The sequence below is a fragment of the Penicillium diatomitis genome (genome assembly GCF_028827545.1).
Source record: "Penicillium diatomitis strain IBT 30728 chromosome Unknown utg000007l_segment0_segment0, whole genome shotgun sequence".
In the NCBI taxonomy this organism is placed as follows: Eukaryota; Fungi; Ascomycota; class Eurotiomycetes; order Eurotiales; family Aspergillaceae; genus Penicillium; species Penicillium diatomitis.
Window position 1 is genome coordinate 1 of NW_026623179.1, and position 107,827 is coordinate 107,827.

Sequence of the window (107,827 nt, forward strand, 5' to 3'; positions counted from 1 at the left end):
TAACCCTAAAACCCTAAACCCTAAACCCTAAACCCTAAACCCTAAACCCTAAAAAACCCTAAACCCTAAACCCTAAACCCTAACCCTAAAAACCCTAACCCTAAACCCTAAACCCTTTGGGCCCTAAAATAATATACCCGTTTCCTGCTTCCTGCTTGTAGACCATCACGTTGTATACTAATTTACTAGGGACAATAAAGAAAAACCTTTTGAATATTCATTCGACCTTTTCACCACGTGAAAATGAGCTGGCGACCCATATAGTGACGGTAGTTACGAGGGCGGTTAACGTGCAAATTTGTCTTCATAACGTGAATTAATACAAGACCACGATTTCTTTTTGTGATGAATATCATGTCTTTCTTCCCGTATCGAAGGTTCAAATATTTAGCTTTTCGCGATTGGATTTTAGGGCCTTTATTCATTACGCTTCTCCTTCAACCTGCCTTCAAAGGCACCACTCTCAGCCCCCCATCTATCAAGTACTGTCCATTCAAAATCCTCAAAAAGCAAGACAACAACTTCCAATGGCTGCTTTACGAAGAGTCCGATCCAATAATTCTTCCAAAAGAAAGTCGTTTCGTCAAAGACAGTGCCGTCGCAAGACAAATATAATGAAAAAGGCATCTGAATATAGTAAGATGTGTGATGCCGATGTATGCATAAGTATTCGCATACGGGAGACGGGTCAGATACATATTTTGTCTGCGGATACTTCGGGATTTTGGGCTTTTCTTCCTTTGCAACTGGTATATCAACTCTAAATGATACAGCACAATCCATCGAAATGAACGCTGATTTGTCAGGGCTCCTATTACCTAACCCCCACTGTGATAACGGATCGCGATTTAAAGAAAGCCAAACAAGATACTGCTTCCAAGGACTCACTATAGGCTCTCAACAGCATAGGGTTTATGAACACGTTTTACACTCGACTTAGATTTCCTCCGTAGAATGTCGTGAATTAAGGATCTTGAGCTGCTTTGACATTTATAATACACTCCGTCCCGAAACTGGTGCACCCACCTGCACTCTTCTAGTTACGGGTATCGCTGACTAATAGCTACCTGAAAAATTACTTCAGCTCCTCAGACCACAGCCAATAATGAGACAGAACTCGGCCACGCTAACCCGATTAGCGTTGTTCGACTGAAAGGAAATATCACTGACAGGGGGAAAATCAACGAAAGGGGGAGTTATAAGACTCTAGAAGTTTAGAAACAAGATGCGGGGGTATTTAGACCAGGGAGGTTTAAAAACCACAGTCGTAAAACCCTGGTGGTCTAAAAACCACAGGCCGCAAGCGATGTATAGTATGTGTGTGTGTGTGTGTGTGTGATTCATTTACGCTGACCCCTCGCTAAGCGATATGCAGCATACAACAACTATATATCAATGTACGTACATGTATCGTGTACCACTTCTTAAACGATCTTGGAGCCTCGTTGGGGCCTGCCGTGACCTTGTGGCGTTGTTCGAATTTGGTTGCATCTCTGCAAGGAAGCGCGAGAATGCGGGCAATGCTGAAGTCAGGAACTTGGACAATGATTTTGTTGCGGATACCGAATTGTTGCGAATTTGACTAGCTGAGCGTTTCTTTGTCTTGGACTCGAGCTGGAATGGCGATGGTTTGTTGTAAAACCGGCGGTGAAGATCTTCTATTGTGAGTATAGGTCTAGTGGGAGGGACGGGTTCTCGGGTTTTAGGAATTGATCGTGGTGAAGTCGTGGTGAGGTGCTGGAGGACCGAAGCATAGGTTGGCTGATGGCTTAGGGGTAGGGTAGTGATACTTGATGTTGGATGGGGAGGCTGAGGAGAGACGGTCGGTGGAGGTAAACGTGATTCTGGGTCGGTTGTGCTGGATGGTGGTGGAGCACGGGAGTCGTTAGAATATTCCTCTGCTGTAGGAGGCACCTTTTGTGCTGGTTTGGCTTGTGTTTGTGTAGTCGCGTCGGTGGTCATCTTCTTAGGTTGTTCGCGCTTCGAGGAAAGAAAGGGGCTAGGGTCTGACCGAGGCGGAGGGAGTGTATCGGTTGAAGAGGAGTGCGTGTCGGTGGAATCGAGATGTTGTTTTAAGTCACTGGAGATGACCTTCCATATGCAGTCTGCTCTATGTAGTTGCTATATCTCTTGGAGAGGTAGGCGCTGGAAGCTGTCTAGGCCTTTGGCTGACTGACACGCAAAGCAGCAAACCAGGCCGCCACCGGAGAGAGGTTGGTAGTGAAAGCCATTCTTGGCCAGCTGAAGCGGAGTGACGCCACTGAGCACCTGTCCGCGGAATGACAGAGCTCTGGCCGTGATGGTGGAATAGGTGGTCGAGATAAAGAATTTCTCCTGTGTGGTCCGTTGTGGGGTAGGTAGCTCGGGTGGAGTGGGGGGAGTCACGGATTTTGAGATAGAGGATGGTCGGCGGAGAGGTGGGAAAGGCTTCCTGCCTGCCCTGGGATCTGGAGGCTTAGGATTCATCCTTCTAAAGGTCTACCGCTATCTCTCGATATGATCACCGACGCGGTACCGACGCGGTACAGTCGCGATGTACAGTAGTTTTCGAAATCAATTTGATCTTTTACTCTTTCCACTTGATTCCCGGAAAATATTTCCGAAATACGCTAATCCTATTTAGGGTCACCGCTCTATTAGTTGGGCAGAATTCTGCTTGTAATGACAATAACTCCTCTAAGGACGTATCGTACCCAACCAGTAATGATATATCCCTTGGTAGATCTGGCGATCTGGCGAGATCTTCCGCCCGCTTTCCGCCTTCCCACCAGTCCTGGGTTGCCACCTTGCCCCCATTCTTCCCACATGCAGCACAGCCTTTCGTGTTATTGCTTTACGCCCGTTAGCTATCACACAGAAGGCCGTGCTTACGCTGTAGAGAGCTAATCCTGGTAGGGAAGGATATTTACTTTTTTTTCTCAATGGCACTAGAATCTTATGGCTCTGCCCCGTACCACCGCCTTTTGACGTAATTGGGACCTACAGGATTCGTTTGAAACAAAGCGATGCGCCCGCCATCACACCCTGTCACTAGTTTGTTGACACGTTCGCTTAGAATCCGGCGATTGCTCAAACGCGCTAAGTTTGAAAACCGGAGACTGCTTTGCTGGCAGGGATCAGGTATCCAAGTAAATTTTATCTCGAAACACCATTTGGAACAAATGGAGAGTTGATAAACGTGGCGCCACTGCTAGCCTTGTATTAACCGCCGGTGCTTAGGATGCGAGTCATGACAAGAGCATCTGGGAGGATTTTCCCGAACATATATTCTGCGCCATTTCTGCAGTTGGCTTATATTCAATGATCGAGCCTTTGAATTCGGAAGACTATTTATTTTCTCAATATCCCAAACATATGAAGATGGAAAACAACCTTATCCCGAATGATCTTCCTCTGGAAAACAGTCCTACATCTCGTGAAGCACTTATGAAGAGGGTAACGAAACGACTACTTCGTTACGCACTTAAAAGGTAGGCAAAAATTGAGATCCGTCGTTTTCATTTATCTCATGACATCAACCACTAGGACTGGCACCAAGTTGATCCTCATTCTTGGGCATTTACGATCCGGAAAATCAAGTCTTTTTGAATCCCTGACCGGTGCAACTGGTCATTCAAAAAAGGGCATTGACTCAGGTGATAAGATTTTGCCCCATTCGATAAGATCCCTCATCGACTAATTACTTTGAATGATAGTGACCAAAGAGTACCAAATTGGCGCCGCGAATATCAACGGGAAGCTCTACTTATTTGTCGATACCCCGGGGCTTAAAGACCCCAGCATCTCCAATGCTGATATTCTTCGTGAGATTGCAAAGTTACTTGATACGACCAAGGACTCCGTGACATACGCCGGTGTTCTATATGTACACCCGGCTACTTTGCAATTCTCGGACGAAGCAAAGAAGAGCCTCCTTTTTCTGAACGCATTCTGTGGTCCGTCATATTCTCCTTCCATTACTTTCGTTACCACCATGTGGGACCGCATTAGCCCCGATGAGATAGAGGAACAAGATGAGCTGGTGAACGAGATGGCAAGAGCGAAATGGTCATCGTTCCTGGACAGGGGAGCGAACTTGTATCACCATGGCAGAGCCTATGAAGGGGACACGGCAACACTTGAAGTCCTCAGTCTCAGAAAAAAGCCAGAGGTTCGGCAAAAATACGCGAGAGAAGCTATTTCACGATTATATCCACTGGACAAAAACCATGCCGCGCCTCTAATTATTCAAGAGCTGAGAGTGAACACTCTACTGGAGGATACAACAGCTGGAAAGCTTCTTGGTATGATTGGTCTGCAGATTCCGACCGACGATGCCCAGCAAAATGATACCTCCCAAAACCCTGTGCAACAGAGTCGCCCAGAAGGGTTTGATTGGTTCCATGCGATAGTTGCTGCAATCAAATTTCCATTGGACCAAATTACTGCCTTTCTGGCGGCTCTTTGGAATCTTGTCGCTGCACTCAAATCTGCCATATTAGCTTTGATGCCTTCATCAACAATCACAGTATCGGTCCCTCGCTTTACAGGGTATAGTGTGGAAGTCTTGTTCACACTACCTGGAGGGCTGAGATTCATTGTTGGATATGGACTTCGAGGTCCCTATCTAAGACCATGGTCTTCTCAAGCGGCTAATTTTGCGTCGGAAATTGACTCTGAAGATGACAATGTAGATGGGCCAGATATGCCTGTCAGTATAACGTTGGATCCTGAGGTTACAGAACAGGAAGAGACGTTCGGGATGGACGGACCTGATGTGCGCCCTGAATATCTGGCTGTTAGCACAGCATTTGAGCGAGTTCTCTCTGTACAGGAAGGTTATTTGCCAGCTAATCAGGAGAATCATGTTCAGACGGACACTGAAGAAAGCGACTCGTGGTGGTGGGAACGGTGTGCCATGATGTGACTACTGCTTATACATGAGTCCAATATTGCCTTAGTCTTCCTCGGATATCATTATTCAGAGCCTTCCTACTTTGCATTCTCCTTTGCTTTCATTCTCTAGCTTTCTTTCTGCTTCTGACAGTGACCTCTGTTGCTCTTTTACGCTGCAACGCATACAGCCAGAGTAGCCAAAGAATTGTCTGGTCTGTTTTTTCAATACACAATAAAGAGCACAGACAAGAAACCACGATCCAGGAGCTATTTGTATGCTAAACATTGCTCTTCTACCTGGTTGCCGCCAAGAATATAACGGTAAGCACCGAGCTGATGTGCAGGAAGTTGCAGCTCGTTAACAAAGGAAGAGCAGGGTGAGGAGGTACCGCGTGTCTGCGCATTTCGTGTAAAATACGCCACCCATGGTACTAAAAATGTATTGTAAGATACACAGACTAATATAGAAAGCGGTCTAGATTAAATATCTTAAAATAACATCCAATCAGAACTCGCATATTTGAGATTTATTTTCCGGGATTCAAGTCCAAAGAGTGTGAGGTCAAACTGAATTCGAAAATTACTGTATATAGTCAGTACATGTTCTCTTAGTTGATTTAGGGTATATCCCCGATGTGTAGATACGTACCCGTGGCACTGATCAGCTCGCTGGAAGAAGCAGGCGGTGGAAAAGTCCACCGCCTTTTTGGGTGGGGCGGCTGAGGGAACTGAGGTAAGTATCTCCTGCCTCCGGGATCGACCTATCCCGTTGCATTCCGACAACTATCCGAGTGCACGTGATAAAGGCACACGCGGGGCAAACGAAAAACCCCTCTTCTCAGCCAGCCAGACTGCCGAGCATTTCAGATTTGGCCATCTTTCTTCATGACTCAAAACGTGTTGCTCCTTCTTCGAGATTTTAAGGTCCTGATGATATATGGTACAAATACAGGTGTCCTAAGGTGAGGATTTTGGGTTATCGCCTACTAAAAATTCACATTGGTTTACTCGCTCACACAGTGTTCCTGACATGGCAATGCAGTCATCATCTCGCATTAGAGCGGAATATACACATCTTTCAAGCCCATTCCACCTCTCCCCAAAGTCGTCTCTCACGGCAAAAATACACCCCCCATAAACTCTGTTATCCACAAACGTATCAACCCACTTTCCAGAAGAACGCAGTGAAGATGACACTGGCAGCAAACATGACTCCAGCAAAAGTAGCAAACATGATCACCATGTTCGGATCCCGTGCAGCCGGCGAGAGCGCAAGACCTAACACGGCACTACCGGCGTTTGTGGAGGCAAAGATCGCCTGGACGATCGACTTCATCCCTGCCGGGGCCTGATTGTAGGCAAACTCCGACCCGGACACCGAGAAGAAAACCTCGCCTACAGCGCCCAGAAAGTAGACGGGGACCTGCAGGGCGACACTCACGTCGTTCGGTTGCGCGTCCGCAACGACCGCCGGGCATTTCTGGGGATGGCGGTAGCAAGGGGGGGCGCGGTACACCATCTCCTCGACGCCGGCTGCCACGGCCATGCTTGCCGCGGTAATGAAGAAGCCTATGGCCATACGGGCTGTCGGCCGTAGCGGGCAGCCGATGCGAGACATCAACGGGTACACGACCTTGTTGAGAACCGGAACGGTCACGAGGACAAAGATCGGGTTCAGCATGGCAAGGATGTCGTTGGGAATACCGTACGTTTTCATGTCTGCCGCCTGAGAGACAAGGTTGGTTTGATTCTGGCTGAAACACAGCCAGACAATTGGGTAAACAAGCCTGTATCACTCATTATGCGTCAACCGCGCTTATTTCGGCAGAATAGGTAGTTTTTTCTCTGTGTTGGGGTAAGGCAGAGAGCGAGGAAGGAATGGAGAAAGACCCGGAGGGAGTGGTGGTGATCTCCCTCCCGAGCTGGTCGACTTACGCCACTCTGCAGGCATGTACGGCCTTTCTAATATTTGCAATGAATTCGTCATCCCAATGGACCACTCGTCCATGGGCCGAGAGCTGATGGCTTGCTCGAGCATCGTCTAACTTGCACTTCCCCCGGATGGCGAGCCACAAGGCCAGGAAGAGTTTGGGGACCATTCCTTTCTCCCGCCTCGGCTGAACTAGCATCCCCACTTAGCCCCGCGTCTGGATTCGTGAAGGGGAAGAGGGTGCAGACTTACCATAGAACTTGCGACCGAGGATAAAGCCACCCAGCCCCGTCGAGAGGGTGCAAAGCGGGAGCAGAAAGGCAGCCCAGAAACCATATTTTTTCTCTATTACTGTTGTCAACATCCCAAGCAATCCGCCTAAATTGATCACCCTGTATCGATGGCCTTAGCTTGGAAAGGGAGTGAAAGAGGAAAGAGAGAGCACAAGGGAGCAAGCAGACCAGTAGTAGAAGCTGTAAACCCGTCGGATGGTCATCTCACGGTCGATGATGACGGTTTCGCCGTCCTTTGTCTTCGCGGTTCGAGTGACTGACTCGTGCAGCTGGTCCACTAAAATTGAGGTGCCCTGGTCAGTGTGGATTCCCTTCCTGCTGGTCAGAGCATACGTACCCATCATCGGTGAAACAGAAGACTTGATCCCCCCGATTCCTACCCCCACCAGCACCAATGCACATATCAAACCAGCGAGCCCAGCATCGTGTCCCGACAAGGAAGGAACGGAGGTGATGAAAACAACTAGGAGGCCAGCAACGTAGACACTAAGCATTGGACCGAAGTGAGTCAGTCCACGATCATCACGTCCAGGTCGATCTCCCGCCAGGCACCCGACTGGGCGCAGGAGAAGTGGCCAACCTACGCTGCTGAGCACGAAATGGTCCAAAACTGTCCGATGGATCCGTCCGCGAACGTCGCCGCCAGAAGGGGGGACAGATAGCTAAGCACATTGAGAAAACAGTTCAAAGCATAGGCTACGGATTGGCCCCGGCCTAGGGCTCCCGGCCGCAGGGCTTCGGAGTGTGGATTCTGAATATAATTCTCTAGGTTCACGCCCCAGGTTGTCAGTCATCCTCTCGCGGTCTGCGGTGCAGCAGGTGGGTTTTTGCCGGAGTCATACGGAGCGGGGCGGTGAATGCGGTGTAGGAGAATCTCTCCACGCCCGCAAACAACATGATCAACCAGGTTGCAAGCGGGATGTGATCCGAGACGCGCCGCAAGGAACTCTGCTCATTCTCTGTGGGCTCTGCAGCGAGGACGATTTGAGTCTTGCCCTCTGACATGGCGACTGTGATGTTAGCTGTTTTGAGTCCGCCCGTGGAGTTGGAGACTGAAAGGGCAAAAAGGAGAGAGCAAGAGCAAGAGAGAGAAAGAGAAATAAAGAGAGAGAAAGAGAAATAAAGAGAGATAGAGGGGAGGTGTGGAATTCCGGTCAGTCCATCCATCCACGGACTACCTAACTTTCTAAATAGGTTGGTCTGGTTTCGTCTGTCTACGAGTCTATTCTTGAGATGGGGCTTGCTGTACTGAATGTGGGTAGCTTGAACGATGGTGGCAGGACCCAGGCACGAAGATGCAACCCTCCATTCCGCTAAGCCTGTGGCTACCACCTCAAATTGCAAAAATACAAAGATACAAGATACGGAGCGCTATGCAGTACAGTATTTAGCACTGAGGGCAAAGTTCCACAAGTGGATACCTACGCCGAAGCAGATCGATGTCGTGCCGCCTCCACGCCTCACGGACGTATCGGGACCGATACCTCCCTATAAGAAGCATCCTCGATCGGGGACGAGGTTCTCAAGGAATGAAAGAAAAGAAGCCAGATCAAAAGAGACAACCATGTTGAAGTTCTCCGACCTATCTGCCTCTGCCCCAGCCGTCGCCAAGGGCTCAAGCCTGTCGGGGGATAGTTCCGCCGCTCTCGAGCAAGATCCCTATGCCTTCGCCAATCTTACTCCCTACGTGCACCCGCCCGAGACCACCGAGGATCTGTTTTGGAGTGACCTGGTGACCCTGGACCTGTCCGATTTCACGAAGCCGGGAGGTAAGCAGCGACTGGCCTCGCAGCTATCGGACGCGGTGCAGAAGGTGGGATTCTTCTATGTGAAGAACTTTGGCCTCTCGCAGGAGCAGATCGATCGACAATTGACCCTGGCGAAGAACTTCTTTTCGCTACCCTTTGCTGACAAACAGCAATACAGCGTGGACTACGAGAAGGGCGACTACAATGGATACCGCTGGGGTGGGTACCGTGCCGACGGCAGCCAGTCCGCCAACAACCACGGCGACAATATCGAGGCCTACAATATCCCCAAGTTCATTCCGGAGCTCGCGGGCAAATATGCGCAGCCGCCGCTCTTGCAGCGTCATCATGCCGAGATCGCAGCCTTCACGCGACACCTGCATGAGCATATCGTCGCCCCGCTGATGGTTCTCTTTGGCATCATCCTCGAGCTGCCGCGGGAGGATCTGTTGCAGAAAATGCACAGCTACGACCAGCTTTCCGATGACCACTACCGATACATGAAGTATTCCCGCCGGACTCCGGAGCAGCACCGGGCCAGTGATGGCGTGCAGGTCAAGGGACACTCCGATCTCGGTAGTTTGACCTTGTTGTTTCGCCAACCCGTCGCCGGCCTCCAGATCCTTGGGGATGACTGGCAGTGGCGCTACGTGCGGCCCCTGCCAGGTACTGTGACCGTCAATCTGGCGGACACACTCTCCCTCCTGACGGGTGGCTTCTTCAAATCGTCCATCCACCGGGTCGTGGCCCCCCCGCGCGATCAGTGGGGGTATGATCGCTTGGGCCTGCTGTACTTCGCCCGCCCCCACAACGATACCGTGCTGCGACCCTTGGTCTCGGAGTCCCCCGTGCTCCAGCGGAATCGGCATCTGCTTACCGAAGGTTTCACGCGACCCATTACCATGGCGGAGTTTACTGTGGCCAAACAACGCATGCTGCTCAACCCACATCTGTATGAAGAGAAACGTGATCAGCATGGGGATGTTGAGTTGATCGCTGGCTTTAAGGATCACCGGTATGTGTAGTAGATTCGATCCTTGCACTTCGGCGTCGGGCGAGAAGAGCTGAAGGGCTCTTCCTCGATGTGGGGAGTCCAAACTCCAATTCAACATTTTGCTTCGCGCCATTGACTCTTGAGCTAGCTCCTAACGCACAATCTAAACTAGACCGTGTAAAATTGGAAGTAACCCGACGTAGTACCAGAACCAAGCCAGCTCGAAAAGGTCCGTTGCGCTGACCCTTTATGCTAACGAAACCTGAAACACCGGCTCCGGTCACGTAGACATTATTTGCAACACTCGCCAATGCAGTGTGCGGGCTAGAATCCACTTTCTAATGTCCGGCGGGCCACCGGTCACGGTTGCTTACGCAAATTCTTAGCATAAATACGATCGTGACAGGATGTCGACTTAGTTCGGAGGGCCGTTCCAACTTCCTAGGGAGACTAGATGGCAAATATGAATTGAGGTATGCGCCAAGCTTAGCTGATTGACACTACGGTTCTGGCGGATACCACTGGGACAGCCACAACTTTTCGGCTCAGGCAAATGCCCCACTATGTAAGCTTCGGCTACTGTATAACTTCGGTCGAGGCACGATTGAGGTTAGTTCGGAGAACGGGGGGGGAAATGCCACCCGGCAACATCTGGATCTACTGTATGCTAGCAGAGCCCCGGGAATGAATAAATGTAATTCGATCAGAAGTTGTCAATGCATTCTGACAGATGTGCCAACTTTGAGTGTCAGACCCCAAGAATAGTCATGAGTGAGGCCACCGTCACTCTACCTTGGCAGAAAGCCACTCCGGGTCACGATCTCGCAGAGTGCTCCCTCTATGCGGCGTGGGTGATTCTTGCAGCCTCCTATGCGGATCAGTCCAGCATTCGCTTCGCAGTACAGAGGCATGCCCCGCAACATCAGCAAAAGAGAATGCGTCCCGTCCCGGATGAGATGACTTATGAGATTGATTGGGACCATACTGTCCCACAGGCCCTGGAGAATCTGAGACGGAGCCTTGCCACCTTATCTGGTGATGCAGCCGGAGATGACGAGCCAGTCTCGTCCGCGGCCTTGTCGGATCAACAGCGTATCGCTCCATTCCAATTCGTGCTCTTCCACGAGGCCGAGCCGGGCGAGGAGCTGGGGACCGGGCGTCCGAGCTGCATGAGCGCTGCGGCTCATGGCCGGTATGCCCTGATCGTCCGGTGGCAGAAGCAGACCACAGGAGTCAAAGTGCAGGTCTATGCCCGGATCGGTCTGGGAGGGACTTTGCGAGCCCGCCGGCTGGCCTCCCAGCTGCAACACATTCATGCACAACTGCTCGCGCCGGCATCAATGGGTCGGCAGCTGGCGGAGCTAGACACTGCTAGTGAGGAGGACCTCCACCAGATTTGGACCTGGAACGCCGATGTCCCCAGGGCTCATGACAAGCTAATTCACGAATTATTCGACCAGAGAGCCATAGCCGCTCCCACCATGTCCGCTATCTGCGCCTGGGATGGGGAGTTCTCATACGAGGAGCTCCGCATGCACTCGAACCGACTAGCCAGGGAGCTCGTCGCCCGGGGAGTGGGATCTGGGGATGCAATTCCACTCTGTATAGAGAAGTCGCGCTGGATGCCAGTGGCCATGTTGGCGGTGATGAAGGCCGGTGCGGCGTGTGTGGCACTGGACGTCGACCAGCCCTGGGAACGACTGCGAGTGATCGTGGATCGCGTCACCCCGTCGTGGATTGTGGCCAGCGCCGACAACTGGTTACTAGCGTCAAGACTAGCTGGACAAGACATAGGAGTGGTGGACGTGGCGCACACACGAGGGACCACTCCAGCCACCGCCGACGGACCCCTCCCCCGGGGAGCCCATCAGATGCTGCCTATATCACATTCACCTCGGGAAGCACGGGCGTCCCCAAAGGGGCCATCATCAGCCATGGCAATGTGAGTAGCGGGATCTATCTTCAGGCGGCCAAACTAAATTTTACTGAGTCGTCGCGCGTGTTTGACCTCGCCCCCTATTGCTTCGACCTCGCCTGGTCGAATATGCTGCATTGCTTGTGTATGGGCGGATGCCTGTGTGTCCCCCGTCTTCAGGACTGCCAGGCGGACCTTTCGGGCACCATCCAGCGCTTTGGGGCCAACATGATGAACATCACCACCTCCGCGCTGCGTCTAGTGCACCCAGACACGGCTGGGCTCCATACGATTCTCCTTTGTGGCGAACCTGCGGATGAGGACGTGGTGAGTACCTGGGCATCCCGGGTGCAGCTCTTCAATACGTATGGCTCCGCCGAATGTCCCTCCAAAGGCGCCTTCACCCATGTGCCGGCGAGCCAGCAGGGTAAACCCCCGATTGGAAAGGGTCTTGCCACCAACACCTGGGTGGTTAACCATCGGAACGGTGCCGGTCTCTGCGGCATCGGCATGATCGGGGAACTGTGGGTGGAAGGCCCGATCGTCGGGCAAGGGTATTGGCGGGATGAGAAACAGACGCACGCGGCGTTCATCGTCGACCCCCGTGGATCCGGCAGGGAACTCCTAAACATGGCGGCCGTCGGGCCAGACTTTACCGGACCGGCGATCTGGTTCACTATCGAGACGATGGGTCCCTGGAATTCGTTGGGCGCAAAGACCAGATGGTCAAGATTCGCGGCCAACGGGTGGAATTGGGCGAGGTTGAGAACGGTATCCGGCAGTATTTCTCCACGTCGACCCTGAACAACATCAACGAGGTGGTGGTGGAGGTCATTCTCCCTGCTCAGGGCGAGCGTCCGCTCTTGGTGGCACACCTGGGCATAGGTGAAGGACGCACGGATGCGCTGGGACCGGTCATTGACGATCTGAAGGCGTGGCTGGTCGGGCATTTGCCGCACTATATGGTTCCGTCTCTCTTTCTCCCCCTCCAATATTTGCCCCGAACCGCCACTGGCAAGATAGATCGTCGCAAGTTGCGCGAGACCGGCAGCGGCTGGAAGCTTCTCGAATTAGGCGCCCTGGACCCCAGGTTTAAGACGGTCAAACAGAACCCTGAAACGGAGATGGAAAATTGCCTGCGAGAACTGTGGTCCATTGTGCTGGGTGTGGAGGTGACTTCAATCAGTACGAGCGACAACTTTTTCTTGCTCGGCGGAGACTCTATCACCGCGATTCGCCTGGTCAGCGCTGCTCGCCACCGGAACTTGGCATTGACCGTCGAGGACATTTTCCGCTACCCCGAGATGCGGGAATTGGCTAAGCAGATCGGGATCAAGGATGCCCATGAGGCTCTTTCAGAATCGAGCATCCTGCCGTTCTCTCTGTTGCCTCGGAAGTCCCCATCACATCGGCAGGTGGCCCAAGACTGCGCCACCGCGTGTAGAGTGAGGGTCGAGTCGATCGAGGATATTCTCCCGTGTACGCCGACTCAGGAAGCTTTCATGGCGGTGACGGCGCAGTCTGACAATGTGAGTGCGTTGAACCCATATATCTTTGCGCTCCCCGCCCTGGTCGAGCGACAAGCGTTCATAGCCACCCTGAAAGCGGTCGTCAACGACCTGCCCATCTTGCGGACCCGCATCGTCGATGTTCCAGGGAGAGGCTTGGTGCAGGTGGTGATCAAGGAGCGTGGTGACATTGTGAGAGCGGACACCATATCTGGCTGTCTCGAGCAGCTCGGCCACCAGTCTAAGGGAGGTCTGGGAGAGCCCTTGAGTCTCTTCGGTGTCATCACGGAAGGGCAGACTGCGCATCTGCTTCTGTCCATGCATCACGCAGTCTATGATGGGTGGTCTCTATCCTTGATCCTCGATCAGGTGCAGGCCACATATCGAGGACACGGGAAGAACGACCTCCGGTCAATGAAGACGCTTCTGTACCACCGAGATCTGATTGATCATCAGAACGCCGAACAATTCTGGCGATCCCAACTCCGCGACTGTCAACCTCCACCCTTCCCTTTCATGCCCGTGATCACCGGTCAGCGCCCGATTTCGAAGAACCGATTCGTCCATGAGATTAAGCATCTCTCCTGGCCAGCGGGCGGAGTCACGGCAGCAACAATGATTCGGACCGCCTGGGCGCTGCTAATATCTCGCTATACTGGCTCCGATGATGTTGTTTTTGCCGCAGTCGTGAGCGGGCGCCAGGTGCCTATCCCAGCAGTTGAGACGATTGCGGGACCCACGGTGGCGACAGTTCCGGTGCGAGTCCAGATAAACCCCGACGATTCGGTTCACAGCCTGCTCAGCCAGCTTCAGCAGCAAGGAGTGGATATGGTGGCCTTTGAGCTGACGGGAATTCCCAATATCACACGCGCAGCAGTGGGAGTGGACCTCGCTCGCGTCATGGAGACCATGCTGGTGATTCAACCCCGGGAGAGTCAGCCCGGAAGCTTTTTTAAGGCGGAGGACAAGAAGCAGCTTCCTGACCGAGACGAATTGGCCGCGTTCAATACCTTTGCTCTCATGCTTGAGACCCATTATCAAGGCACAGAGGCCTTGTCTACCTGCTTCCGGTTTGACGATCGCATCATCAACGCGGAGCAGGTCCGTTTGCTGGCCGCGCACTTCGAGCGGCTTCTTCGTCAGATCAGTGCCGCAGACGTGAGCAACCGCATCAGAGACCTCGACTGTCTGAGCGAGCTAGATTCGCGACTGATCTGGAAGTGGAATGCACGGGTACCAAGCGCGGTGAATGAGGTGGTCCATGTTCTGATCGACCGAACGACGGACGGTCTGGAGGCGGAAGCGGTCTGCGCGTGGGACGGATCCGTCACGTATGCGGAGCTCCGACTCTGGTCCAACACACTGGCGCTTGCGCTGGGTCAGTGGCAGGTGGGAGTCGAGACGCCCGTCGTACTCTGTCTGGAAAAATCGAAGTGGATGCCTGTTGCAATGCTGGGGGTCATGAAGGCTGGGGGCGTGGCGGTTGCTCTGGACATCACCCAACCGAAGGAACGTCTTGCGACAATTGTGCGTCAGGTCCGACCTCGACTGATTGTCACGTCTGAGACAGCGGAATGTCTGGCCAGGGATCTTCTACCAGAATCTCCACCACTGGTAGTCTCCAAGCATGTAATGGTTGCTGGTGGCTCCGCCCCGGTTCGCAGTCCTCGGGTACAGGTAACGCCCTCCAATCGGCTCTTCATCGTGTTCACCTCAGGCACGACCGGCACCCCGAAGGGAGTCATGATCACACACTCCAACTTCAGTAGTGCCATGGAACATCACAGGGTGATGACCGGTCTCAACCAACACTCGCGAGTGTTTGACTTTGCCTCCCATTCTTTTGACGGAGCCTGGGTCAACGTACTCGAGACCCTGCACGCGGGAGGCTGTGTATGCATCCCATCCGAGGATGAGCGGCGGAATGATCTCGCAGGCGCCATCCAACGCCTACGAGCCAATTTCACCTACCTACCCCCGTCATTGCTGCGTTACCTGGATCCGTCTGATGTCCCGACTCTTGAGACGGTGTATATGGTGGGCGAGGCGGTGCCTAAGGATCTGCGGGACCGGTGGATGGAGTCTTGCCATGTGGGTGTGGCATATGGCCCGGCGGAATGTACCGTTACCTGCACTATGACAAACTGGCGGCATGGTCATAGTACCTCCTCGGATATTGGGGTCGGAGTCGGCGTCAATACCTGGGTCGTCGACACTCGGAGCCCAGCAATGGGGCTTGCGCCTGTCGGGGCAGTGGGTGAGCTATGGCTGGAAGGGCCTTTGGTCGGGCCAGGGTATCTCGACAATCCGGCCGCAAATGCAACGGCTTTCGTTAAGGACCCCATGTGGTTACGGCAAGGCCACGCGAGTGGCCGGGGTCGAACTGGCAGACTTTATCGTACTGGCGACTTGGTTCGATATCACCACGATGGGTCGCTCCGCTTTGTCGGGCGGATGGATACCCAGGTTAAGCTGCGTGGGCAGCGTATCGAGCTCCAGGAAGTGGAGCACTCCTTCCGATCAAATTTGCGTGCTCCAGACCACGCTCTGCGGTTGGCTGCAGAGGTCATCGTGCCCATGGGCACAACGACGCCTACTCTCGTAATCTTCCTGGAGATGACTGAATCCAAACTCGGTGCCGAGAAGACAACCGGGTTTTCTAGTCATCTCGAGAGGGGTTTGGAGGGAATCGAGGAGAAGCTGCAGAACAAGCTTCCTCACTACATGATTCCATCCGCGTATGTGGCGATCGATAAGCTGCCTCTTACATCAACGGGGAAATTGGATCGCCGCAGAATCAAGGAACTGGGGGCCCAATGCACTCGGAAGGACCTCAGACCGTTGACACAGCCTCAATCTCCAATGGAAAGTCAATCTCCCCTCAGTTCGACGGAGGAAACCTTGCAAAGAATTTGGAGTCAGGTGCTCAATGTTCCCGCGCAGGATATATCTCGGGTGTTCTCCTTCAGTCGCCACGGGGGAGATTCCATTACTGCTATGCAGGTAGTTTCCCGCTGCCGGGCACATTCAATTACACTCTCTGTCAGTCAGCTCCTCAGCGGACAAACCATCCAACGGATTGCGTCGGAATCAAAATTCGAAGCGAAGGATCTTCAAGATGGGGTAAAATGTGAGCCATTGAGTCATGATGCATTCGGACTATCTCCGATCCAGCAGATGCATTTTCAGATATATCCTAACGGTCTGCACCACTATAACCAAGCATTCCTGCTCCGACTCCGGATCAGAGTCGAGACAGAAAGATTTCGGCTCTCCGTAACCGACATCGTCCGCCGTCATGAAATGCTCCGGGCCCGGTTCCGGAAGACTGGTGCTGGCACTTGGGAGCAGTATATTGCGGAAATGGCTGAAACCGCTTTTCGGTTTACCTTCCATATCGTCATGACCCGGGACGATATGCAAGCTTTGGCGCGAGCGGAGCAAGAATTCCTGGATATCGGTCGAGGCCCTGTGTTTGCTGTAGCGCTTTTCACGAGCGCTGAGGATGACACGCAGTACGTGCTTTTCACTGCGCATCATCTCGTCGTGGACCTTGTTTCCTGGAGGATTCTCTGGTATGACCTAGAGCAGATCCTCCTCACTGGGTTCATGGGTCCTGCACCGACTACATCATTTCAGTTCTGGTGCAGTCACCAGCACAAGCAGGTGGAGCGTCTGCTTGCACAGGATGTGTTGCTTCATGATGTCAGGCGTCCGGAGCTCGAATACTGGGGTTTGCCGATGGAGGACAACCTCGAAGCGGGCTTTGTGGCGGAGGAACGACGCATTGACATTGGTATCACTTCCACTTTATTTCAAAAGGATTCCCATCATGCAGACCATATTGCTCCTGTAGATATTATTCTTGGGGCGATTCTGTACGCATTCCAGGCATCCTTTCCTGATCGATCGGTTCCAACTGTCTTCTTTGAAGGTCACGGTCGAGAGCCGTTACTGGGCACCGACGCTGCCGCTGGGCTGGATCCCAGCTCGACAGTCGGTTGGTTCACCACAGTGCATCCCCTGCGGATCTCCATGCAACCGACGACACCGCTCTTGGAGGTAATCCGCCGCATTCGATGGGGCAGAGATGCTGTGCTTGGTCGTGGACAACCATATTTCTCATACTGCTATTCAGGGGCGTCGAGTGCAGAGACCATCACTTTCCGTCCTCACGAAGGGGTCGAGCTCCTATTCAACTACTCGGGAACGTATCAACAGCTGGAAACCAGCCAGGGCATCTTTGAGCGCGGTCCTGAGGAAGAAGTTCCCAATCAAATTGCGCCCAGTGCAAGGCGATTGGGTCTTGTTGAGGCCAGCGCTCGAGTCCACCGGGGTCAGTTAGTCTTTACCGTCGAGCGCCACCGCCGACTTGACGACAGAAGGACCCAGTTTGTCCAATGGATGGATGGCGTTGTAGACGCTCTCTCCGATGCTGTCGGCCAATTACGCCAGATCAATACGGTCCTTTTTGGCCTACACGTGTCCGATCTCTCTGTTCTGGAACACTGTCTCCTGGCACACGGCCTTACAGTTAATGACGTCGAGGCTGCATATCCTTGTACTTCGTTTCAAAATCATATGCTGAAGGCTCAGTCCTCCCAGGATCCGGCCATATACAGGATAATGCTCCAGCTGAAGGTGCATCTCCACGGGGGTGACTCGCAACATTCGTCGACCCATTTGCGTAATACCTGGAACACGATCGTGGATCGGATGGAAACCCTACGAGTTCTATTCTGGTCCGACTGTGGTCAGACGGCATCCCAGCTCGTCCTGAAGCCTGCGGCCTTCCGTCTCTACCAGTCGACGAAGAAGCCCGGGCTCTTGGGAGATTCGCACCGGTTGGAGATCCAAGAGACAGATTCCCATCTCCTTGTCTCTCTCGAAATCAACCATGCAGTCGTAGATCGGATATCGATGAACCAGATCATCACTGAGTGGGAGGCAGCCTATTACCAGGATGCTCCCGCTGCCTCGTTGCCCGTCCACTTGCGTCCCGTGATCCCGGAGATATTGCATCTGGAACAACTGGAGAGGCCGGCTCTATTCTGGCGTGAGGTGTTAAAGACTGCAGTGGGTCCATTCACAGTTCCTGTCAATGACCGTTGGGGCCGGCGTGCCCAAGATGTACGAATCCTGACCCTGCGTATACCTCGATTGGCCGAGATCAAGAGGGTGGCACAATCGCACGATGCCACTGCTCCTTCCGTGTTCTATGCTGCCCTGACAGTCATGCTCTCTTCCCAGCTCGGTACACCAGATGCCGGCTTCCTCACAGTCTCCTTGGGCCGTGGTCAACTTCCTCCCGGCTCGCAGGATGTGGTAACCTCCTGTCTAACTCTTGTTCCCTGCATCGTGACCCATGTCCGCGGAATGGCGGTGGCTCAGCTTCTGCAGGCCGTTCATCAACACATGTCCGCCGCATCAGACCACGAGCGAGTTGACCTGAAGGCGCTTGAGGTGAGCTGGAAGGGCGATGGACCGCTCTTCAACGTTTTGGTGAATTATCGCAAGTTCTCCGAGGCTGCTGTCGACCCCCGGCCTGTGCGGCCACGATTCCAAGAACTGTGGTCTCGAGACTTGTGGGATTTTGACCTCATTCTGGGCGTCGAAGAACACGAGAATGATCTGGTTATCTCGCTACAGTGGTATGATGGCCGCCTACACCGTGACCAGGTAGAGTCCTGGCTGGAAACCTTGCGTAACAACCTGCATTTTCTCCTTGAGCATCTCCTTCGGAAAGAACAATAGACTTGTTAGATATAGATTCTGACCTCTAGATCAATACTATTTTTCCAACCTGGGGCCTGGTGCATAGTTCTTCCGTGGTCCGTAACCATCCATCCTGCGCCCTATTGGTTGCATGTGGGCAATTCATACTCCGCCTTCCCTATCACTAAAATACTCGGTCAAGCAAACGCAACGGGGTAACGGACTATATTTCATCAAGAGGACAGATTAACTAAGTGGTGATAATAATAATAATAATAATAATAATAATAATAATAATAATAATAATAATAATAATAATAATAATAATAATAATAATAATAATAATAGTAGTAGTAGTAGTAGTAGTAGTAGTAGTAGTAGTAGTAGTAGTAGTAGTAGTAGTAGTAGTAGTACGGAGTAGTACGGAGTAGTAGTAGTACGGAGTAGTAGTAGTAGTAATACGGAGTAGTAGTAGTAGTAATACGCGAGTCTGTTAGGCGATTACAAGGCTCAAAATATCTTCCGTCTTCCATCCCCTCAATCTCTGCCCCCCTCTCCATTCACAGGTTTACCAATCAACGCCGCTCTATTCCTCCGCATATAACCTGGCTCAACAAGGGACACTGGTGGAGGAGACTATTAGGTTGTCTCCAGTGAGGTCAGAAGGAAGATTTCGCGCCCGACTGCTGCTGATGCATTCACTCCCCCATGTGGCAGGCTGGTTCTGCTAGGGGATACCGGCTGCATCTTCGCGAAGGCGTCTAGAATCGTTTGTATAACATGAGTCCGTTCGGTTCTTGGGTTCTGGTGCTGCGTGTCCTATTGCCAAATTGCCTCGTGGGCCTGGTTCAGGTTGGTTCTTCTTCTGCTGTCTCTCGGGTCTGCCGGCTGCGTCCTTCCCTTGCTCCAAAGAGTATGCCACTGGGGCTCTGATGGGTCGATTCGACGTTCGCAGTGGCTGCGGTGCAGTCGGTTCCATTGATTGTTCGGTCGGCTCGGGTGTATACGGCGGCCCATAAGTGCCACCCCTGGAGGCATTTCGCCAAAGTAGGGAGGTCATTAAATGTTTCTGAGGATTAGCAGGCGAGCTGGTCGAATCGGTTCCGATCCGTGCCTACCGCCCACCCAAAGCGGGACGCTTTGGGTGCGCCCTAATTCCTGACCTTTCCGAATTCTTGACCTTTTTTCTACCAGTACTCTTCCTACTAGCTATTTCAACCACCAACGATGCCTAAATCTAGCGATTTTGATGATTCTCGCTTAGCCGAGGCCTGCAAAGTGGTTCTATCCCAGAAGAAGCCAAATATCACTGCAATTGCGCGTGAATTTCGCGTGGATCGCAAGACCTTGACCAGACGCGTCGAAAAGGCTAAATCGCTAATTACACCTACCAAATCGCTTAGGAAGGTCCTAGTGCCCTACCAGGAGGAAGCCTTGATTAGCTGGATAGTCAGGATGTATGGCTGGAACCTCCCACCTACTCCTGTGGTAGTAGCTGTATGGGCAAATCGCGCACTGGCGCGTTCGGGCCAGCCGGATAGGCAGGTTGGTAAAAACTGGCCGTATTACTTCATGAAGCGCCTACCAACGCATCTAGGCCTAGGCCCTATGAAGCAAAAGACTAAGGAACTGAAGCAAATCCAAGCGGAGGATGCAGGGCTTCTTCAACACTGGTACGACCTACTAGAAAACGTTCTCCATAACGTCCCTGCTCGGCTAGTATACAACTTCGATGAATGCGGCTTTCAACCAGGTCAAGGGCGACCACGAAACGTTATTGGGGCTAAATCATCTTGCCCTGATCTTGCCGAAACAGAGAGAGGCGAAAATATCACTGCTCTCGAGTGTATTACTGCGGACGGCTGGCAGATGGACCCTCTGTTTATTTTCAAAGGAACTGGCAAAAACCTTATAGAGGCCTAGTTCTACGGCAGCGAAACTCTCTCACCAGACACGTTGACGGCTATATCTCCCAATGGCTGGATTTCTGATGAATTAGCTCTAGCCTGGCTAGGCTATTTTATCCAATCGACTGCTCATCGTGTGAATCGGGATAAAAAGCGCGTCCTTATATTCGACGGCCACGGCGCGCATCTTACACTCGAATTTCTTCAAACCTACGAGGATAATGCAATTATCCCTTTTGCATTTCTACCGCATACAATACATCTTTGTCAACCACTTGACGGAAAACCCTTTCTGAATTATAAGCAGCAATTTCGGATGATGAATAATAAGCTAGCTTTCTGGGGTGGCCAGCCCTACGGGAAATCGGATTTCCTCTCGATTATCGGGCCAATTCGCAAGGAGGCCTTTTCGCAGCGGGTTATCCGCGATTCCTTTAGAGAGCGTGGGATCTATCCAGTTAAGGGTAGTAAGATTGTAGCAGATCTTACTAATCAGCTAGAGATCCCTGATCTATATGCACCAGATCTTCGATGGGCATCGCGTACACCATCACCACGACCTAATCTCTCGTCTTCTAGTGTTGAAAATAGCCCTCCGAAATCTATTGAAGCACTATCGAAGAATCAGGCTAAGATTACCAAACATCTCGACAAGCTTGATAGCAACTTAGGCAAATTGAAGCGAAATATTTGCAGGGTTTTAGAGCATCAAAAAGAGATGGCGGAGGAGCTAGATATGACGCAGGATTCGATTCAGCGTATACGGGAATGCCAGCAGCCAACACGTCGCCAATATACTAAGCGACAGGTTAAGCCGCTTAGCCAAACTGGTATATTAACCACACGCGATGCGAATCGGTCAATTGAGGCTAGGAAGAAGGAGGATTCGGCTAAGCAAGAAAGGAAGATAGTTAAGCTATACAAGAAGGTGCATGGCTGCGAACCCCCACAGCGGTCAGAGGAATCTATTCAGCGGGCAATTGCAAATGCGGAAGCGGCCAGATTAGCAGGAGAGCCTTTTTTTGTTGATAATTAGCCAGTTGGGTGGTAAATTTGACGATTTATCTACAAAAAGGTCAAGAATTCGGAAAGGTCAGGAATTAGGGCGCACCCAAACCGGGAACGGTTTGGGTGGGCGGTAGGCACGGATATGAGGTGGGGGCCAATCGTTGAAGTCAAGCCCCGGCTTATTTCGCAGGGGACTTGTTTGGGTCTTCCCGTGCGTGCCACTCGCCTGTGGGTTATATTAGTTAGTAAACTAATTTGTTACAGTAATTAAACTACTAAGCGATTTGAGCACACCTGTTGCTCATGCCTCCTAGTCCGCTTCCTTCCACAGCCGCCGTTCTACGGGAGGTGCCCGGATCCCAAGGCATGTCGAAGTCCACACAGCAATAATGATCATGAGATTTTCCTGGTGCCGGCAGCTCTCGCAGCGTTCTTGTGCTAGGGACTCTGATGTCCACGAGAGATCAATGATGTTGCCGGAGTAATGTGTGGACGAGGACAGATTGAACTTGACCGGCGCTTATTTTTTTTGGCCTTTCCGTCGTTAGCGTGAAAATACAAACAGCCAGTAATTTGCATTTGCATTTATGTTGCTTGAAATGAAAATGTTACAGGGGCACTAACAGGACTACCCCTGTCTCGTTCCAGTCAATCCATAACACATAAATGACTTCCTCAGTTCCAGAAAATCTCCCATGATGGCATCTGCCAACAGGACAGCTCCTCTGAGGAATCACCATGCCTTCAACCCCAGAAAATACAAGTATCCTCCGGCTTCAATGGATAGAGTGAGTTCCCACCCCCCACGGAGGCATTATCCTCCATATTCTGTCAGACAATCGCTCGTTCTAACCGGTTCAGATCACTAGTCGAACTTGTTTGTGACTCCAACAAGCAGACAGATCCCAGTCATTCATTCTTTGAAGTGATCGACATCCAAGTCCAGTTGACCTCCAAGGGTGAGAGTAACGATATACTGCGATCCAGAACTCCGGATCCAGCGTGAGTCCACGCCCGCTTTCCCGGTGCCTGCTTGGTTTACTGTCATGCTGACTGGTCCTGGTGCTTTTGGAGACAATCTGACGGTGTGATGACCTTTTTGTCCTTGCTCACTGCATATCGGGCCCAGTTCGGATGCGATGATGAAACTCCCCTGTTAAAGCTCATTGTTCCCCGGCGGACCGGATTCGCGGCCCGATCCAACGCTTTCCGAGACCGACTGTGGAATTTCCAATCCTGCTTGAGTTTCATCGATCGGACCGAGTTCAGCCAGCGATATGAAGCCCCGAAGGCTGATATGCCTCTCGCAGTTGTCCTGAATCTCAGCGTTTGCATGCTCCTTGTATGCCGCACCCGCGTCAAGCAGCAGAACTGTGATGTGGCCAGCCTCGGTCAAATGATCGCCAAAGAATTGCAATATCCTTGGCTGCTTGATCATGCTCCATTGCCCAAGACTTTGGTCATGTTCAATGGGAGGAAGAATACCGAAGCGGCCAAGCCCATCCTTGAGACTGCATACGACCTGGGCATCCGGCTTGTCATACTCGACCATCCCGGCCACTGGTTGATCAAGTCGCCGTACAACCATCTGTACCACGAGTTTATACCGATGGACATGAATTTCGACGACGATCTTCCGCACCGCATTGTCGCAGCAGTGCAAACTTGCCTTCCTGTCGACGGCCTCTTCACCGTGTCGGATCCGTGCTTGGTCGCCGTCGCGCAAGCCGCGTTGATCCTTGGTCTTCCCACCGAACCTCCAGCGGCGTTTGCAGCGAGTGTCGATAAGTCCCAAACGCGCGCGTTCAGTGCTGCTCCTGCTATCGAGGACGGGGACGATGGCTTCCAGTTTGCCTCCGCCGCCAGTCTGGCGGAACTGGACGGGTTGCTGACCTCGTCACAATTCATTCCTCGGTATCCGCTGATCGTCAAGCCCTCGACGGGATGGAGCTCGGAGAACGTGTTTAAGATCCATAACCGGACGGAATTGCTCCAGGCGGCTGCCGGTATTCCCTCTCGCCCCGCCAGTCCCAGAATCCTCGTGGAGACTTACGTGAATGGGCCCGAGGTTGACGCAAACTTTGTCCTCCTCGACGGCCGTGTGCTCTTCTTCGAGGCGTCGGATGACTTCCCGTGCGCTGCTGACGCCGTTGACGCCGGATTCAAAGCTGACTTCGGCGAACAAGCCAATCTCCTGCCCTCGACATTACCGCCACAGGAACTAAATAGCATTCACGACACCTTGCTCCACATCCTGCGGGCGGTCGGCTTCCGCACAGGAGTCTTCCACCTCGAGGCACGCGTCCGGGACTCTACGATGGCGTATACAACCACGGAAGATGGGGTCCTGGATCTGGATCGCAAGCGTGCAGGGTGTCTCGACGCCCCCAGATGTTTTTTGATCGAGATCAATGCACGGCCTCCCGGTTTTCAATCGCTCTACGCTACCCGAGTCGCCTACGGGATTGACTATGTGGCCCTGCATCTCCTGGCCGCCTTGGGCGATCATCCACGCATGCAGGCACTGTCGCATGCCACGCGACAGATGTCGCCGTTTCAGGAAGAGACCGCTACGGGCCAGTATCCACTGTGGTGCCAGATTTTGTTCATCGCCAGCCACGATCGCCAGGGAGGCATTTGTGAGACTCCCGACGCATGCGAGACGCTCCTGGAAGTGCACCCGCATTTAAGCTCACATGTCGTCATGGGAAAGTCCTTCTTCCGGTCGGGGGACTATGTTCCCCCGCTATCGGCGAATTCCCGGGTATTTCTGGCCTTTTTCTTAGTGGTCTCCAGAACGAGTCGCGTTGAGGTCTTGAAGGTGGGCGAGGAGATTCGCAAGTATTTCCGCCTGGATCTGCAGCGGCAAACTTAAGACCAGCAAATGATTCAGCCTAAAATATCAAAATCTCGGGGCCAAGCAATAAAAAAATGGTGAGTTGCAAAAGGCTTATTTCTATTTGGCCCGACCATTGGACGTTGTATATAATACATACGGTAAAGCTAGATCTCGTACAGAAAAATTTTCTCCCTTTCCATCATCGATATAGATTAAAGATAGCATTTAAATTATAGATTGTCGTCATGCAATTATAATAGCACCCAAGCTAAATAGTGTGAATCCAAAAGTGTATCATGACGCGGAGCAAGGGGATCTGTAGGTTAACATTCATAAGTGTCATAACCTCAGCCTGCAAGTCGTTGAGGTATCCGAGAATTAAAACGCGATTGCAAGTGCTACGTCTGACGGTCCGGTTATCATATATCGCGAAGTGGTTGTGTCTGCACGTTGACTGGCCTCCTTACTGCAATATGTGCGGATTATCCCAGGGCATCCAGTTTGCGGTACGAAGGCGGCTGAGTGGGAGATCAATGAGCAATTAGCGGAGGTGAGTGTGTGATTTGGTTCATGGGCGCAGTCGGGGTCACCGGTGCTGCAGCAGTGCTGGCGCACCTGGCGATTCGAAGTTTTGACGATTTCATTAAAAAATTGACGGGGATTGTGGATTGACGGGGATTGTGGGCGCACCCATACGCGGAGCGGTATGGGTGGGCAGTAAGCACGGATAAGTCGTGATTGATGAGGGGCAACCAACTCGGTTGATTGTTGAAAAGCCACCTTTCCACATTTTTAGGCGGTCGAGACGGGTTTGGCGGTGAAGACTACTGCCGGTAGGTGTGGAGGAAATGCGAGAGCCCGTTGACTCGTGGCCTCTCCAGCACCACGACGAGTACCAAAACCCCCTTCGAAGACCGTGAAATAATTCAATTGTCCCACTTGATCCTAAATCTTTTGCAATGGCCCCTCCGGAAACTTTCCAGAATCCAGGCCCTATATCCATCACTCCTATTCTTCAACGTCTTGCATACCCCGCGGCAGCCGATATTCAGGTCAGCGCAGAGGACATTGCTTCTGCATTTGCTCTCATTTTTGAGAACAGGCTATCAGAAATCCAAATGGCGGGTTTTTTGACTCTGCTGCACTCGACGGGCAAAGATAAGGAAGCTGGTGTCATTGCGAAATGCGCTCTGCGTATGCGAGAGACTGCTTGCCAGATTGAGAAAGCGCCGTTGGAAAAAGCGATCAAAACTCGTGGCCGACATGAAGGGAACTATAATGGTGGATTGGTATGCGCTTTTGCTGATTTAGGGCCTCGATTGACCTTGAATACTGATTTGTCTTCTCTTTGATAGTGCGATATCGTCGGAACCGGAGGAGATTCGCATTCGACCTTTAATATCTCTACGACATCCTCAATCCTTGCATCGCCTCTTTTAATGAGCGCTAAACATGGGAATCGAGCGCAAACTTCATTCTCTGGAGCTGCAGATATTCTTAATGCGGTTCAACCTGTACCTCCTAAGATCTCTGCTATCAATGCAAGTAATGTGGCCAAGGTGTACGAAGAGACCAATTATGCTTTTTTATTTGCTCCTAACTTCCATCCTGGGATGATATACGCCAATCCCGTGCGTCGCGGCCTTGGTCTGCGCACTATCTTCAACCTGATGGGTCCTCTAGCAAACCCCGTGGAATGGGCACTAGAGGCGCGAGTTGTTGGCGTGGCCTATCAGAGCCTAGGTCCAGCCTTTATTGAGGCCCTTCGACAAAGCGGAGCTAGGAAGGCTCTGGTTGTCTGTGGCGAGGAAGATATGGATGAGATTAGCTGCGCGGGCAAGACAAACTGCTGGAGACTCTCTGAGTATCCGAACCCTGCCTTTAATAATTTGCTAGAGGACTGTTCAGGTCACGATGGAGAGCAGACGCCTCGTACTCTGGTCAAACTTGATACCTTCCAGCTTCACCCCTCTGACTTCGGCCTGCCTACATACCCTCTGACCGCCGTGTACGGCCGCAAGATGCCTAAGGACAATGCCGCGATGCTTATGAGTATTCTCCGAAACGAGCTTCCGCGCGATGATCCAACCTTGGCATTTGTCCTGATTAATGTGGCTGCTCTGTTGGTCACTTCGGGCATCTGTGAAGCTGACAGCAGCAACATGGGTCCTGGAGATGACGGTAAAGTCATTACTGAGCGTGGTCCTGGCGGCGGTCGTTGGAAAGAAGGTGTCCGCCGAGCACGCTGGGCAGTTGAGAGCGGTGAAGCTCTCAAGTGCTTCCAGAAGTTCATTGAGGTTACCAACAAACTTGAATGAACTAACGCTGTTGTATATACGATGACCTGTATGTCTCTCTTGCTAGATAAATCCGCAGTGAAGTCCTAATCTCAAAATTAGAGTATTAAAGTATACCCTAAAGAATACCCTGAAACGGAGGAATGGAGTGAGGTACCAGTGCATACGGAGAGAGAGCTCACAACTCCTGCTATAAATGTCACCAGTCCCGATCTGCCGCCCGTTCCCCTCCATGATGGTCAGCCTGAATCCACAGTAGAGAACAGTGATGAGGGAACACCGGTTTCCCGGTATGTTATCAGAAAGCCCTCCAGTCACACCTCTTCCGCCGATGATTCCATGCCTGCAGTAGCGGTGTCGCCTCAACCACATCAAGGGCCGGTTGAGATTCATCTCTAGGCATTTGAACGAGAACAGTGGAGGCAGTCAGATCGTCTCCTCGTAAACCTGTCAGATCCATCGCCGCTAGAGCGACTTGCGCGAAAGTATTCATGGAAAGGCTATTCACTGTATGATTTACGTCTTCAAAGTCTCAGACCGGCTCAATGTTTCCGTGCGGCCACCACGGACGGCAGGAATGCCATCTTCATGATTTCTGAGCATGAAGAGCAGGCACTTATCGCGGCAGGGCGACTAACTAAGGAGAGGCAACTGCTCGCAATGGCTTCCCGAGCGCTGGATAGGGTAGAAGAGGAAACCTTTTCAATCACGCCGGGTCGTTTTGGGAGGCCGAGACAATCATGATGACCATTTCAAGTAGATATAGGTCCCTGAGAACCCTCTCTTGAGACAGATACCATCCCAAGAATTTTAGTGACACAAGCCAATCTTCTCGGTAGGAGATCTGACATAATAGGGGATTCCTGGAACCTCAAGCCGTTCTTAGAGGTCAACAGCGGATCTCCGGGTGATTGAAGTACTTCTGGGATCGCCTAGGGTGTACCTGAGATTGATGTTAAGGATACAGTACACGGAGTACATGAGCTTACACGGCGCTAGCTCTACACGGCTCCAAGAACGTGTAAGTCGACTCTAGGAGCTTTTTTGCTCCTGGAACCTCGAGTACAGTTCCCAGGCGCAGCCAAATACCCTCCGGGAAGGGCTTTGCGGGCGACGAGCTCCTACCTCTACGTGGTGCCCGCTGGGAACTTTTCCACGACGCGCCGACGCGCCGAAAATCGAGTCTCCGAACCTCACGAAACACCAAACATCACAGCCCTAGTACAGAGACGAAGTCGTGCCCCCTCACACGTACGCCCCCACGACGGATAAGGGACCTTGCCACTCCATTGATCCCGCCCGACAATCGTTTACGGTGCCGGATCTCGAAGATTACGCGATGCAGACGTGATGCAGAAGGCCGGACATGATCAACACAACACAGTCAGAACAATTGCAAGAACCTACGCCCAAGAACGATAACCAAACTCTCTGCTCTGATGCTGCAACCCGTCAAAGTCAACCTCTACCCTCACGAAACACCAATATACAGAACCAGGACCTAAGAGGAAGTCGTGCCTCGTTACACGTCCCCCCCAACGACGGAGAACGGAACTTGTCACTACATTTGTCCTGCCCGACAACGGTTTACGGCTTGGAGACTGACGATGACACGCTGGGCTCGGGGCAGAGACGTAGGTATAGTTCATGGGCTCAGCATACGGATATCGCAATATAACGACACCAACAACACCACCCACAGCTCAGAACGTCAATTCGAGATTTGTCGGTATTTTGTTTGATCTGACCATGTCCTTCCACAAGTCCATTGGTCGCAACCCTATGCGAAGAGTGGCCACAGAAAGCTTGTGAGGTGGCTTATACTCAACAGATGTGAGGAGAGTGGTAGTGATGTGTTGGCGTTTTCACGTTTCAACTCTCCTCCTAAATATATTCGAATTTCTTACCCATATTCTTCATTGCCCCAATTTTCGCGAAAACGATCCTTTAGTCCACGTTAGGTAAGACGCCAGCTAAATGTCCTCGAATACCTTATGCTTGCCCACGATGTACGTCCGTTGACATTTCCACAGTGCCAATAAAGTGCGCTCTAAAGCGTATTCTAAACCGAGATATGTCATCTCTGGTAATAACTCCTGTGAGCAAGCTCACCCGTGCTTGAGCTTCACTTTGTGCCCGAGGATCCAGTCAAGGCACGGTTTTGCTTGTTCGCAGGAGCTACTACCACGGCTCCCGGAGGGTCCGTCCCCCCCAAAAGGAATAAATAGCTCGATTCTGGGATGACGCTCGTGTCCAATAGCGAGGAATAGCTGCACATGAGCTACGAAATTATACAAGAAGGAGCAGATGGTGGCTTATGGAAGAAAACCATCCTTGGGTGACGCATCAAGAGAAACAATGCCTTGCATTTCAGAAGCTCTTTGCATCAAAAACTTCAGGGGACAAGACGGGAGGCCTTAGGCCCTGACCTTCCCTAGAGCGCGGGTCTGTCAATTCAGTGTCAAAGTTTGTTACGAGGTGCAAGGTGCCAGGTGAATGTCGATTAACCTCATTTTTCTCCCTCCTGCATATTATGTGTTCATCCACTCTTCCTGATCATCAAAAGATGCTTCATGGTAGGGGTGTCTACCAAGCCAATCGTCTGGGTTAAAAACACGTCTATAGTGGAGATAAAACTGAGTCAACATTTTGTTCAGGCCTTGGCCTGTTAGCAATTCTATCTCTTATAGGGGCTTTGTTGAACATACTACCCAGTGTCATAGGATGCGCAGGCTGAAGGGAGAAACGAGAAGTGCGCTCGCGGAAAAGAATCAATGACTTTGGGATAGTGGTTCCTTGGGTAGAAATAAATTAGCTTCGCATATTACGACAAGAGGTTTTAATCACCTTTAGGTATGCACAAATAATGAGGTTCGGCAGTGTGTTGACCACTTTCCACGTTATCTAAGTAGTTATCAAACGACCTTCGTGTGATCTCTTGCATAAAGTGCGTGTTCGGCATAAATAATGCGCCGTTAGAAACTGAAAAAGTTAGCAGGCGAAAAATGTGAATTTGCTTTCGCGTACAATCAGCTGTAATATTCGGATGTACCAAGCCGTCTGCAGAGATTTCAACTCCGTCCTCATACTCCCAGTCATCTTGTTCAACGGCTCTGTCGTACAGCTTTGAGTCGCGGTGTATCTGAAATCGATATAGGCTAGCTGGAAAAGTTTGGTGCGTTGACACGTATGAGAAAGCACGACGATTCGGGAAACGTAGGATGCCACGCGCAGGGCCTTGCGCGCGACGAAGAAAACTGTGGAACATCGCCGTGTTAATGGTCTTGGATCGGGAGACCCGAGGCCTCTAATGGAGATGATCCTTTGATTAAAAGCGAAGTGAAGCAAAGGCAGAGATTTCTCAGGTGCATTTGATGACAAATAAATCACATGATAACTAACTAAGAGGCTACCTTACCCTCAGACCACGCTTGGTGTATTCGTTGGAGTAGGAGGTGCATGGCATGCTCCGTCGATGTGAGTTTACGGCCCCCCGTATGTCGACTTGGGAGAAGGTGGTGCACATCTGCTAAATAGGAAAGTCGGTTTGCGATGATGGCTTCCGTCACCTTTCCTAGGGTATTCAGCAGTGCAATTGGTCTATATGCCTTCGGTTGCGTGTAATCGTCTTTCCCTGGTTTCCGGAGTACTACCGTGATCGAGTCCTTGAAGTGTGTAGGACAGTAGCCATGTTGAAGACAAGCGTTGAAAAGCGTATAGAGACTCGGAAGAAGGATGTCAAGCGTCTGGTGCAAGATTCCGTTGACGATTCCGTCAGTGCCGGGAGCTTTGTTCGGAGACGTCCTGCGCACTGTTTTCTCGATCTCTAGAATAGTAATATCCGGGCATTCGATTGGTGGCGGATACGTATATCCTTTAATGTCCGAAAGGTCGGCTTGGAGCGGGGGTGGGAAAAAGGTTTGGCGTAGTGTCTCGGCCTTTTCTTCTGGCTCCTGTGCGAGTCCTCCGTCCTGTTTCACCAGTGCTAGCGTGCAGGCTGCCGATATGTTGTATCGGTTTTTGGCCCACTTAACCAGACTCCAGAGACCAGATAGTGACGCCGATGCCTCCTCTACTCTTTAGCGATGATGATTTCGAAGGGTCTTCTAGACGAGCCGACCCTTCCTATTGCAGGCTTGACGGTATGCCGCGTAGTCATCATCCTGTCTTGTACGTTGCCACCGTCGACGGAGCTGCTGGGCTTCTGTACAGAGCTGCTTACACTCTTGGTTGAACCCAGGGATTGAGCGAGGGGATGGGCTAGACCACGGGGTAGATGCCTTAATACCAGCATTCAGGGCCTGAACGAGGGTCGATACAACCTCGTCGATACCCTCTATTCCATTGAGTTCCGTGGCATCATTCGCTCTAGCGAGGTGCTCCTGAGTCACTTGTCGCAGGATTGGTAGGTTTGTCTTGGATCATAGGCGCTTTCTCTTTGGCTCTACAGGTTGCCAGCCCCATTTGATGGCCAGCGCAATCGGCAGGTGGTTAGAGTCGATGGATGTTGACGTTCCCAGAGACAAATTTTGCACTCCTAGGCAACCTAACCCGCAATCCTGAGAGCTTCAAACCCCTTCTAGAGACATGGAAACCCCCTCCTGGGAGCTATATTGATTCTGAAACTCTAGTTAAAATTCCTAGAGCAGCTGCTAGTCATCCTAGGGTAGACGGAATGTGATTGGTTGATTCAGTGATTACCTCTAGAACTACTCCGTAATCTCATGCAAATAGCCTGGAGTCTTCCGAAATGAAGCTTATTAGACCCATACAAAAGGTATGATCCCATCGCAGGCGTAGTTGATTAAGCAATATTAGGAAAAGCTACAGTGGACTCTAGATACAAGACGTAGCGCGAGGAAGCAAAAGCGAGGTGGCTTTCCGCGTTCAGGGAAACCCAGATGCGCCAGGTGGGTCCATCTCCTCTACTTACCGCGTATGATTCAGGTATATCCCTGAAAACAGGCATAGTTACTCCCAGGAAGGGATTTGTTGGGCTGGAAACTCGAAGAATTAACCGCCGGGACGTAGATAGACGACCACTAGAGACTCACGTCTGGTGCGGTCGCCAGCTGGCGGTCCTGTGGTCGGGCTGGTCGTACGACCAGCGTCTGTGTTGAATATCACGGTGGTCGGCGGCTAAGTGGGTTTAGGGTCAAAGATATAAAGACGGGTTACCCCTCCTCTGTAAATAAGTCAAGCACAACCAATCTTACTATCACCCATCTTAATAGTCTGATGACCATATCTGTTGAATATCACTGTTGAATATCACGGTGGTCGGCGGCTAAGTGGGTTTAGGGTCAAAGATATAAAGACGGGTTACCCCTCCTCTGTAAATAAGTTAAGAACAACCAATCTTACTATCACCCATCTTAACAACAGCCTTCAAGCCGTCAACTGGCGGCCACCCTGGCTTAGTAACCGTAAGGGCCCCAAGTCCTCTGACTATAGTCTTATGTTGTAGGACCTGCGGCCCTAGGTAGACAACAGCCTTATCCTGGAGACGCGTTCTGACCCGAACCATAGGTTGAAGGCGGTGACGTCTTGTGGTCATACTGTAGAAGTCATCGAAACCTATTGGGCCAAGGTTAAGCATGTTCTTTTTTTTCTGAAGGTCACTATGATTTGGACCGGAGGCGTGGGGGATTCAAAGAACAATGTCCAAGGGGCGGGGATATGGTTCTGAACCGCCAAAGTCATGACGGGAACGTGTTTGCGTGAAACTAGCCCGCCACCAATAAAAGGCCGGTATACTAAGCGGTATAGCTATTTCAGGAAGGCGGTAGTGGAATGGTGTCCCAACTTTGCTGTCCTCTGTATGTCCTCTCTTGAATCCTGCGGGCCCATAACAAGGTTCTCGGAAGGTAGGGCCGTCTGTGATGGAAGTCTTGATACGGCTGCCGTCTTGTGCACATCGCTGATCTAAGCAGTTCCTCTCAAGAGGAAATAAGTCTTGAGACCGCATATCCGAGAATGGATCGTTCTTAAGAATGCCTTCACATAACCGCCTTCTCAAGAGCCCAAGTCTCTTAAGAGCTATGTCTCATAAGTCTCCTCTTGAGAAGATATCATTTATGAGAATCCCCTCTTATGTCAGAGCTCCTCCTGAGAAGATTGGCTTGTATTATTAGAGTTCTTGGGATGGTAAACGGTTCAAGAAACGCTTCTCTGATAGCCCTGGCCACTGAGAAGTCTGTCACATATCCACGTAGCACTCAAAACGTGATTCATATTCAAGCTCGCTGTAAAGGTATCATCCTGGGTCACCTGATTCCCTACGTGGGCCAAAAAGACCACTATATCCGCGATCAGCGGATATGATCCAGGACCTAATATATATAGTATCGCAAACTTGTCAGGCTAAACCATGACACTCACCGTCGGGGCCTACAACCCTAGCCATTTGTTCTTATTTCTGGAGGCCTTTTATTACACTCAGAGAAGGGAGTAGAGCTCCTCGAGTCCACAGTTGCTGGACCACCCGGTCTTGCTGGACCCCCCTTCCACACGGAGCCCTTCCACGTACGGAATGGGGCTGCGTGTGGAAGAGGGCTTCGTACGGAAGAAGGCTGCGTGTGGAAGAAGGCTGCGTGTGGAAGAGGGCTGCGTGTGGAAGAAGGCTGCGTGTGGAAGGGGGGTCCAGCAAGACCGGGGGTCCAGCAAGACCGGGGAGTCCAGCAAGACCGGGGGGTCCAGCAAGACCGGGTGGTCCAGCAAGACTGGGGGGTCCAGCAAGACCAGGAACGCGAGCCTTCATAAGGCATAATTCTATTACACAAAACTTAAGTGTGCAAAGGGAATTTTCATCTTTTGAGCAGACGAAAGACCACGATTTCCCTCCAAATGGAAAATCGTGGTCTTTCGCGCGTTGAGTTCTAGGTGGGCGCTAAGACGGCGCGTACCTGTTGTGGCTCCTCTACGTGATAATAACCTTCAGATGTCCAGCCAAACTAAAAGCAGGTTAGTGAAGAAAGAAACGCGGGACAAAAGGCTTCCGTGCTTATATTCGAATTATTAACTATAGGAAGGATCTATACCTATTAAAACGTTCTAGCTTACAACTGAATACAAAAAATAGAAATAAAAAAAAATTCAAGACCAAGATTCACCGAGCTCGTAATCGCTTTGATCGACGAGGCGTAGGCTTGATAGTAGACGCTTCTATTCTATCTGGTTGCCCTTTCCCCTTCTACTCCCCACCAGACTACTCTTCTAGGCGCCCGCGTTTTAGAGATAAGCGTATCGTATACTATAATTAAAGCTAAGCACTAGGTTCTAGATTTACCGCCTTTACCGCTCCTCTTGTTACTCGCCGTATAGAATTCTCCGTTAAGTTTAAATCGGTGGTAGTTAACGAATAGCTAGCAGAGGACGGGAAAATTTTAGTACTTAGCGGGTAGGTTAATAGCCCTATAACTATAATAGAACTAGGCGCTATCAACCGAGGGCTAATCTTTACTATATCAAAATCGAGAGAGGAAGCGGGAGTTTCGGTACCCTACTAAGTCTCCGGCTCCGTAGACTTATTTCTAGAGGAATCGTCGCTATAGTTAAACTATAGTATCCTTAGTAGGTAATATAGTTTAATCTTAATATCGTATATATACTTATTACTAGCGTAGACTAGAAATTCAGTAATACTAGTAAATCTAGGAAGATTACGGTAAGCCTTCTAGGTATAGCTAATTCCGTCGTAGATATAGCGTAGATAAAAGTCGATAAGATAGCGACGAAGAGAATCTAGACGTTTAGAAGGAAATCTATACAGAGATAGGTTCGACGCCGAGAGACGGGATATACTATAGTAAATAATATAGATATCCGTTAGGTATTTTATATTATCTTCTTTAGGAGATAAGGGATCCTCTAGCTAGTCTAATATATTATTATTCTTATCGTTAAATTTCTAATTAATACGATTACCTTACCTACTAGGCTTATAGAGACTTAGGAGAGTAACTATATCCTTAGTTACCTAGATATAACGCGCGAGTAGCTTATCTTCGTTATAATTCTCTGCTTTAGATCTATAAAAGTTCTTAACGAGGCGAGCGCGTTTAGGAAAAATATACGTTAGGGTAGGTAACTCCTAGTCCTTATTATTAGAACTATCTATATTATATAATTCGGTAAAAGGATCGCTAAGAAGCTATTTAATCTATCGGTCGACTTCGAGTATAGGTATATTACAGAAATAATCCTTTCTAGCTATCTCTTAGGTATTAGTCGCTAAAGTCTTACGAAGCTTAGTTATCTCTCTATCGATAACTTTATACTATTAATAAAGATATAGAAAGGGCTTTTCGGTATTCTTTACTATACTAGCTAGAGATCGTATCTCCGCTATAAGCTCTCTCTTCTTATATTTTAACTTAAGTATTTCCGGATATTAGTAAATAGTATACTTATAGGTATCGGTAAGCTTAGATAGTACTAATAGGTCCCTCTTCCTAAATATACTACTAGTAACGCGTAATAAACCCTCCTAAGATAGTCGAAGGAGAACGATATATTAGAGATCGTATCTAATAAACTATAACTAGTAGTATTTTTCGAAAACTACGTTATCTAACTAACCTAGTACCCTTTACTACTTCTAGCTAGTAAAATTCCCTATCCGCTCCTAGTTAGATCTAATATAATAAGACTACCGTAGATATAGTAATAAAGTTATTAAAGACTATATATAGGAGTAACTTACGATTAACTTTATTTACAGTCTAATAGCGAAAGTTATAATATCTAATATTATCTTCGAATTAAGTATCTCGATCTAACTCTTTAAGTACTCGTCGACTTAACTTATAAGTTATCGGTAACGACGGATAAAGCTTATAGCTATACGTTATACGCTTAGAATACCGAAGAAGGGGCGTATTAAGAATCTCGGGCTTCTAGCGGAGTAGTAAGAAGGAACTACGTTTTAGAATATATAACCGCTAAATAAGCTCTAGTATAAGATCGGTATTAATAAACGCTCTATCTCGAAAGACGAAAGAAATAACTTAGGTAATCGGATAATATACTAATTAATAGTCGCTATATATAAAAAATTTAGTTCTACTAGTAACTATTAGTATTACTCTAGTATTTACGATTATAATCACGCTTATCTATTAGCGCCTTCTAGCTAACCTTTTAGGTTACGAAATTCTATAACTATATAGAGAACGTTATATTTACTCTAAGGATTATAAAGATAGAAGAGTTTAATATCACGATAGTAGACTAAGTTAGAAAGATCTATAATAGGGATATATTTCGGAAGATTACTCTAAAAAGTAGGGTTTTATTTACGCTTACCTAGGAAGGAATTATTAGATAGAGAGGTATTCTATAGAAGTAAGATACCGGGTCGGGTCCTAGTAATAGCGGACTAGAGTTAAATAGTAGTAAATTAGACGATTATACTTCCGTAACGAAAAAACCGTGAATAGACCTAGTAATACCGATAGATTATATAAAAGATATCTATATCTAGAGTATTCTTATCCTTTATTCGTCTAGAAATTTTACGCTTAGCCGGAAATATACTATTAAGAAACTATACTCTAGTTAGCCTAGTCTCCTTTAGAACAGAAGAAGTAACTATATACGTCGTATCTACGTATAAATATCGTTATTAATACCGCGATAGGCGAATAGTTAGAAGTATTAATAAAGACGGCGCTAGTATTCGTCGTATAATTAAAATACTTTCTCTCGTGATATTTTGAATATCTAGTCGAAAAAGGTTATATAAATAGCTTTATCTTCTAGTAGAAGATAGTTTACGTAGTCCTAGTTCGATTAAATACAAAATCTATTTCTGTGTTATTCCCTAACTATAAGATTTATTTTATTAGGGCTAACTTACTTCCGCTAGTACCGTTCGACCGTAGCGATTCTATCGGCTAAAAAGCGGGTTATATTCTATTAGGCTAAAAAGATATACTAGTATAGTCTTTAAGACTTTATTTAGATATATAATAGATCGGATAAATTAGGTTATTTAGGGGCCGATATACCCCCTACTATATACTAATAGATTCCTATTAGCGTTCTTAGCTTAAAGTTTAGAGGAAGCTATCTAAGGCTCCGGAAATATTTTAGTCTAGCTCGAGTTTCCTCGCAAAGGATAGGATTAGTCTAGTATTAGTAGTCATCGACTTAAGCTAGGGGTATAGAAATAGGCGCTATAAGGAGAATTCGGAGATAAAGGCTAAGGTTTAGATTCTATAATAGAAGACTTAGGAGTTAAGTATATCGAGGCCGATTAAGGTAGCGGAGATAGGATAAGAAGGTTATTAAAAGACCCTCGAGGGAGATAGCAGACGAAGTATCTTATAGCCGCTCGACTAGGCTAGACAAAAAGGAGGGGGCCTTTAGTTTAGAGGTAGAAGGGAGCTATTTTCGGCGTCGTTTAGTCGCTAGTAGAAACGGGGGGAATAATCGTTAAAGTCAAGTACTAATAATAGGACGAGAGATAGATAACTAATAGTACTAGTTAGGTACAGAATAGCGGGCAGTATAAGGTACTAGGCGGTTAAGTAGCGGCTCGCTATCCAAAGTTATAGGTGGAAAGGCGGCCGTTTCTGGCGCTAGAGGTTATCATTTTCGGCGTCGATTTCATAGGTCCCTATATTCTATCTGTAATATACCTAATAATTACCCTCACCTTGTCTATCGTGGATAGGAAATCTAGAGGGGTTTAACGTTTAATCGTACTTAAGATAAGACGACTATACGGTATCGGGTTAATTTCAGGCGCCTAGGTATATATAGAATATTTAGTATAGAATATATTTAGTTCCAGATCATGATATTACCGCTTATCTTCCTATAGCGTATAGCTTACCCGTACTCTACCTTCCTATTAGATTATTATATTATAGAGTAAAGCTACTCTCCGAATGATTTACTAGGAAAGACCCCCTATACTCTTATACGACCCCGGCGATAGTCGATCAGACGGTATCCTATAAAAAGCTCGACCTTCGTTTAGCGTAATTATAGTATAATATATCGATATATACGATAGACCGGTAAAGAGGTATATTCGGTATATCTAATAAGCGAACTACTAGCGGTAACTATAGGGTACTATATCGCTAGGGAGGGCTATACTAAAGGGTTAGCGTTTTTCCTTAGATAATTAATAACTACTTACCTACTTAATCGTAAAGAAGCGCCGTCTTACTATTCGTATAATTATTATTATAAAGGATAATATAATAGTCTAGGCCGTTCAGGCCGAGTATACGAAAAGATTCCGTCTTATTATCTTCCTAACTAACTAGAATACCCGCGGGGTATAGCTTTAACTTAATACTATACAGCAGATATCGTAGTCGCTATCTAATCTAGCGTATAAATTTTATTTCTGCTAGTCGGGCCGTCGGATATACTTTAAATATAGATACGATCGATCGAACTAAGAGCTCTTCTACTATATAGTAATAGAAAAAGGGGGCGTTCGGGTCGGCGAGGGTACTCGGCGACTAGGGCCGGCAGAATAACCGGTAGTATATATAAGCAAAGTCTAACTATCGGTAATATATCTTAAGCGTACTCTGTCCTTTATTAAAGTATACGTCGACTTTACCGGCCGAGCCTCGGACATAGACTACCTAAATATAGTTAGTAAACCTCAGCAGAGCGAAGTAGGCTCGTAATATATAGTCGACTATTCTTACGAATATTATATCTAGGCCGATATAGGGCTTTATATCTTTAAACAGAACTTACTACTCCTCTTCGACGGTTCGGATAGGGTAGTAGATACGTAGTATATACTATAGTATATCGGGTAGGCGTACTAGGCGCTTACCGAGGCTATCCCGGATTATCTTTATAGTCTATCTATATTAGTTATTAAAATATAATACTATTTATCCCTAAGTATATACCTAATTATTATATCTCTTACTATAAAAGAATTCCTTCTCTGCTAACTTACGTAGTAAGTTTTACTAGATCTAATATACTACTAGTAGCTCTTAAAGAGGGCCTATTATCTCGGCGTCGGCAGAACGGGTATACTTCCGTAATAGGTCGATAAGTAGAGGTAAGATAGTATCTTTCTACTTACGTAGAGCTTCCTCCTATATCTATTATACTTAGCGAGCCGTATCCCGCTAGGATACGAGTCTGTAACGGTAGCGGTAGGCGGTCGAATAGGCGAAATTATACGCAAAGAGGTATACGCTACCTACGGTAGAATTAGTTAAGGTAATCCTATTATAATATAGCTAACCTCGAAGCTAGGGATCAAGAATCAAGTCGCTATATAGTATAGAATTAATACCGGAAGGGTAGGTAAGTCCGCGGATATCCTTATTAACCAGAGCTAATTCAAAAACGCGTCCGGCGCGACTAGTCGGCCTAACTTAGCCCGCGTCGCGCCGATCACCGCTACTATATCTCTCTCTATATAGGACCGAAGGTTTGCCATATAGAGAGCAGGATCGGCCTATTAGATCGACGTGGTTTTCTGAGATAGCGCTAAGGACAAGAAATCGAAGTATAGTCTATATACATATCAAATCTCCAATTGTAACTACTCGCGGCGATACTCACCTAGAAGCCATCTCGAGAAGGAACCAACGCCGCCAGCTTGACTAATACCCTCGCCGTAACGTCCTACAAGATGGTCTTAGGCGTCTTTAGTTAAGAATCCTAGACCAAGAGCATTAATCGGGGAGTCGTATGTAAGTATTTACGATGGTGATTCGACCGGTCCTTTTTCGAGCTGGATAAAACCTAGGGCGCGTCGATTGTTACTTTCCGCTGGCCGGTCGGCAAGGTTACGGTCGGGAACAGTAAATGAAAGACCACTACTGTGGTCTTCCAAGATTGGCTAGAAGCTCTGACGGTCAAGCTCGAATCTTCTATGAGAGCATCTTTCCTACGTAAATCAGCGCTTGTCCAGCAAAGGAGGTTGATATATACTAATTCTGATACAATTCTCGAAATGTATTCGCTTGTGTCCAATCTTTCACGTAGCCGGAAAGGTTTCGAGAAACCACGCGCCGGGAGGATAGGTATATAATGAGGGGGGTTTTCCGAGTAGCTCACGTTCTAGCTGCTCGTTCTCTAGGACTATGATGCTATTATCCTCGTAAGCGTCGGCGTTGTAATGGTGTGTTATTCTTGAAAATCAAGCTTGCGGATCGGGTGTGAATTGGGATTGAGAAGAATGCTAACCGGGGTAGGATGACACTATTTATGTTGTGGCTTCCTTCCGTATTGAAATTATATATCTACTAGAAATGTTGAGGAACAGTGCTCTCTCTATCAAAAAGAGGCAGTTTAAGGATGAGAAGCGCTTGGCTTACTAACTTGAGACTTGGATGCCAGGATTAACCAGCGAACGCTTTCGACTTGTCTGCTATGAAATTGATGCTCAACGTTGACGCCGGGTCTCGCCTGTTGTAGGCGCTGCCGTAGGCATTAGTAACAGCGTTAAGCCAATACTTTCCTGGTGTCCAGTCAACATAGAGTCAACATGCTTATAAGCTATTTAGTTAGTATACTCTGTGACACCGCACTAACTAGTGACTTAACCGAGCCTACAGACATACGTTCGTACAGGCGATTTCAGTCTAGGAGAGGAAAAATTGCTCAGCGGTCTATGGTATGGCAACCAAGAAGAGCGTTCTGGCTCCGCTTAGTTTAACCTACATCCTATCTACGTATAAAGTTGATAGACTAACTACCATTCTCACTCAACCTGAAGCACAACACAGACTATTTACTAGTAATATATAGGCCTAACATGGATACTGGGCCAAGGCACATAGACACCAAAAAAAATTATCCGGCTTTTTCCAGCCGTTCTTAACCTGAAATTAGCCCCAGGAACCCAATACTGCTTCCAGGAGCATAGTGAATTATCGCGAAGAATAATCCTGTTGGGCTATAGGAACGCATCGGAGACCAGGATTAGTCACGCAGACTCCAGGGAGCCTCACCTACCCTAGGAACATCTAGTCTATTCCCTCCTGTTACCAAATTAAGGGTTGCTCCGTGGCAAATAAGTTTTATAAATAATTTCCGACCCTTCATAGATTTAGCTTCGGTATAGAAAGGCGCCCTGAATATTTATTTACTCTTGAGGATTTTCTACCGAATAAGTTACAGCTGGTTACCTAGCATGAATAGCTTGCTCTAAATTGATACTATATTAGCAGGTATTGTGAAATTCAATTCACCCAAGCTTCCTTGTTTTTTAGCTAGCACCGGTAAAATGTTGGAATTAAGGGCAATCAAAATATGTGGTATAGTCGGAAATCCCAACGCCGGGATATCCACGTTGGCTAAAGCATGTGGAACCGTTCAACATCAACACATCAACACCTTCAACACCTTCAACACCTTCAACACCTTCAACACCTTCAACACCTTCAACACCTTCAACACCTTCAACACCTTCAACACCTTCAGTACCAGTATCAACACATGACCAATATTTCCCCTTATTCATAATTGCGTGTGAAATTATTTTCGACTCCAGTAGTCGGGTTTTTCACCTACTACTGTAAACGGAGACTGTTCACCCAGTTCACTTGACAAACCGGAAAAAAGTCATTCCTGCAGGCTACTTTATCGTTTTCTTCACGTAGTCCGATGGATCAGAGTGGTAAATGGGATGATAATGGCTGTATGCAATACGAGAGGTAAGTAGTATACCAAGTATAGTTCAAATTAATATAGAGTAACTTCAGGCACTTGTCATTACAACATGACCATTGAGGATAGTAAAATTACGTGAATTGACCTAATTGGTGCGATATAAAAGAATACCAGAGCCCCAAGTATTTCATAGCAAATGCTGGTGGCATTATGCCATGCTTTAGATGGTTGGCCCTTGGGCTATTGCACAAGACCGCCTCACTATCGGCATGAGACGGAAGTACATCGTGTTATCTCGTTGGGCTGTATTCTGGTTGAATAAAACTAGATACATTACCACGTAGGCTTTATGATGAAATCCTATGCTGAATAGTCTTCAAAGACTTTGAAATGCCATAGATTTTTCCATCACCCAAAGCAAGATTCAATCACTTACGCTGTTGGTCGTATTAAATAAGCCGTCTTTGCTCACAGACCCAGTGCACATAGTTCCAGAGCTTGGAAAATGATCGATTCTCTCGTCCATCGCGACTCGGTGAATATGGTTCATGAGCTGCAAAAAGAATAAGCTTTGAACCTAAGAAAAAGTGGAGATCTTCTCATACCATATGACGATACTTCGACTGACGGCAATTCTTGACTCTTGAAGCCATCTGGCGCAACCTCAGGAATGTCATGGAGCCATCGTCTAACATTTCCGCAACTGATAGAATCACTGCTCGAAAGATTGCATCGTGCGGTAGCTCTCAGACGTCGGGATTTTCCCCGGCCCTTTGAGGTTGTCGCCCGCCGCGACGGTCTAACGCGACCAAGGCGACGTTTTCGTAGGATATAGTATTTCTTTCCTCGTAATGATTCAACAGACCGCTTCACCCCGACTTAGTCCAAATAGGCATCAGAGCGAGCGATCCATAGCAGTTCGCTGTTCTCCTCTAACCAGGCAAGAAGGTTATCTTCCTCCCGTTTAGACCATGGTGTTGCACTACGCGAGTACATAGTAATAATATTATCCCGAAGATTAGAGGCTGGTTATGACAACAAATAGAGGACAGGTAGGTAGGCTTTGTTAAGCTTTAATCTACTCGTTTCGCATAAATTAATACCCGCTGAGCAACGGAGCGCCACAAAATTAGTTAACATATTCCGGCTATTTAATTTAGGTCAACTAAATTGATTGATAGAACCCGTTTCAACGTTAATAACACAAGTAATTCTCATCGTTGCTAAAAGAAACTAGGGGACATACTTCATACGCCACGGAGGTGGAGAATGCGACGTCGAATATACTTTGAGGGGTCGAACCATAGGACTGAGAATAGGTGATTTGTCATGTTGATAATTGAACATCTCAACGGTGAAACTAAGAGTTTCAAGTTAGTGCCATTCAACTTCATGTATACATGGCTCTGTACCTAATAGACACAATCTAGTTACTGTCTAATAGGACAAAGTGCACGTTGAGTTTGTGGGACCATTAACGTTAACCCGAGAAAACTTCAGACGGTTCAAACTACACATGGTGCCGGAAATGGAAAGTTTGGAAAACCGTGGGATTTTGGCTACAACTCAATAGGCAACGAACCGTGAATTAAAAGCAAAAAAGCAAAATACCGTAGATCGATTTAAAAATCTACATAATAGCCCTCATTTGAACTACGTAAAACAAGAGCCACGCGACCTCTTCCCCGGTCATAGACGCCAACATGGGAGCAGTTCGAAAGTCTACGTACACTGCACGACGGCCCGATTTTCGGAGACAATTACAACGTGCCCTGAGCCTGTCCTCTTTTGAAACAGAGGAGACTCATAGTACGTCAAAGTCATCCACTGGTGACACTACCGAGGACCAGCTATCAATTCACTCGGAGAATGATGGATCTAGCGTGCAAAGCGGCAGTGTTGGTGGTAACCACGAAGCCCAGATTGATCCTGCATTGTTTTTGACTGCTCGAGATGTGGAAAAGATTGAAGGTCAGAGAGATCTTCCTAAGGATCGCGACATGATTGCCTTGGAATGTGTTGCAGAGTGAGTATCACAGCCGTGACCTTTGAATTACTTGCGCTAAGATTGCATTTGGCAAAGGCTAGATGTCCGAATGAAGTAAGCCGATCTAGGGTGCATTATCTGAGGGAATTTGTGCGCTAAATATTGACATAGGAATGTGGAATCCTCCATGAATAACCAAGAAAGCCTGAATGAAGTGGTCCGCAGTGATTTGGCGAACATCCTTAGTCGATTGGCTATTATGGAGGAGAAAATCACCAAGGCCGACCCAGACGAGAGGCAGGCTTCTTCGGAGAATCGTCAGACCGAGCGAAGACGGTTTTCGAGACGATAAACGAGACCTATTTCAATCATCAGCCTTGTGCTGCTCTAGGGATTCATTTCAATAATGGTGACCTCGCTACTTGGTGATTATAAAGGACTGTCATATATTTTGGTTAAAAGACAGGTAAAAATCGACAGTATAAGTGAATTGACGTTCTGAGTATGGCATTCGCCGATAGCTAATCTATAACAATATTGCGAACTTATGCACTGTGTCTAGAATGCGAACCCTTGTAAAAAGGGGAAAGATGTGGTATCCGGAGAACGGCGAGAATTGGAACAAGGGGAGTGAGGAAACTCTATACAGTACCATGAAACTTTACGGGATCGTAGATCCCGGCCGATCATGATTACCGTCGAAAGCTTGAAAGTATTTCGGGCACTCTACCAGGCGGGGAAGGCTGGACTTTGCCTATGATTTCTGTAAGTACCGACCCACATTGTGCATCGAACGCTCTGAGGAGAATCTGTGAACCTTAATTCGGTGGGTCAGACTCAATTGAGTTTTTGGTGTCATTTAATACGAGGGCCAGACCGCGAATCTTGATCGGTGGAGGTGCGGAACATCCTCTGGGAAGAATTTGTCATTACGGCGGAAAAGATCTAACCAAAGGCGAAAGTACGGGCCTAGCGGACCCCTTTACAAATTTCCCCCCGTGCGGCCCGAAGGGCAGGTTTTTTCAAACGTGGGGCGGTCCCACAACCAGAATGTTATGCGTCATGCATTGTCTCTACAAAGCATAGTTCTAGAAGGACTCTGGTCTACGTAGATTTTTGATATTAGAACATGTCGGCTTTGTTCTAAATAAATCACATTCAACCCTTGGCAACTGACTCAACGGCAAGATACAATCGCACCACAACTGCAGCCATTCACCCTAAAGCAAGGGTGATGTTTTAGCTTGTAGTTGGCGCTTGGTGGGGCAGAATGGAATATTCGCCCATTGCGGAAAGTTCGGGTAATGAAGTAGAAATCAGAGGCTCTGATGCGCGTCCTTGACCAGGCCACATCCCATGCACCACTCCAGAACCTGGCAAATAGGTAGCCAGCTCTCGGTTTTGAATCGCTTCCACACTCCTCCAGAACTGCGTGGCAGCGGATACCAGCTCACCATGTGCCTGATACAACGCCGGCTGGATATCATTCCATGCCACTTGGCCCTGCATGGTGGAATTGAAAGACTCAAGCTGCTGTTGCAACTGACCAGCCTCCATGTGCAATTTTTTTGCTTCGCACGAGAGTTTCTCGTTCTCCGCCAGCACCTTTGTCAATTTAGCCATCTCTTCTGCCTTTTCCATTTGGAGCTGCTGAATTTTCTGGGTACTTTCAGTTCGCTCTCGGTCCTGGTCCTCCCTGGCCTTGTACAGCTTTTCTTGGGCCCTGTCCATGTGTTTGAAGCATTCTCTGTGAATTGACCAACTGTCTTGGCTGTCGTCTTCTCGAGGTCTTTTGTGTGGGAATGACAACTTGCAGTCAAGGTTAACATGGGATCAAATATTGCGAAAAGGGCGAGCAAAAGGCTGCTTTTAATTGAAGGATTCAAGAAGCCGAAGAAACCTACCTGGTCCGTAGCTGAACGCTTGACTGATCGCAGTACACGGTGTTCAGCGGTGTCGGAGGCAGCCGATCGTCGCGAATGAGCTCTTGCTAATTCGCTTAGGTTGAAGTCTGCCTTTGATCTTGAGCTACCTTTCTCACTCTGCGTAGACTTAATGTTGGGTCGCATCGTGGAATTTCAGCCGAGGACAATTGGAAGCTCGCGAGTAAGAGGAATAAAGATAACAGTCGCTCTCCTTATTGGGGAACTGATCGATTATATATAGGTGATCATAACACAGAATGTGAAACATGAGACGCCGCTAGCCAGAATTCAGGCCATACAAATGCTGAATTAACATCATAATGTTGCGCCTTGGTGCCATTGAGACAACCCATTGAGGCTGGGAAGGCGTTAGTGCGGAAGTTAAATTGACGCTAGCTAAAGAGAATTTGATCTGCCTGCAGAAATATTAGCTTCGGATCAAAATGCATGCAAAAAGCACCTTACCGTTCTGAACTTGATGGGGGAAATCGCTACACCTCACTTTCATTGCGCTCGAAAAAGGCTTGCAACATCAGTAAAATGACTCAATATAATGACAAAGTCACAGCAAATCCCACTACAATGTGTCTCTGAACCGTTCGAAATGTGGACCCTGACGTTGAATTTGCCTAAATTCTTGGTGGTAAAGGTACAACAGGAACTGTTTCAGATCAATGCTACAACAACTTAAAGCGTAACACCCACAGGCCCATCTAGAGTATCTGCTAGATTTTGACCTTTGAATGGCGATAAGATAATCAAAGGTATGAGGTTTCCTAAATCTGTGCATCTAGTCACAATGTGATGATCGAGGGACCTGGCGTGGCGGTAGAAATGAGGAACCTCTCTTAAATTTAGGAAATTCCATAACAGCAACTTGATTTATTACACAGCATGTTGCTAAGATTCGGTTCGTAAACAATTGAAATGCCGTAAAAGAAGATTCCCTTAATTAACGTGCTGAGTTCACATTAAAGGGCACGACCATAGCAACACCTACGTAGCCCCAAACTGAAAGCCCCTGACCCGTGGTAGAAAGCTAGCTTACTCCATTTTGGCCAGTAAGAAGTACATTTCACCGCAAGTTATTTTGCAGAGGTTGCGCGTGCCTGGGTCTTGCTGGCTGTAAAAGACCGGGGTGGGTCAAAACGAAATGGCCTTCGTTCTAGAAGTTTCTTCCAGATAACGGCCCCCCAAAGCCTAAACTGTCAATAGGAACCCACTGAACTTGCCCTCTAGGCCATGTAATCATTTTCAGTTGTGAGATCCTTAGAAAAAATGATCTGTTTGGGAGAGTCTGGGACAACCATGACCAGGGTAGGAGATACCCACTTTGAGTGGCCGGAATAAGTAAGAGTCGTGCGTGCTTGACTTCTCAGGACCCACCGGCATCATCCACGATGTATAATTCCAAATTCAAAGCCAGTAATTCATGGGAATTGTGATGTAAACCAACGTGTTCCATGGATCAGCTGTAGGAATTCGTACATGCATTATTTGTCCATTCCATTGTTGACTTCTGGGCTGTTGGAACAGGGGCATTTCCGCCCACAAAAGTGCGGACACAATCACTGACAATCATAAGTCCAATGTTTGCTCGCCCATGGATTTCTAGTAAAATAAGTTTTGTGGCTTTACTCGGACTCCTCATCGTGGTCACCCAGCCCTTTTTCTCCAAACCAAAAAACCCTTAGACTCGAAGGAATTTTCACAAGTACTGATTCGGAGAGATTCAATAGGATGCTGGGTAAAATCAATCGTACTTATTCTCATTCATCCTGTCGTAAATCGAAATTGCGCGAACAGAGTACATCATGACTTTTGAAGGTGAGCTCCCATAGGATGTTCTACAAATTGAATTCCATTCTTGTCTGATTATGTCACACAAGTAGGTATAATAATAATTAGGTCTGGACATGATATTTCACTTGATCTTGTTGGTCTCAGTTCACAGCCCTCGTCTTTTCATCCTCGTCCTACACTACCATGGACACAATCATTACCAACTTGCCGCCCAACGTGGGAGCCATCCTCATCGAGAATATCTCCATCATTCAAATAATATCCATGTTTTCCATCGGTGCCTACAACGCCCTGGAGACGGGAATTGCCGTGTTCGACTCGTTCAAACACTACCGCGGGCTGTATTTCTGGAGCATGTAGGTAGCATCATGGGGCATACTGGTCTATACGATCCCAGCTATGATACGATTCCTATCTCAGTCATCCAACCTGGCCATGTCAATTCCATTCATTTTGGGGTGGTATGCCATGGTGACTGGACAGGCCGTGGTACTCTATTCCCGCCTGAATGTGCTCGCGACTGACCCCATGAAGCTCCGCTGGGTGCTGTGGATGATTGTTATAAATTTTTCCGTACTGCATATTCCGATGACGGTACTCTTCTACGGTCTGAATAGCGGTCAAAGCGTGTTCGCTCGGCCGGCAGCTATCTATGATCGGATCCAGGTGACCGGATTCTGTATGCAGGAATTCGTTCTCTCCGGGGTCTATATTCATCAAGTGCTGGAACAAAGGAGCCTTAAGTGAGACCTACATTGCCAAGAGGACCGGAAAATTATTCGTCATTTACTTTGGATCAATATTCTTGTTGTCTTGATGAACCTACTGCTGCTTGTGGCCGAGTACAAGCTGCATTACATCGAAGTCAGCCTCAAAACCGTGGTTTATAGTATCAAGTTGAAGCTGGAATTCACGGTCTTGAATCGCCCGAGAAAGCTGGGATTTACATCACCTCCTCCTCTGGCTCATCAGATACCCGAATACGCCCGACAAGAGAGCGACGTCAATCTGGTGGGACGATCACGCCTCCACTCACGCCAAGAATCCAACTCCGAATCAGTGCGTACGGAGTGTGGGATCAAGGTGCCACCTCGTGTCTCGCAGCGACCTAGTATTCAGGCCAATCGTGAGGCCAAGTGTGATGCTCAATCCGACGATACGAGAGTCCGGGGTGCGATCCCGTCTTCAAATGAGTTGACGGCTCCCTCAGCCTGCTCCTCAGATCAGTTAACCACGTCCTTGTCTACTCTGGAGTTGAATCTTTCAAACTTTACGTCAAAATTTGACGTGTAGGTCTTGAATTAACGCAGTTAGAACTTTTCTCTGGTGGTGACTCCGTAACCGAATGGGTCTCGTGTTAGAAATTTGATTGAAGGATTCTCCTTATGCCAGGTATTTGACGCTACATATATTAATTCATTTGGCATTGATCAACATGAACGAGGCGTTAGATCTTACTCACTCTCGAGATGGGATTTCTACAATGTCTGGCGTATTGGATTCTGTGAAGATATTGTTGAGATGAGGGGATAGGAACTAGAAGGAGCAATAGCATATGCCAGCAATTGAATAACATTGGAGACATCTGACTAGATAACCCCTGAATCGGAGCGTACAAAGCATGCTTCCCAATTGTCCACTTTACCTTATAAGGCTTAGTGCGTCTCAGGGAGGATGGCAAGACAGCCATCAAAGCCTCAGCGGCAGCGAAGACTGCTGAAACTTAACAGACCAGAGCATACATAAAATATCCGGGAAGTCCTTGGAGACAAAGTACATTTGTTTCTAACAATATGAATTCATCAAAGGAGTATAGCCTGCTATAACTAGTAAAGATGAATCAAAGTCAGATTTCAAAAGTCGAATAACAGGCTGTGCTTGTCCTACAATCGACGGTTCTTTTCTGGTACGCGAGAGTAAGTTCGAATCATTTCAGCTATCCCCTGTCGTTGCTGCTTTTGTAAAACTTTCATGTGGAGTGGCGACATGGACTGACAGTGACTGCGACTTGATTCTGAAGCTTTCTCGAAGGAAGCCATATGACATTCCTCCGCCTCATCGCCGTTGTCACCCGCATCGGGATAGGCAGAGAGCGGAGACACCCCCCAAAATGCCATATCCTGATTGACGGAGACCATAGCGTAATATTTTTGCGAACAGTCGAGATTAGCAAACGTGACAGATGTCCGGCTATTTGAAACCAATTGTTGTCGACAGCCACAGAGTGCCTTCGGATCCGGAAAGCAAACTAAGATAGAGTGATCAGCCATGGAGTCGACCATTGGTCAGGTGAAAACATGTGTCGCTCGGAGTACCTACCTGAGTGTCCATGAAATAGCGATGAATCGATAGCATCGCAGCTGTCTCCATGAAGCACGATATGATACTCGGGTTTAGAACGACGCGCAGTAAACGGGAATTCGGACCCTTTGGTTGTCCAGATGACTGACAGTTCAGCTTTTCCTGATTTGTCAATTGTCACGCAACGGGGCATATAGCGGAGACTGTCTCTCATACACCGGATAACCCAATTCTGAGTGGATATCGGGAGAGGGTGTTCAGTGTGCATCACATGAAGTGCCTTCCGGCAGAGCTCTTCCAGAAGATGATCGCAGAGGCCACTGGATCGGGGCAAATCCTCCTGCGCTAATTTCGACGCAGTGCAAGGAAAGATGCAATGAAGAGTAACAGGGTTTTGCCACATCGGGTCAACATAAAGGATGTTATCATCGGGGTGGTAAGTCATTGGTACCAAGTCATGCCGTCTTTCCAAGCGGATCTCAATATCAGGCGACGAACCGGAAAGGACGACTATGGTATGTAAAACCAAGCGTATCTGTCGCGTGGATACGGTCTGGGGATCTGTTGATTCTTCGCTACGTTTCTCTGGCTTCCCAGGTGTTGAAGTGGTTGAGATCTGACGGAGTCCACGAGAGGGCCTGGGAACTTTCTTGCGAGCAATATAATATGATGATGGTTCCTGTTGGAGAAGCATGAGCTGACTGATTGACTAGAGTACTCCAAGCAGCGATTGCAATCTCACAGTTAAGAACGCATTTCTTGGGCCGAAACGCTGTGCGATAGATTGGTGAAAGGAGTAGGTTAGGAACAACGTGACTGATGCACCCGGGGACCTTTTGATCAAAAGTGGCCACATTAATGATAGCTGATCTCGGTGTAATCCTCCGAAAGACCGAAGGATGTCGATACGGCGGACTAAAATCGAGAACAGATGTTTCAGCCTGTCAGTAATGGTGCCAACCAGATTGAAATGCACGATCACAGAAACTAGGCGTGGGTGCTTTGACTCGGCTTACCTCGAGAATGGTCTTGGAACAGGATGCGTTTTTCCGTGACCTGGTTCCACTGAATTTTTCTGCGGGCCAGGATCCCCGAAGTATCTCGAAAAGACCCTTTCTTGTAGATATTCCTGTTCATCCGGCAGGGAAGACCTTTCACTGGGTTGGAAATAGCGGCTTTGATGGAGAGGCGATCGAAAGAAATCATCTTCTTCTCTTGCACGACTTGGCCGAGAGAAAGAAAAGAGTGTTTATAGTGGCAGGCCAATCCCAAACCATAACCCCTGAGAGCCCTGTCACTAATCAATCGCTCCGAGGAGACCGTCATTCGGGGCCTTCGGAGGATTGAACGATACATCCAATTTTGTGGTTGAGAATCGATAAGCATAGCACTCGAGCTAAGGAGATTAATAGGGGATTCAGTCATCCGGCTGCTCAGGTCTTACTCGTATCTGCATGTCTCAAGAGAAGAGGATTGTGAGCAATGAATGGGTCGAAATAATAATTCGCCCAATCCAACGCGTGATTGGAGACTTGCGGTATGTCTCGTCCACGGGGGGTAACAGTTTTCAGAGTCCATTCTGCCTGTCAAAGTTGAATCGGATAGAAGAGAGCTGAATATCACTTGATCACTTTATGTGTCGTGAAATTCGAGAGCAGGGTTTCTCTAAGAGTCGGCTTTATCTAAGTCCCAGAAGTGCTGTGTAGGTGTGGGAATTCCGTCAGACAAGTGCGGTGAAAAGTTGTTCACCGCATCTTTCAACGCTCGATCATTGCCGTAGAGGAATAAAAATGGTTTAACGCCGTTGAATGTCTGGGGCCGTCAACGTGCAAGAAGTACGACAGGGCCTCAATCCAAAGTGCCATATCCAACAGCTGATTTGGAAGTACACGGGATAGCAGACCAGACTAGAGACGGTAAACTTCAACGGTGTGTACAAGACTGACTATTGCCCAGGAGAGCGCTAAGTACCGACAACATCCCTCCTTTTCGCCGTTGCACTTATACGTTACTGTCGATTGCAATTTTCTAGATGGGTTAAAAAGGCAAAAATAGTTCTTGGGAGACTCTAATTACAAGCATGCGGCTCGGATCAGTCTTCCATCTGCAGATCCTCTGGACTTTCGGTTGCTGTCTTCCCCGCTGTGACTTCCAAAACTTGAATTGCCTTGGCAATTCTGACTTCTGAACTCAATAGCTTGTTCCTCAAATTGCTGTTCTCGAATGTCGAGTTTTGTAGCTCGTTGCGAGTGTGAGAGAGGGCTTGATCTAGGCGGCAATTTTCGGCCTGTGACTGGTTCAGATGTTCATGAGCGCAGCTCAACTCGTCTTTCAGCTTCGAAATTGCAATTTCAAGCTGCAAAATCGTTTCTGTAAAAGAACTCGAACATGGTCCTGCGATCTGACCCTAGATTTTCAAGTGTTAGAAACCACGCTAACCACTCTGGAAGAATCTGGGCATGCCTCATTCGCTTTGTCCTTTGCGGTGCCCTTCAAGACCTGCACAGGAACCGCTTCAAGAGAGCGCCCCAATTCCTCGCAGATGGATTGATAGAACCAAAGGTTGCCGCTACTGAGACTTTTTTTCAAGAGTGCGGCACTCGTGCCCGTGGCTGACCAAGAGTAACCGTCACTTGGGAGGGGTTGCAACCGGACCTGGCCTGGTGCTATGGTGAGACCCAGTCGCTCATCCACGAAGAGGTTAGCAGTAATTTGAGAACCATCATGAGATCGAAGCTTACAGATGTGGGTGGACAAGGCCTCGCGACACTTGGTTCTCAAGAGTGCTCGCTTAGAACTACTGGCTCTGGTCATTTTGGCTCTCCGATGTAACGGATGCTGTCGATGGGTAGCAGGCAAGAGCAGCTTCAGGAACGCATCATAGTTTATAGAAGTTTGAAGCCATTAGATTGGCTCTAGATATGATAGTGGGCTTATAATCTTACCACTTACCATCGCTTTTCCTGTCTCAGCCAACGTTTAACCGTTGAATACCGTACTTTCCTGACTGCCGGGCTGAATGGCCCTCCGACCTGAGGGCCTGTATCTCTAAGTAGCGCACCTCGAATGAATGAGGGCAGTGTACCGCATGACAGTCTAAAGCCTTCTGATTTGAGACATCATTTTCATTGCTGCAACACCCGCTATATGTCACAGTCAGAAACGATATTCGGTAGAATTGGAAGCAAACAGTTCAAGCTTAGCCAGGTTGGGTGGTTTCCTGTCTCTCGAATATATATAGCAAGTTAATTTCATCTTCGTCTGTTCGCTGTTGATTCAAGTCGTGATGTCTCCCAGTACTCGCCAGGCGCTTCGAAAGAGCGTAAATAATATGTCCGACCCGGAGAAAGTCCCGCTACTGGAGCCATCCAATAACGTGAAGGAACTGGAAGCAACCGGGGATGAAAACCTGCAGTATCGGAACAATGGACGTGACTCCAAGTCTTCCTACTCAAACACTCAGACGATAATTCGAATGCGCCTTCGTCCAGGGCCGAATGGGCCACGTCTCTCCTTTCTGACCGTCTCTAAGGAAGGGACGAAGAAGAAAAGTGGGTTTCAAAAGATCCGCAGTCACGTCGAAAATACGAATCCCGAAGAAAAACGACACGATTGGATGAGACGACTGCGCCCAAAGCCTCATCGCTGCGTCAGCTAGCGACCGACGTCTCCCTCAACACACAGTCTATCTTCTCTTTGGCTTTGGATGAATTACAGAAGATAGTTTGTGTTGGTATGTGTACACAGTCAAGACAGTTTATGCTTCTAAGCAAAAGTTGATTGATTCGTATAGGATAGATGTGTCTTTCAATTCCTCATCCAATGCCCCTGAATCCATGCGGCGGGAGCCGCAGCTATTAAGATTACGTCCAACATGTCTTTGCTTACTCTGACGGGAGGATATGTCCGACAGTTTGGAATGGTCGATTCGACCCATATGATAAGTATGATTGGATTGCTAGTCCGGAATTGCAGAAAAGCTCTTATGATTTGTGTAGGTCATGTTTTGAAGCTAGCTAAATTGGAATCATTGCTTGCGCTTTGACTACCTTGCTTTCATCTTGAATAAATGTGTGTTGCTCTACAGTTTTTAACATACTGAGCGGCCAGATTCTCCACTTTTTCCTTTGCAAAGATCCATAGGACGACTTTGTGAGATTCATGACAAAATATGAAAGTGATCACGATGTATATCAAGGTGGGCAAATCATCCGCATGATGAATATAAACAAGCTTTCCAGTAATTGAGATGACCGCAATCAAGAGAGGTTTTAATTGTGGTGAGAGGGTGTCAAACAGAACGATCTATTAACTTCGCCACGTTGTTCTACGTTGGAAATAACCCACCCCACTTGTGCCCACAGTAGAAGCACACTCACGCGCATTATCCGAAAAGGGGGTGCTGAAAAATTGTCCAAATGGCGATTAAGATAAGTTGGACCTGGTAGAATCAAATTAGAATCACGTAGACCAAGCATCCATTTCAAGCGAACTTACCTCCAGTGCAATAATCCACAGCTTCCAGACGGTCCCAATAGCCGCAGTAGTGAGCAAAAGCAGAACCATGACAGAGACATACAGCGCGATCAGTTGTACCCTGGCTCGACCGTCTAGCGCTTGGCCAACCAACCACCAATACCAAAATGCCACCCCCAAGTAGTCTAAACATAGAATATACAGAATACCCCAGTGTAAGCGGTCCCAGTAAAATGTTCCAGTGATAGCCATAGCCGCCTTTACAACACTAGACACTGTGGCGAGTATTGGGCATATGACGAGAACACATCCAGGCAGAGTTGGGAGCCGTCGTTGTTGGAAATCAATTCGAAGAAACTATGACTCGATTAGCCCGCGATTCAAAAGTTGATAGAATGGTGAGACATACCATTTGCAGGGTTGGGGGTATAGCGCTCATCTGAAGTAGGACTTCCCGCCCCACCGGCGCTTTATCAGCCCAAAAGAGCCCCGCTAAAGTCGCAGACATAATGCAGGATAAAGTGTTTAAGCTCACATCCGCCTTGAAACGTGTCCAATTAGCTTTGAAATGGAATAGAAGGTATAGTCTGATCAAATGCATCAGTGTCAAGAAAGTCACTAGGCTCGACGCGGTAATGGAGAGGGATATCATGGCGCCGTGACCACAGATCTAATGATTTCAATGGGAACTGACTGTATAGGAAAAGTGGATGCATGGCTGCAAAGCTGTGTTATTTATCCAAAGGAGCTCGACATTCTCCTAGGAGGACGATAGTCCCATCCATGATCAAAGAGATGCATTTTAAAAACTGCTGGGCATCTCATGGCAGTCTCATTTGCGCATTCCTCAGGAAGCTGGCTGACGCATTATCCAGGATAGAAGCCGTGGCAAATCAAATTAATACTATGCCGCAAGAATGACAGATACTGAGCAAAGTGAGCAGATTATTGAGATGAGATTATTTAAAACGTGCTGCTCCTTGAACATTCCCATCCATATATATCGATCCGATGGTCCCGTCTCCCAAAAATATTTGTAGTCATGAGGCTGGCTCTTTCAAAGATCAATGAAGCGATTCTATCATTATCGGTTCCCCAGCTTTACGGTGCTGTTGTTGCCGTAATCTGTCTGATATGGCTCTCTTGTGCATATGGGACGCTCCTTGTGGCATGGTGCTGGAGGAAAGGGAAGTATGTTCTCTGGCCGGGGTTTCTCTCTCATGTCTCGGAGACATGGCGCCAGAAAGGGTATACGATCAGTTGCGCATGCCTCCAGTGGATTGACATCAATGACACTGTACAAGGCTTGTTTGTGGTCGTGCTGCTGGCTACAAACATTCTGGTTTTGGTCTTTGGTGCTGACTCTTGGCACACTATCATGGGGAGAGCTGGGCACCTTGCTGTACTCCACCTGGTCCCATTATGCTTGAGAATGCATTTTGGTCTACCGGCGGACATCTTCCGGTTGAGAGGAACACATTTGCTGGTTTTCATCGTTGGATCGGCTTTCTTTCAACGGTTCACTCGATCCTCCATGCATCTTTCATATTCGAACCCCGCAAAACCATGACAATGACACGACCGAGCCAAGTTGTGGCGATACTTGTGAGTGATTGTCCTGTCGGCACCTTTACAGCGCTTACTAACCTCAGCTAGGCTGCCGTAAGCTTCATTCTAGCCGGAATCGTCACGTCTAGGCTTGTCCGACGGTATCATCCACAGTTTGCCTTGAAATGCCACTATCTTTTGATATGCTTCATGGTCGCCGGAACGGGTCATCACCTTATACAAAAACAGTCACCTTACCGTTGGATCCTGCTTGGGCCATTTGTTGGTGGTTGGTTTGCACGACGTTTCTCGGTCTACGAGCACTGGTCGCATATTTACCCTGGAGATCCCCTAGCACGACAGCCCACCTCTCTGCGGCCGACGGCATTCTATGGATGGATTTATCAATAAAATCGAATCAACGATTTAGTCCCGGTCAATACATTTATGGTTTTTCCGGGCCGGATGGCGAGCGCTCAGCCAGCATGTCCTATGTTATGTCTCCGTTTGTGAATTCGAAGGTGCAAAAGAAAAGTGGAACATCCACATGGTTGCTCGACCCCACCGGAAGTTCAACCGAGCCCTTTGCAGCCTTTACCGCCTGCAGCGAACAGAGAAGGCTTTGAGGAGACAGCCCGTCGCGGTCTTTGGGCCCTACGGTCGATCACTCGACCTTTCACGCTATGGAACCATCATCTTTGCTTTGGAAGACATTGGTCTTTTCCGGGCACTCCCCTACATTGAGGCGCTTGTTCGCGCAAGTTGCCAAAGAAAAGCCATGGTGCGTCGGGTTGAAGTTCTTTGGAAACGCGAAAGGCCTTTCAGTAAGTCCACAAAGTTGACGACAGATTATGAGAGAACTAAAGATTTCAGTAGATAATCCTGAATGGTACAAGCAGTGGAGACAGAGGATATTCGATACCGACTGGGATCATTTTGATGTAAGTAGGTCCAGACACAGAACCTGGAGTCACTACTGACGAAAGATCATCCAGATTCTTCAGTTTCGGACGTTTTGCGGAAAGTCCAGCCCTGGTAGTCAGTCTGGTCAATGTCGACGACTCGGAAAACGGCTTTGGATATATAGTGCGCAGTGGACTTTGAAATAGAAATGAGGCGATATGTTGACCAACAGCGGGGAAAGATGGCAGTTATAGGTGTGTGTCTTGCCATGTGTTTTGTGAATTTACTCTGTCAGCTAACAATTCAATAGTCTGCGCAGGCCCAGATACTAATGTGGCTGTTCGAAATGCAGTCGAAGTGCACTTTCAGAGTTCGGCCCAGGTTTTTGGTCTAGACATGGGTCCGAACCATAGCTGGTCCGAGGAAGGACATGCTGGAAAGGATGGATCGTCGGGTCGTCATCTGAAAGAATCTGCTTAATCTGAGCTGAAATAGAGTGTCATGAAGAGAGGCAAGCCATTGTGCGAGAAAGCTTGATATAGCCCTTTCTATTTCTATCCGACTTGATTCGTTACTTAAAGTTCATATATGCTACGCCTTATGTATTTGTTGACCAAGTTAAATTGCGCACATATAAATTTCCTCCCATCGTGGCCCATTAGTTGAAACGTCGACAATTCTTTTGCCGCCAAAAATGGACGAAACCACCTAACTATGAAGATGCACTTCTCTAGGCTAGGTTGAGTTGGATAGGAAGAACCTTCCCCAAAGGGCGCATCTGAACAGGCGACAATTGGTGAGAACTTTACTATATGTTCAGGTACGAGAGGGAGATGAACAACCAACTAGCAGCATTCGAGGAAATAACTAAGCGGGGGGAAGGGAAAAGGGAAGAAGAGAGAGAACTGAAAATGGTGTTTGATATATTTCGTGGATGCCCGACGCACTAAACATCAACCAAACGTGCATTATCACATATATGAACGGCCACAGAACATGACAAATGTAGAAAAACAGAATCTTTTGTTCTCCCCAACTCTGACCCTCTTGCTGAATATGGTTTCGATTGCTTGCCTGGCACAAACTGCTTTTTCTCAAGCAGTTCGTAGGGCATTGGGCCTGCTTTGGCCATTGTTCAAGACATTCGCGATGCCACTTCGTCGAATACAACACGAGAATATGAGATGAGACTGAACACGAGGATCAAATGCATGATATGAAGACTTGGGTTCCAGTTTGACGTGACAATGATTTTCTCGAACGGTTCGAAGAGGTAAACAGCGGCGCCCAATGTGCTGCTGAGTACGAAACGCCCAAAAGCAGTCGCCAAAGATGAGCTCGTAGTGACGGGCTCTGCAAGCGCATGCACGGTTGGAACTAATGCCAATAGAACGACACAGATCATATGAATCGGTAATCGAGGGGGCGGGGTTTCGGTAACCGTCTTATCTGCGGCTGCGTACTCCGGCAAATTCCCCAGGGCTATGATAGTGAAAACAATCACATATCCCAACTGCAGAAGGGGCTGTGCGGGAAAGAGAATCACAATCGTGGGAAGAGCTGCTGTCCAAATAAGGAACAATAGGCCACACCAGGTGATGTTCTTTTGTTCCTGAGCTGTGCGAACCTCAAATACGTTAAACGCTTGGTGAGAGGAAACACACAAACTCCAGAGTATGACGCCGCTGCCGAATGCAATCATCGATAGAGCCATGGGGATGTATTCTTGGGTAGCAGGAAAGCGGAAAATGATGAATTGACACAGGAATATGGAAAAGTAGCCCAAAGTGAAGATGCTCAGCATACAAGCTACAGTAGCATCAAAGGGGTTTCGTTCGTCAGAAGTTTTCATGGTGGCAAGAGTAACGACAGGAAGACTAGCCTTTGATCCAGACCAGACATTAAATCGCCCAGATTTATAGAAGAATTTGGTAGGCCTCTGGTATATTGACAGATGAAAAGATGAGACTGCGGACTGCACCACATCACCGTTGGATTGGTGAAACAACATTCGTAAACGTTAAACAGGTTGATCTTCCTTCACTGGTGCTAATCACATGAGATATTATTTTCTGATCCTTCTGGTTACATAATATATATTTCAAGGATCCATGAGACTTTGATCATCCCTAGTTTACCAACCTAACACGATAGAAGATATCGAAGACATCGTGCGGAGAATGGGACAGCAACAGGCGGAGAACATGTACTACCGGGAATGCTACGCGCTCTTCAAAAATCTGCAAGATACCACACAGTAGACCGTCAACAACTTGAAACAACTCTACCACGGCCATCATCACCCCTCGTCAAATGTTCATGAAAGCCTGGCAGATCTGAGAAACACAGTTTGTGTTTTGGTGCGAAACGCCTGTCAGGCCTAGCTAGAGTGTGAAGATCTTTGCCGAAAGCGTCCCTCTCTTTCCGCCTATGATGCATTCGGGTCAATAGCAAAAATATACGATCCGTCCGAATCTCAAACCGGACGATCGGGGGAGAACCGAGACCGCCGAGAGAAATTTGCAAACAATTAGCGCGGTTGGACTTCTTACGCTACAATGTGCATTATTATCCTATGCCGTTGCCTCAAGAGCAAGCAAACATGTATGCACTCGCTCGGTAGCACTGGAATTGCAGGTCGCTTTTTCTTGTTGAGAATAATTTCAATTACAAAGTGCAGATAAACAACCTGTCTATGGTGTAGAAAAGACCAGACCCCACAAATAGTGTTCTCTGGGGGCATTCGATACTCAAATACAACAGCAGTATTACTAGATCAGCCAAATGACAAGTGCCCCAAGAGAGAAAGCAGTGGCTAGCCATGTAGCCACATAATTCTGTGTTCCAATAGATATCTGTACACCAATATCCGCCACCGTCCTCTTAGCACACGCTACGATAATTACGCAAAGAATGGACGAGCCTACTGTGGCTGCTAAGATAAATAACGAAGAAATCTGAGACAATTAGTAGGGGTCAAACAAGTCATTAGAGGAACACCTACGAAGCTCATAACGGCCAGAAGTCTTCCTCCTTTCAAGGAATAAACTTTGCGACAAGCAATAAGAGCCGTAAGTGCGTTTGTGACAAGTGCGGTGATATACAGCCAAATGATCGTTCGTGCGAGCCGATGGTAGCCTGAAACCCCTCCCCAGTCGACCGTGGGCACGAGTCTGCGTACATCCTTCATAAGAGGACCAAAAATAGTTGAAAAGTCGAACATGAAAGCTGTGCTTGGATGTGAACATTGTATTTTGGACCCTTCTCGCTTCATACAATAGCTCCAAAGGCCCACGGAGTAGAATTGGAACAACTAAGAGGACAGCTTCTGAGCTTCTTCGTTCATCTTGTCACCTGCATCATGTATGGCAGCAGTCGTGGTTATGGATACCCCTTCGGCGGCGGCCGCTGCATTGTTGGCCACGCTGCCCATGACATTGTTGTGACCGATAACCTCGTCTGGGATTTCGGCTTTTGATCTCACATCAATATCGTGTCGGACGAAGTTTGTGGCGTGTTTCAATCGTGGAAAACCGGTCGTATTCACCTGGGCTGGTCAGCCTATTGTAATCTTTGGCAGGAGGAAGTTTACTTGCCTTCAAAAAGTATAGGGATTCGGGGGCAGATGGAGATGTGCACGCGATAAAGACGACAATTAGGCATATCAGAGAAGCAGTCGACAGGGCCAGTGCTAGGGATGAGATCGCTTGATCCAGTCTTTGGCCAGGGAGCTTCATCGTTTACAGACCTCCCAGACTGCCGTAGCAGCACTGTCAGGTCAGGCTTTGCTAGCTGTGCTGGTATCCGGGGCTTAACGTAGATATCATCTCAAACTGGGATGGATACGCAGACGATATTTAGATATCTATAGTCCGATGTGCTGGTTACATTTTGTTCAGCTCGCAGTAAATCTAGGCACTTGGCTTCCTCAGTAAAAGGAGCACGGCGTTTGCTGAGTATACAATACAGACCAAGAGCCGGTTCTTGAAAAGCATGAATATGACTGGTGGGAATTGGCTATCATGCCCTCGTCAATTTGAGAATAAGATCGAGTTATAGATTGCTTTAGAAAGCAGGACTGTCTCATGTTCTGGAAATAGCTTCGTTTGACTTTGTCTACAACTGTATAGCAATCAAAAGAGCCGTCCCGACTCGGAGACCGCATCTCATTATTGATCTAAAGTGGATGGAATGGAGCGAAGTTGTCTCACAACACAGGCTTGCTGGATTTCAGCTGATTGAAAATCTTGCATTGTAGCTGCTCGGACAATTCTCAGCCGACTGATGCTCGATGTCGCAGACGCTTCCCGAGAGCCGATCCCTTGTCTTGAATCAGTGCCCCGGTAGAGGATGAAGCTGATTGTAAATCAACCTAACGTGTGGTGTGAGCCTATTCTTTGGGATGAGAGTGCATTCTTCATTGAACACTGAGGTAGTGAGGTTGGATAGGAGAGAGAAGGAAGAAGTGCTGGAGGTACGATGCTTGCCCTCATGCACTTCAGTCTCCGACAACCAGATCGCTCAAAACCAACTAGCCTATTTAGACGCAGATCCCCAGTGTCATATAACGCTCCATATAGATACTCGATAATTGATTCTAGTGATGCCGCTGATGCGGCTTGGTTCCGGATCTGCACAAGCCTCAAAATCACAACAGGATAAAATGACTGCCGAGGTGACAGGCAGGCTATCACAACTGAATGATCTCAATCGTAACGTATACCATGTATCACACCCTAGGTGATGATATACTTCGCGAAAATTACCACTCCCTGTTGGCTAAGTTGTGGGAATATGAACGCGGAGGGATTCTGCCAAATAGATCGTGTATATACGTAAGAACATTTATGGTGAGCATGCACACGGGCGGAGAGGTTATGAATGGATCATTTTTAGTGTACGTACGGCCTGTAGTGAATAAGATTCGGTGGGGCTTAATAGTGAGGTGAAATATGTTAGGCACAAAGTCAAGCTGCGAGGTGTGGTACTAGCCTTGTTCCCTGTATGTTTTGTATGGTAAGGCGGGTCAAGTCGGAATACTTGCCTGCATTGTAGATGAGCGTACGCTCTCAGGAGCAAATCCACCACATGTTATGTTCTTGAATCGATGACTTCACTCTATCCCAGCAGGTACCAAAGTCAAAAAGCATGGGTAAATCCAAGCACCGCGGAAGTCCGGTATCGGCGATCAGACGCCGGGTGCGCCTATCAGCAGCAAGGTTACCGACGCCGGATTAGGGATAACTCCACTGCCGAGTGGAATCGTAGGGTGCGCCTATTTTTTGAGATCCCTCGTATGGTAATTTTCCACACTTTTACAAAAACACAAACATGGTAAGACTACAAAATTTAAATACTCGAGTACGGCGGCCTAAACACAAGCGGGTCGCAATAAAGCCTTTGTGCACCACGACACTTTCCTACCCGCCTGTGGCCACCCCAAGGTAGGCCACGGAAATATTAAGTGTAGAAGTCCCTCAGCAAGTCACTCTCCAGTATAGTTGAAGCAAATCGTCACGCTTTATGCTACCAATCTGACCAAAAAGATTCGACAATTCGCCAAAGGACGGCCAAATAGGATAGTATACAGTCAGGCTTCGTTCGCAGCATTCTGTGAAACCGTCTATTGGGAGAACGAACAGATATTGATGAATTATCGCTTAACACTTTTTCATTCCCGAGTTTGAGTCATCTCTTTCGGAAGATGTTGGAGGAGGCTGCAATAAATAATCGCTGTTCATATGATGCAGGACTTGGAACACCAGTCGTTGCATGTGCGCGTGGGTGCTGGTTGGGGGATTTTTAGACCATGCGGAAGATACATATCGGAACAAGAGTAATACCGCCATACGTCTCAAGCTCGAATGTGGTTTGTGTGTTATGGAATCGCTAAATTGTGACCTGACTGCATCTGGGTTGTTAAGGTCATCTAATTTCAAATGCGAATCCGACGACGAGTCTGCAGAGAGAACCATCGATAAGAATCGCAGGGAGCTTTGGTGAACCGTCTGAGCCAGTCGCCTCAGAGCAACTTGCCTCCCCATTCTGAGAAAGCGTGACCGGCTAATTGGTCGACTTTTGCGAGGATATAGCCAAGTAACACCAGCAACTCGTCTTTGAAGAGACGTATTCCCATTTTCCATGCTAGTATAAGTCGGGGCCGACTTAAATTTATCGGGAATCGAAACTCGAAAGGGTGCTTAGGCAGTCGGTCGGGTAGCGCATAGGATGTGCAGAGAATATAGATCTTCCGCGATCCTCCACATCACGCATACAAGGAATCTCAAGAAAGTAATTTCATCACAACCAGACTACATTAAGGAAAACAGGGCCCAGTCTATAGTGTTAGGGTTGACATAGGTCGAGTTGCGGATAGACGACGTACAAAATTTTTACATACGCGAAAAACGTGGCGGTGTGAAGTGAGATACAAGCCTTTTTAAGGACGCGGACGAACCTAACCGTCTACCGCCACTTCCGCACAACCATTCAATATTTGCCTGTCCATACTAGACTTCAATACCGGTTGGACATAGCCTTACTCAACATTCTTAGGAATAGGCAAAGTGCTAGAAGATAGTCTTCTAACCCGCAAATTCCCGTAACAAGCCCGGCTGCAAGTTTAATCTGAGGTGCCTTCGGTTAAGAAAGCCATCATAAAGTTTAGAGCTGTTAAGGCGTTGAAGCTTCCACACCAACAGGATTAACGTGTGTTGAAAGTTGTTTCACCGGCCGGCATTTTAATGCTAGTACAGGGACTTAGAAAAGGTCCACGCGCAAATAGACATTCGTTAGCACCTGGAGTCTCCACACATAAATACGACAGAGTCAAGACATATAGTCAACTACAGAAAACGATTCCCCAATAGCGACTTCTCTAAGTCGCGTCAAAAAAGAACAGTTACGGAAACGTCGAAATAATCTCTTGCGCCGCCATAATGAATTTTGGCTCCTATATGCGATAAAAAGCTAGCTTATCATGGAAATGCCAGACGGGCAGATATTCACGTACCATTCCCATCCTGATAGTGCACCTCCCAGTCGTGCGAAAATCGTAAGATAGTCACTTTCTGGGGTTAGTTCGGCCTTACCGCTGAAGAGATTATAGGAGCAGCAATCCAAGCCAACAGGACGGAAAACACCACGCGATTATAAAGCTGTGGGACAGAATTTGCCGCCAATTAAACCACAGCCTTCCACGATCGAGCCGCTGATCCGACAGGATAGCATTTAGGATCATCTGGCCTAGTACATACAGCGGAATAGTATATCAAAAGGGGGCTAATTCCGTTGGAGTCAAGGTGCATATCTTTGACATGTTTTCAGAGGCAGTGATACTAAACATTTCAAATGTTTAATAGATCTTGGCTTTGTTTTCTATACTGAATTGGGAGTCACTTATCTTTCTGAGCTCTTTTAGATACTAAGAATATTAAAAATATTTTCTCCTCCCGACACACGCTTTCTTTCCTAGCACCCCGCTCCGATTTTTCTAAGCCAGATACAGCAGAGGCTAGACGTCTCTAAGTAGAGGCTAGCTAGATAGCTAGCCAAAGGGCCATCTTAAAGTTCGATAATCTAGGCTCAACCTTTGGTGCATCCTAGGGAATCTTTTTCGTCCAAGATTTTAGTCGAGATTCAATATCTATCTAATTACTACCCTTATAAGCAGCTAAATCCAACTAATTTTATAACAGGAGTCCTCCAGGCTTATCTATTATACATCACTCGAAACCAGCTACTCGTAGTAACGGTATCGGGGACGAATGTGTTTACTTCGCGGCAATTGAGAATCTAGGTCACGAACCAAAGAGCGTCATATAACTCAGTCAACAGATATAATAAAAGTATAACCAGTAGACCTACTAGAAAACCCATATAACTCTCTGACCCTTGCATATCTCGAATAGGAATATTGTACTCGCGGCGACTCCTGAAATTAGCATACGGCTCACCTATATCCGAGATGTTTATACCCGATGATACAGATGCTTACCCGGCTGTTTCACTGGATAGGAAAGCTAATTGGTAATTAGCTTGCTATATAAGAGAGATCAAATTCACTTACCGCAACGACGGCAAGAAGCATAATTCCCACAACCACATTCAAGACAATTACCATGATCTACTACCTAGCGGGTCTCTGGGAAGTGGCCCAGGTTTGTAGGGGTAGACCCAGTGAATTTATACAAAGCCGCGCAATAGACCTAGGACTATCGGCCTCATAAAGATGCCTTCAATATCTGGGTATAGTATCTTTAAAGAGGCGGAGTCATAAAGGGTCTAGTAAGGATAGGCTATCCCATAATTATTTAGCCCTCACCTTCACGAGGAGCTTTCGCTTATAAAGAGTAGATTCTCCATAAGACGATGACCCTTTGCAAAGCTTCCGATCTCATCTCTCAACTCTGGCAGATTGAATCAGTACGGTCTCTCGTACGACACAACATGAACGATGGTAAGAGACATTGACCAAGATGGCGGCGAATCTGGTCGTGTTATACTAGAGCAATGCTAAAAGCCAAATAGGGTCTCCTCCAGTATCTCTCCCATTCAGAGCCCAGCATCTTATATTACGAGAAATGCAAGGTCTTTTGGAGAACTGTTGCTTCCACTTCCTCCAGCAATACCTGCCACAAGAAACCCTCGCCCACGGATGGACTTGCCCGGAAGCCGTTGAGCTACATAAGGCTTTCTGGTTCTTGGTAAGACAAAGGAAAAACCTGCGGTCACAGTCACAACCTATTCATAAAACCATTGCGACGATTCGAAAATGGCGACATGTGATCCCGAGCATTAGACACGCTGCCGTCCACCGCATCTGGCAAGACTCCGCAGCGTTGTTGAAAATGTGCCGAGCCGCAGTGCTTTTCACCAGGTCTCTTGGCAGTTTCAAGAGTTCCAATTCGCTTCTGAAACTGTGTCATTTTCTACAAGACCAGCTAGCACATCTAGACTTCCAGTCTACGCAACTGGAATGCAAGATCCGAAATTTGACATCTCTGCATCACAGGTCATCGTCACGATTAACCTCTCGCCAGTTGGCGCTACTCCCTGAAGCGGCGAGAAGGATTTTGCAACGCTTTGACGAAGATTCTACTTTGAAAATTGAGAGGTATTTACATGAATGTTTCTTGTAAGTTGGAAGATTTGTGGGCTTAGATTAGTCTTCTAGCCGGGGCGCAATCAATGGAATGACAACGTAATCTGCAAAGCTAAGCCACGGGTCGCTCATATTCGCCGAGATCTGGTGCCATCCCTGAATTTCACATTCCAGACTCAGCGATTTTTTGAAAGCACCCGCTTTCATAGCCATTCAGTTGGTGAATCGTCATTCGTCTGTATTCCGCATTGTTCTTTCCATTGTTTGATTGCCTCAGACTCATCCGTACGAGATTTGTCAAGCGCGATCTGCAAGAGAATGACGGCTCGGATCAAGCGCGGATCTTTGGCAGGGACAGCGGCGGGATTGAAATGATACTCCAACGCCAGGGTTTGGATGGTGTCCATTACCGTATCGGCAAGTTGGTGAAAAATCTGGAATGACTTCCTATAGAAGTCGTTCTCACGTTCTTGTTGGTTGTGTTGGCGCAGCTTTTCATCTTTTAACTGCGATAGAGTTTGTGAGGGGCCATTTTTCCAGCGTTGTAAGCGTGAGTGAGTAGTCTCCAAGGCCATCGTGGATCCACGGCATTTGGCGAGGTGATGATCCAGTGCAGTAATCTCAGGCCTTGCGGCGGCGCCAGGAAGGTTGAGCGGCGGGGGGTTTATGGGTAGTATCTTAATTGAATTGGTATTCCGGCTGTAGATGCTGGGGGCACTGGATCTAGGATCTTTCATTTTCGGAGTCGACATTTTTTGACGTGAGAAAGCGTGCAAGTAATCAATTGGATATGGTGGGTAATAGCGTAAATGAAATGTACTAGATGTGTTGAGCAGCGCGGACAGTCTTTGTAGATTTTTCAGTACGCCTATGAAACTGCTAACTAAGAACAGTCAAGTTGTTGAGTAATGTGGAAGGTTCATTAGGATCTAGAACATCGTTGATGACAATCGAATCAACCTTTTGCGAGACGGAATATTATAAACCCTCGAGGCGTCAACCACCAAAGACAGGGTTTTGCAGCGGGAACATGCATTGTAGCAGAAAGACCTTTGGCGTTGAAGCAAAATAAAAGACGCGCCCATTCTATCCTGCCCGCGCAGTGTGATTGCCACTACAAACATTACAGTTACATTTTTCTTCTTTTCGATGACAATTCCTCGATTTGTATCCGGCGTTTTTGGCCTCGCATGCAATAACAGCGCCTGTTCGGAGGCCAAACGGGCATTTGATGATCGGGACGGCCAAACGGAGTATAGGCTTTCTGATTGGCCAAGAGGTCATGCACGAATTTTGGCATGCCCCCAATTCGATGATGGAAATCCTTATCGGCAATTTCAATCGTGATTTCTTCTTCTAGGCTATGCACCCAAAACGTGATTTCCTTGCGGAAATACCCACAGCCTGTACAGCAATCTTGGAGGTCCACATGACCAAGATGCTCGCCTTTTCCAGTCTGAAATCTTGCTGCGCCAGGAAATTCCGTCAGGACGCGATGGATGATTTCTGCCGACCGCGGGTGGGTACACAAGACGGAACCTCGACAGTGAAGCATCCCTTGGTTTTTGGGAAATTCGTCCATTTCAAAGAAGAACGTTCCTGATGCGAGCATCGTTCTAAACAGCTCGTCCGACACGATAAATCCCAATGAGGACAACATCGTCAGCTGCGTGATGTCGTCTAAGTCAGGGAGCGGACCCGGGATGGCCTGATACAAACGGAGTACGTCGGATCGGGCAGACAGGGGAAGATAATTCAAGGCTTCTGCAAAACCCTGCGCTCCATCCATACATGGTGAGTGTAAAGTGGCTTGAATCAGTCGAGGCAGAGCCCCGTCATGAGCACGGCTTCTCGCCGGTCGGGCTGTGGGTTGTGAAAACCCGGTTCCCACCGACAGCAACAAGTCGTGCTTCCGGGCCGTAGGCCAGATCACGCTGGATTCTCGAAGCGCGATAGCGCGAGGATTGTTAGCTCGCACCCCTCCATCCTACAACATGCCTAGGCCGGGCAAGGTTTGAGTCGAAAAGTAGCTTCGCTAGGTTAACCACACATCCGTTCAATAATGGCCTCCTTGGGAGTATTGCGCTGCACCCGTTTCCTGGTGCTTATCAAACCCTCATGAACCCCTCGTCAGCAGGAACCGCGAGTATCAGATAACGCCAATACTTACTTACAAGCGATTCACAGAGTCCACATGCCTTCTTGTGATGAATACTGTCTACTATACAGTACCCATGGTTCTGGCTTACTGACTTGTGTGCAATGAGGCTTTCTTCATCAGAGATCATGACATGCTCTCCTGGTGGTCACAATGTTTCGGTGCAAACAACTAATATACACTGCAGTGCAGAATCTCGGTATCTGAAAATGCTTGAGGAAGTGGAAAATATGGAGGTGCAATAGAATCTCACGATGAGTGTTACAAACTGGGCTCTATTGGGTTATCTGGTGATACCTGGCACTTTTACCACGTTACAACACTCGAGTCAAATGGAAAAAGAGTTAAATGCCAATGACACTGGTCGGGAAATCCTGCGCACTATACAGAATCCTCCGCTGTTGATCATTGCTCGCATTCTATTTGGAACCGGTGTTGTGGCTTTGGTCTGGCTGTTGTGCCAGCGCAAGCTTCGGATAGGTTACATATGGCTATTCAATAGAATATTCATGTAGGTGTACTGCCGCTCAAAATAGTGCTGTCAGTGGGTCCGTGCTAAATCAGGTCAGGCCGATGTCTTTGAGCGCTGCTGCTGGGTTGCTTACCACGTATATCAATGTGTGTACTTCTAAGGGCCAGGACTGATCAGCCATGGACGTAGCAACATGGAGTGTAACAGGATTGACAAAAATGACCTTTTCCGTTCTCCCTTAAATTTCTAAGTTTCACTTGTTCGAGAAGGTTCAAAGAAGCACTGGACGCTCACGCGCCTTCGACGTAACTAGGAGCACTACGAGGCGTCAACGCAGTATTGTCTGGAAGCTAAAGTTGTGAAGAAATGACATCCCGGACAAAATTACAGTATTCAATGTGAAATAGTTAGTCAATGCTGTACTGCACTGTGAATTTCAATCAAGACCACTTGAAGCAATGACGGTGCATTGCGCACTTTTTGGTTTTAGTAACCGTTGTACCTATATTGTAGGGTATAGTCTTCACTGTAGAATAATAACCCACGGACAACTAGAGTATGTGAAAATTTTTTTCCTGGTCTATCTTAGGGCGCCAAATTGCGAGAGCAAGGGTAGATGATCTTTTCACAGTCTCTCTCTCTTTCTCTCTGTATGATGAATCTCCTGATATTGATGATTTCGAGAGTAGTTTACTATAGTACTCAGACATACCCCCCTTTTCCCTATGTCGACACCATATGCGGTAAGCTGCCTCTTTCTAGATAAGAAATATTTTGTGTGTCTGTCTTCATGCGACATGTATCATTGTCTGTGGGAAATACGAAACGCGGCGATCCGAACTGGTCGCCGCTTCCGCCTATGGGATACTTAACCTGTTTTCGAATTCCTCTGTGTGGGGAACAGCTTTCTGAGCGTAGATTTAATGAATTATAAATGATGAGTCTCATAGTTGAAAGAGTAGCAATCACACAATGGAGGCATGATGAAGCAGAGACGTAGAGGGGGGGAAGTTGCGTAGTGGCCAAGTGATAATAACTGTTGTAAATCACAGATCAGTAGCAAATCAATAGTCAATTTCTTCCTGCCGTCAGAATTTCATGCTGTCGGTTTCGTGTCGGAGACAAAATAATGGTCATATTTGTAGTCGGGTTAAACAGGCAAGAACGGCCTCGCTCTCTCCACAGACAGCCAGGTGACATTGAAAAAAAATTTCCAGTTACAGATGCCGTCAGGATGCGTCTGTTTGGGAGGGTATCTCGACCTGGTAGAGCGACACGCACAAAATGGTATCAAACAGAGCTTAAGTAGATTTCTGCTGACCAAGGAGAAGCAGACTTTTAAACTTCCCACTGAAATACACAGCAGGCAACCACAGAGCCCTAAAGGCCGCCAGAAAACTAAGACAGTCGGTGTATTTTCCTTGGAGCTGCGGCTAAAGGCTGGGTCCGCCGCGAGGTGAAAGTCAAGTGGAAGAACTTACCGGCCATAGACAAAACAACTCGACCAACCACACGTTGAGAGAAATCCAAGACATTGTAGCATTTCTGATTCAACCAATTTTGTTTCCGTTTTCAATCATAATTCAAATTATACAGTATTTTCCAGAAACAAATGTTCATAATTCTCTTCCAAAATACAGTAGTAGGTGATACGAACGCGGTGATACGAACGCGGTCGATATAAATCAAATCTCTCCATCTCCATCCTCTACTAATGCCAATGAATGGTTCCCATCAACGTATCATTCACATATGTGAATTATACCGGCAAGAGCAATTTGATACGCAGGGATCTGCTGCCAACAAGGTAGTCGACGTAATTATTGCTGTAGAATGCTCTGACGAAGCGGCAGCGGACGTGACTTTTGTGTTCAAACCGTGATGAAGAGTGAGAATACCAGTGCACGGGGGCGCATCCTCACTAGCGAGACTAATCACATCGGAAGGAGTCTCAACAAAATTTCCGGGCTCTGGGAAACGAATAGCCACCATTTCTGTGGTATTGCAGCCGTTGATGTTGGCGATGAACATGGGCGGGAACGAGGCGTTCGGCTCCCCAGCCATCACTGATTGATTGTTGCCAATCACAGTGATAGGTGCGCAATTCATGTACATCTCGCGGTTGCCGATGCGATTGAACCAAGTCCATGCCAATGTGTATTGGCCGGGCACGATACCTTCAGGTATTCGAAAACCGAGGTGGAGGGAGTTGTCGGAGTCGGCGCCCCCCACAAGCTGTCCTTTCACATTTGCAGGGCACCCTCCCTCAAACGATTTGATGACTTTCCACTCGGAATCTTTCGTCGGGACACGATCTTCGGTAAGACAAATTTGGCATGATCCACCTCCATGTGTTATACTTCCTTCCAGTTTCAGTACCTGATCGTCCCCAATGCGGTAGGTTGCTTCTCCGGAGATTTCAAATGCACCTGGACGTAGTTTACAGGGAAAATCACTCCCATCTGCAGCAAGAGGCGAATTGTTGAGACTGTCTTTTCCGTAGGGTTCTGGTTCCATCACCATTAAATAGGCCTCGGCCCAAAGAGCAATCACCCCGAGTGAGAGATATTGTTTAATGATCATTGTGGAATAGGCAGGTGCTGGGAGCTCCAGGCACAAAAATTTCCCAGTTTGTGGATAACGAAATACAGGATTCGTGGATAGGTTTTGCCTTGAATATATAGGACCTCAATGGAATCCAGTGGATATCCGAGCTGGATATTATGGAGCCCATGAAGATAAAGAACGACTGTCGAGTCGTAATTCATCATCTTCTGAAAGTCAATCGATATTGTGGTCTTAGTGTATAGATTCAACTAGAACAAAATGCATATTTCCCTGTTGGCTTCTTTAGTTCAACGTCGGGAAAGTTGATAAACTAGTGGATAAACGGCCGTTGAGAACACAGATTACATGACGTGCTTGGGAACGTTAAGCAAGGTATATCAACGCAAACCAAAAGGAAATCTCGTCAAATTGAGCTCTATTACAAAGAAAGGGGATTGGCTGCTATATCGAATTTTTTAACCATGATTGCTGACCGTCAGTATAAATGTGGGACAAAATATGATGGTACGCTCATAATCAATGCAAAGTGCTTCTGAAATCAAGCACACGAAAGGACTGAATCAATTTCCTCTTGTTTACTCTGGCAGGGATTATACTTTCATAATGAATGCGAAATCCAGGCCTAAACCAGTTTCCACGCACTCGGTTGATCAAAAGACACGAAGAAGAAGAAAAACGCTGTTCAGAAAAGCTTCTGAGTACTGCTCAGAATGCTTTGCAGATATCCAAATAATTATTCGATTGAAGAAGACTGGAGAAGTCTACATTCTGACATCAAAGTCAGAAGGCTGGCCACTTTCCCAGACACAATTGGTATGAATACATTATTCACCCTTCTTCTAGGCACACTGCAACCTCACTAATAGTATCACAGGAAAGATATTACCCAATGCCGAAAGTAGAATTTATCAATCCGGAGCCATAAATGTGGCAGAAGATTCTCGAGCTCTGGTGTTGTGCGCTTTTGTTGGGTTTGCCTAACCACTTCACTCAAATTCAGAGCGCTGTTTAGCTTTTCCTTGCCATTGACCAAGCCTCTTCAACTTTTTCACTAGCCAAACTCTGACCCATGAATTTTATCATTTCACTTCTTGTGATCCAGCTGTACTGTAACCCCTTGGGCAGAGCGCTTGATTCATTGGCTCTTCCCTGTCCATTCTATTTTGAGATAAGTCCTGGGTGTTCTTGAATGCGAAGCTTTGGCTGGATATCCCATTGAAACAACACCAACAATGCGTTTGATGTTCACCCTTCCGTATTTGCGTCGGTGAGACCCCTGTGGATCGGTAACCTGTACGCTTGGGATTCGGCTTTGAGGGTCTGAATCTTCTTGAAACGTCGCAACATGAACACACGACATAGTGCCAAGAATATATGTGCACATATCAATTGAACCAAGCCGTACAGTGGATTTCGAAAACAGTTTACCCTCTAGACACACACGTTTACCCTCCCAGAGACCCAATTTAGCGCCTATCCAGATCGCCCGGGTTCTAGATTCTCCTACAGCCAATGATACGGCGTCAGATCTCGGGCAAGGGGCATCATCTAGCCAGAATTAGCCTAGCGCAATCGTAGTGGGGCGCTGGGAAAGAAAGCGTGTGGGTCTGGGGGTAATCTGTTTTCGAATTCCTCTGTACAATGGCTCTAATTCTTTCCCCAACTACACCCCACGCATCTGTCTGTCGTATTCATCGTTCGTACACCCACAGCCCAAAGGAGTGGGAAGGATATCATGACTCCTTTGCCGTTGCTGTATTCCTTGAGGGCTTATTTTCCTTGAGAACCGGTATAGGATCTCAATATCTTGGCTTTCTGGATTGATGTCTCTGACATGCCTTGCAAAATCATTCAAGCCTAGCTGGCTTGCCCCTGTTTGACTCTCCACAAGCTCAGGTCTGATTAAACTGGAAAAGTAAGTTTCTTTGTCCAAACCCACCCTTTGAGGATCTGAGCCACATTGCATCAGAATAGGATATAATTCCCTTGAGTTATTGAAAGTGTGCAAAAGAGCCTTATCAAGCTGTATTTGGCTGGCGGAATATGCCAGATGCCGCAATAACTCATTTTTTGTCTGACTATTCCCCAGCATTATAAACTCAAGCGCAGATGAATCAAAGGAGTTGCGGGCGGCAAGATCGGCGCCGGAGGTCATCAAGTACAAGATAATCTCCTCATCGCCTTGATAACACGTGTCCATCAGAGGCGTGGAGACGCTATCTCCGTCATTGACATCAGCCCACGCACGGACGAGGGCTTGTACAATAGGCAAGGAAGCCTTGGATGTTACATATGACGAGGGTGTATTGTGAAACTTACAGTATCACACTGATTTATGTAGACAAATCTTTGTGATTCCTGTCTGTCCTGAAGAATCTTGGTTATTTTTTCAACAACCGTCGTATCCTGACTCATAACAGCGATATCCAGGGGAGTCATTTTCGAGCTACCTGTATCAAAAATCGCGCATGGGTTGCCCCTTAAAGTAATAATCGATTGATTCATGGCAATCGCAACAGAGCCAACGATGCAATATTGGCCAATTATGTTCTGCAGAATAACAAACAGTCTCTCGGAATAGATCTACGGGAAGCAGTTTTCTTGTGTGAGCTGCCATGAGTAAATCGATATCTCGAGGTATTCGTTTTTCATTGGAGATGGCGTGTTGTATGATCTATTGTAGCCATCTTTTCGGCCATGGGTGCCGCATGAAAAGGTCCATGAGAGTATCAAGGTTCTAAGGCTTGGCCCGATTTCATGTTTGAGGAAATCTGTAGATGTCAAGAAGAAATCCCATCGACAGAATACGAAAGATACCAAATCTGTCACGTGGAGGTAATCAAGGATATCGTACAACAACTCGACAGGAAGGGACAAGATATGTGCACTTGAGGGTTGGATGTAGCTTATGGTATTCATATTGGTTTTCCGACGCCAAATGATCCGTTAGTCTTTGGCTTTTCCTTGCGCTGTACTGCTACCACTTTCACTAAAAGAGAATATTGCAACCTCTGAGACTTTGTGAATGCAGGTGACAGGGTTGTAGCTGACAATTTCATAAGCTTTATAGGGGATTATAAAAAAGTTTCGAAACCGCTGGATCTTATAGATGTCATGGATCGGCAGAAGCTTGCACGGAATATCGAGGATTCCTCAGCAGCGAAAACCCATAATTTGACCTCACATATCTAACATGCACTCCATTTGAAACAGACAAAAAGCTCCAAATTTGATGGTAGATAGATTTTTTATTCCTCTTCTTTCTCTTCCCTGCAATGCAGGAGTTACTATAGTGAAACGTAAGATGAGGTCTCTTGAACGAAGAAAAAGGTGTTGAAGTAAAAAATTCGCTTCAACTCACACTCATGGCATATAACTACTTTGATGTCAAGCTACAGTGCTGAACTCTAGCTTACATCGCATCACAGATGCACAGGTGATGCAACAGGCTATGAGTGCATGGGGTGTGCTTGGGGTGTGCTTGGGGTGTGCTTGGGGTGTGCTTGGGGTGTGCTTGGGGTGTGCTTGGGGTGTGCTTAGGGTGTGCTTAGGACGCGCTCCACACACTCAGTACACTGGAGAAATATTTATCTAACACAGAAGACTTTTCAACCATCCGTATTTCCTACAATGCTCGAGGGTGCAAATTATACCAGCCCATACTTCTATTCATATGGTACTGAAAGTTACCATCCACTGTGAACCATTTGCTCTCTTTATGGATTTCAAATTGTTGGACTATCTGTGCGCGTAGATCCTTCCAAGATCCGGCCTAAGCGACCCACTTCTACCTTTCCTCCCCGATAATTCTCAACAGGAAGACGTCTCAGGCTCCTGATCACTCAAATCTTTCTATTTTTTTGCTATTTTTATGTGACTTTCTATCTTGTTTTCGGTTATAAATACTACCTGTCTTGTCTAATTAGAAAGATAAGTTTGACAGATTTCAATTCACTTTGATGTCTTTATTATTCACGAGATAATTAGACCTTCTTGCGTCCAGTCTTTCTTCAATCTCTTTCCTTTTCGAGTAGGGGAACCGTTGAGTATTTGAATTGATCATCTTTTTGCCCAGTACGCTTCTGTGTGTATATAAATAAAGCTTTGTACACCGCGTGTAAAGCCGACACAAATGCAGTCCAAAATTTGCTCCCACTAGTATTACGTCGAACCTTGATTGTCTATCTGATCTCACCACAGCGTCTGCTTACGCGTACTACCAACAGCATACATTATTCACAATATGTGCGTCAGGAACTATCAATTACAATGCAACTGACTCATCCTACTAAGATCGTCTATCGAGCCACATATGCCGAAAGAAAGTTCAAACTTTCATGCGTCTCCATATTGACAGAAGAAGAACTGTCAAATCATTTCTTTCTACCCCAACCTCGTCGGAGACTTCTAGTTCCTCGTTTTTCGAGGTAACCCTATAGCGAATCTAGAGGGCAGGTTGCGACCTCTGGAAAGTACTTCGCAATCCGAGTAGAGGGTGATTGAAATGCTCGCCGTGCCAAGAAGATTCGAGGTGCAGCTAGTGCTAGGCTCATCGATCGTATTACCTAAACTATCATGATGTGCGGATATTAAATCTATTAGCCAAGAGCAGCCATTCGAGACATTTCTCAAAATCAAGAATTTTGCGATACCATCAGTTTGCTGTTCACATAGGACCTCCCTTTCCAAAGGGCATTTAATCATAGAACACCAAACATTTACGGAAGGGGTAGACCAAGAGCCGGTAAAGGTAAGCGAGAGACAATTCCATGCACTCCATGCGCATGGTTCAGGAGTTCCGATTTAGACATCAGACTTTTCCCACAAATGTTGCACTCACAGTGCATGTCGCTGGAGAACCGCTTGATATGTTTGTTGACGAAGTGTCGGCTGAGTGAGCCGGGGTTCTTGTACATTTTCAAGCGTTCACTTTCTCGCTGATGGGGATTACCAAGACATATAAAGCATATCGTTGGTCTTTCTTCTCGAGATTTGACGCAAACAGAAGCGATGGCTTGGGAAAACCTATCGTCACTCTCATCTGAAGAGGTAGACTTTTGTCTCTTGGGCAGAGAAGAAGGGTTAGGTGTATCAATAGCATCGACAGAGCGTTTTTGTGGCGCACTAGGACGCCAGGGAGCACCCTCTTCCGCATCACAGACTGCAATAACTGCATTGATTGCGGCAATGCGGCGTTCGTATTCTTTCGTGACCGTTGTACCGGGCAAAGTCAGGATGCTGTCAATGAGCATCATATGCTGCGGTGTCATGTAGCCAGTTCGCTGCAAAGCGCCCATGACTTCTTCGTCGATAATCTTTCCAGACATTTGCTGCTCGCTGTCAATCACTGGCTGTTCATTCTTATACCGCTCTAGGTTCTCACGGATCAAGCGGTGCTTTTGCCGTCTCTTCTCGTTACGTAAATGCTTCACTGCGCGATCATACTGCTCGTCTGCATGTTCGAATTTTTGACGGAACTTTTTCAGGCTTTTCTCCTGAGCCTTCCTCCGCTTGCGGACGGTTCTAGAAAGAGTCGCACTCTCCGGATCACCACCGAACTCTCGTTGAAATGCGGCCTCTGCATCTTCATAGGCACGCATCTTAACGTCACGAATACGCTTTCTCGCCTGTTTCGTGTCTTCCAGGGCACGCACGCAGGGGAGATCGTTGATACAGCTTGAATCCCCGAGCCGGTAGGGCCTGCGAGGGTCGATGGACCGACTCATCGAGCAGGCAAACCGCATGAGTTGTTTGTCAGCAGGCAAGCCCCGGACAATGGCCTGCGCATCTACGTGGATACCCACACTGTAGTGCCGCACAAATGTATCAATGCTTGCGTGCTGCAGCATGACGTTCTGCAATTCATTCGATACGTCCGCTGATTGAGAAGACGGCATTAGCCCAAATTTCTACAATCGCAATGGGTCACTCACGACTATCGTTGAACGCTTTTGCTGCGCCGTATCGAAGACAATATGGCTTCGCTACTTCCGCAAAGCCAGTAATCTCACCACCTCTTTTCATTCTATAGCCCAGCCATCCCCGGGTAAGTGGTATTTCTGGTGCAAATCGAAACCCATCCGCCTCCCGCAAAGCTTGGCAAAACACATGTTGATCCATGATTTCGTCTTTCAGCTTTAATTCCTGTTCACCGAGACCATTTAAGACCCGAAGACGGTACAATTTCTCAGGGCAATCCAGCACAGGGCTATCATTGGACAGACTTTTAAATGCGCCGATTCTGAACAGAATACCCAGCAGAAAAACGTGAGGACTGAGGACCAACGTTGGATCAAAGATAATTTCCGGAATGGGAAACGCCTCCCTGTATGAACAATGGTAAGAAAGAGGGCGTAGAGACGTATGTAACAGAACCAGGCAGGGCAAACGTCAGGAATGGTGTAGTGATCAGATGTCACTTACGACTGCTTTTCACCAAGAAAGCCTTTTGTGAATTCCGGTCTGAGGTAGATAAAAAGCCGAGGACGTCCTCCGTTTGGATCCCGAATTAATGTCAACTTAAGATCCCGGAAGCGGAGTTTCAGTAGCGCCCCTGGACGATTACCGGTGATAGCGGCCAGCTGACAGAAAAGGAGGAGCTGTATCCGATACCAGCCACAAGGGAAAGTCATCTCTGTCGTAGACAGGATCACTCGGGCAAATTCAGCTACATCCTCGACAAACATGGTCGCTTTTGGGCGTTTTTTAAGGGACAGTTTCTTCTCCATCGCAACCACCGCGAGCACCTAGGGAATGTCAGTCGCATGAAATTGCCGATATTCATAATCATCGGGATCTCACATCACGAATCTTAACTTGGATATCTTTGCTGAGGCCATGTCCAACCGCGGCCTTGTAGATCAGATGCCACCACTTCCAAAATGCGTCGAGCGAGCTTTTAGTTTTCAGCCCCGGGGTCCGACGTCCGTCCTTTCCACGTCGCTGATCACAACGCCAGGAAAACAGAGCCTTGAGGAAGCGGACAGTCTCCTCTGTATCGGAGATCCAGGATAGACATTTCACTGGATCGCGCTTTGCGCCCTCACAGAACCTAGAACAATCAGTGACCTAATTACTGTACGCGGGAATACTACAGGGATGTCTCACCTATCCCAGAAATATTGCGTCTTATCCAACCTCTCCTGAGTCTTCGGGCTGTATCGTTTCTGTCGGAGCTGGGAGACATCAAGAGCCTCAGCCTCCTGGAGGTAGTATTCTGGTGAAAGCTGCTCCTCTTCATCTTCCAGTGCTAGTTCATCTTCAAGCTCATCGTCGGATTCACTGTCAGAGTCGGACTCCGATTCGCTGCTATCGTCGAAGACGCTAGGTGCGGTGGAAGAATCAGAGTCGGACGCGCTGTCCGGGAAAGTCTCGGGCAGGCCTGAGCTAGTATCGCTCTCATCGTCGGACGGAATAGGACAAGGAAGAGAAGGCATGGTAGCGGAACGTAGTACGCGATCGAAGAGCGGCAGGAAGAGCAAGGACAAGTCGAAGGACGAGAAAATGATCGAGGCTGATACGATTTCACCTGGAGCAAATCACCCGTTAGGAATCCAGACCTGGGGCTGGGGAAGTTGCTGAAGAGCGAGGGAGGACTGCCGGTCGGGGGCCATGGTGGTCGATATTTATGGAAATTTGGGGAAGCAGAACCGTTCAACAGAAGAGTCAAAAATGGCTCCCCTGTGCCAAAAGGCTGGCGGAGGGTGAGCGAGGATGGGTCGCTGCGGCGGCGACTGTGGCACGAAGGGACATCCATCGGTCGATCAATGGGGCCAGGCACCAGGCACGCCAACGCGGAGCACGGGTGGCAGTAAACGGGGTCGGCCGTGGGCTTTGGCGCACGTGACGCCAAGAACGCCCACGGTGAGTGAGAGGCCAGAAACGGCCGCTTTTGACGCCGTTTTAGGCCGCTCGCTCACCGTGTCATGCATATTATTAGTAAAGTACGTAAGGTTATAGTAATCTATCCGAATAATTACTATATACTTAGCTCCTTCTAAATATACTCCCTATATCTAGAATACTAATACTATAGCTAGTAGTTTCTTATCGTAAATATCGTAATTAATCTCTAATAGTATTATCTTACGCGACTAGAAAGTAATAGATCTAAGCTTACTATCTTATCCTAGCTATATAAGCTATACTCTAAGCGTAAAATCCGATATATTAGTTTCTATAATAATTAGTATATTATAGTTAAAAATAGCTAGAATAGCTTCTCCTATCTTCTTATTATATATCCCTTTTAATATATTAAATAACTTCTCCGCTTCTTTATCCTATTAAAATAGTACTTCCTTTTTAGTAAATTAGTAGAGTCCTATAGCGTATTTTAAGTATTATAGTATTAGCTTCCGATAGTAGTTCGCTAGTCTAAGAAAACTCTATTCGAGTATACTTTTAACTTTATCTTACTCTATCCCTAGTCCGTCGGGGCTAATTATATATCCGAGAAAGCTCGTTTATTAAATATAAAATTTATACTTCTTAAGTTTAAGTATAATCTTTACTTCCTAAAGTCGCTATAGTACCTTCTTATTATACTCGATATACTCTTCTTTAGTCTTCGAGAATACTAAGATATCGTTAAGATATATAATAACAAACTTATCGAGATATTCCTATAGTATATAGAAGATAAATCGTTAAAATAATACTAGTATATTAGTAAGACCGAACGATATAATCTTATATTTATAATATCCGTACTTAGTCCTAAAAGCCGTTTTCTATTCGTCTCCCTTCTTAATCCTAAGTTAATTATATACGTTAGTAATATTATATTTACTAAAGTACTTCGCTCCGTAGATAATATCTTAGATCTTATTAATTAGTAGTAATAGATACCGGTCTTTAATAGTAATATCGTTAAGCTATCTATAATTAATATATATCCTAGGTTCCTCTTCCTTCTTAGGTATAAATAGGATCGGATATTCTACCGAGGATTTCGAGTATTAGATATATCGCTTTTTAAGATTATCCTTAATATATTCTTCGAGTATTAATAATTCTTTCTACGATAGTAGATAGATTAGTATAAACTTTAGTTCCTCGCCTTCTCTAATCTTAATCTTATAGTCGAATAGACTATACTCCGGTAGCTTACTATCCCTTAGTAGCGTAAATATATCCTAGAATTCTATATATTCTATCGGGATCTTATATTTTTTGTTTAGTTCTTCTATAGTATATAGCGCTATTACTATATTATAAATAAGGATATACTTCTCTAGTTCCTTATCGGTTATATTACTTTCCTACTTAACTATCGCGATATCTTATATATTAATTATATTTCTATTAGATCTATCTCCTAGCCGGAAACTTCTCTTAAGTTCTCCTTTATAAGGGTTTCTATAAGTATCTACTATCTCTTAGCTAAGTATTATTAGTATATTCTAATCTCTTCTAGTCTATTTTTCGCTAGTAACCCTATAGTTATATCTAAAGAGTATATTATTTATTTACTAGTTAATATCGGGATTATATTTCCTTAGCTAAGGAATACCTAATACTATATTATATTATCTAAGTAGGATTATATCGAAGTTAATAATTTTAAAGTAATCTCCGATAACTATTAGTAGTAGTCTACTCTTATAGATAATCCCTAGTCCGAGACTCTCTCCGTTAAGTCTAATAATTAGTATAACCTAGGATTTCTCTTATCCCTAAATTTAATAGCGGCTCTTATACTCTAGGCTTATAAAATTACTAGCTACTCTAGAGTCGATTATTACTATAGTCGCTCTAAATATAATATTAGCTATAATTCTTATATATTACCCCTATATAGTTACTACGAGTTATCGCTATTCGTCGCGTAGTTTTCTTTTTCTAAACTAGACTCCTATATATTCTAGTTTCTAGTTAGATTTCTTTTCCTATTATAGAGATCTAGATTCGAGGCTCCTTTCGATCTTCCCTAATATATATATCTAGTATCTATCGTCGTAATAGACCGATATAGCTCTTAGATCATACTATAGGTATTATATATATCCTTAGTATATATACCTCGGGCTATTATATAGATATTACTCTATAATTTCTTAGGATTCTATCTCTTAAGACTATTTAGTTATATCTATCCCTACGACGGTAGATAGAGTTTCTAAGATCTCTAGGGTTCCTAGCGCTATACTTAGCCCTTCTAGGACCTCGTTACCCTACTCCTAGGTCTTATTAGATAGTTCCTAGAAGTCGTCGGTAGTATTCTAGGGACTATACTAGATCTATCCTTAACTCTCGATATTTTCCTAGTCGATTTCGGGAAAATCTTCTATTACGTACTCTACGCTAATTAGATTACGGTATTTAATATCGTTAGTATAAGTCTCGAAGATATCCCCCTCTGTAACTCGCTGTACTACTTTTATCCGCTTATTATATATATCTTAGGCTTCTTTATCTATTAGTTTCTATCCGGTATAATATATAGTAATTTATACTTTCTTACTATTACTAGTTACTTATAGTTATTATAGCCGAACCTATTCGTCTTAGATTATTCTTATCTATTATAGCCTTATATTATTATATCTTTCGTAATACTTACGCGTCTATAACTTTATATTATTACGCTTTTCTTTATACTTACGTATCTTATATCCTACTTTTCTATATTTAAAGTATAAGTTATTATCTCTACGCTATTTTTCTTTATTAGCTAGAAGCCTCGCTATATTAAGCTCTATTAGCTTAGGTCTATAGGAATCGCTATCCCTTATAGGTCTATTTAGTCGTTTATTATAGCGATAATATAATAGTCGGCTAGTACCTTAGTACTATTCTTCGATTTCTCTTTTTTCTATTTTTCGATTATATAGGTAATTATCGATTTATACTACTACGTCGATAAGTTTTTCTATAGTATCTAGTCGGTTAATCTATACTAGTTTATTCTTAATATATAGCTTAAGTCCGTAGTTATAGTATAGAATTAAAGCGTAATCTTCCTACTATAGTATCGCTATAAGTTATATAAACTTAGCTATATAGGTAGATACTAACCTAGTTTATCGAATTTGTTTTAGTTTATATTTAGCTATCTTCTTTATATTAATATTACCGAAGGTTTATTTAAGATACTATTAAAATATAGTATAGCTACTAGAGATTAACTATATAGTTATATTCTATTTAGTACTATCCTTTTTATAGTACTCGCGAATATATAGTTTAAGCTAGTCCTATATCTATCCTTATAGATAGACTAATATAAAGATAACCTTACTACCTTCGTTAATAAGATATCCTTTATTAATATCTATATAAATATCTATCTATATTAAGAACCCTTATAACTTTTATTAGTTACTATCGAAGGTCTTAGCCTTCGGGAGCTTAGGTACTCTAATAGTAGTTACTAGTACTAAAGTAATAACTTAAGTATAGAGTTACTCTAAGTAGTCCTTTATACTTATCGAGTAAACGTTATAGTTCGCGCCTAACTAATCGAGGTATTCTCGAAGTTAGCTAATAATAGTCTTAAGATTCTATATTTCTATATCCCGCTCGTTATCCGAGTTAGGTTTAGTTATTATCGTTCGAATAGGAGTCTTTCCCTTTAGTATACTATTATTACCTACTATAATAACTTTACTTTACGGTTTAAAGATAGGGCGATTAATATATTATATAGTACCGACTAGTTACTATAAAGCTAGGATACTTCGTAGGTTATACTTACCTAATCCTAACTTTAGATTCTAAGAGTACCTCTTAATTATACTATTATATCGTAATATCTTACTATAGGCTAGATCCTATTAAGTATCTTACAGAATATACTAGAAGTATATACCGAGTAAGTTAATTACCTAGTATTACTACTAAGTAAATCCCCTACTTATAGGTTAGGTTATCTTAAGATTAAACTATAAAGTATATAAAGTACTCTAGTAGTAACTAAATAATAATATATAATTAATCGCGAAGAACTAAATATATAGTACTAAATAAATATCCTTATATATCTAGTCCTTCCCGATAGTAGATATAATCTAATAGTAGATAGTATAGTAGTAGATAATCTTTAGTATATTCTATCTATATATCTATCTATCCTTCTACTAGTCTAGTTATATATATAGTAGCCGTTTCCTACGTCGCGCTAACTATTATATTAGGTAAGTCTATATAGGTCGTAACGGTTAGGTATAGGCCGAATCTAACTTCCTTATCTAAGTACTTTCCCTCGGGGCCCTCCGGGGTAAGCCTAAGTATACTAAGATATATATAATAACGCTAATACCTAGCGTCCGTAGAATAATTAGTTCTCGACTATCCTTAAATAGTTACGGCCCCTATATCTTCTTAAGATCCGTAATAGCGGGATCCCTTAATCGGACTACCTAGAATAAAGATCCTATAGGCGAATAAGGTATTAGTAAGGTTGATTCGATAGCTATTCGATAGTATTTCGGAGCTAGAATAGCTATAGATTAGAAAGGTAATATTAGATAATATCGATAAAGCGCTACGACCGAAGATATATATTAACCTAAAGAAAAAGCTACTAAGGTATTATTAGAAATAGCTTAAAGTATTTAGTTAATAACTTACGAATAAACTCCCTCCTTATCGTCTAGGGATTAACTATAAGATCCTATTAAAATATAACCGAAATAGTAACGAAGAATAACTACTATACGGACTATTATATAGAATAAATTAAGAAGAACTATTATTTCTACGAAAAATCCTAACTAATCTACTAGATAAAAATTTTATACGCGTTAGTTAGTTACTAGTAGCTATCCCGGTATTACTTATACAAAAACCTAGGGGTAGAGTCTATTTCTATATTAACTATAAGAGATTAAACGAGATAAGTATTAAGGACTATTATCCCCTTCCTCTAATTTATAAGATTCTATAGAATATAGCGAAAGTAAGATAGTTTACTAAGCTCGATATTATTATAGTATTTTATAAAATCCGAATTATCCTAGGTAAGGAGTAGAAGATAGCGTTTTGTATATAATATAGTCTCTTTAAGTAGAATATAATACTATTTAGCCTTACTAGTACGCTAGTAATATTCTAGTAATATATTAACTAGATCCTATATAAATACCTAGATAATTTTATATCTATATATATCGATAATATTATTATCTATTTATTAGGATTACTAGTAGACTATTAGCGAAAAGTAAATAAAGTACTAGTAAAGCTATAGAGGGCCGGTCTCTAATATAATATTAAGAAGTTAGAGTTCGAATAGACTTCGGTAAAGTATCTTAGGTTTATTATTTATATAGGAGAAGGCCTATATATAGATCTAAAAAAGGTTAAAGCTATTTAAGTATAGGAGATACCGAAGAATATAAGAGATATATAAAGTTTCCTAGGATTCGCTAACTTTTACCGATTATTTATACCGTATTTCGCTACTATCTCGGTATCTCTCTTAAATCTAATAAGAAAGGGAGTAGAATTTTAATAGACCTAGGATTACTAGGAAGCCTTCGCGGAATTAAAAGAACTATTTATTATAGCTCCTATACTTATCTACTTCGAAGAGGACTATAAGACTATTATAGAAATAGACTTATTAGGATATACTACCGGAGTAGTACTATCTTAGTAGTAAGATAATACTCGATTAATATTATATATCTATATCTCCTAAAAACTATCGCTAGTAGAGTTAAACTATAAGATCTACGATAAGGAATTACTAGCGATTATATATATATTATATAAATAGCGTCTAGAGCTAAAGATAGTCCTCTATTTTACTATCGTAATAGACTATAAGAACCTATATTACTTTAATAAGATTCGTTAGCTCTCCGAACGGTAGATATAATAGGTACTTTTACTATTAGAATTCGACTTTAATCTATAGTACTAACCGGATAGATAAGATAGTTATCTAGATATACTCTCGCGGTATATATAGGATATACTAAAGGATTATATAGATAAAAGACTAATAAATCGCCTATATAAGATATTCGAAAAGATAGCGATTTATATAGGATAACCGAGGATAGCTATAGATAAGAAAACGGAACTAGATTTTACGATCTCGGTATCTCTATTCGAAGAAGAAGAGCTCTAATAGGAATAGGAATATATAAGATCGATAGACTTAATATACTAAGTATACTCGGAAGCGCTAAAGATAGATAAAAGGTAAGTCGCGACCGAAATAGGCGTAAAGATTAGTCTTTTAGAGTACTAGCTAAGCGATCGAGGACTACTTTAATTCCGCTAATAGATCTAGATCCCCGATAGCGAACTACTACGTACCGGGATTATTTAGAAGATTTATAACTCTTATATTATAGGCTACCTAGGATAAGATACTATATATTTAATACTATCTTAGTAGTTCTTCTAGCCTAGAGCTACGAAAGATATAAGAAAGTTCTTATAAAACTATATAATCTATAGTAGAAGTATAATATAGCGTAATACGAAATATAGCCTATTAAAACCGCTACTAATTCCCTAGCGAATCTAGGCCGAAATCTCTATAGACTTTATTACCGACTTATCTCTATCGAAAGAGAATTAAGCGACGAATCTCCTAGTAATTACTAATAGGTTAACAAAAGAGGTTATTTTAGTCGGAATAATTAAAACGATAGCTAAATAGATAGCTAAAGCCTTCTTAATATATTTCTATATATACTATAGCCTACTACTAGTAATTACTAGTAACTATAGGCTATAATTTATTAGTAGATTTTAGGAAGTTATATATAAGAAGCTATTAATTCGATACTAACTCTCTACTACTTTCTACCTATAGATAGATAGATCTACTAAGCGTATAAACTAAGAAGTTAAAAGGATCTTAAGAGTATTTATATCTTATATATAAGATAATTAGTTAGAACTATTACTAGTTATAGTAATAGCGATTAATAACCGAGATACTATATCTATAGGAATATTACTATTTTTCTTTATATATAGCTACTATATTAATTCTATTAGTATTAAGAAAGGTAATCTACCTATACTTAATAGAACTAGCCCTTAATAAGTAGACGAAGTATTTATAAAATACCTCCGGGATATAACTAACTAGGTATAGGCTACTATTATAACTATATAGGATAAGTAAGAAGAGAACGCTAATTAGTCCCGCTAGATAGTATCGGTCTATTAGATAGGAGATAAAGTATAGTTAAACCTTAAGAATATTCGATCTTAATAGTACTTAAAAAAGCTTAACTAGTTATATAGGAGATATACTATATAAGAAGTACCGTTACTATATACTATTTAGCTTAATATACTAACTAGTATATATCTAGTATTCTATATAGATCTTATATACCCTACTATATCGGACCTACTACTATTATAAATCGTTAACGATTTATAATCTTCTTCTTTAGTAATCGATAGTAAATTAGAGTACTAGGTTAAAGAGATATTAGACTATAGGATATATAGGATAGAGAGAGAGACTAGAATAGAGGTATTAGTAAAGTAGATAGACTACGTAGAAACTATATAGGAATCCCTAGATTCCGTTAAGAACTATAAGATACTTAATAAGTATAAAGAGCGTTTCGGGCCTATCTTACCTACAAATTAGCTTCTAGTCGATAGGAACGTCGATATCACTATAACCGCTCTTAGGATAAGGAGGAGGGTACTATAATAGGCTAGAGCCCGGTAGTAAACTATTAGTTATAGCCTTCCGGATTATATTAGTAGTTAACGGCGAAAGACTATCTTAGTATTCTTCTACAGAAGAATACTAGATCAGAAGGATAGATACCGTCTTTAGTAGAAAGGCCCCTATATTATTTACTACCGAAGAGGGACCGTTTCTTTCCCTCCTTAAGATTATTATAAATAGTATATTAGCCTAGTATAATTAAGTCAATTCTACTATAGCCCTTTATAGTATCCTTACGTAGTTATAAGATCTCCTTATTATAAAATAGCGTAGGGACTATATATATATCTTAGAGATTAAATTTCGCGAGGACCTTTCGAATATAGGCGAGCTAAGAGAGGTTTACCTTACTATCGATATAAATAATATTAATTATAAGAAATCGTGTAGTAGTACTATTATTAGTAATATCGAAGGATTTTCGAATATAGTCCTTAAGCTATATAAGAGATATATCTAAAGGTATAATAATTAGTATATTATTAATATATATAAGAAGATAGAGATTATATTTTATATATATAAATACCGAATAGTCCGCTTATAAGCGAATAAATCTAATTACTATTAGAGCCCTATAGATAGTATTATACTATTCTCGAGGACTCTATTTTAGACTATATAAAGTCTTTAAAAGAAGACTATATTTTCTAGGCTCTTTAAAATTTACTAATAAGATTCGTATATTAGTAACCTACTTTTTAATATAATTTAACTATAAAGTTAAGGTAATTTTAGGTAATAATATATAAGAATATATTAAAATCGCTACTTTTTACGAAGAAAACGGTATTATTTAGGATCCTATGCCCTCCTATATATCTTAGCTTAATAGTATTATAGAGATTAGGAATTATTAGCTTATTAAGTCGCTAGTCGCTATATTAGTTAAAAATTAGTTTCCTGAATATCTATAGGATAAGCTACTTTTAGGTATTAATTTTACTATAAACCGTCTCTAGTAGTCTACTATTAATATAACTCTATATAAAGCTTTCTACGATAAAAAGCTAGATATTTTAAATCTATATATACTTAGCTACTAAGCTTAGTATCTAATTCTAAAGGAATATAGGATAGATAAGCTTTCTCTATATATAGCTAAAGTAAGGCTAGTAGGCTATAGTACTAATAGGTATCGTCTCTATAATATTTATTTAAAGAAGATCGTAGTCTCTTATAATATAGTCTTTAATAAGAATATAATAAAGGATCTACCTAAGCCTATATATAATCTCGATATAGAGCTAAAGTTAGTTCCTACGTAATCTATAGCTAATTAATACTATTATATACTATCGGATTTCCTACTAGCTAATAGTAATTAACTAATTTAGCTAGATTTAGCTAATAGTCCTAATAAGCTAGTATAGCTAGTAACCCTATCTTCTTATATTCTAATAGGAGATCTACTATTATCTAAATAGTCTAATATACTACTTTCTTTATTTAAATAAGAAGCCTAACTTAAAAAGCTTTATAAATAGATTAAGCGGAGATTCGCCTATAAATAGAATAAATATATCGACGATAGCCCTTAAACTATAGAGGATAGTTCCGAAACTATCGAGGGTAGTCCTAGAAATATCGATAATAATCCTTAAACTATAGAAGGTAGTTCTGAAACTATCGAGGGTAGTTCTTAAACTATACCTAATATAGGTCTTCGGTATTCCTTTAGGGGTTTTTAGGAAGTCTATAAGAAGACTTTAGTAGCTATAAAGTTAGAGGAATATTTACGTTCTCTTAAGCGTTTATATATAGCTTTAGCTAATTATATTAAATATACTACTTTTTTAATTTATACTATAGCTATAGACTTATAGCTACTTCTAAAGCTTTTATATTAAGCTTTAGCTTAGTTAACGCTATATAAACTAGATAGCTAGTAGGATATAATATAAAATTATAGTAAGAATAAATAGACTAAATAGATTAAAGCTATGGATAAGGAAATATAGAAGTAGCTAAAAAATAGTACTTAGTATATATATAATCTTCCTACTAAGGATACTAAAAAGACGCTTCTTCCGCTTTAATAAGTCTTTTATATTAAGGATAATAGAATCTATAAAGTATATCTTATTATAAAAGGGTTTAAGTAATATAAAGGAATTAATTATCTTAATATTTATATAAGTATAGCTAAAGCTTTAAGCTTTAAAATATTCTATATAATCGCTATATATTTCGGCTAGTAGATATATTATATTAACTTCGTTATATTATTTCTTAATATAGAACTTCTTAAAGAAATTTATATTTAACTATCTAATAGTTTTAAGGAGCCTAGTAAATACAGCCTTCTTTTAAAAACCTTATATAGCCTAAAATAGAGCCCTCGCGAATAGTATAATACTATTTATAGGGCTCTTATAGCTCTTAGGTTTAGTTATTCATAAGCTAATTATTCGGTCTTTATATATATAAAGCGTAATCTTTACCTTCTTATATATATTAATAATATACTAATTATTACGTCTTTAGACGTATCTCTTATATAGCTTAAGGACTATATTCGTAAATCCTTCGATATTACTAATAATAGTACTATTATATAATTCCTTACGATTAATATTATTTAATCTATAGATACTAAAGTTATACTTTCTTAGCTCGCCTATATTCGTAAAGTCCTCGCGAAATTTAATCTATAAGATATATATATAGTCCCTACGCTATTTTACGATAAGAAGATCCTATAACCGCGTAAGGATACTACGACTCTAGCGGAAGTTAAAGCTTATCATAAAATAGTAGACTTACTTATTTAGCTAATATTTAATATATAACTAGATATTATATTCGTAGTTATAAAGCTTATAAGATATATATATAACCCCTCCGCGAAGTATATAACTATATTAAAGCGTATCTTTCGGTATCTTAAGGGTTCTGAAACGCTTACTATTACGTATTCCTACTTACTAGATCCCCTTTTTAGATTCGTTAATATAGATTAGGCCGGTAAATATATAGATAGTAGTATTTTAACCTCCGGCTTCCTTTTTAAGCTTATAAATAGTATAATTACTTAGGCTTATAAAAAGTAAATATATATTACTTTTTCCTCTACAGAAAGTAAGTATATAGCTATATCTTTAGCTATATAAGAGGTATTATAGCTATAGCTTTTCCTTAAGGAACTTAATATAGAGTCTCTTTTATAACTTCCTACTATAATCTACGAGGATAACTAAGGCGCTATTTACCTTACTAAAAGCTATGATTTATACTAACGAACGAAGTATATTAACGTTAAATACTATTATATTAGAGACTAAGTCTCTAGGAGGGTATATAAATTCGTTAAAATCTCTACTATAGAGTAAGCCGCAGATAGCTTTACTAAGCCGCTATAGCGAGTCTAATTCGAGAGGTTTCTATACCTTTTAGGTATAAAAAAGCTCTGATTTAATAGCTATTTAACGGCTTTTTAATAGCCTTTATAGCGAGCTTAATTCTAAGGATTTAAATACCTTTTTAAGCTTAAAAAGCTATATTAAGGCGTTATTAATATATTTATATAATCACTTTTCATGTTTTTATGTTTTGAGTGAGATTGGTGGATCGAGGTCTAGGGGGGTGTTGAGATAGCTTAGTGGTCAGGCGTGTCACCAGCGTGGTGCGCGCCCACGTACACCACCTTCGTAGCTTAGATAGGCACCTCTCACCAGATGCAATCTCACCCTTCCTTTCTCCCCTCTTTTAGGTCTGCTACGTTCTCCCAGTAGCATCCAATAGCGTGTTTTATGCTGAATTCGGATCTTCAATGAAGAGCGTCTGTCTCAGGTGAGTCCTACACGTAGAGTCGACTATGATGTTGCTGTTTATATAACGCTTCTGATCTAAGGAAGAGACTGAGGTCTAGTCGTGACGTCGTCGACATAGAGGGTACATCGGCTTGGCCAATGAGAAGTTGAGAACACAGGCGTGAAAGCTTGAACTGCGCGTGGCGGACCACTAATTTCAAACACAGATCGTCCACAGCTCGATGATCCTGAGGTGTGAGCAGATACCAGGTCGGTAAACTGGAAGATGTATGGGGGCATTCCAATCATGTCCCATCGCACGCCGCACTCCTCGTAGGTCTGAGGAATTATCAGAGGGCAGCTCTTTCTTTCGCTACGCACCGGGCTCGCTCACTGCGAGCTGTGTGACTGAACCTCTCTCAGCTTTCTTCTTCATTATGCTGAATTTACTGTTTCCCCTTCTCCAACATCCATTACTATCTACACACATCCATTAGCTGATATGAACGCTCAGCCAGTCGGTGCCCCTCTCACCCGTTCAGCCATCTTTCTAGTACTATCCTTAACAGATCCCGCATCCCCCTCCATCGTCCGTTCAACATTGGCCAACATCTCGAGTCTATCCAAGAGCGTCTCCTTCCGTGACACTTCGGCTGATTTTGCCTGTACGGTCGGCATCAGCAGCTCCGTTTGGGACTCGATCACCGGCCTTCCGTCGCCGAAAGAACTGCACACTTTCAGTTAGATCAAAGGCGCTCAGCATACTGCTGTTTTCCAGTCCTGGCGACCTTCTCTTCCACATCCGTAGTGATCGCCATGATCTATGCTTCGAATTTGAACGCCAGCTCATGAAAAGCTTGGGCAGTGCGGTGAAGCTGGTCGACGAGACCGTGGGATTTCGCTACTTCGTTTCCCGAGATCTCCTAGGTTTTATCGACGGCAATGCAAATCCCGAGGGCGTCAATGCCCAGGCTTCCACCTTGATCACCGCAGACGACGACCCCAATGCAGCCGGCGGAAGCTACGTTCTGGTGCAAAAATATCTACACGATCTGACTGCCTGGCAAGCGCTTTCCGCCGAAAAACAAGAACAAATCATTGGCCGTACCAAGTTCGATAATATCGAGCTTGGGGACACCGAGGACGGCCAGCAGTGTTCGCACAAGACCCTCAATACCGTCGGGGACGCGAATGGCGAGGAAGAGGATATCCTTCGCGATAACATGCCTTTCGGCTCTCCTGGCGCTGGTGAGTTCGGAACTTACTTTATTGGGTACACTCGTCCGCTGTGGGTGATAGAGAAGATGCTGGAACGCATGTTTGTAGGCCACCCTCCGGGTTTACACGATCGGGTTTTGGATTACTCGAAGCCAGTCACTGGCACGGTGTTTTTTGCACCGTCGGTGGATGTTTTGCAAGGTCTTGCAGATTGACAGGTGGAACAAGTTGCAGGGCTTCTGTAGAGTTAGAGAGAGGGTGGCGTGCAATCTCGCTGGGCGGCTCGATGCACGTGAGTACGTGCAAATACATTTGGCCTGTTGCAAAAGATGTTATTCTGTTGCCTGCATGGTTATTCTAAAGATCCACGGCGCGCTGTCACCAGCAAAGGCAGATTGAATCACTGAGTCAATGCGGATGTTTGGCATATCCTGACAATTTTCAACGTCATTCCCGACGCGAACATCTCACTCAATTTACGCGTCTACATGGATCGACGCGTTACCGAAGGAACTTGCTTTGTGATTGTTGAGATAGCTTGGTGGTCAGGCGTGTCACCAGCGTGGTGCGCGCCCACGCACACCACCTTCGTAGCTTAGATAGGCACCTCTCACCAGATGCAATCTCACCATTCCTTTCTCCCCTCTTTTGGGTCTGCTACGTTCTCACAGTAGCCTCCAATAGGTTATGAGCCCTGCTTAGCGCACAAAAAGTGAGGTTATTCACATTTCCTTACTGCCTAGGCACAACTTGCAAAATAACCTCCTTCTTTTTCTATCGTTTTTCGGCGCGTTTTGCGCCTTCTACAGAGTGCAGACTTCGCACCTCTTTACGACTTAACGATCCCTACGCATCGAATACGGCTACCGAAGCCATCGTATCGAATCGTCGCCAAAGTCCCTCCTTCGGCTTTAACGCTATCCAAAAACATATAAAATCCTTCCGGCTTCTACGCTATTTTTCAGAGCTCTTACGCTCTTTACCTACGCAGCGGTATATCGTTGTAGTAGGTATTACCTACGTAGCGGCACTTCGTCGTAGTAGGATCAACATATTCACGTATCTTTAATATAGTTTCTGATCTCGAGGCTTATAAGGCGGCTAAAACCTTCGCCGAATCAGTCCCTATACTTAAGGGAAGAGCTAACTTCGAGAAATAGAAATAGGGGCTTTAATTTGTTATAGATAGCCTAGACGAAGATCTATAGTCTATTATTATAGGTAACCTAATATACCCTATTCAAGAGCCTCGTGATACTCCTATAGAGGAAGCTATCTAAAACGTCCTTTTCGCTTAACTTAGATAAGAACCTACCGAAGAGGAATTTAATAAGTAGATTAATAAGAATATAACTTAACTAAATAACCGATTTCACTAGTTTCGCCGAAAATATACGCTTACGAAATACCTTATCTATTATATACTTAGCGATTTAGCTCGTAGCTTTATACGCGATTATAAAGATTTATATAAAATCTTCCTTCGTATTAGTAATATATACAGTACTAGTAACTATACTACTTTAAGCTATAGGCTATTATCTTTAATTAAGCTTACTTATACTAGTAGTAATCTATATAATTTCGTTACTAAATAGTAAGCTACTTTAGACCTTACGAATTTAGCCGTTCTAAATACCCTCTTACTATCTAAATAGGCTCTAGCCTATTTTAAGCTTATAATTAATAGCTACTAAAGTATAAAGGGTTTCTTAAATATATATAAACCTCTAGCTAATCCGGATAGTATACTTAACTATATTTTCGGCAAATTTATTAAATATAAGTCGAATAAAAAGTCTGTAAATATAGTAATCGTAGCCGTTTCTACCTTAAAAGATACAAAATCTACGTAAAATAATAATCGAGGTAGAGGTAGAGATAGAGGCCGAGGTAATAAAGGCCGCGGGAGAGGCTCCGGATAAGGTCGTGGTTAAAGTCAAAATAATAAAGATAATAATAATTAGCCACCGAATTACTATATCTACTATAAGCGTTTAATAGCTTATACTAGTAAGTAGTACTTCTTTAACCCTAAATCTAAGGGCGTCTCTTAAGACGGAGTTAATATAGTAGTAGCTAGTACTTCTGATTCAAAAAAGGACTTAAAATCGAAAGAGAAATCTAAGAAGATTTTAATAAGCTTCGCCGAAATAAGCTTATTAGCTATTAATATTATAGCTATATTAACAGATAACGATAAATAGTATACTTAGATAGTAGATTCTAGCGTATTAGCGTATATAATACCTTATCGTATAAATTTTATTAATTTCACGCTACTTATTACCGATATAAAGCTTCTAAATAGTTATTAAGTATAGACTAAAGGATATAGCGATATTATCCTAAACTTTTTAAATAGAAATAATATTTCTAAGCTTAAGCTACTTAGAGTCTAGTATATTCCTTCTTTTAATATAAACCTTATTTCCTCGTAGTAACTTACGAAGGATTCTAGTATTAAGACTCGATTTAATAAGATATATAGCTCCCTATATAGAGGGGAAGAGCTTATCGTTACGGTAAAGTAGGAGAATAATTAATATTAGGTTCGTACTTATAATAGTAATAGCCTTATTAATATACTTAGAGCTCTATCTGTTTAACTATCCTATATATTTAGTAATAGCTACGTACCCGCTATAGATTTAGCTATAGCTTCTTAAATCGGTAAGATTTAACCTATTTTAATAGACCTAGCTTATCGTAGAGCCTATTACGCAGATAAGCAGAAGGTAAAGTGTATACCTAAATATACCGAAGGAATTAATATTAAAAAGGGATCTAGTATTAAGTACCCTTATCCTCCTTATATTCTTAGTAAAGGCTATATCTTACCTTTTAGACGAAGTAAGCGTATTAAGACTATACTAGCGTAGAAGCTTTATATTAATATTTAGGATCCTATCTCTATCGCTAGCGTTAGAGATAATCATTATTTGATAATAGTTACCGATAATACTACTCGCTTCTGTTAGATCTTCCTATTAAAGGCGAAAAGCGAAATTACTAATAAAATTCGTATATTAGTAACCTATTTTTTAATATAATTTAAATACAAAGTTAAGGTAATTTCAAGCGATAATACGTAAGAATATATTAAAATCGCTACTTTTTGCGAAGAAAACAGTATTATTTAGGATCCTATTCCCCCCTATATACCTTAGCTTAATAGTATTACGGAGATTAGGAATTATTAGCTTATTAAGCCGCTAATCGCTATATTAGCTAAAAATCAGCTTTCTAAATATCTATAGGGTAAACTACTTTTAGGTATTAATTATATAATAAACCGTCTCTAGTAGTCTACTATTAATATAACTCTATATAAAGCTTTCTATAGCAAAAAGCTAGATATTTCAAATCTACGCGTACTTAGCTACTAAGCTTAGTATCTGATTCCAAAGGAATATAGGATAGATAAGCTTTCTCCGTATATAGCCGAAGTAAGGTTAGTAGGCTATAGTACTAATAGATATCGACTCTATAATATTTATTTAAAGAAGATCGTAGTCTCTCGTAACGTAGTCTTTAATAAGAATACAACAAAGGATCTACCTAAGCCTATATACGATCTTAATATAGAGCCAAAGTTAGTTCCTACGTAATCTATAGCTAATTAACGACGTTATATACTATCGGATTTCCTACCGGCTAATAGCGATTAACTAATTTAGCTAGATTTAGCTAATAACCCTAGTAAGCTAGTATAGCCAGTAACTCTATCTCCTTATATTCTAATAGGAGACCTACTATTATCTAAGCGGTCTAATATACTACTTTCTTTATTTAAACGCGAAGTCTAACTTAAAAAGCTTCGTGAACAGATTAAGCGGAGATTCGCCTATAAACAGAATAAATATATCGACGATAGCTCTTAAGCTATAGAGGACAGTTTCGAAACTATCGAGGGCAGTCCTAGAAATATCGATAATAATCTTCAAACTATGGAGGGTAGTTCTGAAACTATCGAGGCTAATCCTAAAACTATCGAAAGTAGTTCTTAAACTATACTAGGTCTTCGGCGTTCCTTATAAGTCCGCAAGAAGACCTAAGCGGCTATAGAGTCTAAGGAATATTTACGTTTTCTTAAGCGTTTAAATATAGCTCTAGCTAATTATATTAAATACGCTACTTTTTTAATTTATAGTATAACCGTAGACTTATAGCTACTTCCAAAGCTTTTATATTAAGCTTTAGCTTAGTTAACGTTATATAAACCAGATAGCTGGTAGGATATAATACAAAATTACAGTAAGAATAAACAGACTAAATAGATTAAAGCTATAGATAAGGAAATATAGAAGTAGCTAATAAACGGTACCTAGCGCGTATATAATCTTCCTACTAAAGGTACTAAAAAGATGCTTCTTCCGCTTCGATAGGTCTTTTATATTAAGGACAATAGGACCTATAAAGTATATCTCGTTATAAAAGGGTTTAAGTAACGCGAAGAAATCGATTATCTTAATATTTATATAAGTATAGCTAAAGCTTTAAGCTTTAAAATATTCTACGTAATCGCTACGTATTTCGGCTAGTAGATATATTATATTAACTTTATTACGGCGTTTCTTAACGCAGAGCTTCTTAAAGAAATCTATATTTAACTTCCTAATAGTTTTAAAGAGCCTAGAAAATACAGCCTTCTTTTAAAGACTTTATACGGTCTAAAATAGAGTCCTCGCGAATGGTATAATACTATCTATAGGGCTCTAATAGTAATTAGGTTTAGTCGTTTATAAGCTAATCATTCGGTCTTTATATATTTAAAGCATAAGCTTTATCTTCTTATATATATTAATAATATACTAATTATTACGCCTTTAGACGTATCTCTTATATAGCTTAAGGACTATATTCGAAAATCCTTCGATATCACTAATAATGGTACTACTACACGATTCCTTACGATTAATATCATTTATATAGATAGTAAGGTAAAGCTCTCTTAGCTCGCCTATATTCGCAAAGTTCTCGCGAAATTTAACCTATAAGATATATACATAGTCCCTACGCTATTTTATAATAAGAAGATCCTATAACCGCGTAAGAATACTACTACTCCGGCGGAAGTTAAAGCTTACCGTAAGATAGTAGGCTTACTTATTTAGCTAATAGTTAATACGCGACTAGATATTATATTCGTAGTTATAAAGCTTATAAGATATACGTATAATCCCTCCGCGAAGTATATAACTATATTAAAGCGTATCTTTCGATATCTTAAGGGTTCTGAAACGCTTACTATCGCGTATTCCTACTTACTAGACCCCCTCTTTAGATTCGTTAATACAGATTAGGCCGGTAAATATACGGATAGTAGTATATTAACCTCTGGCTTCCTTTTTAAGCTTACGAATAGTACAATTACTTAGGCTTATAAAAAGTAAATATACGTTACTCTTTCCTCTACAGAAAGCGAGTATATAGCTATATCTTTAGCTATCTAAGAGGTATTATAGCTATAGCTTTTCCTTAAGGAACTTAATATAGAGTCCCTTTTACAACTTCCTACTATAATCTACGAGGATAACTAAGGCGCTATTTACCTTACTAAAAGCTATAATTTATACTAATAAACGAAGTATATTAACGTTAAATACTATTATATTAGAGACTAAGTCTCTAGGGGGGTATATAAACTCGTCAAAATCTCTACCACAGAGTAGGCAGCAGATAGCTTTACTAAGCCGCTATAGCGAGTCTAATTCGAGAGGTTTCTATACCTTTTAGGTATAAAAAAGCTCTAATTCAACAGCCTTTCTAGCGAGCTTAATTCTAAGGGTTTAAACACCTTTTTGAGCTCAAAAAGCTATATTAAGGCGTTATTAATATATTTATATGATCACTTTTCATGTTTTTTCGTGTTTTGAGTGAGATTAGTGGATCGAGGTCTAGGGGGGTGTTGAGATAGCTTGGTGGTCAGGCGTGTCACTAGCGTGGTGCGCGCCCACGCACACCACCTTCGTAGCTTAGATAGGCACCTCTTACCAGATGCAATCTCACCATTCCTTTCTCCCCTCTTTTGGGTCTGCTACGTTCTCACAGTAGCCTCCAATAGTGATAGTAGAAATGCAGGGGAGGACTTCGAGACTCTCTTTCAATAAAGAAACTTTTCTGGTGACCTTGAATAGAGAGCAACTGGTACCATTCCCAGTAGAAGGTAAAGAGGATGTGTTCGACATCGAAGTACGATCTAACTACTATGTGAGACTGGACCCCGCGTGGATCACACTGAACGGAAAATCCAAATCCCCGGCATCGGTCAGAGGAACTACTCGGCAAGAACTGCCCGAACCTGTCGTGTGCGGGGCCCCACTCTGCCACTGGAGAAAGCCGTGGGGCAGGACCTGCTTGCTTCCACGAGACCACTGCTGCAGTGCTGTCTCCTTTCTAGATCACCGTCATGGACAATGGCACCATGTCTCCGGAACAGACCAACGAGGGTCAGAAGCGTAAACGCACATCTTTGGCGGTTAGTCCCTAACATGCGATCGACGTCTCGGCAGAATATTCTAACGACGGCTACCAGTGTGACCCTTGTCGGTATCGTAAAGTGCGGTGGGTTGCCGATCTCTTATGCCCTGCGAGTTATGCTAGAGTCGCACATTGACATCACGAAGATGCGATGGCCGTCGGCCATGCACGACCTGCAGTCAAGTAGGCACGGACTGTATCTATGGCTCCGAGGCCGTCAAGTACGTTGTTCCCAGTATCGCTCCAAAGACCCCCGATTGCTCTGACCAAGGCGTACAGTAAGAGCAAAAGCGACATGATTCTGGATGTTGCCATTCGCTCCGAGACTCTTTTACAGGAATTGTCGGCTCAATTGGTGCGCCCCCGTATTTTGACGCTCAGGTACGCTATTGATGCTAAACCGATCCCAGTCACAAGTGAGGTCGATGAGAAAGCGAAGCCCAAGTCATGGGGGCAGTGTGAAATCGCCCCAGACGGGGATATCCCCAAGTATCACAAGCGACATAAATCGCACAGGGGAACGAATGGACCACATTTCCAACGCAACGCTCTCCCCATTTCATGCCTCGACGACAGAGTCCATTCTGGCATGGCCCCAATTTGCCGAGTTCGGCAATTTAATTCGAGGCAAGAGTGTTCCAGTCTTTCGACTGGAGCAGAGCCGAGCACCGCTGTTACCGCGGCCTTCCACTGTAATGCCTTTTGTATCGAAGCAAGAAGTGGTGCGAATCGTGCAGTCCTTTGAACGTGGCGTCAATTTTTGGTATCCCACGATGGCATGCGGCTTGATAGAAGATCTGCGGGCTCGTGTCATAGTGGCCAACTTTGATGATGGTCACTTGCGCTCTTGTTTGTCGTTATTGGTGATGGCTTTGGGCTGTGCTTGTGAGCTTGTCGGATCTCTGTCATTTTCCCAACCTCCTCTGCCAGATCAAATTGACAGCCAAAATCATTGGCGACAGTTGGCCGACTCGTACTTCGATTGCGCCTTCAAGAAGGTACAAGCAGCTCACACTGAATTTTCTGCCGAGGCGGCGCTGTGCTTATTCTTCACGGGGTGAGTGCTTTCGTAGAGAGATTCCCTTACCACAATGTCCAGCTGACGTACCGTTGCCAGGTTATATTTTTCCTACCAACAACGACCGCTGCAGGCCTGGTCGTTTATCAGCGCGGCTGCAACAAAATGTCGACTCCTTCTGTCATACGAGATACCCACCGAAGATCCAAACCAGATGGAATGCCTTCGTCGCATCTTCTGGTCGTGTTACATACTTGAGAGGTGCGTTTCTGCTCCAATTTTGTGCTTTCATACCGATCTAGTTACTATTTGAGTTGCATTGATTGTGGACCTCACACGGAAGTCTTCACCACAGCGACTTTCTCGCCGAATTGGCTGGTCTGCCTCAGACGGGTATCGCTGACATTGAATCTTCGATTCCACTACCTGGCAATTATCCTACGCAAGAGTCCAAAATCGATCAAGAGCAATCCTCACTCTACTTTCTTGCATGTATCTCTATGCGACGCCTACTGAATCGCGTTCATGATCTTCTATATGCGCGCGATGTCGGTGTTGGGTTCGACAACAATCAGTTCCCTTCGGTTGTCTCCGAACTGGCCTTTCAATTGGACGAGTGGAAAGACCTGCTGCCCTTCCCCTTCCAATTCACGATTGACTTGGAACCCACACGTACCGAGGAAGGTGCATTCTTGCGTCAGCGATACTTGACTTGCAAAAGTGTCATTTATCGACCCTACCTCACTTGGGCCTTGTCTAACGGCGATGCCATCGAGGGATGTCCTCCTGTTGTCCTAGAGGGGTCTCGGCTGTGCCTTCAATCCTGCTGGATGCACGCACAGAACCTGCGCAGTCTCCGTCATACGATTATGGTCGACACGTGGATTTGCTCTCTCTCGTAAGTCGGCCTGAGTTGAATAGTCATCCAATGTGCTGATGACGTGAGCAGCATGGCATCCGTGATTCTCATCACGTTAGCTGCATCGAGAGTACGCGCACTTCACCCACTCATTGCACCTGAAGTTGTCGACATCGGACCACACCTTAGCAAGTGGCTGACCCACTGGTCACGCATACCGGGGGCTTCGATATCGCCAAGCATAAGTCAGAGCATCGACCTAATCGACAATGTTTCCAAATTGCTGCAATTCACGTTCAGGGATGAGCGGAATGAGAAACAGGTGGGCAGATGACATGACCCGCTGTGTACGGTATAAATTACATCCGATGAGGCCTCTGGGCTGGAAGGTGAAGGCTTTATCCCCGAGGCGTGATTCCGTGACTCTTCATACTGGGTCTGGCCCTCAGCCATAAGTGCGGGGCGGGATTTCAGGTGGCTAAGCGTAGCCGCTAACGTTGTCGTGATCAATTCAGTATCCCTCAATCCTGCTGCCGTGGTGTTGACGTGCTTATATGGGAAGTCGATCGAATTCGCTTGGCCGATTCAGTATCTCCTCCGTCTTAGAAAGCACCCCTTTGTGCCACAGTGACGGTCGGCAATTCTAACGCGGATCCTGAACCTGCTAAGTTATGGAATTCACTTCGACTCGCGGTCATGTCCGACCGTGTTTCAGGATCATGTTCATCTGTTCACCGACCCGGATGCGGGCACGAGTCCGAATGAGGCCTTCTCGCACTATGTGGGGTGGTCTTTAGATTTGGATCTCATGCGTTTCACTCTACCGTCTATGCCCATCTAGGCATCCCGCTTTGTCAGTTCTCCCTAATAGACTGATACCTATACTTCAAATCATATATCACGCCGATTATGTTCAACCCATGATCCTATGCGAATTCAACGCGTGATGAGTTTATGCTTTATTTCTGCGTTATCCCGAAGTCACGAAGCATCTTGCAATCTTGCTATAGCACCTGTGATTCGAATGGTCCACGAGTGTTAACTGGTTCAAATGCGGGACTTCAGTGACATGTCGTTTTTGATGGTGGTTTCATCACTGCGAGCTCTGAATACCTAGCAGGTAGTCGTTTGACTGGTGTAGATCAAGTTTTGGTCTGATTACTGTTTGACTACTGGTCGGGCTGCTCCAATCGAAAGACCATCTGAATGCGAGTGTGGCATCGCGGTGCTCCACGTTAATCACGTGATTGGCAGATTCCAGATTCGCGCGTCCCACGTTCCTGACTGATTGAATAGTTGGAACTGCATCCTGGACCGAGGTGTCCTGTTCCTTCCACTAGGCTAGACTTACCTCGAGCCGATCCGCAACGGATTGAATCGCGTGTTGGTGGTCTCTGTCGATGCACTCTTTTCATTTTGAGACTTGATGGGAGAAGTATACTTTGATCGGGGGACTCGGGTCAATCGTGCTGCGCAAAGTGCGGGGTTGAAGCTGCGCTGCAACGGTATTCTGGTGGAGCTTCTCTGTCGATCTCCTTCGGCGGGGTGAAGCTGGCTCCATGCATATACGCGATGAGGAAACCCACGAATCAATATGGATTTCGCACTTCAGCAAATGCTTGACTCTCAACTCCACTGAAGGGAGCTCGCCTCAGATGGTCCGCCACCTCGATGATTCTGCAGGCTCCCCCACCGCTGTGTGAGATTATTCCGATATCCCCGTGAACAAGTCAACCCCCTGTCGAGACAGTCTTTATCGACGAAGGGATGGTTCAAAAATGGGATAAGTATGGGGATCTTGCCCCGAATGGAGTTGAAAAGTGCATCTCCAACGGAGCAGTTAATTCACCTACAATCCCAGCCAGGTGACTGCGGAGAGTTTCCTACCATGAAGCTGTCTACAAGTCGTGAGTGGCTGTTCAGTCTTGCGCTGACCGCCGCCACACTGCCCAGTACCGATGCAGACATGACTACGACCATAAGCTCGTCCACGAATTGGGGTACATGGGAAGGTTTCGGGGTGTCCCTCGCCTGGTGGGCTGCGGCTTTTGGCTCGCACAGTGAACTGGCAGACCTTTTCTTCTCCACAAAGACGACCAGCTACAATGACGCCGAAGTACCCGGATTGGGGTTCACCATTGCTCGGTACAACGCCGGTGCATGCAGCTCGAACACAATCAATGGCTCTGCCATGGTTGTTTCACCGAAGATGATCCCTTCTCGTCAAGTGGACAGTTATTGGCTCGACTGGCAAAGCAGTTCGCCTTCTTCGTCGAGCTGGAACTGGAATGTTGATGCTAAACAGCGCAACATGCTGTTCATGGCAAAGGCACGAGGCGCAACGACCTTCGAGCTCTTCTCAAACTCGCCAACTTGGTGGATGTGCATCAACCACAATCCGTCCGGATCCAATGATGGCACGAGCAACAACTTGCAATCCTGGAACTATGACCAGCATGCCGTTTACCTAGCGACCATCGCCCAGTACGCCGCTGCCCACTGGGGTATCACCTTCCAGTCAGTCGAAGCATTCAATGAACCCTCCTCGGGATGGTGGAATGGACTCACAGGAACACAAGAAGGGTGCCATTTCGACGTCAGCACTCAAGCTATTGTCATTGGTAACCTGCGATCGGAGCTCAACCATCGCGGTCTGGGCTCGACACTCATCGCGTCATCGGACGAGAACACGTATGACCTGGCCATCTCGACTTGGAATAATCTCGGCAGCGCGGCGACGCGGCAAGTTGCTCGAATCAATGTCCACGGATATCAATATGGCCAAGGCCGTCGAGACACCCTGTACAGCTTAGCATCCGGTGCTGGTAAACGGCTGTGGAACAGCGAGTATGGCGAGAGTGACGCTACGGGCCGAAGTCTGGTAGACAACCTGTTGCTCGATTTCCGCTGGTTGCACCCAACGGCTTGGGTGTATTGGCAAGCCATCGATGGCGGTGGTTGGGGTTTGATCGATGGTGACAACGACAAGCTCACTCTGGGCGCCGTCAGTCAGAAGTACTTCGTACTCGCTCAGTTCGCTCGACACATCCGACCGGGCATGCAGATTCTGGACGGTGGCAGCAACTACACCGTCGCCGCATACGACTCCAATGCTCGCAAGCTGGTCATTGTGGCAGCGAACTGGGGGCCCGATCAATATCTGAACTTTGATCTCTCTCACTTCAACAAGCCCGGAGTCAGCGGTGCTTTGGTCCCTCGCTGGACAACTCAAGTTGGGTCTGGGGCTCAATACGTCAGTCACAGCGACACTTATATGAGTGGAAGCAAATTCTGGTCATATTTCCCTAGTGGAGCTGTTCAAACTTTTGAAGTGGCGAATGTTTCCCTGTGATAGGTCGTCGTATTTTAAACTCTTGTCCTAAGCTAAGCGCAGCAAAGGCTCCCGCTGACTGTTCATTCTCGGATTGGAACCTTCACCTGCTAGACCCTGTCTCATTTCGAATCAAGTACTTGAGTATTTTTTTGAGAATTGGAACTCTTCTCACTCGGTGATGTCCTCACAGAGCCAATGAATTGTAACAGCATATCTGAGTACAGCCTAGGTTTGCTGTGGTCCGATTTCGCAGTCAAGGTTCGTGGAGCATTCGAGCTTTCGGTACAGTCACAACGCTAAGAGACCCTTTTCTCCGGACGTTCCGCCTCATGGAGAAATTCTCGGCGATACTCAAAAATCCCCTTCCAATAGGAAAATAGACAATCATTGGGGCTGGCCAGCTGACGAGCGCATGGATCAATTTGACCAAGAGTCCAGGTAGATGTCCTGATAATGGCGGTTCCGGGGTTTGCGAGTCATGTTAGCTTTCAAATTGAGATCTTGAACTTGAACAGACGCGAGGTGTCCAAACGATCCTCGTGCCGAGATCACATTTACATTGGTAGTATGGATGCAGTCGTACCACTCATGCCAGTCTTTAGTGGGCCGAGAAAAGAAAACACTAACAAGAAAGGCATTAGTGTCTATTTTCCCCCATATTCATGGAGATCCATTCAGATAGAGGCTATTTCTTGGAAAACCCGACACTCTGAAGCCGCTCTGATTAAGAAGACGGCCGTCTCCATGAGGCTTGTTTATTGGTTGCTCACCTCTTTGGGTGCACCAGTTTTTGACTTTTGCGGGGGTGGACCTGCGAGCGCACATCGTACGAATTGACAAACTCTCACGGCGGGCAGGATAAGCTTTTCCCGCCTAGGAGATGAAGACGATTCTTTTGCCCCCACCTCCCCCGCACAGTTTCTCTACTCTGGCGGATGCGATCAACCGAGGCGAAGATCCTGGAGCTTTGAAAGATCTGCTATCCCTGAGCGAGTGACAGTCTGAGAGTCGCATTTGGTGTCCGGTTTAGTTGCGGGCGTGACACAACCGGTTGTCACATTGGGATGGAGACCTGGCCGGAGCCCATCTTTCAGCTTGATATGATCGACGCGGTCGCGAAGTAATGGGCCACTATGGCGAAGCAGGCCGGTAACGCTACCTGGGAATTCCAAAACCGCAAGCCCTGCACCTCAAAAGTTCGATCCCGAATCCCACGTGCGAAGAAAGTTTCACAGACTCCGCGGACAGGTTGCGATGAGCCAAGCGGATCGTGCGCGACCACACGGTCCATACTTACCCCGTTTGGCTTCCCACGAGTGACCTGGGGGCGAGCCTGAAGCTGAGACAGAGCCAGTGGCTTGAGCTAGTCCAACGCTATTCCCCCATTACGGAGCCATGAGGGGCAGGGATTTGGAAACGTGAGCCAGATCAAGGATGCTCCAGCGCTTGGATGCTTTTCACCCGGGAGCACTTACCCGTGCAACTCCTTCTACTGATTCGCCCGGTTCAGGTTCGATGTCGCCATCACAGCGAATAAGCACGAAGACCCCTCCCTCGGAACCACTTCACCATACACGACAAAGTGGCCGAGACTGTCCAAGGCGAGGTTAGAGCTTGATCAATGTTCGACATCATGATTTGAGCCGTCAAACTTAAATCTTGGGAGGACCTGCGCTGCTCAGCGCAAAATCTATATAAGTTTTGTCCGGCCCCTTGCTTCGAATACCAACTGTCACGATCGATCCGACAATATCGACAGAGGATCTGGTCCACGCAGTCAATCACTTTGCTTACATCTCCACAACATGTCGGACAAATCTCACGATCAGCCGGAGGCGGTTCATGATGAGACTCCAGGGTCCCGGCATGGCGAGCCCATCGTCCACCACTCAGCCTTGCATGAATCCAAGCTTATCAACTTGACGGACGAAGCCAGGCAAGGTGCAGAGATGGAGAAGAACATGTCCCTACGCCAATCTTTACGCCTATACCCCAAGGCAGTCTTTTGGTCTATTGTCTTATCGACTGCGCTGGTCATGGAAGGCTACGACACTCTCCTGCTGGCCAACTTTTATGGACTTCCAACCTTCGCCAAGAAGTATGGTACCCTGGATCCTGCAACAGGAAAATACTCTGTATCTGCCCCTTGGCGGTCCGGTTTATCCAACGGCGCTGCTGTCGGTGAGATTCTTGGTCTTTTCCTGACTGGCCTCGTGTCAGAGCGCATCGGATACCGCAAAACCATTCTGGGAGCTCTCTTCATGATCACGGGTTTCATTTTCATCACCTTTTTTGCCGTGGATGTCAAGATGCTCTTGGTGGGCGAGATTCTGTGCGGTCTTCCCTGGGGAGTGTTCCAGACGATTACTACTGCATATGCGTCTGAGGTGTGCCCCGTCAGTCTGAGAGCCCATCTGACCACGTACAATAATTTATGTTGGGTCATTGGGCACTTCATTGCTTCGGGAGTCTTGCGAGGAATGGTGGGCAACAACACGGCCCAGGCGTATCGAATTCCATTCGGTGTGCAATGGGCCTGGCCGCCCCTCCTGATTGTCGGAGTCTACTTTGCACCCGAGTCACCCTGGTGGTTGGTCCGAAAAGGACGATTGGAGGAAGCCAAACACTCACTCCTCCGACTTACGAGCGCCAACCACCCCGATTTTGACGCTGACAAGACGATTGCGATGATGGCGCATACCAATGAGATTGAGAAGGAAATTTCATCGGGCACCCGTTACGTCGACTGCTTCAAGGGGGTCGATCTTCGACGTACGGAAATCTGCACGGCGGCCTGGGTTGCGCAAAGCATCTGTGGATCAGCCTTCATCGGCTATTCGACTACCTTTTATGAACAGGCTGGTCTTCCCATCGTCGACGCCTTTGACTTATCTCTGGCACTCTATGCTATCGCAGCGGTGGGAACCATGCTTTCCTGGTGGGTCATGACTTTCTTTGGTCGACGAAAGATCTACGTGCTGGGCTTGTCGACCATGTGTGTCATCCTCTTCATCGTCGGTATGCTCGGCATTGCACCGAAGAGCAACAAGTCAGTCTCATGGGCGGTCGGCTCCATGCTGCTCGTTTTCGCCTTTGTTTACGATTCAAGTGTCGGTCCTGTGTGTTATTCCCTAGTCGCCGAAATGTCATCCACCCGACTCCGGGCCAAGACCATCGTCATCGCACGGAACTGTTACAACATCGCCGGTCTGGTGGTGAATGTATTGATCAACTACCAGTTGACCCCAACAGCCTGGAATTGGGGCGCCAAAGCTGGCTTCTTCTGGATGGGGACATGCTTTTTGTGCCTCGTATGGAGCTTTTTCCGGCTTCCCGAGCCCAAAGGCCGCAACTATGCTGAACTTGACATTCTCTTTGAGTCGCGTGTCTCGGCTCGTCACTTTGCACGCACGAAGGTTAATCCATATCAGGTGGAGACGGTGTCTATTGAATCTGCGAAGCCCAAGAGCGAGCCTTTTCCGTGATTCAGCCAACTGATTTATCGCAATTCCCGGATAGGGCTGGAGGAGCCGTCAATGTCAACTATCAATTCGACAGAGCAAAGTTTTTGTATTCAATTCCTTCCAAGCGACTCCTTTGATGATTGAGATTGTATGACCATAATCGATTTAAATTGCACGAATCAAAATTTTTAGAAAAAGACCAGTGATCCCTAATCCTCTTCTTGTACCCGAGGCTTTGTGCTAGTGACACAAAAACCTTAATCATCGTTTAGAAACGGCAGCTCGACGTTTTCGTTCTTCCAATGACGGTCATGAGTGGATTTCTAGGCAATTCAGTGGGCCTCAGCCTCTACTGAAGGATTCATATCCAAGAGAAAAGCGAACGTATATGATCTCGAGTCAGGTACACTTTGAGCATATAGGAGCCGCACGTGCATCATGAATCATGTGAATTGTAGAGCCTAAATAGCCCTGTAAGGCCGGTCCTGCTAGATCCTGAAAGCAATTCGGCACCTTTCAAGTAGGCTGGTACTGGACTTTGCTGACGATTGACAATTCCCCATAATCTAAATTCGGGTGCTTGTGAGACCCTGCAGGCTGTTCTAGATGTGACTTCCGCTAATTTGGAAGCTTCGGCCTTAAATTTTGGAGTCTGCGGGCTACGTCGGTACATTGATGCAGGTGGGGTCTCAGACAAGTGGCTGTCAGCTCGCTTCCATGCGGTTCATCTTCCGAATTGCTATCTACATTCATTTTTCCCAGGATGCCGTCCACAGAAACCTAGGACGATTGACATTTGTTATCTTCGAAAAATGCTATTCGCACTATTCTCTAGAACTTCGGAACGTCTTGTAGCAGGAGAGATGGAACTTGGCGCTCGGACGCAATCTAGACCGCCAACGTTGGCAAAGCCTCAAAGGTACAATGGATTCGATTTGTTGGGGGCCAACACAACGTTCGGATATGTGTAGTTCATCACATTTGTCGACATGCGCTAAGGAGGTCGAAAGTTCTAGACTCGATAGCTCTACCCCGTAAGCCACTAAGTGTCCGAATGTAAACTTTGCCTTGGAGGAATCGCCGTCAGACTTGTCGATGATGTGCAGGACATGAGAACCGTACTTTAGTGGAGATGGCCACAGAAGCCGG

General features: G+C 45.5%; 30 protein-coding genes across 30 annotated transcripts; 17 read left to right on the top strand and 13 right to left on the bottom strand.

The window, feature by feature from the left end:
• Window positions 1-527: 527 nt before the first annotated feature.
• On the top strand, window positions 528-893 carry N7539_006006 (uncharacterized protein; the record flags this gene model as incomplete). The annotated part of the gene is made up of 2 exons (XM_056935608.1): window positions 528-749; window positions 807-893. 2 exons carry the CDS (start codon window positions 528-530, stop codon window positions 891-893), a joined length of 309 nt encoding a protein of 102 aa, XP_056789076.1.
• A 451-nt stretch (window positions 894-1,344) lies between these two features.
• Window positions 1,345-2,466, bottom strand: N7539_006007 (uncharacterized protein; the record flags this gene model as incomplete). Its single annotated transcript, XM_056935609.1, has 3 exons — window positions 1,345-1,360; window positions 1,406-2,105; window positions 2,178-2,466. The coding sequence occupies 3 exons, from the start codon at window positions 2,464-2,466 to the stop codon at window positions 1,345-1,347; spliced, it is 1,005 nt and encodes a 334-aa protein (XP_056789077.1).
• Window positions 2,467-3,354: 888 nt separating this feature from the next.
• On the top strand, window positions 3,355-4,906 carry N7539_006008 (uncharacterized protein; the record flags this gene model as incomplete). Its single annotated transcript, XM_056935610.1, has 3 exons — window positions 3,355-3,470; window positions 3,526-3,635; window positions 3,696-4,906. 3 exons carry the CDS (start codon window positions 3,355-3,357, stop codon window positions 4,904-4,906), a joined length of 1,437 nt encoding a protein of 478 aa, XP_056789078.1.
• A 1,128-nt stretch (window positions 4,907-6,034) lies between these two features.
• N7539_006009 (uncharacterized protein) lies at window positions 6,035-8,103 on the bottom strand (the record flags this gene model as incomplete). Its single annotated transcript, XM_056935611.1, has 7 exons — window positions 6,035-6,662; window positions 6,811-6,997; window positions 7,058-7,197; window positions 7,267-7,375; window positions 7,436-7,584; window positions 7,683-7,863; window positions 7,941-8,103. 7 exons carry the CDS (start codon window positions 8,101-8,103, stop codon window positions 6,035-6,037), a joined length of 1,557 nt encoding a protein of 518 aa, XP_056789079.1.
• A 559-nt stretch (window positions 8,104-8,662) lies between these two features.
• On the top strand, window positions 8,663-9,871 carry N7539_006010 (uncharacterized protein; the record flags this gene model as incomplete). The annotated part of the gene is made up of 1 exon (XM_056935612.1): window positions 8,663-9,871. The coding sequence occupies one exon, from the start codon at window positions 8,663-8,665 to the stop codon at window positions 9,869-9,871; it is 1,209 nt and encodes a 402-aa protein (XP_056789080.1).
• A 736-nt stretch (window positions 9,872-10,607) lies between these two features.
• Window positions 10,608-19,017, top strand: N7539_006011 (acetyl-CoA synthetase-like protein; the record flags this gene model as incomplete). The annotated part of the gene is made up of 3 exons (XM_056935613.1): window positions 10,608-11,569; window positions 11,635-12,309; window positions 12,405-19,017. 3 exons carry the CDS (start codon window positions 10,608-10,610, stop codon window positions 19,015-19,017), a joined length of 8,250 nt encoding a protein of 2,749 aa, XP_056789081.1.
• Window positions 19,018-19,211: 194 nt separating this feature from the next.
• On the bottom strand, window positions 19,212-19,511 carry N7539_006012 (uncharacterized protein; the record flags this gene model as incomplete). The annotated part of the gene is made up of 1 exon (XM_056935614.1): window positions 19,212-19,511. One exon carries the CDS (start codon window positions 19,509-19,511, stop codon window positions 19,212-19,214), a length of 300 nt encoding a protein of 99 aa, XP_056789082.1.
• A 694-nt stretch (window positions 19,512-20,205) lies between these two features.
• Window positions 20,206-21,921, top strand: N7539_006013 (transposase; the record flags this gene model as incomplete). Its single annotated transcript, XM_056935615.1, has 2 exons — window positions 20,206-20,858; window positions 20,913-21,921. The coding sequence occupies 2 exons, from the start codon at window positions 20,206-20,208 to the stop codon at window positions 21,919-21,921; spliced, it is 1,662 nt and encodes a 553-aa protein (XP_056789083.1).
• Window positions 21,922-22,983: 1,062 nt separating this feature from the next.
• Window positions 22,984-24,768, top strand: N7539_006014 (uncharacterized protein; the record flags this gene model as incomplete). The annotated part of the gene is made up of 1 exon (XM_056935616.1): window positions 22,984-24,768. The coding sequence occupies one exon, from the start codon at window positions 22,984-22,986 to the stop codon at window positions 24,766-24,768; it is 1,785 nt and encodes a 594-aa protein (XP_056789084.1).
• A 923-nt stretch (window positions 24,769-25,691) lies between these two features.
• On the top strand, window positions 25,692-27,050 carry N7539_006015 (uncharacterized protein; the record flags this gene model as incomplete). The annotated part of the gene is made up of 2 exons (XM_056935617.1): window positions 25,692-26,021; window positions 26,088-27,050. 2 exons carry the CDS (start codon window positions 25,692-25,694, stop codon window positions 27,048-27,050), a joined length of 1,293 nt encoding a protein of 430 aa, XP_056789085.1.
• A 2,510-nt stretch (window positions 27,051-29,560) lies between these two features.
• Window positions 29,561-30,297, bottom strand: N7539_006016 (uncharacterized protein; the record flags this gene model as incomplete). Its single annotated transcript, XM_056935618.1, has 2 exons — window positions 29,561-29,694; window positions 29,877-30,297. 2 exons carry the CDS (start codon window positions 30,295-30,297, stop codon window positions 29,561-29,563), a joined length of 555 nt encoding a protein of 184 aa, XP_056789086.1.
• Window positions 30,298-34,704: 4,407 nt separating this feature from the next.
• N7539_006017 (uncharacterized protein) lies at window positions 34,705-36,751 on the bottom strand (the record flags this gene model as incomplete). The annotated part of the gene is made up of 3 exons (XM_056935619.1): window positions 34,705-34,902; window positions 35,822-35,926; window positions 36,662-36,751. Coding segments are annotated over 3 exons (393 nt in total), but the record flags the coding sequence as incomplete, so codon positions are not given.
• Window positions 36,752-41,259: 4,508 nt separating this feature from the next.
• N7539_006018 (uncharacterized protein) lies at window positions 41,260-41,475 on the top strand (the record flags this gene model as incomplete). The annotated part of the gene is made up of 1 exon (XM_056935620.1): window positions 41,260-41,475. One exon carries the CDS (start codon window positions 41,260-41,262, stop codon window positions 41,473-41,475), a length of 216 nt encoding a protein of 71 aa, XP_056789088.1.
• Window positions 41,476-42,084: 609 nt separating this feature from the next.
• On the bottom strand, window positions 42,085-42,521 carry N7539_006019 (uncharacterized protein; the record flags this gene model as incomplete). Its single annotated transcript, XM_056935621.1, has 2 exons — window positions 42,085-42,214; window positions 42,274-42,521. Coding segments are annotated over 2 exons (378 nt in total), but the record flags the coding sequence as incomplete, so codon positions are not given.
• Window positions 42,522-43,348: 827 nt separating this feature from the next.
• On the top strand, window positions 43,349-43,984 carry N7539_006020 (uncharacterized protein; the record flags this gene model as incomplete). Its single annotated transcript, XM_056935622.1, has 3 exons — window positions 43,349-43,671; window positions 43,729-43,746; window positions 43,804-43,984. 3 exons carry the CDS (start codon window positions 43,349-43,351, stop codon window positions 43,982-43,984), a joined length of 522 nt encoding a protein of 173 aa, XP_056789090.1.
• An 887-nt stretch (window positions 43,985-44,871) lies between these two features.
• On the bottom strand, window positions 44,872-45,363 carry N7539_006021 (uncharacterized protein; the record flags this gene model as incomplete). The annotated part of the gene is made up of 1 exon (XM_056935623.1): window positions 44,872-45,363. One exon carries the CDS (start codon window positions 45,361-45,363, stop codon window positions 44,872-44,874), a length of 492 nt encoding a protein of 163 aa, XP_056789091.1.
• A 2,180-nt stretch (window positions 45,364-47,543) lies between these two features.
• Window positions 47,544-48,653, top strand: N7539_006022 (uncharacterized protein; the record flags this gene model as incomplete). Its single annotated transcript, XM_056935624.1, has 4 exons — window positions 47,544-47,716; window positions 47,758-47,821; window positions 47,895-48,065; window positions 48,126-48,653. 4 exons carry the CDS (start codon window positions 47,544-47,546, stop codon window positions 48,651-48,653), a joined length of 936 nt encoding a protein of 311 aa, XP_056789092.1.
• Window positions 48,654-51,753: 3,100 nt separating this feature from the next.
• Window positions 51,754-52,475, bottom strand: N7539_006023 (uncharacterized protein; the record flags this gene model as incomplete). The annotated part of the gene is made up of 2 exons (XM_056935625.1): window positions 51,754-52,062; window positions 52,101-52,475. The coding sequence occupies 2 exons, from the start codon at window positions 52,473-52,475 to the stop codon at window positions 51,754-51,756; spliced, it is 684 nt and encodes a 227-aa protein (XP_056789093.1).
• Window positions 52,476-52,947: 472 nt separating this feature from the next.
• N7539_006024 (uncharacterized protein) lies at window positions 52,948-53,319 on the top strand (the record flags this gene model as incomplete). Its single annotated transcript, XM_056935626.1, has 1 exon — window positions 52,948-53,319. One exon carries the CDS (start codon window positions 52,948-52,950, stop codon window positions 53,317-53,319), a length of 372 nt encoding a protein of 123 aa, XP_056789094.1.
• Window positions 53,320-56,232: 2,913 nt separating this feature from the next.
• N7539_006025 (uncharacterized protein) lies at window positions 56,233-57,068 on the top strand (the record flags this gene model as incomplete). The annotated part of the gene is made up of 4 exons (XM_056935627.1): window positions 56,233-56,509; window positions 56,562-56,626; window positions 56,773-56,842; window positions 56,899-57,068. 4 exons carry the CDS (start codon window positions 56,233-56,235, stop codon window positions 57,066-57,068), a joined length of 582 nt encoding a protein of 193 aa, XP_056789095.1.
• A 655-nt stretch (window positions 57,069-57,723) lies between these two features.
• Window positions 57,724-58,440, bottom strand: N7539_006026 (uncharacterized protein; the record flags this gene model as incomplete). Its single annotated transcript, XM_056935628.1, has 1 exon — window positions 57,724-58,440. The coding sequence occupies one exon, from the start codon at window positions 58,438-58,440 to the stop codon at window positions 57,724-57,726; it is 717 nt and encodes a 238-aa protein (XP_056789096.1).
• Window positions 58,441-65,894: 7,454 nt separating this feature from the next.
• Window positions 65,895-66,443, bottom strand: N7539_006027 (uncharacterized protein; the record flags this gene model as incomplete). The annotated part of the gene is made up of 1 exon (XM_056935629.1): window positions 65,895-66,443. The coding sequence occupies one exon, from the start codon at window positions 66,441-66,443 to the stop codon at window positions 65,895-65,897; it is 549 nt and encodes a 182-aa protein (XP_056789097.1).
• A 1,660-nt stretch (window positions 66,444-68,103) lies between these two features.
• Window positions 68,104-68,494, top strand: N7539_006028 (uncharacterized protein; the record flags this gene model as incomplete). The annotated part of the gene is made up of 2 exons (XM_056935630.1): window positions 68,104-68,360; window positions 68,419-68,494. 2 exons carry the CDS (start codon window positions 68,104-68,106, stop codon window positions 68,492-68,494), a joined length of 333 nt encoding a protein of 110 aa, XP_056789098.1.
• A 1,573-nt stretch (window positions 68,495-70,067) lies between these two features.
• Window positions 70,068-70,904, bottom strand: N7539_006029 (uncharacterized protein; the record flags this gene model as incomplete). Its single annotated transcript, XM_056935631.1, has 1 exon — window positions 70,068-70,904. One exon carries the CDS (start codon window positions 70,902-70,904, stop codon window positions 70,068-70,070), a length of 837 nt encoding a protein of 278 aa, XP_056789099.1.
• Window positions 70,905-75,607: 4,703 nt separating this feature from the next.
• Window positions 75,608-78,325, bottom strand: N7539_006030 (DUF3435 domain-containing protein; the record flags this gene model as incomplete). Its single annotated transcript, XM_056935632.1, has 5 exons — window positions 75,608-76,767; window positions 76,823-77,214; window positions 77,313-77,635; window positions 77,691-77,940; window positions 77,997-78,325. The coding sequence occupies 5 exons, from the start codon at window positions 78,323-78,325 to the stop codon at window positions 75,608-75,610; spliced, it is 2,454 nt and encodes an 817-aa protein (XP_056789100.1).
• Window positions 78,326-78,652: 327 nt separating this feature from the next.
• Window positions 78,653-90,738, bottom strand: N7539_006031 (uncharacterized protein; the record flags this gene model as incomplete). The annotated part of the gene is made up of 2 exons (XM_056935633.1): window positions 78,653-78,852; window positions 90,684-90,738. 2 exons carry the CDS (start codon window positions 90,736-90,738, stop codon window positions 78,653-78,655), a joined length of 255 nt encoding a protein of 84 aa, XP_056789101.1.
• A 66-nt stretch (window positions 90,739-90,804) lies between these two features.
• Window positions 90,805-91,735, top strand: N7539_006032 (Dyp-type peroxidase; the record flags this gene model as incomplete). Its single annotated transcript, XM_056935634.1, has 2 exons — window positions 90,805-90,943; window positions 91,044-91,735. 2 exons carry the CDS (start codon window positions 90,805-90,807, stop codon window positions 91,733-91,735), a joined length of 831 nt encoding a protein of 276 aa, XP_056789102.1.
• A 6,197-nt stretch (window positions 91,736-97,932) lies between these two features.
• N7539_006033 (uncharacterized protein) lies at window positions 97,933-100,214 on the top strand (the record flags this gene model as incomplete). The annotated part of the gene is made up of 8 exons (XM_056935635.1): window positions 97,933-98,001; window positions 98,059-98,087; window positions 98,150-98,224; window positions 98,283-98,358; window positions 98,414-99,060; window positions 99,121-99,282; window positions 99,365-99,919; window positions 99,971-100,214. The coding sequence occupies 8 exons, from the start codon at window positions 97,933-97,935 to the stop codon at window positions 100,212-100,214; spliced, it is 1,857 nt and encodes a 618-aa protein (XP_056789103.1).
• Window positions 100,215-101,768: 1,554 nt separating this feature from the next.
• Window positions 101,769-103,232, top strand: N7539_006034 (Endo-beta-1-6-galactanase; the record flags this gene model as incomplete). The annotated part of the gene is made up of 1 exon (XM_056935636.1): window positions 101,769-103,232. One exon carries the CDS (start codon window positions 101,769-101,771, stop codon window positions 103,230-103,232), a length of 1,464 nt encoding a protein of 487 aa, XP_056789104.1.
• A 1,787-nt stretch (window positions 103,233-105,019) lies between these two features.
• Window positions 105,020-106,699, top strand: N7539_006035 (uncharacterized protein; the record flags this gene model as incomplete). The annotated part of the gene is made up of 1 exon (XM_056935637.1): window positions 105,020-106,699. The coding sequence occupies one exon, from the start codon at window positions 105,020-105,022 to the stop codon at window positions 106,697-106,699; it is 1,680 nt and encodes a 559-aa protein (XP_056789105.1).
• Window positions 106,700-107,827: the final 1,128 nt, after the last annotated feature.